We start from the raw sequence: 101,376 nt of genomic DNA on the forward strand, positions 1-101,376 counted from the left end.
AAAAAAATTTAAAAATAAAAAGAAGAAAAAAAAAATAGCCTTTGTTGTATTACATTACCCTTTTGTTTTGTTAAAAAATGGTATTAAAAGACCTCTTCACACACTACTAAAATATTGAAACAATGAACTAATAATGTTTCAACCCAATCAACCCATTAAAAAGTAGAATTTGTTAACATTTGTGAAGCTTATGCCAAAAAAGTTCCCTTTGTAGGCAACATTCCCGCCCTTGAGGACTAATATAAGGACAACATATTCTTACAAAATAACATTATGACGGAAATATAAGTAAATTGTCGGAGTAACAAGTTATGTTAACATCATTGCATAAATGATTCATGTAAATTGTAATTCAGATAAATTCTAAAATCACCACAGCGTACATATTCAACTACAAAGTGTTATTCATAATGTAAAGCATTGCACTTAGCAAAATTTCTCTCATCCATTGGTATTCTATAACCAGCCTCAATATTGAATCTATGTGATGACACTTCTAAATTTATTGATGGTGCATACTTTCAAATATGGTTGAAATCTAAAAGATGCTATAGTTCTATGGAAAAAAGACCTATTAGACTCAGATAATATGATAAACTGATTTTTATACGTTGTTTAACTAAATATGAAATGGCTCTTCCTAAAAACTTGCCTTTATTTGAAATAAAACAAAAATATTAAAACCTGATTATTTGTCTTGTTAAATCATTTTGTTTAGTGTGTACATGTAGGTCCAAAATAGAAACATAAATAACTTCTACCTACATTTTTATATACAAAACGCAATTCTTCTAAATATACCATAGTGATAAGAATTATCGCAATAACATAGAGGGGTTGTCGGGCATTTAAAACACACACACACACACACGCACGCACGCACGCACGCACGCACACGCACACACACAAACAAGAAAAAACCAAAAAAAACCCGTAAATTGTCTAGAAAAGAATAAAGGTAATAAAAAGTTGGTCCCTACTGGTGCACATTAGTGTCTGTAATCCTTAAAGTATTTCAATGGTTTACTTCAAATATTTATTGTTCGCCTTATTTTTAATTTTTAAACTGTCAGGCAATTACCCCATTTGCTATCATCTGACTGGAAGAAGGAGAGAGTTAATTGTGATCAAAATTGTTTTAAAATGTTTCCTAAATATGACAGCCGCCGTTTTTTCTATTATGACCTGAGGAATAAAGCTGGTTTCACCATTTTACGCCCGTTCGCAAGAATTTTCGTCGACCATGCATTTCCAAGCGATTGACTAGTCTCAAGAAAGTTATATACATTAATCTATTTTTATTCATTATCCGTGGAACTGTTGTCTAAATTTCTGTTTCTAGAGGTCGTTTTGTCACAAGTATAATCAAGAAGTTTTGTTAAGAAAAATTGTTAAACACTCGATTAAAATTGTCCTTCGACTGGTATGAAAGGCCTGTATTTCTTTTCTTGATAACGCTCCTGAACACAAAGAAGCCACTGAACGTAAATGATTTTTTTTCGAGGAAAACGAGTATCGTCCTTAAAGATCCTCGTAAGTACACTGTGACCTTTTCCTTTAAAAATGTCTCTTGCAGGTCATCGCTACAAGACTAGAAATAGACTTGGATCGACCATTTTTCAGTAATTGAATGGTTAAAAAATATACCTAAATAGGGCTATGTTGAAGCATTTAAAATGGAAAAATCGCCTGAACCTTTGTATTTCAGCAGTAGAAGATTATTTTGCCGGGGTGAAATAAAAAATTGTAAAATATTTGCTCTTTGTTGAATTTATTATGTCGATTACATTACACATTCACCTCGTATTTATGATTTTAATCACAACCAAATATTTTAAGTCATGAAAAAAAATCTTTTTTTTTGTCAAAGCACAAATAAACGGGATTGAACCAAAACTTCATATGAATGGACACACAGATGACTATAATTTTCCTATACTCTCTTTCTTTCGGTGGTATTTGATGCTAACTTTCAAAAACTGTTCATTTTAAAGCTATACGTAATCAATTTAGATGTATACATTTACGGAATTAATCCTACCCAAAGCAGTCATACTTCATTGACGAATTGACCGTCGAATTAAATATTTTGTTTCTAATAACATGAGAAATTTCAAGTGAATGTTTTATTCCAAACACTTAAAATTCACCGCACGGAACAGTATGGTTAAACAGGTTTAGCCGATTCTTCTACAATACAGTATATACATAAGATAATATATATATATATATATATTATATTATATATATATATATATATATATATATATATATATATATTATATATATATATATATATATATATATATATATATATATATAGATTGTAGGTGTGCAATATTTAACCCAGATTGAAGACAGCATGTCTTTTTTGCACTTTCATGCACATAAATACCTGCGATCGTTGCAACCAAGTGCAAGCCGTTTTTATAAAACACATGTAGAAACAATTTCTGATAACCATTTGCTCTCTTTCCTCCAATCAGTTGAAAGCAACTGTTTGAATGTTTTAGGTGACAATGATAATAATACAGGTGTTGTGTCTTCAAAAGCAGATTTGGTAATAATCAGCAGTTGAAATATATCAAATATTTATGTTTATTTCTCTCAATGTAAAACTGAACTGCGTTAATTTTTTTAGTGTGATTCATAAACAGATTCGTGTGTTTCTTTTGACAGAACATCAGTTTCTTATACAAGAACGTTTTAAAGTTGAAAAACAAATTGTGATATAAAATTAAACATTTGAGTTCTAGTATTGGAATTTCCCGGACAAATAAAAAAGAGGTGCTGAGCTGCTTCAACTTCCTGGAGTATTATTTATATTTTGACGTACAGCTCGTAAGAAAAAACTGAGTAGGTAATCCTGTATGACATGCTTGTTATTTTCATTTTCCTGTTAATAAATACTTGAGTTGGTTGTACCATCATCATTTAATATTCAGTTAAATACAAGGAAATATTTTCCTTGTATTCTTAAATTTTCTTCTCTCTGGTATATATAAATGTATAAAAACGCCACGAAGACCTATTAGTGTCCCTAGTTACATGATATATATGATATTCAATGTTTGCTTTTTCTTAAAGATGTGCATTTGATAATTTTCCCAGGCATTTTTTTGTTTTCTAAAAATTAATTATGCATTTTTGACTCGTTTGAAAAGTGGACAAATTAAAGCCGCAGTGTCCCCCAAAGAAAAGGGTTTGGCTCCGGGGCGCTATTTGATCTAAAAATTGGCGGATTGCTCGTGTTTGGATTTGCCGTGTCGCCCGGCTCAAAAATGTTTAAAAACCCTATAGAAAAAAGCGATTTTCGTTCAGACATCGAAAGCTTACCTGGGACAAAATTTATTGGTGAAGGGAAAACTTTTAAATAATGAATACTTTTAAACTGGTTTATTTTTTAGGAACCCGTCAAAATCATTAGAAAAGTTAAAACCACAAAAATGGTTTTTAAGATCAAAGGGCCCCATTTAAAAATTTTCTCTCACTGGGTTTAAAATAAAAAATTTAAAAAAGAAAGATTTTTTTTAATATTTTTAAAAAATTAACCTTGCATTACTTCTTCTTAGAGAGTTTTTAGTACGGGTCAACTATCGAGGTTTTAAAAAAAAAGTTTCATCTTTTGCGTCTTTTTTCATAAATTTATATTTTTGTATTAATAGTTCATTGCTTGGAGAAAACCCTTTTTTTATTGAGATAAAAAAATTTCCCTTATAAAACTTTAAATGTTGAGAAAAAATTTTTGTAAAATTTTTTGTTTTTTCATTCTTTTTTAAACATTAAAAATTAAGTTTTAAATTTTAAATTCAAAAAAAAATAATTAATAGCATGAGTTTAAAATTTCCAAATTGTATTTTAAGTTAGCGGGTAAAAAAAAACGTTAGTAATCTTTACTACGTGGTTTTTATACCTAAACTCTTGGGAACATAAAATAATGCTGATATGCGGGAATTTTTTTTCACCCTTTCGGTTGTAAATAAAAAAAAGTTTTGCAATCTTAAACTTTTAAAAAATCTTCAAAACAAAAAATCAAAGCAAACTGCTTTTGTCTAAAAAAATAAAATGTCTTATTCAATCAAATTAATTTAATTTCTATTATTTTGATATCATTTGTACACTAAATGATTTATTATTATGTGAATTTTTCATTTGGAATATGCCCATAGGAAGCATTTTGGTCCGTTTTTTTGATCTTATCATTTTAATGTAAAAAGGATGTCGGGTTTAATGTGGCTTGGGTTTTAAAAGAGAAAATTTTTTCATATTTTAAAAATTGTTGAAAAAAGTTACTTGTTTATCATTTGGGTATTTCCCATTGTAAAACTTAGTATGGAAGTGATTAACGGGGCCCCCAAAAATTTGTTTTTATTTACTGCAAATACTGTTTGGTAACGTTTTTGAAAAAAAAAAGTAGTAAAAGTAAAACAAAGGAATTTGGGACCTTTGATCTTTCACTTAAAAAATGTGAATGCTATCCACAAGGCCCCCTGATTTTGGGGGAATTCTCATAAAATTTTTATAAAAGATACATTTTATGCCCGTTTTATAATTCGTGCATACGTAATTGCATTTGACTGCAAACTGTCCACCTGCTGTACGTCGCTTTATTTTTCTGTCAAAAGTTGTGGAATAAAATTTTAATGTAAATTGGTGGGATTGTGTGGGAAAAGTGTCCTCTATTATTTTGGGGGCATTTTTGACCATGTAAAAAAATTGAAAGGTGTCTGAAACCGATATTTTTGTCAACTGTCCTACGATATGGTGTGAGGTTCATACTAATTATGACTCCCAATTTATTTTAGGTCAAAAATTAAGGTCACGTGATCAGGTCTTAACATTTTTGTGGGGGGGTATGACTTTTGTTTGCCTCTTTTTGGTTTTTTTTTTAATTAGGCCAAAATGAAGGGGCAAACCAATAATTAAAAGCGTTGACCCTTTTCCCAAAATTTTACGTGGGGGGCTGGGAACTAGAAATCCCAGGTTTAAAATTTTATTGGTTTTTCCCCCGAAAAATATAAAACATTTAAAAACCATGTGGATCTTTGTTCCGGAACCCTTTCCCCATGACCAAAATTTAAAAAAAATTTAAATTTCTTCCCCAGCCACACCCTTTATATTAAAAATATATTTTTTTTTTCTTTTAATTTGGTAGGTTTGGGGTTAAGGGGGTCCTTAGGGGTCATTTTTTTCGTTTTTTAGTATAGGGGTCTCAAAAAATTTCGTAAAAAATAAATTTAAAAGGGGGAAAAGATTTTTAATAACCTTTAAAAGATTATCCTTTTCAAATACGTCCCATCCAATTTCACTTGTCCATTCTGGACCCCTACTGAAAAAGTGTTGTAGCCCGTCACGTGACATCTCCCGCAGCTGTCTGTCCACGGCACACCTCAGTTCCTCTCTTGACTCAAATTTCGTAACACGAAGACTGTTTTTTAAAGTTGGAAACAGCCAGAAGTCACAAATTGCTAGGTCCGAGCTGTAGGGTGGTAACAGTTCGACGTCGAGTTTTTTTCAGTGTATCCATGACAACGTTGCTTGAATGGCTCGGCACGTTGTCGTGATGTAATATGAATCCGGACCTAAATAGATGTGGGCGCTTTCTCCTTATTGCCGCCATGAGTTCCGTTCTAAATTATGTTGCATATTAATTCCCAGTGACTGTCGATTTCGGAGGAACAAAGTGGTTTAGCACTACACCGTATGTATCACAGAATATAATGGCCATAACATTTTCACCCTTACTCCCATCTGCTCCTACGTCAACAAACGAGGCACCAATCTTGCTGAAACGCGGCACATTCCTAATCTATCAGTCATAATGCCCTGAGCTGTACCATATGAAATAGCGAACTTATCTGCTACGTGCTCCACACATACTCTTGTATCTCGGAGTATGTACTCCAGAATGGCAGCCACTGTTTCTTCATCTGTCACAGTCACTGGCCTACCTGTACGTCTGTCGTCTTCAGTTGCCTCTCAACCGTCTTTAAACCGCTTCATCCACTTTTGAATGGCAACTTTTGACAGAGCAGCCTCTCCGAAAACTTTTTTGCAAATCTTCAAGAATATTGGTAAAAGACTTTCCGAGTTTTGTGTAAAACTTTTTGTCGTTTTGGGCTTTCTTTAGGGATTCGTATTTTCCTTTTTTATCGCCACATCAGCGCTACATGTGCTTGTATTCTTAGTTTTAACTTTTCGGCATTTTCAGTTGGGCGGTTCCAGTATTCCTTCTTGAATAATGTTGAATCACCCTTAGAATATGTTGCCTGCTTTTTAACTTTGTCTTTTGACGTCTTATCTGTGATATACAGGCTTCATAACCTCTGATCCCCTTACATAATGCCATTTTATTGAGTTCCGCCCATTGTTTTCTCGTTTAGGGCACATGCGTTCTATTACTTGGGGACCATACGCCGCTTTTCATGGAATGGCACGAATGTGTCACATTGTAGGTCCCATGATAACCGCCGTATGAATACATGCTGTGTAACGCCATTTTCGAACGGACGCCAGTAACGTGACGTCATTTACGGTTTATGACGTCATAAGTGTTGACGTCAAAGTTGTGTAAAAAGTACGATTTAATTTGAATTAATCTGTTTTCACAGCATTTAAAGTTTCATTTTAAAAGGACCAGTAGTTTTGACGCTATTGAATTAGTTTACGAATTTATTGATGCACACTCGTATCTATAATTTAGTGGAATGACCTTGGTGATTTTGACGTTAGCATTTATACCTACCATTATTGTGGCTGAGGAACTTGCACCAACTCAGCTATTTTCGGTAAATATACAACAAATGTTGAGCATTTGAATCTGCTTCCGCTACTACGACTTCTGAGCATGGCGAATCATACATATTGTATTGAAGGTAATTGGAAATCATAGAAAAAAGTGAAAAAGTACTTAAAAGGTACTAAACTATCTATTTTGCTCCATGTATATAAAAAGAAAATAAAAAATCAGTATTCTCTTGTTTCTGTCATAAATCCCATTAAGGTTCGGCTTTTAACACATTCAGTTTCTTCGCACTTCTACCACATTCAGTTTCTTTGCACTATTGAAGATATTTCTTTGTCGTTGAATTATGTTGGAAATCAAGTAAACTTTGCTAACTAATTAAATTCATATTTCAGATTGAATTGACAATGCAGTTAAATTTGATCGCCAGCATTCTCCTGGTGTGTAATTTTGTTGAAGCTTTAAATGTCAAAGTAGTAGAACTATCTTATGAGCTTGGACCAGAAACATTGTTCTACCCAGGAAGTCCACCATTTGTCTTAACTATCCTACGTCGCGGTAACACTGGGGCATATTGGTAAATTTCTCTTTTTGATAAAATGATAATGGTTATCGTAATTATTAACACCAAAACGAAATTAACACATAAAAGGGAATCTTTTATACCTGTAATAAAAAGTTACAAAATACAGTTTTTATTTCCCTTTTCATGTATAGATAAAACTTTTTTTTTTGTCGAAGCTTTTCACTTTATAGATAAACCTTTTTAACATTTCGAAGTTCATCGTGACAGTTTAAATATTTTTATAAAGGTTTGAGCTAAACAAATTCGAAGCAGGAGAGCACGGTGGGACTCATCTGGATGCACCATCCCATTTTGCCGAGGGTAAATTGAGAATGCATGAAATTCCAATGGACAAATTAATAGGACCCGGTGTCATAAATTGACGTTAAGGTAGGGGTTATTGTTTTCCTTGATGTTTTACCTGGAAATATGCGTTGAACAGTTAACTGACTAAAAAAAAACCGGAATAGATTATTTTGAAGTTTGTCACTCAATATGTTGTTCAACAAATTGAGATTACTGCTAACCAACACTTGTCAATATTCAATTTATTTCAACAGTTTATAGATACAATACCTATAGCTCAATACAATTTAACATTTCATGATATTGAGCACAGAGAGTACATTAAATGTTTTCAGGAAAAACAATAATATTTTGTATAAAAAAATTGAATTTAAACACAATATTTTTTGTTAAAATTGTAAGTGTTTTAATACATCTGGTAACATATAATAAAAATAAAATTTGAAAACTGACAAGAAACTTTGGATCAACCGAGTATCATTAACTGAAGTGCAGTTGCATAACTTTGTGTAAAACTGCCTTTATATTTTCATTCTTCGATGAAGAAATTTGAAACTGTTCGCATCTAAAATCATTAGGGAGTATGATAGTACAACAATTATATAATTTACGAAAAATATTGTTTTTTTTTTTTTACAGTATTGACCATATATTGATATGCACATATAAACCTTATTCCCACCGCCTTTTAAAGAAATGACATAGTCTAAGGAACTTTTCAGTTATAGATCTGATATTTTCTATGAATTAAACAACTTCTTTTTAGGTAAAGTAGAAGGGAACCCGGATTACAAAGCAGTATTGGGCGACATTATGGCGTGGGAGATTGAAACATAAAAAATTCACTGAATGTGCACATCGTTTCATGAATTCTGAATGGGGAAAAAAATTACCAAAAGCGCTAACAATTTGGCACCGCGACTCCAAGGATCCGTCGCCCCTTCCATTATCCAGGCTGGATACGGAAACTGTGGATTGGTTGATAAAAAAAAGACAGTTGTTTTTTGGTGTTTACACCCCTTGACTTCCCGAGATCAAGTAAAATCCGGTTCACGTGGCCTTGCCAAGGCAATGTTCGGGGGTGGAAAAAGTCCCAATTTGGATTCTTCCCGAGGTGGTTTTTATATATTTTTTGCCTATTAAATTTAAAAAGGAAGTGGGCACAGCAAAAAATATTCGTCATTTTCGAGAGTCGGGAAAACGAAATTATCAAGAACTTTAATTAATATTTTCTCTATTTCAATATAATAATGCTTTAATTGCATTTTCAAAATAAATACTAAGTATTTGTACAAAATATTTTAAAATATGATGAAATCGTAAAAATAAAAGAAAAGCTGTTTTGTGTTCCTTATAAGATGATTTTATGGTTTGCGTTTTGGTGTTGGATATAGCGTTACGTAAAAAACATTTTTGTACACTAATAAAAATATTGGGATAATAAACTTTTTATGTTTCAAGCTGCAACCCCATGAACCTATTAAATAAGTAAAATTTGTTATTTTCTGTGGAGCTTTTGCAAAAAAAATAGTTTCTTAAATAGCTCTTGACTACTAGTATATGTTTTTCAAGTTTTTTATTTCTTAATTTCCACGAAGCAACGTGTCCGCCATTGCGGACAACACTTTAAAAAAAATAGCATTATGATGAACAGTGACATATAAATGAATTGTCGGAGAAAGTTACATATTTAGAAAATGTGATATCATTTTATAAATGAATCATACGTATATATTAAAATCAGATAAACATGTTGTTTTGTGCACACAGTTTGAATAATAACATTATATTGTTTTTGTGCACACAGTTTGAATAATAACATTATTTTAATAAGCGTCTCAAAATATGGGTTATCACATAGTTTTCCAAGATGTGTGACGATCTACAAGTTTCAATCTTGGCTATTCATTGTGTGCACAATTATGAAATGAAACACCATTGCCTTAACATTAAAGGCGATAATATTATGATCATATATAAATGTTATAAATAAAACAAGAAATATGTATCATTATACGCCATTAGTACATAAAATTGCAAAAATATGCTCAATATAAATTAATCAAATCAATGAATTAAATCAATAAATTGAAGCATGTTTTGTGTTACACAATACCTGTTTGGGATCAACTGTTTTATAGCGTACACATTCAATATATGTTATGTAATGACGCCCTGGACAAAATGCAATAGCTCTATGAAAAAGTTCTTTTTACTCAGAAACTCTGATATACTGATCATTTATAAATGCGTTGTTTAACTAGAAATATTATACATGTACATCTATTCTTAATAACAGAATTGCACAATTAACACTTCATTTAGAAAATAATTTTCACAAGTGTATATAAACATAACGAAATAAAATGAACCAATTGATTGAAAAACGAAGTTTCAATTCAAAAGCATTTTGTGTATATCTTATATAATTTATATTATGTCTTTGATGTTTATGTGGACTGCGAGCGTTGTATTATTTCCTGTATACTGATGGGCACACTGCCTTTGTATGAATAAAGTTTCTTTTATCATGTCTATCATATATTCTTAACTGTTAAGCTTTAATGCCATATAGTTCGATCATCTATGCATAGTCTAATCAGATGAAAAGTTAGAAATTGAGTGCTCGGGGTTTTCAATAAAGTATTAAATTCGTATTTAAATTATGCAAAGTCTTTGCACAGAAATGTATGAAACTGAGCCAAATGCTATATCACAAACGTAATAAACAAATCTTCCGAAATTTACTAGACGGATGTAATAAAAGTTTAACACTTATTTGGTTCACCTTAAACTTCTTTTCTTATATGTTTGAAGTTAATGATTAAATGAATCCGATATGTGTCAAAACATCCTTGTCACCAACAAAGCATGCAAATATATGCTAACTTGTAATGATTGAAATAGTTTCATAATTTAAAATACTAATACAAAATTTATACAAGTATACATGAAACATTAATGTGTGAGTTAAATAACTAAGAACTTTACCAATGTCAGTAAAACATTAATTATTTCATGCAAACTATAATAAAAATGACAGAAAGAATAACCATCGACAAATTTTAAAAAATAACGTACATTATTTTTAAAAGCAAAATATAATATAATTTAATTCCTATAAACTAAAAATTTCGAATGTTTTATAGTAACTGAATATTGAACTATGTTTATCCACTTCGTTGATTTCGAGAAGGCGTTTGACTCAGTACACAGAGACAGTCTTTGGATCATCATGAAAAAGTATGGTATACCAAATAAACTGATCCAAATGGTTAAAGCACTATATGATGACTTCCAATGATCATTGATTGAAGACAATGAGACTACAACCCCTTTCCCTGTTATGACCGGCGGCGTAAAGCAGGGCTGCTGCATGTCAGGATTCTTGTTCCTTTTGATAAAAGATGGAAAGCACAGACAGTCAAAAAAGGGAAAGAAACCCGGAATTCGAGGGACTTCACCACCTGCTCGAAGACTCGACTTTTAATGACATTGCTCGCTATCTCCATTTTAACCCTCTCAACAAACAAAAATAAAAACCCCCCAAGGTTGGTCTGAAGTTAAAGCCAAAAAAAATGTAAAATGAAAAAAAGGTCAATGTACGGTAAGCCACTAAAAGTAAAAACAGGAAATTGAGGAGGGGCACTTAATACCTAGACGCAATTTATCAAGGAAGGGGGGGCCAGCGAATCAGGGGAGGTAGCATGGTGTGCATCCTTCAGGAGGTAGACACTATTTGAAAGGAAATATCAGCAGAAAAATTTAAAATCTCTCTTTTTTAAAAACTTTCCTCTCCGTCTTAAAATTTATTTTTAATGGAAAATCCGAAAGGGGGGGAAAAAAAATTTCTCCTTTCAGCAAAAGTGTCCAAGGAAGATCCTTAAGATCAGATGGCAACAGCGCATACCAAACCTGACTGTACTGGAGATGGCAGAAGCATCTAACATCAGTGAAGAGATCAGGAGAAGGAGATAGAATTGGATTGGCCACATATTAAGAAAATATCTAACAGATGATTGTGCTGTGGCACTAGGGTGGTCGCCTGAGAGAAGAAGGAAGAGGGGACGCCCAAAGACAACGTGGCGACGAATGGTGGAGGTAGAAAGAAACAAAGCGGGATGGAACTCTTGGAACACAGTGCGCAGTGAGGCTTCAGACCGCAACATGTGAAAGACAAATGTCCATGCCTATTGTGCCTCTTGGCACGGAGGGAATTAAGGGATAAGGGGGAATATTGAACAAACTTCCAAAATAATTTAAGCTTTAACATGACTTGATACCAAAAACAAAATACTTAGAGATACTGTTGAAGAAAAGCTTAAGTATTCATTCATATAAAGAAAATTCTTGAACATTCTGCAATACATTAAATTAATCATTGATCAAAGTCTAGAGACAATTAGATTCTTGAGTTCAAATATAAACAGTAATAATAATTTTTTCGATTTTTCACAATAAGACAAAATGAATGAGACATAAATATTTCTGGCACATAAAAGTACAAACACCATATTGGTTTAAAAATATAGAATAGTATGTCAACAAAACAGTATATGAATAGTACATATACATAACAATAATTATGGCTTCATTAGTTCAAAAGAAAGTGGAAGGTTAACCTCTATCGCAGTTTCATGATGGTAATTAGTGTTAGATAGAATAAGCATCCATGGTCCTACCATGGAATACCCGTCAGCAGCACAGTAATCCATGGTCCAACCATAGAATACCCGCCAGCAGCACAGTAATCCATGGTCCTACCATGGAATACCTGTCGTCAGCCAGTCATCCATGACCCTACCATGGAATACCCGCATGCAGCACAGTCATCCATGGTCCAACCATGGAATACCCGCCGTCAGCACAGTCATCCATGGTCCAACTTTGGAATATCCGCCGTCAGCACAGTCATCTATGGTCCAACCATGGAATACCCGCCGTCAGCACAGTCATCTATGGTCCAACCATGGAATACCCGCCCTCAGCACAGTCATATATGGTCCAACCATGGAATACCCGCCGTCAGCACAGTCATCTATGGTCCAACCATGGAATACCCGCCGTCACCACAGTCATCCATGGTCCAACCATGGAATATCCGCCGTCAGCACAGTAATCCATGGTCCTACCATGGAATTCCCGCCGTCAGCACAGTTATCCATGGCCCTACCATGGAATACCCGCCGTCAGCACAGCCATTAGTTTTCCAATATACGGATGCACAATAACGCTTAAATATATAACGTTATGGTAAATTCCATGAAATTTCAAATAAAGGAGTAATCATTAAGTACTTTTAGGATATTTAAACTTTTGTCAATATCCAACAAACTTCATATAACTTTCATACACCTAACTTCATTTCAAATACAAAGAAAAGGCAAGATAATTCTTCCTCAGGGAATGTGTCAAAACGATACGCAACATACTAACCATCTTATGATCTATGGAATTCGTCACTGAGATATGCCACTGAGATACGCCAATGACATACGTCTCTTATTGTTCGAAAAGGTTTAGTGAAATGAATTAAATGAAAAGAGTACAAATAATACAATATTGAAAGTTTCAATCAACATTTATCAGACATGTTATTGTCTCTTGTACGAAGTGTTTATGTACAGACTCAATCAAACCGAGTCTGCAATTTTCATGTAATTTACTGCTTTTAATGCTTCCGACGGATCACTTTTCAAGATATTTATACATCACAACAGCAGGTATCTTCTTCACTTCACTTCAGTGTTGTTATATTTATCTGGTCCTTCAAGATCACTAAGTCCTTTTAGTGTTGGGAATTAAGTACCGCTCAAGCCGGTGCTAATTGGCGTGAGAGATGTTGCACTTTTTATCATCTCTCAAGTACAGACTAATTCATACCAAGTCTGAAATTTTCATGTAATTTTGCTGTTTTTAATGCTTACGAGGGATCACTTTTTTCCCAGATATTTAGTACTTTGTCATATGTGTTCTTAGACCTTTTTTGTTGACTCTCTGGAAACGTACAAGTTTGCGTAATGTAACAAATGATGTCATTGCATTTATCTTGGAGTATTCTACATTGGTGTAAAACTGGCTTATCTTTGTAAGACGCTTTCTTAACTCTTGCTAGAAATATGTTTTGCTTTCGTCGGATTTTTTTATTCCGTCGACAGTTTTTCTTTTCGACGGGTAGGTTCTAGCCTTTTTGACGAAAGTGTTCGTAGTTTATAAGAATATATTCTATAAATTAAAATATTCTAGTTTAATTGTATATTGAGCTTTACAAGCTTGAAGGCACGCTTCTCGACACCGCCCCCACCCCTCCTCTCTCTCCTTCGACAATGCATGTATGCATGTAACACATGCGAACGTTAAGAAAAATGATTTGCAAATGAAGCCAACATTATGTAAGAAAAAGGTTATTCTTTTTTCAATATAAAGTGACCTTTAATGGATTAAGTACTAGTGTTGGTGTGTAGAGTAATTAGCAATAGTATGCGGAAAAAAAATTTCAACTGTTTGTATAATTGAAGAAATTAGATTAAAACATTAAAATTTTCACAATTTCAATTTCTTGTCTTATTTGTTTGTTTGTTGCAGTACTTTTTTCTTTTTTATTTTAAGACTACACCATATACTATTCGAAATAAAATAAAAGTTTCGTTGGTATTCAATTTCAAACATTTTTACGGAAGCTCTGAAATGACATTTTTCGTTACTTGTTATTTTTTATTTAATACTAGTTATTACAAATTAGTTATTAGATATTTGTTATTTCTTGTGAAAGTCTATTGCAATGAAATTTTCAAAGTCATCGTTAGAGAAGCAGGGGCGTCTTTTCGATTTTGTTTCAAATATATCGATTTATTAAGTGATGGCTAGAGCTTATAGTCCACTGGTTATTAGACATTTTCAGCGTAATGAATGTTGATTTTTGTTACAAAATTGCTTTGTCTACTACAGTCGCTCCTTTTTAGCTGTTTAAAACGTTTTATTCTGTTCTCACTAGCGTCTTATCGAGATGTAATGTATCTTTTCCCTGAGCAGAAGGATGGATATAACTTTAAAACATATCTAAACAAGTGAATATATATGAATGAAATGATATTTGCAAAATAAATTTCAAGTGACTATTGTATTCAAAGAATCTGCACTGTCAGAACATAATTATATTTCCTGCAGCGACAAAAGTACAGATGAACAGATGTCATATACAAAACTTATGACCGAGATAAATAGAACAGATGAGTGTAAGGCGGTTAATGCATGCATATTTACCCCAAGACAGCTAGACTGTTAGAATTCAAGTTGTTTTGCACATACATGTACATATGTACCTGCAATTGGTAGAATGTAATAGTGCAAGCTGTTTTTGTAAATGCATGTGAAACAATTTGCAGACAGTTGCATTTTTCCCTGCAACTGAATGATTTCAGTGACAATGATAGTTTTCTCTTGAAAAGCAGATTTTGGTATTTATCAGCAGCTAAAATGTATTAAATATTTCTCTTTCATTCTTGGTATATCTATTTGCTAATATATAAAAATGCATTTTTTTAGCATCAAATTGATTTATATGAAGTTGAATAAACAATACTTCCAGGCAGATATGTTATTGTTTGATATGACTTGTTAAATCAAACTGAATATATACTTGTCTGTAACTGTGGTATATCTATTAACTAGATTAAACGCATTTTTCGGCATCAAATTGATTTATATGAAGTTCTCATTAAAAAAGGTAGTGGGAATTATGCCACACAGCATTCTGATCCAGACTGATTTATATATTTGCATTTATAATGTAATATATTATGCCTCTATGTAAGCATGGGAGCATACTGTGATGGCTTCGGGCTGCATATATTTGTCACCTCTTGTCCTATAAATGGCTTAAGAAAGAATAAGCAGCTCTTACTTGGATATTGCAAATGGCAAGTAGATAGTCTCTCTTAATTTTGATGTCATTAGTCACATTGTTCTAGACCACTGAAAGCTTTACCGACCAATAACTAAAGAATGCTTTGTCTATGGTTGGTCATGACAAATGGATGTCTCCTATTGTAACAAGGTCAAAGTCAAGGTCACCCTGGCCCTGGTTTTAGAAGTTTGTCCGCCAATAACCAGAGAATGATGGCCTGCATTCCTAACATTTGAGGTGGAGGTTGAAAATCAACCCTATTTATATTCAACATTTCTATCAATATCTTATGAAGTAATAAGTATCAGTTTATGGGGCATTGTTAAATGTATGTAGGGGACTCCTAATAGTTATATTGATATGCAGAGGCACATGTAAATATGCCACTGTGATACCAAATGAAGTGGGGATTATGTGTCCTATGAAGTCGTTCCTTTTTTTCTTTTATATCCATTATTCAGTGAAATGACAATGTTAATTTTGACCTCGGCGTTGATACCAACTATTTTCTTAATCAACCTCTGCTTTTGTGAGAGCAAATATGCAACAATTTTGGACGTTTGAATCTGTTTTCGTAACAAAGACTTCTGAGCATGCCTTAGTATATAGTAATTGGATATCAGAGAAAAGGCTATTACATTATATTTTTTTAGATTAAACACCACGAAGGTATTGATTTGTCTATTTTTCGTCTGGTACATAATAAAAAGAAAATAAATGAGTGAGTATCCCTTTGTTTCTGTAATATACCATAGCAAGGCGAGTCTTTTTGCCACATTCAGTAACAAGGCGTACGTACTTCTCCAAGGTTCATCTTAATATTGCCTATATGATTTAGGAGGGCATTATTTTCAATTGAAGTTATGATTTGTTGGCAAAGGATGTTGGACAGAAGATAAACTTTTATAACTAAATGAATTCATATTTCAGACTGAAATTACATTGCAGTTAAAAATAATCGACAGCATTCTCCTTGTGTGTAAATTTGTTCAAACTTTAGATGTTGAAATAATAGAACTATCTTACGAGCTCAGACCAAATGCAAGATTGTACCCAGGAAACCCTCCTTTCGTGTTTACTATAACAATTATATCGTGGTAACACTAGATCATACAGGTAACAACTTTTTTTCTGTAATAATTATGGCTAATTCATTGTTTGATCAAATAGAAATTTAATTTAAAGGTCATATAAAAGCGTAGCACTTTTGCAACATTTATATTCTTAATAAAAGAATGATTAATGGACAGCATTCTAAATGTATATATCACATTGTTGTAAAACTAATAAATTTTGTCATAAATTGTTCATTTTATGGAAATTTGTTTTTGAAATTTTAATTTTGAAGCTGATTGTGGTAGTGGACTATTAGTAGATATGAGATAAACAGGTTTGAAACGCAAATATGTGGCACCGCGACCCCAGAGGATGCGTCGACATTCTATTATTCAGGCCTGCATAAGGAAACGGTTGATTGGTTGCTATCAACTAGACATGCCTGTGTTGTCGGTTATGTATTATATGCAATGGAAGATACAAATGTGTAAATTTGTTCTTGTTTTTCCATTTAAAGTCAGTTGTTTAGATCTATATGTAAACTTGTTATTTAAAAGCGAGAACCTTGATTAAAAGACTTGATTAAGAGGCATATTATTTGAAATACACAGATACAGTCAAAAATGTTAGGCATACACATTCTCATTTTCAAAAGTAATATTCAAAAGTAACACTTTACATGTCTGGAATTTTGGCAATGAACGCACTCCATAGGTCAGAAGTCATTCCTACCTGCTACAGAATTTTCTAACCAAAACCATCACATTGTGTATCACTTTCTTTTGGAGTAGCCACCAAATGCAGTAAATAAAACTAAAAACTATTTACAAAATACACAAAATTCATATTTGTACTATGAACAAAATTAATTAAAGAAGTTTTTTTCATAAAAGAATTTATTTCAATCATTTTTGTCACATGATAAAGAATTGTACAATGATAGTTAAATTGGAACATAATTAATAAAATATTTTACATCCTCTTCAATAATAAATTTTTATACACAAGTTCTATTAATGTTTTTTACTTTTCCATGTGTTGGCCACATAACTATTTTGGAGGTGTTACGATTCCTGAAAATGCCTACTGTATATTATACGAGGGTTGTCCAAAAAATTCGTGCACTGTAATTATTGTCGAGAGTTATTAATAAAAACAAATGAATTATGTATCACTTGAAGGGGAAATCTGTCTCAAATAAGAAAAAAAAAAAATCCGAGTAACCGGCGTGTCGTGAAAAAGAATTGTCATTAAGTTACCTTAGTAACGTAATACCGGCGCACGACAAAAAATTGGGTTAGTTCATTACTGTAATTGTATTAATTGTTTGTTGCTTGTAAAGTGGTATTAAATTTTGCTTCTTATGTATAATTTGTTTAACTGTCAATAGAGGAAAGATTGGTGCAATATATTTTGTAGTTTTTATTGTTCTTATGCAACGTACATGTAACATATTTCACCAGTGCACGAATATATTGGACAACCCTTGTCACATGCGCCGGCATTACGGACGGACTTCTGCCGGACCGGTTGTCATCGTCTACCGACTCTCGCCCTTCTACAGAGCGTTTGTGCCATTTAAAAACCAGCCTTCGTGACACTGAACTTGTCCCGCTTGCCCTTTTAAGTTCTTTGTAGGTATATATTGATGTTTTCCCAATATTTGCACAAAATTTAATGATCGTCTGCATTTCCAGACGTTTAGCGACTGACATTTTCACGTAATTACAGTATTGACGACCACACACAAATGTTCGTTTACGACCGTTACAATAGGGCAAATGACGTAATATTTTCAAGTGATGTTAGGAATACGTACACACACTTTTCCATGAATTTTCACATTTATATGTAGTGTTTAAAGAATACCGTGATGCATCAAAGAAATTAACTAACCAATTTTTTTGTCGTGCGCCGGTATTACGTTACCAAGGTAACTGTTTGACGATTCGTTTTCACGACATGCCGGTTACACGTTTTTTTCTTTTGTTTTTTATTTTAGACAGATTTTCCCTTCAAGTGATATATAATTCATGATTTTCTATCAATAACTCTCATGACAATAACTGCAGTGCACGAATTTTTTGGACAACCCTCGTAATTATGATAATATAACATATCTAGCAAAAGTTGGGGCATTCCTTTTAAAACAGTTAATTTTCGAAGCACTGGGAAATAATTCTTGACTAAGACAGCTTAGAAAAACTTTGTATCAATTCAAGCAGATCTATTCTCTTGATAGCACTATTTCTTTCACTGTTTCCATATAGTCATTTAATGTAAATTTTCTTCGAGTAAATCTTTTTACATTTTAAATCACTCTGACACTGCCGAACATATCATAACTTTTTTTCTCATCTCTTTTTATATCACACTGTTAACACTATAAACTATTTCCTGAATCAATGTTCTATCAACATTATGCAGTTATCTAAAGCATTGATTCTACAGCATTCTTGCAAACCATCCGTCACCTTTAAAAATACTTTTTTTCACACACTTTCTTGTAATCTTTGACAGATTTTTTCTAAATTTGTGTCAAGATGATCAGTACTCCGTCTTGTATGGATGAAGCGGCAATTTCATCATCATCATCCAAATTCCTGCATATAATCCTACAACTGCTAATGCCTGACTTGTATATGAACTTCCGTATAACAGATACACGGCATTTAATGGTAACAAGAACACTACAACTTGCTCTGATAAAACAAGGTTCGATTTCCACAATATTCCCCATAGTACATAAAACATTGGTAAAACTGACAGTAGGGACAATATTTCCACAATTGAACGCACAAAAGACAATCCTCCCAAAGTCCATAAATCACTGTGTACTATACTTGAAATATATAAAATTGCAATGCATGTGAATATAGTTGGCACTATTTGGTTTTCTTGTTTTATATTGTATAAAAGTCTTCTATCTTTCTGTAAACACAACAGGATCAATGATGCACCGCAACACTGAAATAAAACAACAACAACAACAATGTTAAATTGTTTACCCATACAAGAATGGAACAGAGACTGCAAAGCTTTGCAATCAGTATAATGCCAGGTCAGTCTACATGTACATAAACTATGACCAGGCTTTACATTGTTGACTGTCAAATTTTTTTATTTTCATCCAAATATCCCTAAAATTGTTAACAGACTGCTTCAAAATAGAAAATGATAGAAAAAATCTTGAAAGGGAGTGATCCCTTGGAAGCAATTATTTTCTGTTCATGAGAGATAATGTTAAAGTACAACATCTCTAATGCCCCTTATTACCAGCTTAACTGGAATTCATCTTCAACACTAATGAACAAACAAGTCCATTCAAGTTATCCAGGAGATAACAAATTATTATATCAAAGGCATTATTTTCTTTATAAAGATAAAACAACAATTTAATTTTTCAACAAAAATTCTCAATTCAGTATTTCAAGTATAAAGAGAACGTAGACTTTTAATATACACTTGTTAAGTTTCTGATAAAAATAAATATTCACAAACAGGAAAAGGATTAATGCTTATTGAATTCAACGTCATTTTATGTTAAAAAACTGTATATTTGTGTCGTCAATTTTCACTAGATAATCAAAGAGGCTATATTACCTATTTACATTGTTGTTTAAAATTTATGAAGCAATGCTCATTTTACCTCAAATAAAGGAATTGTGCTGAATCATAAATTCATTGTAAGAATTTTTGACAGTTTAAATTAAACAGTGTATAAATGTTTGCCTGCATCATATAAGCCTTAAACTATTTATACTTGGACATGCAGATGCATCAATAATAACAAATGATTTGTTTAAATTTTGAATAAAATACAGGACATACATACCCAAATGTCATATAAAATACCATGAACAGGGGCCTGTATACAGGCTAGCAGGAATGTTAAAATACTGGATATATTTCCTATAAATGGAAGACGCGGCACTTCCTTCTCTTTTTTCTCTTCTACAAGTGGTATCAACAGATCCTGATCAGATATAAAAAGGAATATAGTTTATATAAAGATTATATATATTTTCCATGAATAGATTTTAGGTAATACTTTCATTCATAGGACCATACAGGAATATTTCGGCTTTTACTGGTATACACAGATTCTATAAACCAACCGACTATCATTCACTGCTTAAATTGAATCTGTATTAGAGGCAACTAATTTCAATAGGTTACTAGTTGCTGAAAAGCTTCCTCCTATAAAAAAATTCAATACACAATGTGAAATTTGAATGAAATTTGTGACTTGCAGGTGGTTCCACATCAGTCTTAATTTTACACTTACCACCTAGGCTATATAGGCCTTATAAATTAGTTAACACTATTGCATATTCACCTGAATAAACCTATGCATGGACTTGGAACGAAGCAACAAATAAAGAAACAAACATTCTGAGTGTCTTTAAATCTCCAACGCATATTCTTAAATTTTACTCAGGACTGATTTTTATTAATCAATAAAATATACAAGCTTATTGGAAAATTCATCATCACAATGAAGTTTTGTCTTCAAATAATTCTAATATTTACTTATATGGATGGTAATTATAATAAAGACTGTACAACTTTATTCTCTTCCTTTATAAACAACAGACAATACCTGTGTAGTAGAGAGGATTTTCAATGAAAAACTGACTAGTCCTGTTGTAACTAGGGAAAGTTTCCAAGCAGGAAGTGACATAAAAGCCTCATTCTTGTCACGGAGTCCTGTGTCTAAAAATAGTAACATGATGGAAAGAATCCCAAGGCTGCAGCATCTGTAGGATGAAAAAATTAAATAAGTAAAAAAAAATCAATTTAGTCATATTTAAACTTAAGGTTCAAATACTTTCAATTTCAAACAAAAAGAAAGTTATTCAAGAAAATTATCCACATAGCTTGTCTGAGTTAGGTATGTAAATTGTAGCTGCTTAGAATTTCAAACAATTCATGATTCAATGTTTAGGGTATATCAATATCAAAGTACAACAATTGAGCTACCAATAGTATAATCTGGTCAGAATGCACAGATAGTAAAGGCTTATCATTTTGGATTCTAGCATTTGCAGCTTAACCCATTACTTCATGAGGATTTTGTGAAAAATGGCTGTTTTCATTGAAAAGTCTCCCGTTACAAGTTCAAATTGCTATAATACTATAAAAACTGCTTCAACACTAATCAAACTTGGCACAAATGTTTACTGGACCATTGCCCCTGCAACAACATGCTCAGGCTTAAATTTTCTGTTACCATGGCAACGAGGGGACATCTCAAAATTGCCAAAAATCACTATTTTGCGTTGATTTTTTCCATCAAAATTGATTTCAAAGTGCTGCAACTTCTCAATGGATTGAGATAGAGTCAAATGCTTTTCAGCGTTGGTTACACGTTACCTTATGATCAATCTGGGGTCATTTACAGCCTGTCACAAGTCCAAAATTTTCTTGGTGATGAGGGGGACTCCGCCCCCCTTCAAACCCCCCAAACAGAAGGGGGCACATCCCCCTTCTGGCAACCCCCTGATGTATCTTTTGGTTGGGGGGCCGCGCCAAAAAAGAGGTCACTTTTTTTAACAACATTTCTCAAACAAAAACAAGTGTTTGGGGCCTAAATAAGGCATTTTTTCATCATTTGAGACAACAAAAAGGGGGGGGGGGATGAAAAAGGCGTTAAAAGGCGTGTATATGAAGAAATGGGTTAAGGATTAAAAATTTGAGGCTGAGGGTTGGATACAAAGAGAGCGATTGAATGACAATGGCTTTACGACATCATTCAACTCACATGTGCAACATTTTCCAGTAGCTGCATCTTTATTTTATTAAAGTCACAAAATGCATATTAAAATTAAATGGAGAGAAATAAATACTAACAGCAAATTCTCATATTACAAATTGTTAGGTTAACTTGACAAAATCAATAAGACATTTAAACTATTTTGTGTAATCTACTTACAATGTCAATAAATTTTTCTCCAGTTCCTTTTGCGCTGTATCTATTTTTAGGAAAATGAACAGTAAGGATATTATACAGATGCATGCTGGGATATAGAGAAATCCTCGACCAATCGCAGCCCAAACATGGCTCTCGTCTGTGTATGTATACAGCTGAAACCAAAAATAGTTCATATAATTCAGATACTAGAACTTGGAGAAAAAAACATTATTTTTGTATGAAAAATTCATCTTGTTTTCGTAACAGGAAGTGGTTAGCCATACAGGCTAGTACTGCTATGTGACTTAAAAATGGGTAATACTTTTGGGTAGCAGTATGGCCCTGTACAGCTACTCACTTCCGTCATAAAAATAGCAGAACAAGAGAATATACCACATTGTTGTAATGTCTCATACTATTTACACTTTTCTGGAAAAATGTTTGTTTTTTTCAGTCACCATGGCAATGTGACTCATCAAAATATTCTTGCAATCAAGAGATGCAATCTTTTTAGTTTGTAACATATATATCACTATAGCAATATAAATATGAATAAGACAAGGTAGAACCATGTATAAAACTGTAAAGAGTTGTCTCTGATTATTTTCAGTGTGTGACAGTAAGAAAAGAGACATAACTCTGTAAAAAGGTAACTCAGAGTTATGGGACCTGTGCCTATCATGTTTGATAATCAATAACAGAATAATTCTGTGAAGTTTAAACCCATTCTCTCAGTAGTTTTGGGGACACCAACTTGCAAGTAAAAACATAACCAAAGTATGACAGCAACTGCGACGCAGGGATGAGTATCATATCATTCTCTTTCTGCTAAAATGCAAATTACAGCTGTAATTACAGCTCTCTAAATACAGGAAATGCCATTGTTTGTTGTTTTAAAGTTTGAAATCTACAACTTCACATTATAAAAAAAACTTTATTTAGAAATTCAATCACATTGAACCTTTTACATTAAAATTCCACTTAAAATCACTAATATATTTCATCCAAAAAATGTCAAACATTTGTTTATATACATGTATAACCTACCAGCATAGACATCCGTATACCAGGGCATATACCAGCTGTAGCTGCTAGTGTGTATAGCTCATGCAAGGAGAACTGTCTTTTAGACAACAAAACCCAAGCCACTAGAACCACACTGGCCAAATCACCCCACTGCAGTATGCTCATCCTATAATAAAACAAAATAAATTGAGCCGCGTCATGACAAAACCAACATAGTGCGTTTGTGACCAGCATGGATCCAGACCAGCCTTTGCATCCGCGCAGTCTGATCAGGATCAATGCTGTTCGCTACCAGTGTCTCTACTTGTAATAGGGTTGGTTAGCGAACAGCATGGATCCTGAGCAGACTGCGCGGATGCGCAGACTGGTCTGGATCCATGCTGGTCGCAAACGCACTATGTTGGTTTTGTTGTGACGCGGCTCAATTAAATAAATTGCTAATTCTACAAAATCTTCTATTATTTCCCTTGAAAATGTAAAATATCTTTATGTAATATATAAGATATTGTACATGTTATTGTCAGTATATGTTTCAATACTGCATAAAAACACAAAAAACACATGAAATAAGTATTTTCATGTAAAATCAAAAACAAGACCTATTCTCTAATTCCAACTTGTCTACTTTAAAGAAAAGTATAAAACATATAAGTTTAACCAATAACTGAAGGTGAGAGTAATAACAGCAAACATTAAAATACTACATACCATGCTGGGGTTATCTGTGGTTGGAGCACAAGAATAAGGACCCCCATGCTGGCACAAACAGTACCAACCTGCCTAGCTGCCAGAACAGAGTTTTCAGGTAGCTGTAGAGATCCAACTATTACTACACTTACGCCACTGACCATCACACTTAAGCCTACAGTCAGAAATATAAAATCTGAGATAAATTCAATTTATTTATAATATTCAATCTTCAACACTAACATGCTGGAATCAATAATACTGAAAAATGTGTTTCTTTGTATCACTAACACAGTAGAAGACAAATGGCGACTTTCAAGCTTCACTGGTGGCTGAAGACCTCTGTACATTATTTCAGGCACAAAAAAATGGGCAGCTGAGTAGAACCACTGACGTTCCGTAACCTAGCTGGATAGCTTTCTCACATGTACAATCCAATGACACATGTGCAGCTCAAACCTACAGCAGTGCGAAGCAGAAGGTTTAAAGTCAACGACCTTAACCAATCTGCCACAGACGCCCCTAAAATATAATATATTAGTCACAAATGGGCCAGTCGTTTAAAAAGACTGCTAGAAATTCTTTCTTATTAGCATAGTGTAACATATACAGATATATACAGAAATAACTCTGAACAAGAAAAAACATCCTGTTTGTGTAAAGAGTGGCGGTGTGGCCAAGTGGTTAATGTGTCAGACTAGTAATCTTAGGATTGCTAGCTGTGTGGGTTCAAATTGTATCAGGTACAAGTTGTTGTTTCCTTGAGCAAGGCACTTCATTCATTGCTTAGCACTGGTTGATTCCAAGAACACATTCAAAAGTGTTTCACTAACTTTATAGCTTCCAACACAATCAAACTAAAATAGATTTGTATAAACTAAAGCATCATTACATGAGACCTCAAATTTTGAAAGTTTTGTCTAATAGACTTGTAAGAAATTTCAGTCAGCCCTGGTTTTGCACTTGACACTGAACCACTTCATCTCCTCATCTGCCATCTCCTACTTGATGAAATACTAACTAATGTAATACTATACCTAATATATCAGTTGTGGTTGGCTCCTCCCACAATACATATACACATAACAAGTGCAGTATGGGATTGCTGTTCATTATTATGGCAACACACAAAGCAATAATGTTGTACAATACCTGTAAAAGATGAATACAAACATTTCCAATTTACTTAAAGCATAAATTTCTATTTTTCATAAGCTTGTCATTTTTGGTGTCCTGTTATAGTTTCAAAAAAGTTACTGATTGTCCATATAGCTGAGACATCTTTCGCTTCCTTTGCAATCTAGCAATGAGTATAGTTTATAGTGATTTAGTATGAAAGTCAAAATACTACTTTGTTTACATTTTGCTACCTTATTGACAAATTATTTCATTCTATGTGTCTTTAAAAGACACAACAAAATATGGCATTTTCAAAGTTATATTCATTTTTTATTGTATTAAAACACTGACATGACAAATAACAGAGGAAATGTTAAAGTGCTTGTTATGAATATGTATTAATTCATACACATGAAAACTTGACAGAAATCATATTCATTATTTCATATCATATTAAAATTGTGTTATGGATCTGCCGTGTTTTAAATATAGAATTTTCCATGGTTAATTCAAGAGATTTCAGTATTGAAACTTATACTTCTCAGTAATTAAATATAATTTCTTACATCTTTCACTTGGTGGTCAGACTGTCCCTCAAGGGAGATAATTCTGACAATGACAGCAGACAGTACATACAGAGTTACACATCTATATATGGTCAGCTCATCTTCTGTTCCTATCATGTAGTAAATGATTACAGCCAATGCCTTTGTTACATGTACAGATGAACTCACTGTTGTTGTCAAGGGAGACAACTTCTTTGATGTGAATAACCTAAAAAAGATCACATCAAAGATCATATACAACATATACAACAAAACAAATCGTTTTTATCAATATAAATAAGATTATTTAAGTTCACAATATTATAATACAATAAATGATGGGTTACCTGTGAAAAGCATAAAGCACTATAGCCGATGTTATGATGAGGAAAGATTTTGGATACAGTCCTCTACTGCAGAGTAAAACTTCACATAATGTAAACACTGTAAATATATAAAAGCAAACAAATGTATTTCACATTAAAACATCCATTTTTGTATAAATAAGACATCTTTTTAAAGTCACTTTGGTGTAACACCAGTCTTCTATCATGGTCTTTTTATTATTATGAATCAATCTTGAACCATAAATAAATGATATAAGCCAAGCAATTTACATTTACCATACAGCCGTTTTACAAGCATTTATCATATCTTATACAATAGTAAGTAGACGAAAATGATAAAAACCTCAATCCTACATGTAGCAACTTTTTCATAATGCATGGTGATAAAATGATTTAACAATTGACAAATGCTGTCAGTAGGACAGCATGCTCAATTATTCTTAGTGCTTGATGGAAAATCAAGAGGAGAGCCTGGATTAATTTAGAATTTTCTAATTTGAAAAAGGGCCATAATTCTGCCAAAAACCATGTTAGAGGTTTGAGCCTTTAACAGTAACAGTGACCAAAAGTTTCAACAAAAAATTCTCTTCAGTAGTTTTGAAGATATAAACTTGCACGTAAAAACTTAGCCGAAGTGTGAACCAACACCAAAGTGTGTACAAAAGCTCTCCCTATTCTTTTGAATAGTTGAACTAAAAACATATTCTCAATTTAAAAATGATCAGCTAACTACTCTGACCTATACTGTGTTGGTGCACTGTAAAACCAAATCAAACAAAAAGCTAATTACTCACCAGCACTCTCGGCAATAACTAGACATTCAAACACATTCTGGTTGCTATATGATGCTGCATATACACTCAGAAAACACAGTATGCAGTTAGCAAGAAGTAGAACATACAATGTCTTAATCTCTATACCAAACTGTAGCATAAAACTGTTCAGGGTTAAGGAGAACAGACAAAAATCTCACTTCTCTTGAAGCAAACATTTTTATATAATTTGTTTTAGTAACTTTATATTTCCTGGAATAAATTTGTATATGGAAGCAATTCTACATGCTACATCAGTGATCAGCAGTGGCTATGTAGTTAAGGTACATGTATTTACTTCTAAACTTTGGGATCATTGTTTCAATCCCTTATATGATAACAACCATATTAAACCATAAAACATACAAAATTAACAGTTAACTACTTCAAAAAGATGCCTTCTACAAACAGCCAGTATGAAAAGTTGTCTAAAACTAAAAAGTGGACTTCATATAAGTAAACTAGTTCATTTAAATATTAATTTTTGTCACAAATGCAAGAAAATGCACTTGTTTTGGAGGGGGGGGGGGGACGATCCAAATCCAAAACTGACTTCATAAAGGATACATAATTTTCCACGGTAACCACGTCAACCAGTACCCAAACAAAATGCAAGGCACAGGCAATAAAAATGTTGACAAACTCTGAAAAGAAAAGATTCAATAAATTAAATTTGAACTGTATGAAATGAGTCATGACAATAAAAGAACAACTATACATATTGTATTCAAATCAACTGAAGACAATTTTTTGTTATCACTTTTGATAAATACTGTATTGTCAGCATTATAATTGTTGTTGTTGGAATAAACTAAACATAAAATTTTTGTTTCTTGTGGACAAAATTTCGGTTACTTGATGTCATAATTTTGTTTACAAAAATACAAAAGTTTCATCTTCATACCATGTTAAACAATTTTGTGTGTTTTTTTTTGTTGTTGTTGTTAAAACAATGACAAGAATGGTGCAATAATGTAACAAAAGGTAACCTAACATTAAACAAGAGGGCCATGATGGCCCTGAAGTCGCTCACCTGTACATAGGCCCCCGGAGCGGGGCCAGTTTAAAGCCCGGGGCTTTTATTTGAACAATCTTGGTAGACAACCATTAGAAGATGTTTCATGCTAAACATCTAAGGTCTAGCTTGTTGGGATTTTTAAAAGAAGTTTTTTCTTTACACATATAGTTAAAAACAATGACACACCTGGGGCAGGGCCAGTTTTGACCCCAGGGCTTTTATTTGAACAAACTTTGTAGACACTTACTAGAAAATGTTTCATGCTTAATATCTAAACTCTAGCTACTCGGGTTTTTTCAAACAAGATTTTTAAGTTTTTGCTATACTCGAATAAGGAAAATCAATGTCCCCCGGGGCGGGGCCAATTTTGACTCCAGGGCTGTTATTTGAACAAACTTTGAAGACACTCACTAGAAGATGCTTCGTGCTTAATATCTAAACTCTAGCTATTTGAATTTTTTCAAAGAAGATTTTTCAATTTTTGCTATAGATTTACACATATAGGGAAAATGAATGACCTCCGGGGTGGGGCCAATTTTGACCCCAGGGCTTTTATTTGAACAAACTTTGTAGACAATCACTAGAAGATGTTTCATGCTTAATATCTGAACTCTAGCTATTTGGTTTTTTCCAAAGAAGATTTTTTAAGTTTTTCCTATACACATATAAAGAAATTTGGAAAATCAATGACCCCCAGGGCCGGGCCAATTTTGACCCCAGGGCTCTTATTTGAACAAACTTGGTAGACATCCATTAGAAGATGTTTCATGCTAAATATCTTAGCTCTAGCTCTTTTGGTTCTTTATAAGAAGATTTTTTAAGTTTTTACTATATGTATATATGGCATCAATGACCCCCTGGGGTGGGGCCAACTTTAACCCCAGGGCTTTTATTTGAACAAACTTGGTAGACATCCATTAGAAGATGTTTCATGTTAAATATCTTAGCTCTAGCTCTTTTGGTTCTTTAAAAGAAGATTTTTTTAAGTTTTTACTATATGTATATAGGGAAAATCAATGACCCCCTGGGGCTGGGCCAATTTGGACCCCAGGGCTTTTATTTGAACAAACTTGGTAGACATTCATTAGAAAATGTTTCATGCTAAATATCTTAGCTCTAGCTCTTTTGGTTCTTTAAAAGAAGATTTTTTAAGTTTTTACTATATGCATATAGGGAAAATCAATGACCCCCTGGGCGGGGCCAATTTTGACCCCAGGGCTTTTATTTGAACAAACTTGGTAGACATCTATTAGAAGATGTTTCATGCTAAATATCTTAGCTCTAGCTCTTTGGGTTCTTTAAAAGAAGATTTTTTAAGTTTTTACTATATGCATATAGGGAAAATCAATGACCCCCTGGGGCGGGGCCAATTTTGACCCAAGGGCTTTTATTTGAACAAACTTGGTAGACACTCACCAGAAGATGTTTCATGCCAAAAATCTTAGCTCTAGCTCTTTGGGTTTTTTAGAAGAAGATATTTTAAGTTTTTTCTTTCAGTTGCCATGGCAACCAGAGTTCTGCTTAGAATTAAATTCTTTGATCAATTTTTAAAGTTGACTACCAAAGGAAAAATCCTATTAAGTTCGGATGAAATTGGCTAAGTGGTTTATGAGATGTCGTTTAAAGTAAAAGTTTACGGACGGACGACTGACGGCCGGACGCCGGACGAAAAGCGATCACAAAAGCTCACCATGTCACTTTGTGACAGGTGAGCTAAAAATAGGACAGCCTATTTCTCGATTAGCAAATTAGCAATCAACACCTGTAAAACAGTTTACTCCTCTTTTGAAGAGAGCATATTGAAGAGTGCATATTTTATACACTCATGTATATTCAAAGCAGCAAGCATCTAGATTTATGCAAATTTGTAAGAAATTGTATAAATTACTCTATCATTAGTGTAGATGTTGTTAATAGTACAAGATGATTTAAAGCAATCCTAAGGTTCTTAATATTCGCAGAAATTTAACTAAGATGTAGAAAATAATCATTATTGTGTTAGTAATGGAGCGTAAATCTCATAATATGGTGTTTAACAGTAGTCGTATTTTGAATAAATCATGCAGGGTCTGATTATATTGTGTATAATTATACATGTCTTAACCCTTTCACTACCATAGGGACAGCATATGCTGTCCCTATTATTTTCGGGGTATTTGCCATATGGACGGCTTTTGCCCTTTCTTTAATAATAATAATAATAATAATAATAATAATAAATATATAGATAATTATACCATCAACAATAACTATTATATACTAGTAGATTTGCAAACATATATAAATTTTATAATACTAATAACAAATAATAATAATTATATTAATTAATAATATAGTAATTTGTTAGAAAACCTTCTGGCAAATAGGTGATCAATAAATAATTAATTCTCTGGCAGCGAAAGGGTTAAACTGTAAATATATTTCTCTTATCGTAAGTTAATTATTTTGAAAATTTCTGTAACCACCTGCAGACATGCAGGTTTAAACTATCATTAGCTTGTATATTAGCATGTTGTATATTCAAACATCTAAATGTACTTGTATATATGCATTTTCATCTGTTAATGTTTACAGATATTGATGAATGTATAACCTGTATGTAAAACATAGGACATTGTATAGTTTAAAGTAACATTATGCCCATCTAAGAGTAAATGAAGGAGTGCAAAACTGTAAAAGTCAAAATAACTTTACATTTTGCTATTATTGTGTTCAATTATATATTTTACAATGCAAAAATGACCCATAGGAAAATATAAAACTGTTGTTCAGAATGTATTTAAACAAGTGGGGCAGCCTTTTTTGTAATTTAAATATGTTTATATTTTATCCAAAACATCTTTTTATGATCAATTATTGGTGAATCATAATATGATTTTCTTTAAATGTATTACTATTTTAACTGAACTTAAGAATGAAGAAATGAGCATAGAGAAGATAATAAGATATACCTTGAACTTTTTATCACTGAGGAGGAATCCATACACGGCATACACAATAACCCCAGCTGGTAACCATGGCAGGAAATGTGAGGAGAGTTGATAATGTATTAGTACTGGATATATCAGTGCTGTACAGATGGTTCCACTGATCATTCTACCATACACTACATATTCATATTTCCAACCTGAAATGCAGGGAACCAAAAACAGTAAACTTTCACTTTTTTATCCTAGTTGATTTTAATCATTATGAAGTAACAGTAACATCTTTGTAAAGGCACATTAATAATGTTTGTACTTACATATATATACTTATTCAAAATTTGTACGAAACATATTCACCAAAGTTTCTACTTTACACTCATAAGATAAATGGAGTAATATCTACGTCCTTAATAAAACAGCCAACATGTGATACAGTATAAAATACAAAAATTACAAAAAAAATGTACTGAAATAGTTAAATTATGCAGAAAGGTCAATCAAATCTAAACATTTTTTAAAATGATACAAAAATATATTCATATTCTTTTTTTTTGGTGTTTATATACACTATGTTTTAAAATCACAATCTCATTATAAATATTTACCTGTGTAGTCAAAGATACCTCTGAGGCTCATTAAAGATGTGAGGAAAACACTCAGTGAAAATATGAACACAAGATGCATCTGTAAATAAACATAGAAATATAAATGATAATTTTGATCTAATTCTTGATTGCCCAAGTGTTTTAGTTGGTCTGATTCTTTTATGTAGAGTTATCAGCATCTACTTTACAAGTGTACTGTATATTTTACCGTTGATAAATTTAACGAAATTTTTTTATGAGATATAACTTTATACTCTTGAAGGCAAGTATTTTACAATGAATCAACTTGCTGAAATGTCATAAAACACATATTCACTACATATGACTTACAATAGTTAAAAACTTTATACAAATATTTTTTTCCAATTCCTTTCATAAAACCCCAGGCTAACAAAAAATATTATTAACAAATCTGAGTTTTAAGCAAGGGATAATCAACAAGTTAAATCTGAGTCGGTCAAGGTTTATAATAATAAGAATAGACAGTATAGATGAACAGAAACATTTTACCCACAATTCATGTGATTTTATAAATACTCACCAGAACTGTAAATGTGAACAGGTTGTTAAATGGGCCGTTGACGAAATGAAGTACCATGTGTACCAAAGATGGTGAGATACAATATACAATTGCCATGAGAAGGGAGAGAACTTCTGGTAATACACTGAGATCTAAGTCATCAGGTTTATCTTCCTTTATTGACTTGAATGATGATGTATGAGGGGTGAGAAACATCTGTAGGTATACAAAACTGAAACAACAAAATTAACACAATTTAAATCACAAAGACCAAGCTATGTTTATTTATGGTAAAGTACATACTTTAAACATCATATTAATCATTGAGCATTGAACGTACAAGAGTTCCTGAATGACATACTTCAAAAGTAAGTAAATTTTCAAAAATATAATTTCTAAATAAATATTTTTCTGATACTCTCACTTTTATAAAAACAATAAATGAAACAAGTTCTGTTTTGCTTGGACAGTATACATAACAAGAGGGCCATGATGGCCCTGAGTCGCTCACCAGAAACAACTGCTTTTCAGTGTTGGAATGTCAATATATTCTAATATCAAATTTGAGCATAGAATATGTTTAAACAATAATTTGAAGAAATGCCATGACCTGGGGTATTTAAGCTTTAGCTTAAACAGGGATAATCAAAATAATATGAGCAAACTTGATAAAAGACTACCTAAGAATGCTACAAAGTTTGGTTATTATCTTTCAATTATTTCAGTAGGAAATGATGTTCGAAGGTTTTTTCTATTTTTAGCTTTAGTGGCCCCTAAAAGGGGCTTATCAAATAAATATAAGCAAACTTGATAAGAGTACCCAAGAATGCTACAGACAAAGTTTGGTGATCATCCATCCGTTAGTTCTGTAGAAGAAGATGTTTAAAGGTTTTTCTATTTTTAGCTTTAGCGGCCCCTAAAAGGGGTCAATCAAATTAATATGAGCAAACTTGATAAAAGACTACCCAACAATGCTTCAGACAAAGTTAAATGATCATCCATCCATTAGGTTTGTAGAAATAGACATTTAAAGATATTTCTATTTTTAGCTTAAGCGGCCCCTAAAAGGGGCCAATCAAAATAATATGAGCAAACTTCATAAAAGACTACCCAACAATGCTTCAGACAAAGTTTGGTGATCATCCATCCATTAGTTCTCCAGAAATAGACATTTAAAGGTATTTCTTTTTTTAACTTAAGCGGCCCCTAAAAGGGGCCAATCAAATTCATATGAGCAAACTTGATAAAAGACTACCCAAGAATACTGCAGACAAAGTCTGGTGATCATCCATCAATTAGTTCTCTAAAAATAGACATTTACTGGTATTTCTATTCTTAGCTATAGAGACCCCTAAAGGGGCTAATCAAATTAATATGAGCAAACTTGATAAAAGACTACCCAAGAATGCTACAGACAAAGTTTGGTGATCTTCCATCAATTAGTTCTTTAGAAATAGACATTTAAAGGTATTTCTATTTTTAGCTTTTGCGGCCCCTAAAAGGGGCAAATCAAATTAATATGAGCAAACTTGATAAAACACTACCAGAGCATGCTACTGACTAAGTTTGGTAATCATCCATCAATTAGTTCTGAAGGAAAAGATGTTTAAAGGTTTTTCTATTTTTATCCCTAGAGACCCCTAAAAGGGGCCAATCAAAATAATATTAGCAAACTTGACAAAAGACTACCTAACAATGCTACAGACAAAGTTTGGTGATCATCCATCAATAAGTTCTGTAGAAATAGACATTTAACAGTATTTCTATTTTTAGCTTAAGCGGCCCCCTAAAAGGGGCCAATCAAATTAATATGAGCAAACTTGATAAAACACTACCCGAGCATGCTACCGACTAAGTTTGGTGATCATCCATCGATTAGTTCTGTAGAAGAAGATGTTTAAAGGTTTTTCAATTTTTAGTCCTAGAGACCCCTAAAAGGGGCCAATCAAAATAATATTAGCAAACTTGATAAAAGACTACATAAGAATGCTACAGACAAAGTTTGGTGATCATCCATCCATTAGTTCTCTAGAAATAGACATTTAAAGGTATTTTTATTTTTAGCTTTTGCGGCCCCTAAAAGGGGCCAATCAAATTAATATGAGCAAACTTGATAAAACACTACCCAAGAATGCTACAGACAAAGTTTGGTGATCATCCATCCATTAGTTCTGTAGAAGAAGATGTTTAAAGGTTTTTCTATTTTTAGCCCTAGAGACCCCTAAAAGGGGCCAATCAAATTAATATGAGCAAACTTGATAAAAGACTACCCAAGAATGCTACAGACAAAGTTTGGTGATCATCCATCCATTAGTTCTGTAGAAGAAGATGTTTAAAGGTTTTTCTATTTTTAGTCCTAGAGACCCCTAAAAGGGGCCAATCAAATTAATATGAGCAAACTTGATAAAAGACTACCCAAGAATGCTACAGACAAAGTTTGGTGATCATCCATCCATTAGTTCTGTAGAAGAAGATGTTTAAAGGTTTTTCTATTTTTAGCTCTGCTGACCTCTAAAAGGGGCCAATTGGAATGACATGGGCAAATTCAAGTGTGACTGTCACAAGGATGCTACAGACCAAATTTGAAGTAAATCTGCCCAGTAGTTTCAGAGAAGAAGACGATTGTTGACGCATGACGACGGACGACGGAGCATCCCCCTTTGATACTAATAGCTCACTTGAGCCTTCGGCTCTGGTGAGCTAACAAGTAATGAATCAAATCATTATTTCCTCTTATTGTTTTAGAAAACGCTAAATAAATTAATTGTGTTATATATGGCATATACATCAAATTTATCAGTTCTGACATGGGGATTACAACTCAGCAGGAAAGTTATTATATTGTAATAAAAGAATATCTTACCCAATGGCTAGGTAGACATATGGAATCAACTGCCATTTAATGAGAGCTGATGCTGTCCAAGTCAACAATGTCACACAACACCATGGATACATAGAAAATAACATACGTTCAACAGTCTGAAACATAACAAAATTAAATAATTTAAATACATCAAAGACCCTGTATATATTATATATCAACAAAAATAAAATAATCTATAGATCTATCATAAACTAGAACTATCAATAAATGTGATTAATACCCCCACAAGTCTGCTTCGGAAATGAGGATGTTACTAGTAACAGAATACCTTGTAAAAGAATTGAAACATAGAGTTATGGTTGTGGGCAATTAAAGGATAATTGTGGTTCATGTTATGTGCATTTCCTTTCAATGTGGTTGGCCATTGATTGAAGTTTAAATTGAAATTACTCTGTAATAAGTCCAGAAAGACAAAGAAAAAGAACAAAGGGCAATAACTCTATAAAATACTGAAGATAGAGTTATAGTTCTTGTGCACTGCACTTCCTCTTATTGTGCTTGACCATTGTATGAAGTTGTTTTTGGATTCCAACCAGTACGTTTTAAGTTATGCTCAGGACAAGGAAAAGTATCAAAGGGCAGTAACTCTGTATTTTGTCAAATGGAGTTATGGCTCTTGTGCACTGCACTTCCTTTGAATGTCCTTGACAACTGTATGAAGTTGTACTGAATTCCAAACCAGTAGTTTTCAAGTTATGCTCTGGACAAGGAAAAGTAACAATGGGCAATAACTCTTGTAATTAGTCAAGATGAAGTTATGGTTCTTGTGCACTGCACTTCGCCCTTATATGTGCTTGACCATTGAATGAAGTTGTTTTGAATTCCAACCAGTAGTTTTCAAGTCATGCTCTGGACAAGGAAAAAAGTAACAAAGGGCAGTAACTCTGTAATTAGTCAAGATGGAGTTATGGTTCTTATGCACTGCACTTCCTCTCAATGTGCTTGACCATTGTATGAAGTTATAATGAATTCCAACAATAAGTTTTCCAGTTATGGTCCGGACAAAAGAAAGCAATGGAAAAAGTAACAAAGGGCAATAACTCTGTAATTAGTCAAGATGGAGTTATGGTTCTTGTGCACTGCCACTTCCCCTTATTGTGCTTGACCATTGAATGAAGTTGTTTTGAATTCCAACCAGTAGTTTTAAAGTCATGCTCTGGACAAGGAAAAGAAACAAAGGGCAAGTAACTTCTGTAATAAGTCAAAATGGAGTTCTGGTTTCTTGTGCACTGCACTTCCTCTCAATGTGCTGGACCATTGTATGAAGTTATAATGAATTGCAACAATTAGTCTTCAAGTTATGGTCCGGTAAAAAAGAAAGCAATGGAAAAGTAATAAAGGGCAATAACTCTGTAATAACTTTAGATAGAGTTATGGTTCTTATGCACTGCACTTCCTCTCAATGTGCTTGACCATTGTATGTAGTTATATTGAATTCCAACCATTAGTCTTCAAGTTATGGTCCGGACATAAAAAAAGAAGGCAATGGAAAAGCAACAAAGGGCAATAACTCTGTAATTACTTTTTAGAAAGAGTTATGGTTCTTGTGCACTGCATTTCCCCTTATTGTGTTTGACAATTGTATGAAGTTGTTTTGAAATTCCAACCAGTATTTTCAAGTTATGCCACGGACAAGGAAAAGTAACAAAGGGCAATAACTCCTGTAATTAGTCAAGAATAGAGTTATGTTTCTTACGCACTGCACTTCCTCTCAATGTGCTTGACCATTGTATGTAGTTATATTGAATTCCAACCATTAGTCTTCAAGTTATGCTCCGGACAAGGAAAATGCAACGGACAAAAAAAAAAAGCAATGGAAAAGCAACAAAGGGCAATAACTCTGTAATTACTTTAGATAGAGTTATGGTTCTTGTGCACTGCACTTCCCCTTATTGTGTTTGACAATTGTAAATGAAGTTGTTTTGAATTCCAACCAGTAGTTTTCAAGTTATGCCCCGGACAAGGAAAAGTAACAAAAGGGCAATAACTCTGTAATTAGTCATGATAGAGTTATGGTTCTTGTGCACTGCACTTTTCCTCTCAATGTGCTTGACCATTGTAATGTAGTTATATTGAATTCCAACCATTAGTTTTCAAGTTATGCTCCGGACAAGGAAAATGCAACGGACGTCTGGACCGACCGACCGACCCGAGGGGCCGACCGACCGACCACCGGGTGACTCCTATATACCCCCCCCAAACTTCGTTTTTGGGGGTATAATTATACAAATGTGTAAGGATAAAATCTCATATTTTCTGTATATAATTTAAAATGCTAATTTCAGTTCAAAGTAGCTTTCAGCCTTCTTAAGCAGCATTTATTATGCATAGATACAAAGGAAGTGATGTAACATCACGGAATGACACCTGGATTGGCACTGTTTGCCATTACATTCCCCATACAGTGTTCACCCTGTAAGGCCGATATATTTCAATTTTTTTTCACAGATTTTTTATTGTTACTTTGTACAAGTCACTCCTGTGTAATTCTTTCTAGCCACATAACTGGAAATTACTTATTATGTGTTAGGATATATATGATGTGACTTGAAAAGATAACTTGTGATAAAAGTCAGTAAGAAAACCTTGATGCACTACATCTATATAGCTCTTTTGAAATTTACTAGAGTGCATCATGCTTAGCATTTTGTGGGATTACTAAAATACTCACAAAAAATTTAAATAGGAAAAATAGCAAATGGGGTGGTAAGACTTAGTTATGCAAAGGAGAATAAGATTCTTGGACAATGTAGTCTTCCTTAATGTGATCTATCAATGTATGATATTTCAAGTTGATATCTCTAATACTTATCTCTAATTCTTCAGTATTGATCTGATTAAATGTGAAAAACACAAAGGGCAATAACTCCAACATCATACAAAAGAGAGTGATGATTCTTAAACAGTGTGCTTCTTTTAATCAGATGCTGTGAAATTTCAAATTGATATCTTTAATACTTTGAGATATACCCTGGACAAAATTTTAGTATAACTAGAACTCCGCGAGTCGGATGTGTCGCCTTGTGAACAATGTAGTTTAGGAGAAATGGCCAGGACAAAAATGAAATATGAAAAACAACAAAGGGCAATAACTAAAAAAATGATAAGTGCAGAGCAGCATATCTGTGCACTGAATTTCTTTATCAATAAGATCTATCATTCTATGATGTTTCAAGTCCATAGCTTTCATACTTGAGGAGAGAATGACCAGGACAAAAAATAAAGTAAGAAAATCAACAAAGGGCAATAACTCAAAAAATAAGAAATGCATAGTATCAGTTCTAATGCACTGCACTTTTTCTTAATGAGATCTATCATCCTATGAAGTTTCAAGTCCATAACTTTTATACTTTCGGAGAAAATGGCCTGGACAAAAAATTAAGTATGAAAATCAACAAAAGGCATAACTCAAAAATTAAGAAAATGCAGAGTACCAAATCTTGTGCACTGCACTTCTTCTTAATGGAGACCTATCATCCTATGAAGTTTCAAGTCCATGGCTTTTATACATTAGGAGAAATGGCCCGGACAAAAATAAAGTATGAAAATTAACAAAGGGCAATAACTCAAAAATTAGGAAGTGCAGAGTACCGGTTCTTATGCACTGCACTTCTTCTTAATGAGATCTATCATCCTATGAAGTTTCAAGTCCATAGGCCCTTTTTTTAGTTTTGAAGAGATATGGCCCCGGACAAAATTAAAGTATGAAAATTAACAAAGGGCAATAACTCAAAAAATAAGAACTGCAGAGTACCGGGGCCCTGTTGCCACTGCACTTCGGGTTATTGAAAGAAGCATGCATACCAAGTTTGAAGTCAATCAGACTTTATAGTGACTGAGTTTTATGCTCCGGACAAAAGCTTTAGGGGACGCCGACGACGACACCGACAACAAACGCCAAACACAGACGCCGCCGACGACGCCGGGGGCAACGACGAAAGTAACCCCTAATATGCACCTTTTTTCAAAGGCGGACACAAAAAATTAAATATGAAAGGGAATAAACTCCAAAAATTATTGCAAAAGACAAGTTGTTTGGTTCAAATTACAATTGCCTTTTGCCTTACATTGTGATCTATCAACCTTAAAAAAAGTTTCAATTAAATACCTGCTATACTTTTTAGTTATGCCTGAACAAACATAAAGTATGGGAAAAAACATTGCAAAAGGCAAATAACTGCAAAGGGGGCAACATCTCCACAATTTTGCAAAAGAAAGTAAATGATTCTTAGGCACAGCACCTTCTCAATAATTTTTGAAAAATTTAAGTTTTAAGTTCTAAACTTAGTTTTATGGTCCATTCAATTCTGCAACAGATAATTTGGTGATGGACACAGGACAGATGGACGAACCGATGGACAACACCAGACCTATATTCGCTCCATCTTCCACAGAGGATAATATGGATATTAAGACAGTGTTTGATCAAATTAGAACTACAGGTAGCTAACTTGAGAAATAATGAAAATACTTTCATCACAAATCAATGAAATGAATATACACCAACTATCAACCATTTGAGGTAAAGAAGCAGATACTCTAAATAATTTATCAATTGATATTGGCGGTACTGTATATATACCATCTGATGACTTGTATCACTGCAATACCAAAATGCTAATGTTACAGAACAATTATCTACCACTAAAAGTAAAGAGGCAGTTCATCTTTTAAAAATTATCATTATTATTATTACTGGGCAGTATCGTAGGAAATGAAAAATTATAATTATTACAGGAAATGAAATAATAGCATAAGGCATACCAATGAAAGTTTTTGTTCATATTTTCTGAAGTAGTTGAACTGTAGAGCTATCAAGCCCCCTGTGAGTATTACATACATGTTGATTATACCAATCAGGAAAATGTTGAATAATGATAACCTGAAATAAAAAAATAATAATTAAAACAGAAATAAGTTATGCATTGCAATTTTTTACAATTGTGTTCAAATGCATTACATTACATTCCTTTATTATTATATGTGCTGGTTGGTCTGATTTTACATTAGCTGATAAGCCTGTCGTGTTGTAGTCAGCATTCTATGATCACTACAGTAAGAATCACACAAATGATCACAACAATATTTTACTTAACAAGCAAATTCCTTGAATTTATATCCCCCGCCGAGTACTGGTTATCATTAACACAACAACTGAAGACATAAGGCTTTATTTATATATTAATCATGGCATAAACTGTAACATTCTTTGAACTTGAAGCCTTGTACCTTCAAACAAGAAGAAGTTTTCACTATATACATATAAGGAAAATCTATGACCCCCTGGAGTGGGGCCAATTTTGACCCCAGTGCTAAAATTTGAACAATTTTGGTAGAGGACCTATAGGTTATATCATTTATACCAAATATCAAAGCTCTAGGCCTTGTACTTTCAGACAAGATTTTTTAATTTTGCATTTTTGAAACTCCTTTTCTGGCCCTGTGACCTACTTATGCAACAGACCGGATCCATTTGATCAAATTTGGCAGGGCGGACCACCCTAGGATCATTCCTGTAAAGTTTGGTTGCTGTGCAGGTCATTTGTTTCTGAGGAGATGTTGTTTAAAGAAATTGCTGACGACGCACGACGACGACGGTGGGGGATCAAACAATAGCTCACCTAGATGTAAAAAACATCTTAATCTCCAGACTTCATTGCCATTTCAAGGCATCAAGAAGGGACTCACAATTTTTCAAATAAGTTGAAAATTGCAAAATTTTACTAAGTTAAGGGCAATAACTCTAAAAATAGTAAAAATATCCGGACGAAAAATACCTAGGTGCACAACTACACATACTGATCAACATTCTGAAAAGTTGCTGACTCCTAGGTCAAATACTTTTTGATTTACATGCGACACAAGTTGAAAAATTACAAAATTTTACTAAGTCAAGGGCAATAACTCTTAAATACTAAAATATCCAGATGAAAATACCAGGTGCACAACTTCACATGCTGTATGAACCGATCCCATAAAGTTTCATTGAATTCCAGCCATTAGTTGCAGAGAACTACTCCGGAAACGAAATTCGGACGTTTTACTAAGTCAAGGGGCAATAACTCTAAAAATACTAAAAATATCCAGACGAAAATACCCAGGTGCACAACTTTCACATGCTGATCAACATTCCCATAAAGTTTCGTTGAATTCCAGCCATTAGTTGCAGAGAACTACTCCGGAAACGAAATTCGGACGTTTTACTAAGTCAAGGGCAATAACTCTAAAAATACTCTAACTAAAATATTCAGACGAAAAATACCCAGGTGCACAACTTCACATGCTGATCAACATTCCCATAAAGTTTCGTTGAATTCCACCCATTAGTTGCAGAGAACTACTCCGGAAACAAAATTCGGACGGACGGATGGACGGACGGACGGACGGACGGACGGAAGGAAGGACGGAAGGACGGACGGACAACGCCAAAACTATATCCCCCTCCCGATTCCATCGGCGGGGGATAATAAGTAACAAGTTTACTCATGTAACATCAGTTCTGTCATCTCCCAAAATAATATTTAATTCCAAAACAATTCTTTTTTTTTCTTCATATGCTTCAGTAAAAACTTTATACAAATCAAAATATTCATTACTTTGCATGTCTCGTATGAAATTCTGAATTTATGTTAGTTCATATTTCATTATTTAACCACTGATTACACATAAAGCTAAGTCATGTAGGCTTACCATAACAATGGAAGGATGGAGTAGATGGTAAAAGCATGACAAAACACAAACAGTAGAGTGAACAGTATCAGGCATCTGTAATACAAAGAAACAATTTTATACATGTAGCATGCCAGGTTTTAACATGACAATAATTCTATTAACACTAATAGCATGAAAATATTCAAATTGTGACTTTTTAAGTTAGTTTTCACAAATTCAGTCACTCAAACACTATAAAGATCATTATCTTTCCAGTCCCCCACCCTCCACAGGTGCCCCTCCAGGCAGTATTTCAGGCAAAAGTGGGCACAAGTGTAGTCACTTACTGACGTTGGATAGCTGGATGGATAGTTGGCTGCACATAAAAGCTAAAAAACAAAGAAGAGAAAACTTGACTTATTTTGTGGACTCTATCAATGAATGCTATTGACAAGGTTTTTGAAGTTTAATCATTTTGAATGGTTTTAAGAAAATATGTTTACAACTACCTTTTCTTTTCACCTTTGGGGTCCAGAATCACAATCACTCCTGCACCAAAACTTGCAGCCATCAAAAATCTGTTATCAAATAAAAACATTAATTATATACTCTTCCTTCATGACAGGATTTCAATAAAATTAATATAAATACCTTTCTTAAATCTGACTAACTGAAACTGTGGATCAAGAATGCTATAAAATGCTATAAAATTATAAATGTTTTATTCAACTTTGATCTGAAAGATCATAACAATCAAAAAGACTCACATTTCTCCCACTAAGGTCATAACCATCACTGCACATGGTAATGATACAATTATCATTTTCCTGTTATATTTAAAAGGTCCAGGGTCTGTCAAAGGTACGCGATCTGGGAAGTCATCATTATCTTCTCTATCAGCACCATAATCACTGCCTGAATCACTGTCTTTCTGTAGGGTTATAATCAAAGGGGTTTAAAAATCAACTCATTAACCCGGTACCCCCGCCCGCTGAACAAAATTCCGTGCCCCCCTTCAGGGCCATTTTGAAAATTCTAACTAAAAAACATTCTGGGTGAGACCAAAACGAAAATAACAAAAAATAGTTTACTAATAAACAATGACAAAATATGTCACAACACAAGTTTTCCAAGGGGTTTAACCCCGGGTTTAAAATAATTGAGGGAAAGTTAAAAATTTCCACAGGTGAGTTTTGATTTTTACTTTCACATTAAACAAGAGCTGCCAGTAAAATATGGCACTCAACTATTCTCAATGCTTGATAGTTAAACAAGAGCCTGAATAATGTAGGAATGAAGAATTTTTTTTTTAGATACAAGACTTTTCATGAAAGAATTTACAAAAGGCCATATATATTTCATTCAAAATTCATTACAAAAGTTATTGGCCTTTAACAGTGACCTCAAAAATGAACCCATAGATAAAAATGTGTATACATTCAGAACATATAGTTTTAAAGATTGTCTGATCATTGATGTTGCTTGCAAAATATTAACCAAAATTTTCTATGTTCACAGAGTCAAACTTCTGACAGTCAAAATCCATGCCAGAGCTATAGGCCTTGGACAGTGACCTCCAACCACAGTATTCGAACTATAGTATATTATAGTCACAAATACATGTATAAATCAAAGCACAGAAGGTGCTGAATTTGTTTGGGTCTCAGAATGTCAGAAAGGTGAAGGTTGTGAGATTATAAACCAATTTGTTTTTGTATAGTGCCACCAATGCTTCCCAGTGTTTTAACTGTAGTAAATTGGCTATAAGTCTAATTGCAACACTGATATTCAATTCAATGTTTATTTGACTTAAACAATTTAAAAAAAATGAGTTGCCTTAACTGGGATTTGAACTCCAGACCTCTCGATTCCTAAGCAAGCGTGCAAACACCTTGGCCACGGTGAAGTTATATGTTAACGGCCTGAAGAAAACCATATCATTCTAAATTAGGGTTTGTAACTCTTATTATTTCGACGCTAAACCTGTTGTTTAACACAGATGTAAATAATCATGGAGCTTACTATAAGCATGTATATCTATAAAGAATAAAACAATATTAGAAATCTTTGACCATTCGGGAACTATTTTGCTTGAAAATTAATGCGCCTGTCATTTTACAATCTTTACGCAGTGATCTCCCCTGAATTTTTCGGCGTTAGTGTACAATCGTATAAAGGGAAATAACCTCTTCAAAAAAGCCGACTACTTTCGGCATTTGCAATTAAATTATTAACAGCATCAGGGTCTGAAATTTCGCTACCATTATTTGTTTGGTCTGACGACCCAAACAAATAAAAATCAAGAGAATACCTTCAGGATGTTGCATGCAAAAATTTTAAGTTTTTTACCAAGAATTTTAATTTTACAATGTATGTTTACAGACTTCCTGAAAGTTGAAAAAAACTGTCAGACATTCGGTCTGACAAACCATGAAAATCTGTCGGACCAAAACGAAATCTGTCAGACCGAATAAAATTGATCAAAATCAAAGAAAAACTTGTTTTTGTATTTCTAAGACACTTTTTGGTTTTAATTTTTTCGCCGTAAAAATCGGCACATTCCGTATAGCGCATTTTCATCTCCTCCCTGTCATACACCAACGATTCATGGTCCTGCTTCCATTATTCCTTAAATTTTGTTTCAGGTCTGTTCTTTTCATCCTTTTACTGCTGATTTGTGCGCTCCTCTGACGTAGATTTTCGATTTTTCCCAGGTTTGGCACCTTTAGCGACACCATTTTGAATAAATGCTACTTGTATAAAAGCCGGACAGTCGGACCGATCCGGAATAAAAAATCGTCGGACCTGATCATAATTTATCGGACATGTCTGTCGGACCGACGTATTTCAGGAAGTCTGTGTTTACAAAGGACTGTATTTTATTGTAACTCTATGTCAAGAGTTATGGGCCTTATTTTTGGGTTTTATCAGGTTATCTTCCACAGGTTGTCAGATGATTTATTAAGGACGGTGCTCCCATTAATTCATATGCTTTTGTCACCCATTAATCCATATGCTTTTGTATGTTTCCCTCTTATGGAAATGTTACACACAAGGCCACAAACTATATATAACTTAAGTGGAGCATAATTTTTTCATGTTGATCTACAAAAAATGATGCTTTTAGAAAAAAAATCTTATTTTGGAGGAATCTAAATACAAGTTACGATAAATAAAGTATCAAAGTAAATATTTAACATATATAGATCAATAGGCAGATAGCTATAAGATCTAGCTCCTTAAAATATAATTTAAATGTGTCAAAACTGGGTGGGGTACTGTACAATAACAGCATTACGTAGAGCGAGAATTATGTGCAGCTCATAAAAGGTTCTCTTTTGACTAACCTAAACTAAACATTCACCAAAAAGTACAATTATACTGCAGAAGTGTTAATAGTTATGCTACACATTATCACGTCATAGGAGTGAATAAATAAACTTACAGGATTTTCAATTGAACAAATCTGTAGTGGGAATTCCCACTCGATATGTTTAAAACGTCACAAGGAATCTCCCGCAAAATTGATGACGTTCTCGGGATGGTGGTAACATGGCGGCTGTTGGGTGCAAACTGATGGAACGGAAAGATATGGGTGAGAAAAATGTCACAAAGTTAGCATTATCGTGCAAAAGAAATGGAATAAATCATGGCTGTTACTGTGAAGAAAAGATGGAAACTAGGAATACTTGCAGATCTCAGTTATTTGACAAACTGCTTAAGATAAACGGCAACGTAAAGGCGAACAATAACAACTGTTTTCCCCGTCCGTCGGTCCCTTCTTTAAGATCTCGCCGTGAACGGCATTCTTCCGGACCAGAAATTGTTAAAAGACGACGTAGGTCATCCAGACATGATTCAGGAGATATGAAGTCTGGGTAAGACATTTGCTTTTCGCTTTTCTTTTTTGTTATTTTGCAAAATTTGCACATGTTTCACAAAGCCGAAAATCTATTGTTTAGAATCGAGGGGGCGTCTCAAGGTTGCCTTTGAAATAAAGATATTTAAAATAAATGCTTGTTACTTAGAGAAAGATCAGATTTTTTTTTGTGTAAATGTATTAAAAAAATATGAAATTATATTTAAAAGTTTAATTACAAATGAGCAATTTATTAATTAGTATAAGCATATATCCAGTTCTCAAAATTACCTAAATTATTTTTGAAAGAACACACCACTTTCCATACTAGATATGTCTTGTATGCTCCATTGAAATATTGTACATTCCTATCACAAAGTGAAAAAAATGTTGTAGCTATTAAAACTTAATGGTAGGTTATATATAAAATTTGACCCTTTTATAGTATATAAACCATTTGAAAGTAAAAACTTTAATCTATTGCTGTATGTTAAAATAATGGTTACTTACTATGCCTATCAGTTAAAATAATGAAGCAGAACATACTGACATATAGATATAGTTAAATAAAATAAAAGCTAATAAGTAGTTCTCTTCAAATAATGATGTATCATTCATTTAGATGGGAACTGTAAATGTATTTAAAAGCTTTCAGAAAATGTACTATTTTACTGTATTTTGATATATGTACTATTTTACTGTATTTTGTCATTTTGATATCTGGTTAATAAGTTTTACTTGCTACAAATTTTAAGTTTAAAGCAAGTACACATGAAACTTGGGCTAGGAAGTTGCTATCTCTGTCATAGATCTATGTCTGTGACCATAGCCATACTTTTCTGTACCTTTGTCTTACAACAATCCTAAAATCCCTACATTTTAAATTGCCATAAGGCCATCCTTAAAAAAATGTTTGTTTGCAGTAACCGGACCCAGAATTTTCAAGGTAGGTAGGTAGGTCGATTTTTTTTTTTTTTTTTTTTTATTGAACTGTACTCCCAAATAAACATGGAATTTCAAAATGCTGGACAAAATATGCTTTGATAATCTGGTAACAATTAATAAATTGATAACTGAATTCTAATTTAATAAGAACTACATTTTATTTCTTCTATTAACCTTTAAAAGAACGAAAACAAAACACAAGGCATAATTTTCTGATTCAAAAAAAATATTTTTTTTATCCAGACCATGAAAAAAAATTTGAGTAGGGGCAAATTTTGTGAGTCGGTCGCATTACTGCAAACGAACATTTTTTTAAGGATGGCCTAACTTTGTCAAATATTAAACAGAAACAGTTTAGTCATTTTGATGTTGATAGTTACCTACTTTTGGCCTACTTTTTTAAAAACAGTATTTTACTTTTTTAGTTGTTTTACAGATAAAAAAAGGGGGGTCTTAAAACAAAGTGTTTTATAATCAATTCTAAAACGTTTGACAATATAGTGGTGGCGTGGCTGAGTGGTAAACACATAGATCTATCAGACTAATTATAATATAAATGGAAGATTTGCTGACCATGTTGGTTCAAACCCATCAGAGGCAAGCCATTATTATCTTGGAAGAAACTTTACACTCCTTGCCTTAATGGTACTGGTTGGTTTCAGGAAAGAATTTGAGAATGTTTTGAACACATTGTATAAATTAAAGTCTATTAGTTTAATAGAACTGTCCTAAAATTTTGCACATATTTACAGCTTACCAGGCATTAAGTTTACTGTAACCTGTTTATATTATATTTTCAACAGTTAATAAATTTATTCATTTGCATAGCATAAAAATAAATTAAAGACTGTTTTTAGTTTTTTATTATTTAACATTTTTTTGGTCATTATTGTCAATTAATTTCTTACTGTTACAGTAAACAACATGATGAAAATCTTTATCAGAGTCTTGTTTTACTTATATAAAGACTACATAGATGTACCTAAACATCTCAATTTGGAGCAATTTTTAAAAAGCATTTGCAGAAAATATTGTGCAGGAATTACCTTTAAGAGATCATCTTCAGCGCCAAACTCCTCACAGTGATTACCTCCCTTGGCAGAATTGTAATCACTGCCTTCAAAGACGTCACATGATGATGAAAGTCACATGACGTAACGTCGAAATTCAAATGTAAATATCGACCGTTACAAAGAAAATCTAACGTTATTTTTCTCTTTCTGTTTTATTTTTAACTTTTAGTGCCTACGTTCGATATAGTTGATCAAAAAATTATCGAAAGTATACAAAATAACGAAAAATAAATTCAAAAGCTAAAAAATATAAAATATCAAAATATCGTCTCGGTAGAAAATAATCTCATATTTTTTTAACTTATTTCTAAATATTAATATTATTTATTTATTTATTCACAAACATTGTTAAATAAATGAGAGAAAACTTATCTGCTAGATAAAAGCAGTAGATAAAACAATTTTTGAAAAAATATAGTATATCAGAAATTCTGATATATTGGGACCTTGGTGGCAGAGATCTATGCCGAAGAATTAAGGGGAGATCACTGCGTGGAGATTGCTTCAGCGCATGTGTTGATAGAAAAAAGTCAATTAAAAAGCTGAGATTTTTTTTCTTTATTTACTTCAAACCTTTCCCCCATATTAAAAAAATACATGTTGTTTGTGTTTCTCATGTTTCAACATATTTAAGATATTGTTTCAACTTATTTAAGATATTGATTGATACCTTGAAAAAACAAAAGAACTTAATAAAGAATATCTCAGAAATGCCGTAACAAATCAGTTCATAAATAAAGGTGAAACGATTATAAAAACTTTTAGTACGAAGATAGCATTTGTTTGAGTATGGCAATCATCTCATGCGGAAATAGTAAAATCTAATATAAGGCAGTCTTGTCAGATTTTGAAGAATAAAAGTTATTGATCCTGAAATCTTTTCAATTCCTTCCTATTTAGATTTTATGAGCAAGATTGAGATCTAGAGTTCCAGACATCTGTGTCACAAATAAAACAGTATTGGTGTTAGTATTTTATTGAAGGAATATGTCATGAATAGGGAAATTTAAAATGACGAGAATCTCTGTACAATAATGTAACTTGAACCATCAAAGGTATTGTTGAAAATTTTAAACAAAGAAAGGAACTTCCTATTTGTTTTATCAACAAACAATTCAAAGTTTAACAAATCATATCAAATCGTATAACTTGAACCCTTAGAACTCAAATCTAACTTTACCTAATTTTTTGAGGGGTAAATGCTTCTCTCAGCCTTTATTCTTGAAAAGGAGATCAAAATATGAGCTGGTAATTTTGCCCTATTTAGCATTATGACTTTTGACAAAGCCTTTTATCAAAGGTGTATCAATTTACCGTTTCAAACTATCTCTTTACATGTGTATTGCATTATTTAAATTGGAATGAACATGCAAAATTTGTAAAGCAGATATATTTGAATCAATTCAAACATTGTCCCATGTTTATCTTGTTTTTAGATTTAAACAATTTTATTATTTTGTGTATGTTGATAAAAGTATAAATGTAATGCATTTTAGCTATTAATTATTGAACTGTAAGAATTGCACCAATGCTAGGATAATAGATTTAAGTGTATACCTCTGTCTCAGTCATAATAACTTTACATTTAAACTTTAGAATTGGAAATATGTGACCATAATGGCATTATTGTATTGAGCAACATTTAAATGATTAAGAATCAGTGCTTTTTGAAGCGTTACTGTGTTGAAACATTATTTTTATGACCTTTTAAGTAACCAATTTGAATTTGGTGTGTTAAATGCCAAAAATTATGAGTACATGTATATGTATTTTCAATGCATTGAATACATTGTATTATGTGTATTGAATATTATCAGAGCACATTTATTATAGTGATAAGCTTGAGCTATTGTTGTTGTCATAGAAATGAATGAGGTCGTATTAAGAGGACCATGCCCGATGTCAGACTGATGATAAACTTTGAAATGTTTATTTCAATCTTTATTAAATGTAAGGGGCATATTTTCTATCTTAAATATGCAATGTTTTAAGCTCTGATGTTCTGTATTTGAGACAAGCTTGGCAGGCATATATTGGTTTTCTCTGCTTCATTACAGTTTCTGCATTGTCACTGACCCAAATATAGGCCAGTAGGTCACTGGAATCAACTACAATTGTTATCAGCTAAAACATGATATAAGTGTGTTGAAAACCTCATTTGATTAAATCAGTAGCTGCTTAGTAAAGAGAGATCTATGAATGCTTTATTATTGTTTCCAGTCCACTTATTAACTAACATTATGTTTAATGTGCCTTATTAAGTTTCTTTGCCAATACAGGTAATTCACTCTGTACTTTTACGCTTGAAGAAATTTAGATCTTTTTAAAAGAATATGTCATACAAATTAAAAGCGCCTTTGATTTTTTTGTTTAAAAAATTCATTGCTAAGCAAGAGGGTTACAATAACATGGTCTCAATTATGAATTACTTCCTCTTTTTATCCACAGCATATTTACTTTAGACATAAAGATCTGATCTGACATAGTACTTTTAATTATAGATTGTTGAGTGTCTTTACACCTCTTGCATAATTATCTAAGAAGCATTGAGAGCTTCGTTTAGAATTGATCTCTGTTCTTATGTTTTGATGACTCATACAATCAATTCAATTTGTGTATATATATTAATATGATATATTGTATTTATTTGATAATTTGTGATTTATGATGCTAACTATTCGATAATTTGTGATTTATGATGCAAACTATTACTAATATTTCAACAACAGATTAGTGTTTCAGTTTGTAATTATATTTTTTGGTAGATAATGCAAAGCACACTTTTATAGCTTCCTAAATATGCAAGTAGTCAAAGCCACAGTTGCTCTGCAGGATTACTCTGTATGTTGAAAGTTCCATGTAAATTCATTTTACACTGCTTAGTATGATAATCATGTTACAGAGTCCTGCGTTTTATTTGGAATGGCTTATTGGTAGTGACAGACCAAAGTGTCGAGAATGAAGCATGCCAGCAGGTTAGGTATTTGGTCAAACTGCTAGCCAGCCTCTTTACTTGAAATGAATGAAGGAAAGGCTTAATATTAGTGCATGTGCACTCAATATGCATGAGCACTCATGGAGTAAAGTTAAACTTAGTGATATCAAGTTGTAATGTACCATGTTAAGTACTGTTTAAATCAATATTCCCTGAGAACTTATAAGGCCTAAAATAAAATTTAATTTGTTTCCCCTTTCCCCTAAAAAGTAAATTTTCAAGACTGTGAGCACATCCCAAGTGGGATTTAAACTTAAAGTGAGGGCATGGATCATCTGTCTCAAAATGTATTGAAGAATTTTGTTATATAATTTCAATCTTTACATCATAGGGTTAATGACCAGTTGTCCGTCAACATTGCTCTTACTGATAATTTGTTCTAACATAGAAAGGTTATTGGCCTTTGTATTATAATACAATGAGAAATAGTCATGTCCATAATGTTATTATGGTATAGGTTTTTGTTTCACTGAGAATATTGTCTTCCATTTTGATTAGTGAGCAGATATTAGCTGTAAATTTTTACTTAATATTCATTATTGGCAAAAATCTTGTAATTTCTTAATTTTCTTAAGAGCTAATAGTTTCAATCTATTTATATAGATAATAGAGGGTAGTTATCACTTCTCTCAAAAACTTTAGACTGTAATCATCCCTGCATGATTTTCAAATGTTTGCGGAATCCAAAATTTCTAGACTGTTTCACCCAGTTATCTTCTCTTTCAGTTCAATATAAAAACTGCTTCATTAAAAATTGACAATAAAAACATGCTGGCCCAGTCTAGACTAGGTCAGACAAAAACAAAACATTAATTTTTTCTTATCAAACTTAAAGGGGCACTGTTGCTATAAGAGAGGCAGGTTTTATGGGGAGACATATTGATCCAGTCTAGGCAAATCTGGGAGACATTACCACTGCGCTGAGATCTAAATTGTTCAAAAGTAGGAGATATAGTGAAGAAACTGCTCTATGACTGCTTTTGTCTGTTGCTGCAGTACTGTATAGACAGAATTACTGTCACACTTCATCAGAAACTGACTTACAATTTAAATGGTCAGCAAAATTATATAAATTGCATTTAAAGATCTTTGTTTTACAATATTTTAAGACTGCATTTTTTTAAAAAATTTCTCTGATCACTGTATGCAGCTCTATAAGTTGTGTCGGAACAATTTTTTGTTGTCATAAATGATCTAAAGTATAGATTTATTTAAAGATTATTGTATGATTTTGTTTAAGGGGTTTATTAAAGGGTTTTTATATGTCAGACAACTTCTCACAACATTTTATATGGTAAGTGATTGTGTCATAGGCTATAGACACTGAACAAACATATACTTTAGGCTACGTGGTACCGGTAATTAAGGAAGCTAAATAAAGGAATTATTCAACCCAGCCCCACTCTGTTTACTACAGCGACAGGTATTTTAGAAGTTGGTAAATCTGGGAGAAAAATAGCAACAAATAAACATTTAATTCTGTGCATTGTGCATATTAGACTCTATTCAAGTAATACTGTTTGAAATGAAATCATGATACATTTGTAAATATATCTGCATGGTTTTGTACAACAGGTAAATCAAACTTATTCTTCCACACTCTCAACAATTAATAATGCATGATAACATTAGAGTTGTTTTAAACCAGTAGCTTGAATATTATCCAGTAATATGTTGGTGTCTGCACAATAGAAAGTAGTGAATGCATTAAAGACCCTAGTCAACTAAGGTATCTGAGAATCAGAGTTGCAGAAACTTGATATCTGAACAAAATGCTCACAATTGCATTGACTTATTGATTCACTGTAAACATATGATCTTTGTTATCCCTAAGGTATTCATCACCACCAACTCTCTCCTTTGACAAGAGTTCATAAACTCCTTTTTCTTTGTGTGTCTCTATGCACTTGTCAGTATTCAATTTCTGTTACTATATTGAGGCAGTAGGTCATATGAATACATCTGTTTTCATGATTTTTTTTTTTTCTGTTCTTTTTTTTTTGGTCGGCAAATGTAAACACAACATGCATGTTTATAGGTATGTAGGTCAGGTAAAGATATGTAAATCTTTGCATATAAATAATCTTCGTTATAAACTACTGGTGTCTTATAAACACAATTAATGTCATGCAGTTTAAACTTAAGCCTGCATTGTGACATTTGGAAATTGGGTTCATTTGTAATGTAGAAATGTTACATACAAAAATTTGCTTGGATATTTTTTAATATGCGGTTGAAGTCAGTTAGTCAAAGTTATAGTTCTTCGTCAATATATTGGTATGAAAAAGTGCCTGTGTGTTACATGTAGGTTAAAAATCAAAGACTGAAGTTTTTAGATTAATGATGTAGATTTTTCCTCCCTCAATATGTTTCTAGAATAAAATGTGCAAAACGTTTACTTTATTTCCCAATGGAGAAAAACATGTAAATGTTTTAACATTGACTATGAATATGAGATTTGAATAAATACTATTTTACATGTATCTATTTCGTTTGAAGTGGGAAGTATTTTTGTATGATATTGCATGCATGTTTTTATACATAGTATAAGTATCAATATTGGTCATATAATTAAGGCTGATTTGGGTTTAACCAAACCATCCAGTATTATTGGCCTTTCTATTTTGATCATTTATGATGCAATCTACTTGACTGATTAATCATCATTCCAATTAATGCATTTCCTTTAAAAATTTCCGCTTTTCGAACGAAACAATAGCAATTTAAGATATTATCACACTCGCACGTAACAGATAGAGAAAAACCCTACTGAAATAGTACCACCTACACTTTATTGAGAATAAAAGTAAGATTGGGAAATAATTTCATGATTATTTATATAATGGCTTTATTGACTAAGCATTTGGAAAAATTCATGTAAGAAAACTGAAACTGATTTTAATTGCTTGATATAATGATTCCTCTGCACCTAATTTTTTTTTGGGTGTAGAATTTAGAAACTTCAATGAAAAATATAGTTAATGTATAAAATATTGGATCTTGGAATGCCTGTCTCAGAAAATTGTCATGTTTCATGGTTATTTAAATGTTTTTTACTTACTCAAGTAATTGTGATGTAATATGTTTTTATTGTATTTCAGGGAGCCGCCAGACAATGGGCCACTAACACCAGGTACCCCAGATACACCAGATTCTCTTGAGGTAGCCAAAATAAACCAGAACTGCTACAAAGTCAAACACAAATCCACCAACAGGTATGTAACCATGTGATTATGTCTGCAGAAAAGTGACAATTTGACAAATAGGGAGTGCTAGAATAATTTATACCCATCCAGGCGTCAGTGAGACACTAATTTAGATCAAGCACTGAGAATAGTCAAGGTCGGTGTGTTTAGTAGTAGTCACCAGGTTAAACAGTTCTAAGGTAAATCCTGTTAACATTGTAAGAAATAAGTCCTCATAAAACTTGCCCAATGCTGATGGTTCTAGGACACATTGAATATAGGTCACCTGGAAGTCAAATAGGTTACAAAACCTTGTTAATACAACAGAGACCGAAGTTTTGATCAAGGTTGGATGAAACTACATGTAGCAAGGTCATTGTCATAATTATATCAAAGGAAAATATATAAATTATTTCCATCATACATGCTCACACTGTAATGACCAATATAAAAGTTAATTACAGTCTTAAGTGAGTGAAAGGGCCATCATTGCCCTCTTGGTCACAGAAGTTTCTATATTATAAGCATTTTTTATCTCCAAAATGTTCGATATCATAATTCACTACCTGACAGCAAGTAACAGCATTGTGTAATGTTGATTTTTTATATTTATCATTTTGGTGACCATTTATTCACTATATTGACTCACTGAATACTCATTGATTTTGGTAATCGGTGAAGTCAAGATACTGGTAGTACTTCAAAAAGTTCTTGTGATAGCTGTCTTATTATTTGTAACCTATCTTAAAGTCACATCATCTTAGATAGAAGGAGAATAAGGACACAGTAGGGTGAAGAAAACATGCCAGTAGACAATGCTCTGTTAATAATTTATTGGTCCTGAATATTTTACTGACTGCATCCAAAAAAATGTAAATTTGAATATGTATAAGTAGGTTTTATAGTATATATTTATTCAAACATTTGTTTAGATGTAGTGTACATGTATATAAATTGTTTTTTTCCATTATTTCTTTTAAGTGTTCATATCAGGCAATCCAGATCAACTAATTGATTGGCAATAATGGTTAGTTTATGTCATCATTACATAGCCTCCCACTCACCCACCACATTGATGCAGTCTGACCAGGCTACTGGTATATTACTGTGATTTATTGTCCGCTGCTTACATACAATGTACATTGTATTAGCATTTGATATTTAAATCCCTGGAGATGACAATGAACAAGTTAATAAATCAGTCCTAGTCCATTATACAAATGTTGTAGGGAAATATATCGCAAATAATGATTATTTTTACTGTTTCAGTGTACCTCACACCAAGGATATTGCAGATTTATTCCCGCTAGTCTCTGGCACAAATGGCCATGTACAAGTGACACCTGACAGTTCAAGGTCATGTACTCCAATATCAATTGGAGCTTCCGTACCTAGTCCTGGTTGTAGTCTGATTGGTATTCTTGCAGGAAAAGCGGACACAACTCCATCCAAAGAAACTTCTGGTCCAATTGAATGTCAGTGGAAAGATTGTAATATTTTTGTGAACAATGGTGAAATTATGGAACATATACGTACATGCCATGTGCAATCTCAAAAAGGCAAAGAAAAGGTTGTTTGTTTGTGGACAGGCTGTAAAGTTTACAACACGCCTTCCAGTTCGAAATCCTGGCTGGATCGCCATATACTCTTTCATAGTGGCGATAAGCCATTTCGATGTATTGTTGCTGGCTGTGGGGCAAGATTCACGACTCAGGGAGGCCTTGAACGACATGTTAATAGTCATTTCAATGCTCAAGAGCAGTCACCCAATCAGAAACACTCAAAACACGGCAGGGAAGACACCCCAACTAAATTATTCAAGCGTAAAAGATTGAAGCAGAAACGGCCTGCAATTAAAGGTAAGCTGTCACATGTATGATTACATACCAGAGTGTTGACACTTGATCCTTTGTAAGTTAGCTATCCTTGGCATTTTAATTTTAAGGCAATGGCATGAACATTGAGACAGAAGGTCTGTCTGGCAAGTGCATTAAATATTTTTGAGTTTCTGTTCTTTTATTAACCCTACCATGTTAAATGTATTAAATGGACTTGTCTGGGTGAAACCTTTCTAGGGAAAATTAAATTTCAAAATATTGTATGCTCTGACTGAATAGGGAACAGAGTAGACCATGATCAGGTGGCATAATTGTGTGTACTGAGTTTGGTCTGCACTGGTCGCATGGGTGGAATTTGTTGCCGCAAACAGTCTAAGAGTTAAACCCTTTCAAATGTAGGCCATACCTGCTTACAGTGAAAAACTAAGCCAATGCTGCCTTTATGCAATGAGAGGAAGATCTCTATGAAATAAATCATGTTTATGCTTTTCCTACTAGGAATTTCCTAGGGACATGTAAAAGGTAAAATTGTTGATATTAAAGGTCATTGAATTTGTGTTCATCAATTGATAATTTTCCCTTGTTTATGTTTCCACTCTCAGTTCTTTCTGGAGAGAATATAAGAATTTGAACTTCTGGCATGTAAAATGATAGATTTGCATGTCTTTCGATTGTATATTCTGTTGAAGTTTGGTTACCATCTTGGTTATTTTTTCAAAAATGAGTCAAATTAGAATAGTATCAGAGCTCCAGATAGCGTGCGTATAAGCGTAAAATACGCAAAGAAAATCTAAAATACGCATCACTTTCAAAATTCGTGCGTCACAGGTACGCACAACAAAATGAAAATACGCTCGTATGTCAAAATTTATGCGTAAAAGAATAGAAGTGTAAACATTTGATATGTAGAAAGAATATTTTTTGAGCATAAAATAAAATATATTTCCATTTAATTGCATTGAAAACTAAAAATTCTGTTGTCAACAACGCATGTTAAAAACGAAAGTAGCAGGAAATACAGAAGGGAGGTAACTCCCGTTGATCTATCAACCTGTGAAATTATTGATGAAATTTGTGCCAGATAATCATTGTAGGAGTTAACACAGTATTAACTTTGTTTAGGCATCTATTGACATACTCAATATAAACAAAAAATATATATTTTAATAAAATTTCTTTAACTTTAGTTGTTGGAACAAAATAACTTGTTATTCACCTGCAGTCTTGTACTCAATATTTTCGTACCCAGTATACAGTTACGGCCAATTTTCTCTCAGACTAATAATTTTTTTTAAGGAAAGATGAAAAAACTTGTTTATGTTTCTTTAATTCTAATTACAACTATAATTGTTCAAACTGGAGTACATGATAAGGTACATGCCAACAAAAATAAAGAAAGAAAAATATTGACTCCTAGAAAATAAAATAACTTGAGGGCTTCCACTAGTGGAAGATTGGGAGTCTTTAATACTCCTTCAATTGGCCTGTGACTTCCAAAAATCAATACTTTCCTTCTTTACCTATATAATTTGACTTCCAATATCAGAGATTTTGAAGTCTTTGACTTCCAAATTTTGAAAATGGAAGCCCTGATAATTTTGCTGTGTATCCTAAACTTGAGTTCCAGTATACTCTGGAAGTCTGACGTTACATGGCATGTTTTGTATTGTTTCACATTAAATCAGTATTTAATCTGTAAAAGTTTTTCTAAAAAAAGAAAATAACCAAACAAACACAACAATAAGTTTAATTTGTTTATAAAAAATGCAAAATGCTTTATTGACAGATTTTACCCTTTAAGTTTTTCAGAATTTGCATTTTACCCCTCACTCTAAATTTTCAGGGGTAAAAACCCCTTGGCCAAAAAAATTATCTGGAGCTCTGTAGTATTAAAACTTGTGTGGTGGGGTACATAGTACTTGCAATCATGATTTCAAACAGCCTTGAGTCAATACCATTGACTTCCAAGTGAATCTGAACGTACATGCAATAATTTATAAATAAACCTTTCCTTTCTAAATCCATGCAGTCTTTTTATGGCAGGTAGCAATCTAATTTGTTAAGATTATTGCAGAATTGTGCAACAATTTATCTATTAAATAACTTTATAATAATGTGAAGTTGTAAAGGTTTATTTAATGGTGACATTGTGCATGTTACAACATGGATATTGATCTTCATGTATCTACCACAGCTAAATATGTTCTTCAGCCTTGTTTCTGTTTTTCCTATAAATACCTTGTATTGTTCTGACTCTCTGGGCAATTTTCAAGCTGGTTGAAATCTCTCTTGCCACAATAGCTTCAATTGTAATCATACAGTCCTTAGATTATACTGAACTGAAAATAGCTGCATGAGATGGAATTAAATTGTTCACTGATTACCTCTTTTGAAAATTTTCATTTCGTTTCATTAAACACATGTGTCTGAAAATCAAGTTTTAAACCCTTTCAATCTAGAGACAAAACCAGGATTCATCATTTTTGTGGATAATTTCAAATTATGTACTGATTTAATAGTGTACAATGCAGACAAAGTTCCGACTGCACTGCAGAGCCGGCAAAATCAATTGTCCGTATTGCCCAGGTTGTCCCACAGCCTGTAGGGATAAGTGAAAATTTTCAATCATACGGACAAGTTAAAAAATGCTTCACATAAAAACAGACAAGAAAGTCAAAATCAGATTTTGCCGGCCCTGCACTGTGCTGGCTAATCTTGGTCTGCACTGGTGGCACAAGTAGGTCAGTGGTTGCCTGCAGCATGGTTAAGGTTAATATACATGTACACGGATGTCCTGTAATATGATTGTGGTAGAACTTTTGTAAGAATATTGTAATTTTGTCAAATTGATTGATTGATTGATTGATTGATTGATTGATTGATTGATTGATTATGATGCAGTGATGAGAATAAACCCATATATCTGATCAAATATCAAATACAGTTTTTACTGAAAGTTTATTTATAAAACTTTCTTTCTCTGCAAACATACTGGAGGATATGCATATAAATGTTGTTTTTTGTTGGTTTTTTTTCTCAACTTTTTTACTTTAAATTTTAATACATATAAAGATACAGTGTGTTTTTACTAGCTGATATTGTTAAATATCTATGCAGTAAAAAAAAAAGATCACAAAAAAAAAAAAATTAATAAAATGCTTTCAAAAACTTTTCTTGTTACTATAAGTTAGAGGAAAAAAACGACAACAAAGCTGTCACTACCTAAGAAAAATAAGAGGTAATTTTAATACAGTTCTTAAGCTTCTCAGCATCAGATAATTTTAGAGCAGTATTGCAGATTTTATGTTTAAATAGAGGTGCTGTGGCAAAACACATAAACACTGTATAACTACAGCTTTATAACATAATATAAACATAGAATAATGATAAAAACATTGTAGAAATTTATTTTAGATTATTTTTTTTCTTCCTTGAGCACTTGATAGTTTGACCTTAGATACGGTATGTTTGCAGACATGCAGAAACACATGTTAACATCACTTCAAACATTTCCTCATCAAATATAAAACCCTGTTTTAATGGCTGTATTCATATAGTCACTGGTCATCAAATAATGTACAAGCTACCGTACTGCATAGTATGAATAATGGAAAATAGGATGCTGGCCTAGATTAAGGTCATTACATGGTTAGACTTCCTGTCCCCTATAGATGAAATTTGAAACCCTGAAAAATAGTACTTGATAGTTTTCTGTTGTTACATGTATGAGGTAATGAATTGCTAATTTGTAAATAAACTTGCAGCTTTGACATACATGTAGTACATGTAGGCGACTTACTGAAATGTGGACAAAAGTTAAAATAACCACCTTGTCCAAGTTTGGTTAACAGGTTAATAAAATCTGTACAGTTTCATTGCCCCTTCTTTTATATATGATCAGACTATGATCAGACGCAAACATGTAGTTAAAAGAATGAATGAGTGGGGGGGAGACAGGTTAAAAAAATGGGGCCCGGGGAGGGGGGGGAGTAACCATAGGAGTCTTAAGGTTTTTTGGGTTTTTTTAAATAAGTTAACTCCATTTAACATGTCCTTCCTTTTCAATGAGTAATAACTATATGATAGGTATAATATGCCATTATAAATCTAAATAGTTTGTGGTGACATTGCATTAAAAATATGATGAATTGGTAGATCAAAGATAATGTTTTAAAAAATCGAGTGATATGTGTACGTCACTCATTTAAACAGAAAAAAATTTCAAATACGAACTGTATATTAGAAATGGTACTTACTATGCCTGACCCTAGTTTTGAGTGAATTTACTGATATCTTACCAGAGTTATGACCCTTTGTGTTTGATTACATAAATTTTACTCTTTTAATAAGGCATTAGATGTAAATTTCGCTGACAGATTTTGTTCATTCATAAACTATACTGACAAAGGCTAAATAATGATATCACCATTACGATGTAAACTTAATGCTATTAATGCTTTAGCAGTATGCCAAGAGCAATCATTAAGCATTTAAATTTAATTCAAATTTAGACACGGTATACAAGATGTTTCAAGGTTTTCAATAGAGAACAGAACATAAGATGTCTAGACAAATTAGGTTGACATTTACATTTAATTGCAACATGCTTTTCAAAAAAAGAGTTATTGAACTGTAACAGGACTTTCTGTGCTCTAATTCTAACAGCAAGATTTTCCTTTTTTTGCAATGCTCTAGTTTTTTTTCAGGTGTTTTTTTTTTTTTTTTATTAAAGATGGATTTTATAATCATGAGTCAGATGAAATAAAGATGTATTGTAAAATTATTATGGTAAATGATTACTGTCTGTATGTGTGGAAATGTTTGTTGAATGTATTAATTAAATGATAAACTAGATCTAAACAGTTTAACCTTTATGGCTGAGGGGTTGTCTTTAAGGGTTGAGGTACATGTATCAGAATTGCAGCCACCGTTATCCCTGCATGATCGTATGAGGCAACTAAATGGGTCCGAATTACTTGAGTCTATACATCTCGGAGCTGCAGCAGTTGAAGTGACTTTGACTCGAAGCTTGTTACAACAGAGGTTAGCGAAAATCGTCTTTCCTGTGTCAGCCGCATATGACTTAAATTGTGTACATTAGTGCACTATGTATAGGTTAGTGTTTAATAATATGTATTAACAGAAATAATTGGTCAAGCCTGCCACAGGAAGGCGACCAATTATTTTTTGTTAATGCATATTATTAAACATTAACCTATTTAATGATCAACATTATTTTTTTCAACCAAAAACAAGGCATTGCTCTAAATCACTGATAGCTCCGCCCTTTCACTCTACAAGATGTCTTAGACCCCTGCGAGAATTCCATGAATAATTCATGAACTGTTCAAGGACAAGTTCATGAATGTGCATGAACAACAAATGAGACTTTTTTTAGTTCACGGACAATTCATGAATCAAGATATTCATGAACATGTTGATGAATATATGTTCATGAACATTCATGAATATATCGATTCATGAATTGTCCATGAAAGAAAAAAAGTCTCATTTGTTGTTCATGCACATTCATGAACTTGTTCAAATGCACATTCATGAAATTGTTCATGAATATGTTCACGAACAATTCAAAAACTTCTCCCAGGGGTCATAATAATGTGACATCACAATCAATTTTCATTTAATTCTAAGACTGCTGATTTGTACCAGCCATAAAATGCACAATAGACAGTGTTTTAGTACAAATACAAAACACAAAAGCCCATTACACAGGTAATGAAACTTGTTAAACACTGTGCTCATTGATTCCCTATGTACAAATTGAATTGTCATTAGAATTCACGACTTGCCAGTTTGCTCTTCAATTTATTTCTTTGACACAATTTTCCATAAGATTTTATATAGTCCATTATGTAAATACATCACTTTTTCTTCATTTTGCTAAGTCATTGTTATTTATTCCATTTTTAAGTAAGTTTGCACCGAAAGTTTGTTAAAACACATGTAGAGCTTTGTTTCTGGCGGCCATGTTGACTTTTGCATTATGGGTGTTACCAAGGTCAGCCAACTCTTGTTGATGATCAGTGAGTTCATGAACTCACGAGAGTTCATGAACTGAAATTTTTCAGTTCATGAGTTCATGAACTGAAATTTTTTCTAACACTAAAAAGTATTCACATGGGTTAAAATTGTAAAGACAAATTTGTTTTTAAAGTTCATGATTATTGTCAGCTTGTTCATGAACATACCAAAATGTTCATGAACAGAGCAAGAATGATGCCAAAATGTTCATGAACACATCAACATGATCGTGAACAGACATACATATTCATGAACTTGAATGTTCATGAATATTTGTTCATGAACATTTCTGCCAAGATGATGAACAATTGAAAGATGTTCATGAATATTCATGAACTGTTCATGAAAATTCATGAATTGATGAACATGCTTTCGCAGGGGTACACCTTGTCAAGTTTCTAACATGTCACATTTAGATAAGCTAATTGGCCCTTTCAACATATAATCAGGCACATTTTTTACTGAAATGTCACAGAATTTATACCGACTATCAATTGTTTCTATAAAATATGTGGAATAAAACAGCCAGGAAAATGATGCAATTAGAGAAAAACAATGGAGTTAATAAAATGTGTACATCCTATTAAAATAAATGGAAAATGTGAGAAAAATAGATTAGAGATTATGAATTGATACAAATTCGTTATTGGCTTCAAGTTATTCACTAACATTTAAAATCCCTATTGATTTGCTCATTTGAAAAACAGTTCACTTTTTCATTTTTCTGAGCGTCAATTTAGGTTTACAGGTCCATTTACAATGAGTTTTTTTTAGCCAAAAAATGTAAACATTGTATTCTTAATGTCAAGGATTGTTAATGCAGTTCATTCCTATCGACTGAATTTGGAAAATATAGAGTTTAAAACAGTCAGCAATTTATAACAGACATTTTTCTTAGAGTTAAAAGGATATAAAAAAGTTACTATGTAATCATTGTCTCTGCGTGCCCCACATGTATTATCTGTGTAATAAATTTGATTGTATCCTCACATTCAGAAACACCTGACCTTTAAAAAAGTAACGTTAGCATTGTTTTGAAAACCTAGATATTTTACAATTCAGAGTGCAAACCATACCTCTAACTCCTCCCTAATATAATGCATTATTGAAATTTGTTAGACTGCGGTTAGACGACAGATTAAGTGAATTTTATTTAGTTAGTACACATTAACCAAAGTTAGACTAAGCAGAAATTTGAAAAATACTGCAATGTGATTGGACAAAAAATAATGTTGATCATTAAAAAACCAAACCAATCAGATAAACAAAAATTGATCTATAGATATAATTTATATATTCTTTATACAACTTGTTTGTCAGGACATTTATTTCATACTTATTAAAGAGACAATACACCCTCTTCTTAGATGGTGTTATGATTTTGTTTGACATATATACAATTTGCCTTGATCCTCAAAAATTGGCCCATGGGATAACTAATGCTTATGTGGTAACTATTGATTATGTCTACCAATATGTGAACTGCAGTATATGACATTGAACTATTGATGTTTTGCAATGTCCAGTTTATAATCTAATATTCTCATGCCACCGAGCTGAAAAATCACCCTCTCTGAGGCAGTTAATTATAGAAGTTATGCAGTAATAGTTTGCATGTATTATATATATATAAATAATTATGTTGTAGTCCTATCACCCCACAATAGAAAGCTGCAATTGTGAACATCAGTCTGCAGTCACAGTGCAGTGGGGTTCAAACCTTTATGATTCACCGTTATAAATGCTAATAAATTTGGATTATGGGGATGCATAATAATTAGGAAATGTAAAGTGAAACTAAGTGTAATGCACAAGTCTATTATAACAATGGTAAGCACGGATGACCTATTGACATTGGAACCCATCAGGAAATGAACCAGTTTTTTGCATATTGTCTGCAGACCCCATGCTGCCAGGTCATTTTGGCACCAGAATGGTTGGGGATAGTATCCAAATTATAGTGCAGTGCTTTAAATGCAAATTTAAATTTTACCAGAGCTGTTTTGAAAATCCAAAAGTCATAGTCTCTTCTGTTCCCTAGGTATGGAGGGACCCTGGTTACAAGCAAGTAACTGGTGCATGAACACCTTGGCAATAAAATAAGGAGTTAATGATTTATATTTAGGAGATTAAATTGACACAGTTTTTATTACTCAAAAAGATCCACAATGCACTGGCTTGTAACAGTGTATGTACAATGTATTAATTCCTTTTAATAGTATTTGTAAAAGTAGAATTTAAGTGAAACTACACCATGTCAGAAATATGACACAGAAGTTAATCAGGTGGGGTAATATATTTTGATATATTACCCGAGTCTAGGCAGTGTTAATGTCAGAAATTCAGAATTCATGTAAAAGCCTGTACACTGTTGTGCAAACATTGAGATCATAATTCAAATAGTTTAAGAAATTGATTTACAAATTTATTATGTATTCTGCATTCACAGATAGGGTCTTACTAATTCTTTGGATCAGACAGTTTTAATACTGAAAAATATTTTTGATTATTGAAATAAAAACTGAAGCTTACTGTTTACCATGCTTTTTATAGCTTTTTTTTTTAAAGCGAATAGAATAATGCATGTGTGGGACATTTTTTTGAAAATAAACATTTTCATTATAAACTTTCAAATAAAAAATGTCAAATTAGTAATTATGCCCCCATTTCGAAGAAAAGGGGGTATATTGCTTTGCACTTGTCGGTCCGTCGGTCCGTCGGTCTGTCGGTCCGTCGGTCCGTCGGTCCGTAGACCAAATGGTTTCCGAGTGATAACTAAAGAACCCTTAGGCCTAGGAACTTCAAACTTGGTATGGTGATTGGTCATGTCCAGTAGATGACCCCTATTGATTTTGGGGTCAAGGGGTCAAAGGTCAAGGTCACATTGACCTTGTAGGCAAAAAAACGGTTTCCGATCAATAACTAAAGAACCTTAAGGCCTAGGAACTTCAAACTTGGTATGGTGATTGTTCATGATCAGTAGATGACCCCTATTGATTTTGGGTCAAGGGGTCAAAGGTCAAGGTCACATTGACCTTGTAAGGAAAAACAGTTTCCGATCAATAACTAAAGAACCTTAAGGCCTAGGAACTTCAAACTTGGTATGGTGATTGTTCATGATCAGTAGATGACCCCTATTGATTTTGGGGTCAAGGGGTCAAAGGTCAAGGTCACATTGACCTTGTAAGGAAAAACAGTTTCCGATCAATAACTAAAGAACCTTAAGGCCTAGGAACTTCAAACTTGGTATGGTGATTGGTTATGATCAGTAGATGACCCCTATTGATTTTGGGGTCAAGGGGTCAAAGGTCAAGGTCACATTGACCTTGTAAGGAAAAATAGTTTCCGATCAATAACTAAAGAACTTTAAGGCGCTAGGAACTTCAAACTTGGTATGGTGATTGGTCATGATCAGTAGATGACCCCTATTGATTTTGGGGTCAAGGGGTCAAAGGTCAAGGTCACATTGACCTTGTAAGCAAAAACGGTTTCCGATCAATAACTAAAGAACTTTTAGGCCTAGGAACTTCAAACTTGGTATGGTGATTGGTTATGACCAGCAGATGACCCCTATTGATTTTGGGTTAAGGGGTCAAAGGTCAAGGTCACATTGACCTCTTGGGTAAAAACGGTTTCCGATCAATAACAAAAGAACCCTTAGGCCTAGGGACTTCAAACTTGATATGATGATTGGTCATGATCAGTAGATGACCCCTATTGATTTTGGGTTCAAGGGGTCAAAGGTCAAGGTCATATTGACCTCATAGGTAAAAACGGTTTCCGATCAATAACTAAAGAACCCTTAGGCCTAGGAACTTCAAACTTGGTATGGTGATTGGTCATGACCAGCAGATGACCCCTATTGATATTGGGGTTAAGGGGTCAAAGGCAAGGTCACATTGACCTTGTAGGTAAAAATGCTTTCCAATCAATAACTTAAGAACCCTTAGGTCTAGGAACTTCAAACTTGGTATGGTGATTGGTCATGACCAGCAGATGACCTTTTGATTTTGGGGTCAAGGGGTCAAAGGTCAAGATCACATTGACCTTGTAGGTAAAAACGGTTTCCGATCAATTAACTAAAAACTTAGGCCTAGGAACTTCAAACTTTGTATGATGATTAGTCGTGACCAGCAGATGACCCCTATTGAGTTTTGGGTCAAGGGGTCAAAGGTCAAGGTCACATTGACCTTGTAAGTAAAAACGGTTTCTGATCAATAACTTAAGAACGCTTAGGCCTAGGAACTTCAAACTTGGCATGGTGATTTGTCATGACCAGCAGATTACCCGATCAAGGGGTCAAAGGTCAAGGTCACATTGACATTGTAAGTAAAACGGTTTCTGATCAATAACTAAAGAACGCTTCGGCCTAGGAAATTCAAACTTGGCATGGTGATTGGTCATGAGCAGCTGATGCCCCTCATTGATTTTGGGTCAAAGGTCAAGGTCACATTGACCTTGTATGTTAAAACGGTTTCCGATCAATAACTAAAGAACCCTTAGGCCTAGGAACTTCAAACTTGGTATGGTGATTGGTCATGACCAGCAGATGACCTATTGATTTTGGGGTCAAGTGGGCAAACGTCAAGGTCACATTGACCTTGAAGGTAAAAACGGTTTCTGATCAATTAACTAAAAACGCTTAGGCCTAGGAACTTCAAACTTTGTATGATGATTGGTCGTGACCAGTAGATGACCCCTATTGAGTTTTGGGTCAAGGGGTCAAAGGTTAAGGTCATGACCAGTAGATCTTGATTATCCTTTTTAATTGTTTGATCACTGGGTCAGAAGTCATGCATAATAACCTTATCACATGACTAATTGGCTGCTGATAGGGGGCATACATGTTTTACAAACATATCTTGTTTACATTGAGTCAGCTGTATATTGGTGTGAAAAACACATATCCTAGCAAGTTTTTTAGGTATTCTTAGTAAATACTTTAAATAGTATATAACACCCTAATTTTATGCACGGATTTAATATGCCCTCATGAATGATTTGTCATTAGGATATCACACTTTACGTGCTAGTTTTCATATTAAATGTGTGTGATTATCCTTCCAAGATTTAGCGGTAATGAAAAGAAAAAAAAGAAACAAATTTTTTTAAGCTAAAAAACTTTTGAGTCAGGGCATTTTCGGCAGGTTAATGGGGAATAGCAAACAGATAAATTACGAGTGGCCCTAATTTAAATGACAAGATACCTTCTAAAAGTTTTAATACCTAAGGAAATAAACTTTCTTTATTTTTCCCTAATTTACTAGAATAAATAGTTTAAAATTGAGGTTTATAGAAAAAAAAGATCAATTTTTAAATATTAATTGTCAAGGCAAAAAAGTCAATACCAACTAAAACACATGAAATTTAACTTCAAAACTTTCCAGGGGGGCAATTGAACTCCCAGCGACCAGTGCAGACGAAGATCAGCCGACATATCGTTAAATCCCTTTTAATAAATGCTACTGCGAATTCTTTAAAGATTTAAATTAGAATAGTATACCAGTCCATCGCAAAAATTTAAATGGGTTGATCTATAGGTTAAATTTTACCCAAGATTTTATCATTATCTGAATCATATATGAATATATATGGGCATACAAGTGTTCCACAATTATATAAATAATTGAGTGTGTATGTGTATTCTTTATGTTCAGATTCTGCATGAAGTTTCTATAACAAGTTTTATGAGCCACTCCTTCAGTTTATAATGTGATTTACAAATCAGTAGGGCAGAGTAAAAAGAGGTGAAACCGCAAACCACACTGTGGCTTTAATGTCATGACAGCATATTTGATGGTTTCACACTTCACAAAAAATATACCTTACAATTTGTCAGATTTTTTTACACACATGGCTTAAATCAGGTAGTTACTCTTGAGTATATAGGAACAGCATCTGTAAAGTTATTAAGAGGAGAAAACATGTAAAAAATTAGGTTCTTATGTTACTATGTAGCTGAAATGTATTTATGTAACCCTGACATGCTGAATAGGTTCAATATAGCATAAAAAAAAAAAAACACATTTGTACATTTTTAAGCCATTTCTTTTAAAGTTATTAATTTGTATGTCTAACAATATGTTTATAGTAGAATTTGGAGCTTAATTTTATTGAACATGAATCATAAAGATAGAACAAGAAAACAAAAATTAAGTTTTCGACTCCATATAGAATGTATTTTTGTTTGGTTGTCAAGGTGTGGAACTAAAAACAAGAATAGCTTTTGACTATACATTTCATAAACTGAAAATTAGGATTTTTGCAATAACTACGTTTGAGTACAAAACTGTAAATTAGGAAGAAGTTTGCAGTAACTAATACCGTTAGGTTCAATTCATTAATTTATTATTTATTTATTTGTTTAGGAAGTTGTTTGAATTGAGTTTGGTTTGACTGAACAATTTCATTATTATTAGCATGAAAATGACCAGTTATTCCCCCCCCCCCCAAAAAAAAGCATTCTAACTAGCTTTATTGAAGAGCAAATGCAATACAGTTTTACTTTAATTGATAAAATCTATCAATATTGATAATGTCGTGGAGTGCAACTATTCTTTTATCGTTTTACTCTGAAATAACCTATGTTTAATGTGAGGCGTGTATTTTTATGACTTTCCCTATTTTACATGTTATTCAATATTGATCATAGCTTTTCTATGATCCAGGTAAATGTCTCTAATGTCAAGTAGGCTCTCCAAGTTTTGACCTATTTAATGAATATTTCTTGATAATGGTTATTCATTAAAGTTGAATTTGATCCTGTAAAAAAAAACAAAAAAACCTTGTAATTATTTTAAGTTGGATATTGAATAAATATATCAAGAGTTGTATTTTGTAAATGGTTAAAATTGTTTTAACTCTTTATCTGCAGCAAAAGTGATCAGCTTTTGACACTTACTTAAATTATGATAGAGCCAGCCCAGCTGTTCAAAAGGTTCTTAGCTCAATTTTTGTATTTCAACATTGATATCCCATAAACTTAAAATGGACTTATCTAAAATGAAAGCAAAGCAATTTATTATGCAACAGCAGTGCAGCTAAGTTTATATAATCGTTAATTGTAAATATACAAAGTTTACCTTCCTTAGAAAGTTTTCATTGTGATATTTTTGCTGCCTTAAAGCCCTAAAATGTTATAATATTAAATGGTTACATAGAGTTCATTAATGTTTAAAAGGGGTGTGACTTACATCTGATATCTTAAGCTTATAGTAACACAAAGAAAGCAACATCAGCATGACACTGATGGCTGCATAAATTAAATAATTTGATATAAAGAAAAATTAAACTAAAGCTGCTAAAATGGAATGTTCCAAATGATAAGGATAGCTAGTCATATCTTTAAAAAACATTTTTTAAAAATTTGGTTATATTACAGTTATACTAGCTGCAATGGATACAATCATGTACTTTGATTTAAGGCAGTTTCAGTTTTTAAAGTTTTCACTTATATAATAAAGTGTGACAATAAACCCCTAAAATACATGTACTATTGTAACACTGCTATATTTGTTTTATAGACTTGCCCTGCATTGAATTAAGAATAGTCCATTGTTAATTTGTGGGGTTATATGGTTTTTAAATGCAAGTCAGATTGCAATTGCACAGTCATGCCTAAGCTTATCTAGCTCAAGGTGATATCATGATATCCCAATGTCCAGCACCCATTGTTAACATTTTTAAATAAAAATACATATTCTCCTAAACTGATTGGCCCATATAGTAATGAAACTATACAGGAATGGTCTTTTGGTGGTCCTCTATAAATATTGCTCAAATGTTTCTGGTCCAGAGCTAAAAATACAAAATCTTTCTCGAAACTAAACTGTACAGTAATGATCATTAAATAGGTAGTCTTTAAATGGTTCCAGTCTGTTGAACAAGAAGTATCCTGGTAATTAAATCTTCAGGCCCTCATGTTGGTCATATCTTAAATGTTAGCTCACCTTACCAACTTTCCTGGATAACTAGCTAGATATTACAAATTTATCAGCAAATGACCGACTTTTAATCCAATCAGCGCTAAGGCATAAATGACCATTCAACTCAATGTCTGAGATAAAATGTGACGTAGAGGATTGAACCCAAGCAACCCCTGGTTTACTAGCCTGTAGTGCAAGTCACTATATATTCAGTAATGACATTAGCAGGACCTGTTGAACAGAAATGAAAATTATATTATTTGTAAGATTGATTTCAGGGAGTTACCTGTGCATGGTATAGACATGTTAATTGTTTTTATTGATTTGACTGAGAAAAATGTCAACTTCAGTATTTTTGCAGACAATTGTTTAAAGATAGTCATAATCTGACAGGTTGTGTCCAGTGTAAAAATTCAGTGTATAAGTGATATGTTTTCATTTTGTTGTTTATGTATGGTACTCAAAAAAGGAAAGCAGTGTATAAAATTATGTTCTAATTTGATGAGCTAATTTCATATAACAATCTTTATTTCAACTATAGCAATCTTTATTTTAACTTATAAATGTTAGTGAAAAAAATATACTACAATTACCTTTATCTCTTACATCAACATCATTCTACTTAAAACTGTTTGCCTTAATTGTTCTTTTGTGAAACCGTTATAAGTGAACAAGTGCTTCTTAGTATTTTGTTCCTTTGTGAGTCTGTATAAGTAAACAAGTGCTTCTTAGTACAGAAATGTACTTAATTGTGTGTCTGTCAGGAAAATATCATTAAACAATGCCTTAGTACTTCCCAGTACAGTTTGTTTCATAGCAAATGAGTATATTTGATTGAGTTTTATATGATATTTTCTCGGTACAAATGGTATAGTAAAAGTGCTCTCACTCTGAAAGCATTATGGGAAATCAATGCCGTCTAATTTAAGATGCTATAATCATTAACAAATGTTACAAAGACAAAGTGATGTCTGCAGAATATAGGCTATACAGCACAGTTTTGCAGTCGGTATTGATTATTGCAGGAGCTTATCCCTTAAAATACCGGGCCTATCACACTATTGAACCTAATTACTCTTCATAAAATACCTTATCATACTGATTATAGCTCAAGGTGGGGCTTTGTCTTGTAAATTTGAATAAGTTTGTTGAGGTTAAATTCCTATAGATGCTGCAAATGCTGTTTAAATTAATGATGGTGAGAATTAGATAACATGTATAGAATGCGGAATTAAAATTAAACCGCGAGTGTGTCAGTTAAGTGCATATTTCAAATATTGCAGCAACATTTAGATATAAATTGATAGCATTGAAATTAAAGTCCCGATATTGTTAGCCTACACTTGACACAATTTTTGGGGGTTCTACCAAATAAAAAACAAGATAACAAATTGTCTTTAACTCTGGTGGAGTAAAGGGTTGCATGGTGACTTGTTGGATGGTGGGGGTAGATTTTAGTGCAAAACTCATTCATCCACATTTTAGTAGAGTATTTATATCATTGGTGTATTAATTAGAAAATCTTGCGAGAGAGATAAAGGAGAAGAAATGTACACAAAACTGGCTTTATGCCTGATTTAACTTATCAACAAACATTTGTATGATTTATAATAACATTATGATAAAGAAACAAGTTCAAATCTATAAAATAAAGAACAAGTATATTAAATTTTCTGTTTTTTACACATTAACAGCAGCTGCGATGTGGTGAACCTATATTTTCAAAACAAATGTATTTGCTGTAAGATATATACAAAACACTTTAACCACAAACCCACAATTACCCATGTTGACTTCATTAGTTATAAAAATATGCAACAAAGGAATTTAGTTTCGTACAAAATATCATATTTACAATGTATTGACTTTTTTGTCTATTCAAGTCCAATTTGCAGCTATTTCATTGCGTATTAATTTTACATAATTGTAAAATTACTTTTTCTCTCTCTGTAATTTCACGCTATTATCATTTTGGTGTATATTTACAAATACAATGAATAAGTATATTTATGAAATAGTTTTAAAGATAGGTAAATGAATCCTTAATGACGGTTTAATATTTCGCTTTTGTATTCCAATGTAAAATTGTAATGTTGAGATGCCCCCCAGTTGTAAATATGAAAGGTCAATGTATTGATACATTGTCAGATATCTTCATTATGGATCGTTTTTTTTCTTTCTTTTTTTGTTCTAATCAGAATGATATCTTTCAGAGGAACTGAAGTCTCAATTTATCTTTTTTTGAAGAGTTTTCCAGCTAAATATAATACTGGTTTAAGAAAAACATGTTTTTAGGAAGAAGAAAAAAAAAATAACTTCTACATTTCATGTATCTAATGTTACAGTATATGTATTACACCACTGATGAAATATCATTAAGGATCTGTTTATTTTTGGAGGGGGGTGCTGTTGTTGTTGTTATTTTTAATTTGGAAAGTTTTTTCATTGCTTTATTGTACAGATTTAACAGATAGGATTCAAACCATGGATGCCTGGGATAACTACATACTTGTCTGACACTATTTGTTGTGTACTAGTAATACATTGATTTTCAAATACACATGACTTGTTTATAAAGTAAATATAAACTTCCCGCTTGAGTGTCTGTCCGTCTGTCTGTCCAACCACACAATTATTTTTATAACAGTTAAACTCATGGTCAAACACCTTAAATACCTCTAAACTTCTCTTACAACTGCTATATCATAAATCTGTAGTATTAATATTCAATCACTGACCAATAGCCATTTAGAAATAGTAAGGAGTCTAGTTACTACAGGGTATATTGAAGTTATCATGCTAAATTTTAAGTTACCTTGTGTTTATGTGTATTTTTAAGCCAGTTGAAAATGTTGTTTCAATGAAAACTTTGCAGACAATTTATAAATAGATTTGCAAGAATGGGGGGAACAAATCAGGTTATGAAAATCTGTTGAGGCAGTGAAGCAATACAGGCCGTACACATATCTCTGGCACTATTATCATGTCTCCTGTTTATATATATGTCAGATCTATATCTTCCTGTCAGGCCAGACATAATTGTGTAAATGTTTGTTTGTGTATAGTCACCTGGCCAGGGATGTCATGACATCCTGATCATTGGTAGCAGAGTTTTTGTTACAGGGTTGTACTGGACACAGAATTTCCTATATACATGTACCCATAATTGATTATACAGGTACAAATGATCTACCTGTGTCCAAGTACATGCACAAAAAGAATATGACCAGGACCCTTGAAATAATAGATAATACTATTTCTGAAGTTTTGATTTTATCAGCTAGCAATTTCTTTGTTGAATTAAATTTACAGAAACATTGTTGGATTAACTATTCTTAACTTAGTAACATAAACAAGCATTTATTTATTCCAGCAAATAAAAATATTTGCAACAACAAAAGCTACATGCAGATTATTACAAACATTTCTGTACAATGCAGGCTTGTTTAGTTTCTTTTCTGGGATTGTGGTGGGTGTGGGGAAGAAGAAAATGATAAATTAGAGAAAATCTTAAGGACTCTTGATTAAAACTGGTGACTTAGTTTTGACTTAGAGAGCCCTGTTCCTGTCAGTAACATGGCCGACAGAGTGTTAGCAACACAAAACTGGACCCGTAAATTATGTATGTAATTTTCATGTTATCCCTTTAACCAGCTAAGGAATTTCATTATCAAAATATAACATTTGAGTTACATTAATATAGAGCCTGGTCGTGCAAACTGCAAGAACAAGCATTCAGGGTGGCCTTGTTTTGTACCGATGGCAAAAGCTATAGTAACCTTCAACATGGCAGCATGTCTTGACATGTATACATAAGAACAGCTGATTCCAATCTCTAGGATACATATATAAAGCAGGCCAAATGCCTCTAATTTTATACCAAGCTCTAATTCATCTGACATATATTTCCATTTGTATTGCCAAATATACCGGCTCCTGTGCTCCATACAGATTGTGCTATCATCTATCTTCAGGTCAATAATTCCATATGCCAAACATGTCTACAAAGGTGCATTTACTTGCAATAAATAATATCAAAGAGGATTCTTTTACAGAATTTAATAGGCTTCTATCTTGTATTAATGTTCACATTTTAGACAAACTTTTTGTCCATCTTTATAACCATGAAGTTTAGGGTCAAAGTTATAGTAGTAAGAATGTGAGGTCAAAGGTCATTGATATACATTTAGGGTCAAGGTATTGTCAAGTCCCTGGAGCATTAATGTGCTGCACTAAAACTTCGATCTAGCAATTATAAAATGTATTATGTTGCCACATTGAAAAGAAGCAGTTGAAGGTTGAAAAAAAAGATGATGAGTCATAAAGGTGCATAATATACCAGTTAATATTTACAGTGAAGCTTTAAAAAATATATTAAATCAATGGAAACAGCTTGCTAAATAATAAGCTATGTAAACAGAGAAAGTTTTCCAAGAAACATTTCAATAATCATTTCCTGCCTTAGGGATTGAGATGCAGCTTGCAGAACATCTGGATTATAAAGAGTTACCGTTATGAAATTAGCTAGCCTTGCAACAGGCTCAATGTAAATATGAGTTTGCAGACTAGGCCTCAAGTGGTTTAACTCATTCAGCTCACAACATGGCTCCCATTATCTCTCACAAAAATCTTCTTAGCTCGGAGATTCTGGAATTCAAATCAGAATATGTATGGAATTATGCTTTGCTTTTTTTAGGGACATGTTTTTTGTTTCATTTGAAGGGGAAAAAAAAGAAAATAACAGTAGAGAAAATGATAAAAAAAAGTTTTTGGTTGTGAGATTTTTTCATTCATTAGTTCATTTTATCATAGCTATTGATCCTACTCATTTGCCCTTTAATCTGTACTCTCATTGATTTATATAATTAATTGTACCCTAATGTTTGCCCCCTGTCAAGTATTTACAGACTTTAAAAATCATTTCTTGCCTCTGTTACTCAGACATTTATTATTCTATGAACTTTTTGTCACATTCTTAATATAATCCAACAGTCTTATGAGTAGTAAGTTCTGATTTCCTTTGTTCCTGAGTGCATTAAAGTTGTTGTGGTAAACAATTTAAGCTGTATGTACCATTATATGATTAGTGAGACAAATTATATAGAAAAGCATAATTTGAGAGATATTCTTTCGAAGAAAAGAATACAAGGGAAGATTTAATACTTTTAAGATATAATGCTTTCCTTAAATTGATTAATCCACATGGATGACTATTTTGTCCATACATTTGGTCAGTGTGTTTCTCTCATCATAATATCTTTATGTATAATGTCTTTGGACACTACATAGTTGTTGATGAAAGCTTCCTTTTGAAATTTGACCTTGATCATTAAAATTTAATGACCCAGGCCTTCATTGACAACAGTTCAGAATTCATTAAATTTCACCATTTTTTTGTTATCCCTTAATAGTGCTGATACAGTGGCAGCTGAACATATGAGAAACCCATTGTTAAGGAATCTGAATTTAATTAACATATCCCTAAGTGATAACCAGTGTTGGTGAATTCTTTCCTTGTTATTAAATATTAAGCAAGTTTCTTAAGTTAAGTTGATTGTGCTATCAGAGTGCCATTTGCCTGAAATTTTACATGAGTTTATAGCACCTGTGTAGGTTACATATTCTTCCACCTTTACCCTGCTGAATTTATGTGTAATCTATTGGACTATTCTTGCTTTGAATTCTTGACTGTAAATTTTAAGTTTTACAGAAAAAAGCATCAAGTGGGATAAATATTTACCAAAGATTAGTTGTGTCATATACAAGCTAACCTGGCACTATGTAGTGGCAAGTGCAAGTCATTATCACTGCCCTTTCAGAAAGTTAATTTCACCCGTACCGTTCTAAATATTTTAAATAGACTTGTCCATCTTTGAATCTGGACAAAATCATTCATCATGTTCAGGAAACATTTCAAAAGTAAAACTGACTTAACAGTAAAGAATGTAGACCAAGATCAGACAACCTGGATGTGCCGATTGATCCTGATCTGCACTGGTTGCAAAGGTAGATTTAATCACCGCCAGCAGGATTAGCCTTATTAAAATGAAATTATAAAAAATTTATAGGAAATGTTTATCCCCATTTAGCTGAAATCAAATCAGGATATAAGTAATTACAGTTTATTGTTGTTGTATTTTCAGTTAAGACAGAGGATTATTTTGACACAGGTGTAATGGAGAGACTCCAGCAGCAGCTCAATGTTATAACAGAGAGGACCCAGCTTGATCTCAATGGCAGTAACAACTCTGTCACATTCCACAGTTCTGTAAGTAACAACTCTGTCACATTGTCACAGTTCTTTAAATAACAACTCTGTCACATTGTCACAGTTCTGTAAGTAACAACTCTGTCACATTTCATAGTTCTTTAAATAACAACTCTGTTACATTCCACAGTTCTGTAAGTAACAGCTTTGTCACATTTCATAGTTCTTTAAATAACAGCTATGTCACATTCCACAGTTCTGTAAGTAACAACTCTGTCACATTCTACAGTTCTGTAAGTAAGCCCTTGTCACATTTAACTGTTATTTAAGTAACAGCTTTGTCACTTTCCACAGTTCTGTAAGTAACAGCTTTGTCACATTTCATAGTTCTTTAAATAACAGCTATGTCACATTCCACAGTTCTGTAAGTAACAACTCTGTCACATTGTCACAGTTCTTTACATAACAGCTTTGTCACATTCCACAGTTCTTTAAATAACACCTTTGTCACATTCAACTGCTGTTTAAATAACAGCTTTGTCACATTTTACAGTTCTGTAACTAACAACTTTGTCACATTCTACAGTTCTGTAAGTAAGCCTTTGTCACATTTAACTGTTATTTAAGTAACAGCTTTGTCACTTTCCACTGTTCTGTAAGTAACAACTCTGTCACATTCCACAGTTCTGTAAGTAACAGCTCTGTCACATTCCACAGTTCTGTAAGTAACAGCTTTGTCACATTCTACAGTTCTGTAAGTAACAGCTTTGTCACATTCCACAGTTCTGTAAGTCACAACTCTGTCCCATGGTCACAGTTCTGTAAGTCACAACTCTGTCCCATGGTCACAGTTCTTTAAATAACAGCTATGTAACTCCACAGTTCTGTAAGTAACAACTCACAGTTCTTTACAGCTTAATGTCACATTCCACAGTTCTGTAAGTAACAGCTTTGTCACATATTACAAGTTTATGATAGTTACCGCTTTGTGACTTTCCATAGTTCTGTAAGTAATGGTTTTGTCACATTCTACAGTTCTTTAAGTAACAGCTTTGTGATATTTGATAGTTCTTAAAGTAACAGCTTTGTTATATATTACAGTTCTGTAAGTAACAGCTTTGTCACATTCCACAACTTTGTCACATTTAATTGTTGTTTAAGTAACAGCTTTATCACATTCAACTATTGTTACACTGCTTTGTCACATTCCACAGCACTTTAAGTAACAGCTTTGTCACATTCTGCAGTTATGTAAGTAACAACTCTGTCACATTCCACAGTTCTTACATTCAAAAATTCTGTAAATTACAGATTTGTCACATTCCACAGCTTTGTCACATTCAACTGTTACACAGCTTTGTCACATTCAACTGTTGTTTAAGTAACAGCTTTGTCACATTCAACTGTTGTTACACAGCTTTGTCACATTCCATAGGTCTTTAAATGATAGTTTTGTCAAAATCCACAGTTATTAAATAACAGCTTAGTCACATTCAACTGTTAAGTTACAGCTTTGTCACATTCTACATGTCTTTGAATGACAGCTTTGTCACATTCCATAGTTCTTTAAACGATAGCTTTGTCACATTCCTCAGTTCTTTAAATAACAGTTTTGTCACATATATCAAGTTTATGTTAGTGACAATTACAGTTGTGTAGGTAACAGCTTTGACAGGTATTATAAGTTTATGTAAGAAATAACTTTGTCACATTCCTCTTTAGTGTGCCCAACAGCTTAAAGTTTCACATTTAACTGTTCATAATGTAGCAGTTCAGTCACAACCCACAGTTCTTTAAAGTTAACAGCTTTGTCAAATATAACAAGTTTCTATAAATAACAGCTTTTTCATGTGACACAGTTGTGTAGGTAACAGCATTTTCATATTCCACAGTTCTGTAAGTTAGACATTTGTCTTATCCAACTGTTCTTCCAGTCACTTTTGACAGTCAGTAAGTTTCAACTCAGCAACAGTCACTACTTATCTGTAAATGACAGCTTTGTCACATTCCATAATGTTGTAAGTTACAGTTTTTGTCATGTATCTGTAAATGACAGTTTTATCACATTCAAAAGTCCTGTGACAGCTTTGTCATATTCAACAGTTACTGGTATTTAAGTAACAACTCGGTCATATTAAATAGTATAAGTAACAGTTTGTCTAATTAAACTGTACTATAAGAATCTTACACCGGCTGCCGGTACAGACCGGAATATCTAGCTCGAGGGTAACTGTTTACAGCGGTAACGAGGCTCTGCCGAGTTTCCGCTACACAGTTACCTGAGAGCTAGATATTCCCGTCTGTACCAACAGCCGGTGTTTGATTCTTTTTCTTGCATATTACATGTAAAAAAAAATTTCGAAACAGAAATTATGAAAACTGATATTCTCATTACGCACTTTTTTCTTATAGAAGCTTATGACCATACAACTTCATTCATAACGGAAAAATGATGTCATCCTAAGAACGCGATTCATTCATAAAAGTCGCGCGTCAATGACGTCATTTAAAGCATGCGACTTGTCTTACATGGGGGGTGTAAGACAGAGTTTTCTAGCACCGGTGTAAACGGTAGATAATCCTGCCTGAGATGCAAGAATTACATGTAAATAACCACTCTGTCTTACTTTCAATTGTTCTGTGAGTGGTCAAATAGAACAGTTCTGTGTTCAGTAGACAACAACTGTCACATTACATTTATGTAACATTCTCTTGGTGTTCATTGATAACAGCTTATTATCATTTTCACTTTTCCATATTTTTTTAGTGTATAAAGATCTTTGCTTTATAAACACATTATGTAGCTATGAATTTAGGTGTTGTACCTCATGATCTTTTACTACGCAGTCAAAACATAATTAATCAGAAATTAATTGATAAATCAGAAATTGATCTACCAATTTTTAACAAAAAGAACATGTTGAAATATGCCTACTAATAAAGCTGAAACATTTGCTGCATTAATTTTTGTTTTCAGCTCAGCTGAAATTGTTAAACCTTACAAATAATATTGACCATTTATAAGAGGACTGTCTTACCTCTTTTGTCTTATAAAATCTATTCAGCAAATACACACAGAGGGAAGCAATGTTGCAACAAAGACTTTAGTTTTGCCTGCAGATAAATGTTTGTACAGATATAATCCCAGTATCCTTGTTGAAACCTTTGTCTTGTTTTAAATTCTCTCAAGGATTTCCTGAGCATTGTATGACACTGAAGGGAAACATTAATTGACCATGAAGAGTATTTAATCACATTGTAATTGTTCCTTGTAAAGAAATTCAGTTTTGATTTTGCAAATTTATATTAATATATCAAGGGAGACAACCTTGTTAAGAGCTATTTTAGGATTATTGCATGAGTAACTTCCCCTATAAAACATTTTTTTCAACCTTACTTTGCTGGAACTGAAAGTGATAATCCTTTTCCACAGGCCCGTCGTCACGATTTTATGATTGGTGCGGCCAATTTGGTAGGTTTAAGCCCGAATGTAGGGGGCTACGGGGGCATGCTCCCCCGGAAAATTTTTTATTCTAGGATGCTCTCGGGCGTTTTCCCGTATATTTGGCACAGTTTACAGCCTGTCGCTAGTACATGTTATAGTAATAATGTCAACAATTTTTTACAGATTTAAGTGTGTCGTAAGTTTTAAGGGTGAAATTTAAGGTTTGCATAACAGGCGGCCAGGTGTACATAAAAAATTGAATACATGTAATTGATATTATTTTGGCAAATGAAAAATAATAACTGATGTTGTTATATTCTTTAGATGCATTTTTATCTGATAATTATAAATAAACAAATACAAAAGTATTACAGTACGTGGATTATTGTTTAACATAAATCTCACAATTGTATAAGCTTAAATAACAATCGATGCCATGATGGAAGAATTGTACATTGCGAGTCAACAATAATTGCTTTTTGTTTAGCAGTAACTTGTATTTTGTTAACAATAATCTTACAAAACACAGAGTTTCATTTTATGTAAATTTTCCAAAAACACATCGCAGGTAATGAACTCATCGGCAATTACACGTAAGTTTAGTGAATCTGTCCTGTATTTATGAATATGTAACACCATAACTTAGATTGTACAAACATACTTAAGACATTGTCGATCTCAGGTATGTCTTTATTCTTCTGAGCGCCGAGAATGTCCTATCACTGGTAACATAAGTAGCAGGCATTACTAACAAAATCTTTAACAACAAAACAACCTCAGTGAACAGTGCTCGTTCTAGCACCGACTGTTTTGACACAAATTTCAAAGCGTCAGGTACAGTAACAGTATTATTTTCTGATTTGTCAAAATGTGAACGTAGCAGCTGAAGCTGCACCTCTAAGAAGTCTCGGTTAATATCGTTACCATAGAAATCACAAACAAAACCAAGTTTTCTAGTGTATTCGGTCTTCAAAGGTTGTGCGGCCTTAATAAGTAAATCCAATAAAATGTTATCAAGTTCTCGGAGAATTCAGGCATACTAGTTTAAGATATTCATAATGCATATTGCAAATCTCATGAAGTTTTTTTGTTTTCTTTTTTGTGTTTTTTTTTTATATCATAATTTATATATAACATTGATGAAAAAATGTACTAACCAAATGTTCGTTTTGAAACGAAATGATTTTGGTTGATTTGGTTCCGAAGGAATTGTGTAACACATCATGGTATTTTACTATCTTAAACTATTCATATTAAGATACTTGTATGTGAACAGAAGTAATTAATTTAAAGAATTGTGATGTTATATTTTAAATAAACACACATATATATATACATACGGTGAACTGTCCGAAGCCACGTCCATGTCAATTAACTCACACTTGACTTCGTAGGACCCCTACATATACCTGGTCAATTAACAGTGTCCAGTTGTTTCTTCGCGTCATGTTTGTATATTACTGCGCATTGCATAAGGGGCCAGTTAAGTGTCAAATTGCTAATCAGCGATGCGTGTTGTTTTTTTTTAGCTCACCTGAGCACGAAAAGGTGAGCTTTTGTCATCACTCTGCGTCCGTCGTGCGTCCTTCAAAAAATGGCGTCAAACTTTTCAAACAACATCTCCTCCTAAACTACATGGCCAATTGCAACCAAACTTTACAGAAATGATCCTTAGGTGGACCCCTTTCAAAGTTGTTCAAAAATTTAAATTCCATTAAAAACTCTGGTTGCCATGGCAACCAATAAGAAAAACTTAAAAAATCTTCTTCTAAAAAACCGTAAGAGCTAGAGCTTAGATATTTGGCATGAAACATCTTCTATTGAGTGCCTACCAAGTTTGTTCAAATCAAAGCCCTAGGGTCAAAATTGGCCCGGCCCCAGGGGGTCATTGATTTTCCCTATATGCATATAGTAAAAACTTAAAAAATCTTCTTTTAAAGAACTCAAAGAGCTAGAGCTAAGATATTTAGCATGAAACATGTTCTAATAGGTGTCTACCAAGTTTGTTCAAATAAAAGCCCTGGGGTCAAAATTGGCTCCGCCCCGGGGGTCATTGATTTTCCTAATATGTGTATAGCAAAAACTTAAAAAATCTTCTTTAAAAAAACCCAAATAGCTGGAGTTTAGCTATTAAGCATGAAAACATCTTCTAGTGAGTGTCTACAAAGTTTGTTCAAAATCAAAGCCCTAGGGTCAAAATTGGCCCCGCCCCGGGGGTCATTGATTTTCCTTATATGACTGTGTATAGCAAAAAACTTAAAAATCTTCTTTTGAAAAAACCCAGATAGCTAGTGTTTAGATATAAAGCATGAAACATCTTCTAGTGAGTGTTTACCAAGTTTGTTCAAATAAAAGCCCTAGGGTCAAAAATTGGCCCCGCCCCAGGGTGTCTTTTGATTTTCCCTATATGCATATAGTTAAAACTTAAAAAATCTTCTTTTAAAGAACCCAAAGAGCTAGAGCTAAGATATTTAGCATGAAACATCTTCTAATGAGTGTCTACCAAGTTTGTTCAAATAAAAGCCCTAGGGTCAAAATTGGCCCCGCCCCGGGGGTCATTCATTAGCTTGACTTTTTTTTTTTAGATATATACATAATATATATATATATATATATATATATATATATATATATATATATATATATATATATATATATGTATATATATATATATAGATATATATATATATACATATATATATATATATATATACATATTATGTATATATATATATGATATATATATATGTATGTATGTATATATATATATATATGTATGTATGTATATATATATATATATATATATATATATATATATATATATATATATATATATATATATATATATACATGCATACATATACAACCAAGTTTGTTCAAATAAAAGCCCTGGTGTTAAAACTGGCCCCGCTCCAGGGGCCTATATACAGGTGAGCGACTTTGGGCCATCATGGCCCTCTTGTTAACCATTTTTGGCCAAAATATTGGTCTGGCCAAGGCCAGACCATCGACGACAGCCTTGTTCCACCATTATAAAGCCAGGCCAGCTTGTATGTTCATGCAGTCTGACAAGGTTCTATACTGTTGGCTGACCAACTTCAAGTTTTCATCTTGATATTCCCAAAATGATAAATTTTATAGACAGTTTCATAGACATGTTTATTACATTACTAAAGCAGGTTAGGGGTTAAAAATTACATTATCTTATGCAAATAAGACTTATTAAAAAGATGTTATTATGTATTTGCAGGTGATTGCTAGAAGGAAGGATGATTCAGGGAAAGCTCAATTCCTCCTTCAATGGACACCACAAAATATGTAAGTACATGCCATTTGTAATTTTCCATTTAAGCAAGTAAGTGAGCAATGTATCTGAGATGTATGTTGTTGCTTCAGCAATATACAGAATTCAGTCTCATGAAATCATATCATTCTATGAATATGTATGGTTGTAATTTTGGCAAATTGATAAAAAATTTTATTTTATTTTAGTAAACTGTTTGACTTAAAGCATGACAAGTTTTAAAAGGAAATATTTACGTAGAAATATTTAATTACTGGCAAGCAGACCAGGAAAGCTGTTTATGTGAACTTACCATCAAAATTTGACCAAAAATGTGTTAAAATTGGCATAAAACCAAACACAATTAATAAAATAATTATTATTATAATATTTTCCAATTACAGTATACCAGATCAGTGGGTGTCTGAGTCTCAGGTCCAATTCTTACAAACACGCAGCATTCCCCTGAACTGCCTACCTCGAGACCGTCTCGTAAATCTTCACCCTTCATTATACCATGAACATCGTTACAGAAAACATCGAAGGAAATGATTCAATGCTGAAAAAATCATCATAAGCCTTCAGTTGCAAAGTCATCATTTCAAAATGCAAAAGCAAGGGAAGTTTCCATGGTTCGCTCTATTGATATAGCAGTTAGTCCATGGTAAACAGTAAGTCTCACATGCTGGAGAATATTACATGTGGCAAGTGCTATTTATAGAATAATTGTGGCCTTTCTTATGCATCAAGGGATCACATGATTTGGTCTATTTATAGTAACATTTTGACTTTTTAATGAATTGCTGATTACTTATAGAAGTAATAGATTGATGGTTTATATATTAAGTGTTGTGACCAGGACATGTACGGGCTATAAAGGCATCAGGATGACAGCTGTTCATACAATTGTAGAATTATACTGCAAGAAAAGAAAGCTGCAATACAGTCATTTGATCACATGACAAGGTCTTTCTCTTTACCCTGGTTAATCAATTGAAGACCAATGAAAAAGGAATGAAAAGCTCTGTTTAGGATGTAATGGTCAGGGGAAGTGACTCATCATTTTCATTTTACGTGTTAAAGGTTGCATCAAACTTGCATCTCATTATACACACAAGATATCAATATTTCTGGCAGGAATTTTCTTGGCTAGAAATGCATATTTTTAATCAAAACACTGCCAAAAGATCACAACATTCAGAGTTATTTATAGTATTATATCATGTTTAACATGGCAGTCATATCATGTATTTAGCTGAAGTGTCACATGACCATGTTTGTGTATTTTTTATGTTTCAAGCTCACCTATAATTAGGCTCTATTGAGCCAAACATAAAGGTTGATGTTCGAGAATGGTAGATATTTACTTTCTGTGAAACATTTTTTCTTCTTCTGTTTTGCAACAAACTTTATGAAAACTTGTTGATATATCAGTTTAAACTCATTTGAGCAAGTGTGAAAGATGATTTTTCTATCTTTACTTTTGTCAATTATATCAACAGATTACTAAAAATAAAGTTGTTAAGACAAAAATGTGATAAAAATGACCTGCTGGATAATATTTCCTCAAATTTAATCTTTTATTTCCTTAGTTAAAGATTATTTTTCAAGTGTTAAGATTTTTTCTAAGTTGTTTTTTTTTTCACTCCAGAATTTCTCCTTTGTTTTCTTCATTGGGTTGAATATTTTACATGCTAAAGATGATAAATGAGTAATATTAACAAATCTTTTTCAAAGACAAAAGTTTAGGCAGTATTTTCCTACATTAACTGTTTTAAGTTAATGCCTTACAACAGCACATACTGGTAGATAAAACAACTTCATGTATGACACTATATTTTTGTATTTTGAAAAATCTTTAGTTTTAGGCAAGGTGAGCAAATTTGAACTGTCAAGTTTCTTTGATTATAATCTTGTGATAGTATGAAAGGATAAAGTTACATCTGACGTGTTACGTGTTTACACAAGACATTTTGATAATTGAGCCGTGTCACGACAAAACCAACATAATGGTTTTCGACCAGCATGGATCCAGACCAGCCTGCGCACCCGGGCAGTCTGATCAGGAACCCTGCTGTTCGCTATCAGTTTCTTTACTTGTTATAGGGTCTGTAAGCGAACAGCATGGATCCTGATCAGACTGCGCGGATGCGCAGGCTGGTCTAGATCCATGCTGTTCGCATACACATTATGTTGGTTTTGTCGTGACACGGCTCATATATATTTTATACGTGGCAAGGGTATTCCTGTTACCTTATTTTTAACAGTACTAATGAAATTATGTATAAGTGCAAATTTCTAGAGTATGCTGTCGGAAACTGACAAACTTGCTGTTGACATTAGATACAAGGGTTCTTCAGAGCTGTCATGTAACTGAATAAACTTAACCCTTACATGGCTAAAGTTGTATGTATATGAACTTGCCCAGTTTGAATTTGGAACTTTCCATTGTTACTTTAAGGGATGAAAAATTGATTTTAAACATCTTGATAATGTGCTGTCGACAGTATAGGCCCAGGTCAGACAACATGTATATGCTTGGCTGACCTAGGACGGTAATGGTCACATTGTCACACAGTATACAACTATGATTCCATCAACAAATAAGTTCATATTTTTTATTACCTTTTTATTACACAGCCTCTCCCTTTTTACAAAGTATCCATAAGTTTATGTTATTAAAAATTAAATATTTTTTTTACTGTACTATATATGGGCACGTCAAGTTGAAAATATTGTCAGATGTTTTCCGTACTCAGTAAACCTTCTTTGATGTTGTAGTTTTTAATTGTAAATTGTTTTTCAAGAAATTAAATATTTAGATATGGTAAAAGGGAAATGTTTTTCCATATACTTCACTTGGCTTAACTTAAGTAATTGGTTGGTTGTAAATTTAACATTAGCACTTTGAGTTCAATCCTTGTACTGAATTCTTGTTTCATGCTTGAAGATTAGAAGAATACATTCTGGTCTACTGAGAGTTCACTGAATGTGAGTTTTACACTCCGTGGTTTTACACTTCATAAGTGAACAAATTGTCTGTAAATTGAGCAAATTATATTACTAATGTGTTAACCAAACTGTAAAATTGAACCACAGACTTCACTGAAATGAAAGTTTATTTTCTGTGAATAGAAAGCTATTTATCAGCTTGTAACTGACAGCATCTTATACTTAACTGAAAATATTGTTAGCATAAGATAGCCCCAGATTTTTACAATATTTACCATCATAGACAAAAGTGGCAGTCATATTTGGGGTTTATTTCTCAATATGAATAATTAACACAGTATAAAAATAAGCACAAGTATTGAAGGAAAAGATATAGGAAAATAGTCCTTATTCTTTTACATTATGTGAAGTAAAACATCATTAAAGCGCAATATCAAAAAGTTTTTTTTGTATCAAACTTTACATGGAGATGATGGAATTGTTCAAGATTTTATCTTATGCATAATATATATTGGGAATGAACCTCAAAATAACACCCAAGGGAGATAATGCATGCTGCATGAAAACCATCTATTTTGAAATGTCTATATCATCGGTGTATAATCATATCTTGTCCACATTCTGACAGTTTATTTGAATATTTTATTATTGAAATATTTTAACAATTGGAAGTTCCGACTTCAAAGTAAAGCAAGTTCATGAGACAACTGGAAGGGTTTAAGTTCTAGAGAATTTTACATGTGATGTTTGTCAGACTATTTGTTAGATATTTTTGCTTGATGTTATATACATGTTTCTGTCGCAAGTTTATTGTATACTTGAGACATTAAAAATACCCAATATTAAAAAATGTCAATATTAACCAACTTTTTTAACCACCAGTAATATGTCTGTTTCTGTCACAAGTTTATTGTATACTTGAGACATTAAAATACCCAATATTAAAAAATGCCCAATATTAAAAAATGGTCAATATTAAAAAATGCCCAATATTAAAAAATGGTCAATATTAACCACCAGTAATATGTACGTTTCTGTCACAAGTTTATTGTATACTTGAGACAATAAAAATGCATGATTAATATTAACCCAATTTTTACCACCAGTAAATAGGTATTAATATAACTTTTGTCGGAGAGAAATAAAACAGTTTTTCCATTCAGAGAACAAAGAGCCTGTTCAATATTTATGTTAGTTCGAAAATTTTATAGTTATCATACTTGAACAAAAAGATTTATGGTTCATTTTTCATAGACAGAAAGCATTCTTTTTAAATCACATAAATAAATGAGCCATGCCATGACAAAACCAACAAAATGCATTTGCGATGAGCACGGATCCAGACCAGCCTGCGCATCCGCGCAGTCTGATCAGGATCCATGCTGTTTGCTTACAAATCCTATTACAAGTAGAGAAACTGATAGCGAACAGCATGGATCCTGATCAGACTGTGCGGATGCGCAGGCTGGTCTGGATCCATGCTGGTCGCAAATGCATTACGTTGGTTTTGTCGTGACGCGGCTCAAATATGCTGTTTTATTTTACAATCAAAGAGAATTTATTATTTTTAGAACAAAATAATTTCAATCTCACATGCATAAAGATACCATTCACTTTATAAAACGGCCTATCTAAATAGAATCCCCTCAGTCAGACCTATTTGAATTGCTGTATTATCTTAAAATCTACAGAGATTATGTTTGCACTAAGATAAGTTTTCTTTAATTGTAACAAATCTGTAGGTTTAATGTTTATGTTAGATAATTGAGTTATAAGAGCTTATTGGGGGAAAAACAATGAAGAAAATGTAGAAATTGTTTATAAAGGTGTTGTTAGGGGCCAATGTTTAATTAATCATGTCATATACATGTATCAGAGTGCTTTCAAGTTGATATTCAAAATTATAGGGGACGGTCTCTGTGTCTTGCATCTTATATAGCTGATTTGTCAGACTGAAAGATTTATCTGTCGAGATTATTAATAGCATGTTCTAGCTACCTGAAATAGTGTATCGGTCTTCTTGCATGTAAAAATTTAGTTCTGTTGTAATGATTTGTGGATCAGATTCTTGTAAAATAAATGTTTATCAATATCAAGTTTTAGAAAAGGTTTTTAAGTCTGTCCAGCCTCTATATCTTCACCTCTCTGTGTTTACTTTACTTCTGGGACAAGGAGTACAAAAATCATTTGAAAAATAAATAGGAAAGTCTTATTCTGATATTATTGTATTAATTACTTTTCCCCAAAAATCTTAACTTTGCATTGACATCTACTTGAAAGCACTCAGGTCATTTATAAATAAAAGGGTGAATATATGCTGAGGACAAGTTATCAAGAAGGCAATTTATCTTGACTCTTGACAGTTGTGTTGGACTATCTGCTGATAATGGAAATGATGGTATAATTGTCTTTATTTATTATACAGAAAAAAAGCTAATGAAATGATTGAAGGTTCAAAATTCAAAACTGCTTAATTGTATATGTAGAAATATATTTATTCATTTGAGCAGCGTCACGACAAAACCAACATAATGGGTTTGCGACCAGCATGGATCCAGACCAGCCTGCGCATCCGCGCAGTCTGATCAGGATCCATGCTGTTCGCTATCAGTTTCTCTTCTTGTAATAAACTTGGTAAGCGACCAGCATGGATCCTGATCAGACTGCACGGATGCGCTGGCTGGTCTGGATCCATGCTGGTCGCATACCCATTATGTTGGTTTTGTCATGACGCGGCTCAATTATTTTATCTTTTATTTTCATTTTTTATAAGCCAGTGTCAGTTTTTTTAACGTTGATATGTTTTAGGTAAGAGGAAAATAACTTGTGTTGTAACATTTCATTTTGCCAGATTTTGTTTTTCTTCGAGTCCCACTGTACAAATATCTTATTATTATTTATTTACTGATGTAGTTACCTCAAAAATTCTCTGCTGCAATGTAATACCATTACATTACATGGTTAATAATTTATTCATGTTTTTGTCAGCTTAATTTTAATGAATAATAACCTGAAAAATTGGAAGTTCAGCAAAAAATAAAGTTGTATACATTGTTTTACCAGGAATACTATGTTAGGCATTTCATTTACATACAAATACATAAAACTAAAATTATAGCTGGTATTAGTCACACCCCTCTATAGAACGCATTATCATTTAACTATGATGTCAATTTAGCTTTTGATTTTTAGCTCACCTGTCACAAAGTGACAGGGTGAGCTTTTGTGATCGCTTTTCGTCCGCCGTCCGTCCGTCCGTCGTCCGTCCGTCCGTAAACTTTTACTTTAAATGACATCTCCTCATAAACCACTAAGCCAATTTCATCCAAACTTCACAGGAATGTTCCTTTGGTGGTCACCTTTAAAAATTGTTCAAAGAATTTAATTCCATGCAGAACTCTGGTTGCCATGGCAACTGAAAGAAAAAACTTTAAATATCTTCTTTTAAAAAACCATAAGAGCTAGAGCTTAGATATTTGGCATGAAACATCTTCTAGTGAGTGTCTACCAAGTTTGTTCAAATAAAAGCCCTGGGGTCAAAATTGGCCCAGCCCCGGGGGGTCATTGATTTTCCCTATATGCATATAGTAAAAACTTAAAAATCTTCTTTTAAAGAACCCAAAGAGCTAGAGCTAAGATATTTAGCATGAAATATGTTCTAATAAGTGTCTACCAAGTTTGTTCAAATAAAAGCCCTTGGGTCAAAATTGGCCCCGCCCTGGGGGGTCATTGATTTTCCCTATATGCATATAGTAAAAACTTAAAAAAATCTTCTTTTAATGAACTCAAAGAGCTATGGCTAAGATATTGAGCATCAAACATGTTCTAATAGGTGTCTACCAAGTTTGTTCAAATAAAAGCCCTGGGGTCAAAATTGGCCCCGCCTTAGGGGGTCATTGATTTTCCCTATATGCTTATAGTAAAAACTTAAAAAATCTTCTTTTAAAGAACCAAAAGAGTAAGAGCTAAGATATTTAACATGAAACATGTTCTAATAAGTGTCTACCAAGTTTGTTCAAATAAAAGCCCTGGGGTCAAAATTGGCCCCGCCCCAGGGGGTTATTGATTTTCCCTATATGCATATAGTAAAAACTTAAAAAATCTTCTTTTAAAGAACTCAAAGAGCTATGGCTAAGATATTTAGCATCAAACATGTCCTAATAGGTGTCTACCAAGTTTGTTCAAATAAAAGCCCTGGGGTCAAAATTGGCCCCGCCCCGGGGGTCATTGATTTTCCTTATATGTGTATAGCAAAAACTTAAAAAACCTTCTTTGAAAAAACCCAAATAGCTAGAATTAAGATATTAAGCATGAAACATCTTTTAGTGAGTGTCTACAAAGTTTGTTCAAATAAAAGACCTGGGGTCAAAATTGGCCCGGCCCCGGGGGTCATTGATTTTCTTTATATGTGTATAGCAAAAACTTAAATCTTCTTTGAAAAAACCCAAATAGCTAGAGTTTAGATATTAAGCATGAAACATCTTCTAGTAAGTGTCTACAAAGTTTGTTCAAATAAAAGCCCTGGCCCGGCCCCAGGGGTGTCATTGTTTTTAACTATATGTGTATAGTAAAAACTTAAAAAAAATCTTCTTTTAAAAAGCCCAATGAGCTAGAGCTTAGATGTTTAGCATGAAACATCTTCTTATGGGTGTCTACCAAGTTTGTGCAAAAATAAAAGCCCTTGGGTTAAATTGGCCCTGCAACGTTGGGGGGGGGGGGGGTGTTGGGGGGCCTATATACAGGTGAGCGACCTCAGGGCCATCATGGCCCTCTTGTTCAATTTTGAAATATATACACCCTGACAAGCCACCAGTTATCAAGGGCCATTATGTAACATAGCATATTTGCTATTATTGTTCTAGGTGAAATTGGAATCAAACATTTAGAATACGAGCTATTATTCTCATCATCAACCGAAATCACTTTCCCTTCAGAGATATATTTAATTTTAACCATCAGAACAGGCTGGTTGTACATCGATGGAAAATCAGTTTTCGAGAGTTTAAGATGAGCTGAACAAGCTTATTCTATTTTTGGGCAGATGCAGCAATTAGATATAACTCAGCTTGAGAAACTCTTCTAGGACAAAAGTCCATCACTATCTCAGGGCCACATCATATTTATATTGGTATTTATTCACAGTCATGCTATATAAAGCTTAAATCAACCAGTATACAACATGGCCTCTATAATAACTGCTATATGCTGCTTTATTTATAATCAATATTTTATTTCCCTGTTCATTGTCATGAATACAGGCTGTTTTAAGTGTTTGATGTTACAGATTGTTCAGATTGTTTTGAAGAGCTTCAACAGATGGATATTGTTCAGTAACTATCTCCAGTTTTGCCACAATAGATAAACATGATACAATGGTATGCATATCAGTAAAATTGTTAGATACATGTGTTACGGTATACAAATACAGTTTAGAGAAGAGTTTAAGGATGATCACAGTTGGTCAATTTCTAATTTCAGTTTTAGTAAAAGAGCGAGTTAAGAAAATAAAAACGGTCATGTTATGTAAATTGCTATGCCATACCATGATGCTATCATATATGGGTAGGAAAGATTTGTCATCTGTTGTATTAACTAATTATAACTAAGCTGATACAGTCAAGATCCTACTTGTCTGTTTGTATGTCCGTCCACGGAATGTTGCTTCCCTGCCGTGCAACATTGTAAAGTTTGTTTGAGACTTTTCCATCCATTGAAATTGACTTTGAGTGACATTGAGTGTGCTCTCAACTAAAATAAATGACATGTACTAAAGTTAAAGCTCATTTATCTTTAATATGACCCACACAATATAAGGTCCCTGGTGTAAACTTGCATGATTGTTAATATAACTGTAATTATTGATGATGTTTAGTGAGCTATTCATTGAAAATATAGAAGTATGGTGATGCTAGTCTTGTGCTATTTTCATCTTCAGTTTTTTCAAATTTTGAAGGGAAAGTCTGATAATTTGTAGTAAAGTTAGAATTTTATTATGTTGTTTTAATTTTCCGGACTGTAGTGTTTACAATATTGAAAAATAGATTTTTGTTAACTAGAGAATTATCTGTTTGAAATATAAAGTGATTAGAATAACCTATACAGCCTAACCAGGTGGTGTAAAATGATTAATTACAGTCAAATCCTTGATCTCAGAAATAGTGTCTAAAAACATTTTTCTTATTTGTAAGTTTTGGTTTATTTACTGAAATTCGTTGGTATGATGATTATTTACAGGGTATAAAACAGTGTATTTGTTAAAAACTTTGTCATAATTGTCATATATAAAATCGACTGCTGTGAGAAAGTTACTTCCTCAATTTACTGATTTTTTTCTATGAAAAGAAAGAGCGAGAGAGAAAGCAGTCTTCCTTTTTATTAACCCCGTTATCCTAAGGAAAATGCTGGATAATAGATTGGTGTATGTTGTCAAGTTGACAGGCACAATGTCATAAATAATATCTCCTGTGTGCAACTTGTCTTACATTTATCAAGGGGTGTCTGTCAACCAAACTTTTACATAATTATTGACATCAAATATCTTGCTGCATATTGTCAAGGTTTTGTGATTTGATTGTTTTAAGCAGAATTATGGACCCTGGGTTGTTTTGTTTTTTCCACATATATGCTATCAGAAAAGCTTTGTTCTGTTTTAAGTTCAGAGTTTAACAGTTAACAATGTTGAACCAGTTCTTATGTAATGTAAAGATCAGCAACAAAAGAGTAATTTAATTCCGTTTTATACTTTGGTTAGTTGTGTATTTTAATTTTGGAAATTAATAGGAGCTATTTCTCTTGTACATGTATATTTACAAGTTGTCCTAATACTGTGTGTCAAAACTGTTAGAGGAGTTGTTGACATGAATTTTCGTATCTGTAATGATTGTGACCTTGACATATTTAATCTTTGATCTGCTGGAACCAAATGTGATTGGCCTTTACCCCCTAGTTTAGAGCCAGGTCAGCTGTACAATCAGGCTCTATACTATAGGTAGCTCAATTTTTGTATTTTTGGTATTGAAATCCATTAAACTTTGAATGGACTGTTCCAAATTCAAAGGTGGGCAAGTCCATTATCGGTATACAAGGTCATTACATTAAGTTAGCAGGTTGAAGGTTAAGGTCAATGCACTTGACCCAAATTATGAATATTACTGGTATCCATGGAGATAATCTGTAATGTACATCTCTGTGGGTTCATTAGCATGAATATGTGCTTTGTTAAATGTACTGTATTCTGTGCTTTGTTCTGACAAAGTACATATTTAAGGTTGAATAAGTAAATTTGTAAAGTTTAATTATTTTATAGATAGCTGTTAATAGTTGCCTGTTTATAACTGTGTTAAATTTTGTTAAGTCTGTGTGAATTTTGAACAGTATTTATATTCTCGTCATGAAAACATGATACCTAGGTGCAAAACTGATGTAAATATAATATATATATTCATACATATTTACATTAGTTTAGCACCCAGTTGAGAAAATGTGATTGAGAAATGTTGTAAATCAGTTATACATATTATCGTAAATGTTATAAATATTTTACATATACATTGTACATTAGGTGTGATAATTTAATCCATTTCTTTTTTGTGTATTTTTATTTTTGTGTGTATATATGAAATTTTCAATGGAGAGCATGTGAAAATCGTGCAAAAATGCATGAAAGTGAGTATAAATAGTACAACATCAAATTCATTAAATTAGAACAATTGAGAATAGAACAAAATACCATCGTCAATTTATGTATGTAGTCTCCATTACATGTAAGACGTTTGTGCCGCGTGACGACAAAACCAACATAATGTGTTTGCGACCAGCATGGATCCTGATCAGATTGCGCGGATGCGCAGGCTTGTCTGCAACCATGCTGGTCGCAAACCTATTATGTTGGTTTTGTCATGGCAGGGCTCATTTATTTTGTAAAAGTATCTCTGTTTGAATATTGAATAAATCATATTTTTTTTATTTTCCAAAAAAAAAGTTATTTTAGTTGCATTTATTGTCAAGGTACCTTGCAGACAACCTTTTCATGGCAATATTTTTATTTATTTAAAGGTATACTATACTCAAATTTGATATTTAAAAATATTCATAATTGCTACACAGTCTCTTTTGAATTATAAGATAAACATGTTCTGGCTTTACACCAAGTAGATATGTTATGATGAAAATTCTACACACTATAGATGGTCACAATATGAAAATATAGTGTCATTAAAAAACTGCCAGTTAGACTGCCAGTTAGACCAACTTTACTTGACGCAGCTTCCCATACATAGGTTACTCATTCTTTTATTCAAATTAGACATATTCATTAAGAATTTCATATATTTCAATTAATTTCTATAATTGAAATATTGTACTCGAAGATGAGCATAGTATATCTTTAAAAAGGCAATATATTTTCAATAAAAAAAACTAATGAAACGACTGAAAAATTCGTGCCAGTATACAATTGTATGGCACTAAAATAGTTTTTTTTGTGTTCACAAAATGTAAATCTCCAACTCATTTGATCATTCATTAATGACTGGTTTATCTTAAAGATATTATAAATGACGTGGATCAAACATATGTCATCTGCCTTCACTACATCTTCATAACCCCTTACATGGTATGGAAAAAAGTCAATGTATGATACTGAATGAAAGGTTGAAAGAATTTCTGTGTTAGTTAGAACAAATCTTTAGCTAGTTTTGTACAAACTTACAAAAAAATTAAATGCAACTTGGACCAAATTTTGAATTTTATTTTATTCCCCCCCCCCCCCAAGGTATTATTTATTTACTTATACCACATTGCTTGTTTGATTGGGGTTTACGTCACACCGACACATTATAGGACATATGGCGATTTTCCAGTTTTACTGGTGGAGGAAGACCTAAGGAGCCCTTCCGTGCATTATTTCAAGCACGAAGTGGCACACGAGTAAAACCACCGACGTTTTATACCAGACTAATTACTCTTATGGGTATTATGATTTTTGTCCGCCCACAAAGTTCAGTAGGCAGAGCAAAAGGGACACTGGTTTGATCTGCTACCAAGGCTGAATTTCTCCGTGACTATTTATCTCGTGTCAACGCTGATTCAGATATCATGTGATATAAATAGTCAGTCACTTTTGGAAAAAATGTTAATTACTGGTTAGTTATCCAGGAAAGCCAGTTAGGTGGACCGAACACCAAGATACGCCGAATATGTATTTGAATCACCAATATGTATTTTAATCACCGTTAAAACGAAGAATATCATTTTCAATATCTTAAATTTGCGAGTTCACTGATCATATTATTATTATATCTTTGCTTCGATGTATTCATTTCCACTTTCAACTACAAATTGCGTTTAAAACATGTTAACATTAAATAATACAAACAACAATGATAATAAAAAAACAATAACAACCAATTGCAGTGAGTTGTCTTTCAATAACTTGTCAAATGTATTTAACAAAGTACATTGTATCCTATTTTTGTAACACAATATCTCATTTCTGATATTGTTATATCACTGCAGTGGTATGATTTCTTCAAGAACAGCATTCACAGGTTCTGGTTTAGCAATTAAGAACTGATCAACACGACTTTTCAAAGACCTATATTTATGAAGCTCTCCCATAACTCTTTGTCTTTTCATTAAAACATCTTCATCAATAAAAGCTGAATCTTCATCCGACTCGTTCATTGACCTTAAACTAAGTGTTGTACTGCTACGTGTCAACGATCCAGGAATCTGTGCCATTGCAGTCGAGCCACGCCTCATCTGGTCCAGCGCCACAGAGCCACGCCTCTGAGTTGGTTCTCCGTCTGCATTACTGTTTGTAAGTGATTGCCGACGTTGCATAAACGCAGGGTCCATTACAAAAGGTGCTGATTCTCGTCTTTTCTTTTCCAAGCGTCTTTTCATTAAGGCGCAAGTCCCGTCTGTATATTCGTTATACTCATACGTATCGTCCGTTTTATCCCGAATCATTTGATCCAATGATTTTTGCGGTTTAGATGTTTCTAGTTTTTTACTGATCGCCATCCTATGTCTAAGTTTCTTAACAGAACTTACAGTTTTTCGTACTTTATTCATATCCGGTTCATAATCAAGTATATTTTCCATAGCTAGATCAACATTTATGTCATGTTTCATTTCACGCAATCTTGCACGTTCGTCTGCTTCCAGCTGTTGTTCTTTTTTCTTTGCAAGCGCTCGCAATATTCCAGGCACAACTTCCGACATTTTTTGAAATTCGTCAAGGACATACATTCCCACTGAACCTTCAGAACCGCGTCTACTCATTATGTCTCGTCCGTTTTCGTCTGCTTCCGGTATTGCCGGCTGTTTAGTAAACTGATTTGTCGTGGAAATTCGAGTGTGTCCATTTTGTGGTATAAATGACGTACTTCGTGATAATGTAGGAGTCTGCGTATTTGATGCGTCACTAGTTTTTCTATGCGCAGGAGCTGATGATATATTCCTATTGTTTGACTCAAAATTCACAGATAAAGACGGTCGTTTAGAACCTGCTTGCATGTTTGGAAACATAGACATTTTCCTAGCAGGATTTGGTGACCCACCGGACACGGAGAAATCGCCAGATGGCAGAAGTCCACCGGATATTGCCTCATTTATAGTGATCTGCTTCTTACGACTATTCCGCCACTCATTCCTAACTTTAATCCGTTCTCTGTCCATTTCCATTATACTCATTCTCGATTTTAAAGTCAAATTATGAAGTTTATCATCCAGCATTAGGTCCTCTTTGTGGTTTATAAAAAGTGTTCTCTCTAAATGTTTTGGCGGTCCCTTTCTATGTAATCTTGACATTTTGATCTAAAATTTACAACGATACTCTTTTTCTTACTTTTTTACAACACTTGCTCGTTGTGTAATTTCACTTGTATTCCTATCTCGTTTTACTCAGTTTTGCACACAAAAAATATTAGCGCATTAATTTATTTGAATTCAGTCCATTGTTACGGAATATACCATTCTGTCACTCATAAGTAAAACGTGTATATATCCACCGTCTTATAAATGTATTCCAAGCGATTTGCAATATAACTTCTTCAGTGGATCAGACATCAGTGGCACTGTAACGGGAGCACTTTATACGAAATAAGCATAAATATGCCCATGGAAGTCTTATCCCCTCGGTAAGAATTAAAGACAAAGAGAAGTTTATTAATCGCGTGAACGAGCTGAGGTGTGGGTCCAGTCGCTGATACTGGGCATATTGTGGACACTGTTTAAACGATGATAAATACATTCCTTCACATAAAACATTCAAAACAAAAAGCCAACGAGGCCCCGCCGAGGTTTGTGGTTTTATATCATAATTTGAAGAGGAAGAATAATAAGAAAAATAAATATTTCCAACTTTCACCCATACAATACCTCGTTTTACATATTTTCTTGTCTTCAGGATCATTGAGTCAAACACTTTTAAGTGTTGAGAATAGAATACCGCTCAAGCCGGTGGTAGAGGCCTTGAGGGATGTTGCACTTTTTCATTATCCCACATGTACAGACTCAATCAAACCGAGTCTACAATTTTCATGTAATTTTGCTGTTTTTAATGCTTCCGAGGGATCCCCTTTTCCCAGCTATTTTTACAAATTATAATCTTATAAAATTAACGAAGTCACAATATGTAAATATGCCAGCTAATTCAACATACTAATAAAGTGTGACAATTATCTAGAACATATAAATAATTTTTACAGTTATTAATATTTTTGTATTTTATCAACATCTGCAAATAAGCTTTACCTACAAATCAATGATATGAGCAAAATGTAATTTTGATTTCAACGTCATATGCTTAAAAAAATTCAGATTATGAGTATTATTAAAATGGTATTGTGGAAACTGATAATCAAAATGTGTCTTAACGACCGCAGAGGTTAGCACAAGCTTACATTCTAAGCAATTTATTCCTCGCCGTGTCTGCATCCTTTAAATGTCTTCAGTAACTGCGGTCCCGTTTCTCGTCAATACCTGAAACACTGGCATGTAAAACGAGGTTTTATAAACATATTCATTTAAGCTCGATTGCGAAACAAGTTCTTGCAACTTATATCAATCTCTTTCGAGTCCGCTTCCTGGAACCAACCAGAATTAGTGTCATATTGAAGCAACATTAAAAATAAAAATGAAAAATAAGTTAGATGAAACAAATTTATAAATATAAGTGTGACAATTCTTGAATATTTATTGATTTAGCTACATCAATAATTATAAAAAGGAAGATTAATAATAATAAAAAAATACAATTTTAGCTGTATGTAAGATTTGTTTTAAATTAAAATTAGAAATCAATTAAATTAAACAAATGTATAAAAATATAAGGATGACGATTCTTAAATCTTCATTGATTTAACTATATCAATAATTTAAAAATCAAAGATTAATCAAAAATAATTAAAAAATGAAAGAAAAAAAATACAATTTTGGCTGTATATAAGATTTTTGCTATATAAAGCTAACTACCCCTCCACAAGCACGGCCTCATCTATATTCGTTCAAACCTACTATTTTATCATTATTCAAAGAGGCGATATGAAACTTTCACCTGACTAAGGGTAATATTTGAACAAGATTTCTCATATCAGTATGTATTGAACACATCTATTCGGCTTCCAATATCAGGTAAATTAATGATACTTTGTACACGTAAAACTAACATCCATGAAATAAACTAAACAAATAATTCAACTGATTTTATTTTCCTTCATTACACAAATCGAGGTTTAATAGTGTCCCCGTATGCAAATATAAGAATGAATTGCGTAATAAAATACAATGTCCTTAACCCTGTACAAAAGTAGGGAATTCAAGTTTAACGTTTAATTCATGGGGTTTTACACGTAGATTTGTTTTACAAGAGCTGTGATTGGAGTTGGAGAAACACGCAACACATTTACCAAAATCATCAGCATCTCTATGTTAAGAGGTTCCCATCCCGTTGCAGTCCGCCAGTCATTCCGTCCGAATCCTTATCTTTGATCTGGTGTCATTGACATGTAAGGAGCTGTTGCACAAACACACGTTTAATACATTGTGTTTGTTTTTCGTATAAAAAAACCCGGTTTCGTAATGCTTTTTGCGCGCAAGCTTAATGTGAGCGTCATTGCAGTCAATGCTAATAAAACGTTTAACAAATTAATATGGAAAACTGTAGGAAATTATGATGAGAACATTAATGGTACTATTAAATTACAAGAAGAATTGTATATAGGTAATGAACGATCGGAGGAGGGAGATGATGGGAGTAATGGGTGGTAATAACGGGAATTCAGGGGAAAGGACATACAATACAATAAACTAACAATACATAGAGGATACTGAGTGAGTGTGGATTCATTACTGAATTTATTAACGAGTTGGATAAATTTAGAAATGAAGATGCACGAATGTAATATTCTATATTTATCACATACCTAAATAAGAACTGTTTACAGGAAAAAATAAATGTTTTTTCATTGACACGTTTATAGTACAACGCGAACATTTAGCGCGTCTTTACGGTGCTCTTTGTTTTAATCAATTTTGTAAGATTATTCCCAAAATTAATAAATTTACTCACAGAATATCGTGTAGCATGCATGATTGAATAGAAAAACATGATATATATTTATCTCTTATATCTCAATTATTTTGATATCAAAATAAATAACAAGCACTTAAATATACATTTTGTACATGTATTTATAATAGGTACTATTGACACGATTTGTAAAAGTGTTAGAATTATAAGGTATTTTGCTATCAATTTACGCATTATAATCAAAAATAAAATAAATGGAACTTATTGCCCACAAGCTCAAAACCTCCCAGTTTCATCTTATTCGAACAAAATGGCAGTTTTAATATACACGTATAAACAAAACAAAATGAACACTATTAACTGTGAAAAAATTCTGGAAAGAGGAGACAACTTGAATCCAATAAAACATTGTTTTTTATTTAGTCAATTCCGAAGAGGTAAAGGAATGTGCAACATCTTTCACGACCCCTTTGCACCTGTTCAACCAGTATACGAACCCAACACTCAAATGTTTAAATGATTCTGAAGGACCAGAAAGGTTGGTTCGAAATTCTCATTATCAATTTTTTCAAACAAAATATCATAATTTTGAAATATGAATGTCTAACTTTATATTATGTTCAAATTTTGTAACTATTCTTATTTATATAAGTGCTAGAGAAGCTACGCTGTTTTCTTAGCTTACTAATTCTACTGATGTTAAACCGAGACAAGAACTTAAATGAATTTTTAGATTTAATGTATTTTTTTAAATGGAATGAAATGAATATAATTATACAATAACAGACTGGCAAAAAAATATCGATTAAATGTTATGGTAATGTATGGAAAATATAACGAATTGTTAATAATGAAAACAAAACAAAAAAAATCTGGAAACAAAGTGATCCCTTGGAAGCATTAATCACAACAAAATTACACGAGAATTGCAGACTCGGTTTGATTGAGTCTGTACATGAGGGATAATGAATAGGTGCAACATCCCTCACATCCCCTAGCACCGGCTTGAGCGGTACTCAATTCTCAACACTTAATAGTGCTGGCATCAATGATCCCGAACGACCAGAAAAATATAACAACACTGAACTTATACGGGGCAACTTTTTACAGCTGCCACACAGCGCTTGACATTGCTGTTGTGAAGTATAAAATCTGGAAACAAAGTGATCCCTCGGAAGCATTAATCACAAAAAAATTACACGAGAATTGCAGACTCGGTTTGATTGAGTCTGTACATGAGGGATAATGAATACGTGCAACATTCCTCATGCCCCCTAGCACCTGCTGTTGTGAAGTATAAACATCTGGATACAAAGTATTGGAAATATTGAAAACTCTGAACGTATCATAACAGCGACTGTACTATGTCATATAAAAAAACTTTCAGTTTTTTCCCAATATTCACTCTTCTATCATGTGTATTAGATCGTTCATGATAAACGATGCCTAGAACAACGTTTTGTTAAGACAACTATAAGATTAACCATCAATTTAAAATAGATATAGAAGTATATATCTTCGGATTTTAGATTTGGAATAAAAACAATGTTTTTCAAATACAACAAAATAGTTACAATATAGATAAAAACTTGCAATTTCGCGTTGTCGGGATTTATTTGTTTGATTTTATCGTTTTGTTGAAATGACAACGAGGAGGACAATAAGATGCATCAAATGTTTATGTTTGTTTTTCATTTTATCTATAACAATTTCTTTATCTCTGATACATGTAAATAGGAATCAAGTAACGATATTTTCGGACTTACCTTGGAATTTGGTCGGAAGTGAAGATGTGTACATAACGAAAAAGTCTGCAACGAGTGAAAAGGTAAATAAGCTAAATTAATATAAACATTTATGTCAACATTTCAATTTGTTGTATCTTTGCCTGAAGAAGTTTTCTCTGTTTGATAATTTTCAAGAATAACAACTACACTTTGAAATTGAAATGGCCATTTAATAATAAATGACGGAAAAACATATAATACAATGTTGATATGAAAGTTATCAAACTAACATAAAATTGTGAAATGGCCATTTAATAATAAATGACATATAAACATATAAAACAATGCTGATATGAAAGTTATAATATAACATAAAATTGTATACAAAGCAAGCAAACATTTCTGAAAAATGTATATAAAAAATTATATACACACATATCCCGAAAAATTATCAAAGGTTGGGTTCTAAGAATATTGCCTTGCCTAAAACTGTGTATGAAATTAATATACACACATATCTTGAAGTGAAAAGAAAAATCATTTGTATATAAAAATTATAAACAAACACAAAACCTTTTTGATGTTTATAAGCTTGTCAAAAATGTAATACTGAATGTGGGTGGGATGGTGGGTTATTGAAAATTGTTATGAATTATTTCTTCTTCTAAAATGGCGGACTTAATCCGCATCAATTATCACATTTGTACTTACTCATAACGATAACCAATT

The 101,376-nt window shown here is 32.9% G+C and overlaps 4 protein-coding genes across 5 annotated transcripts; 2 read left to right on the plus strand and 2 right to left on the minus strand.

The window, feature by feature from the left end:
* Positions 1–2,421: 2,421 nt before the first annotated feature.
* LOC132736626 (kynurenine formamidase-like) lies at positions 2,422–7,708 on the plus strand. The gene is made up of 3 exons (XM_060723789.1): positions 2,422–2,560; positions 7,141–7,322; positions 7,558–7,708. Exons 2-3 carry the CDS (start codon positions 7,153–7,155, stop codon positions 7,691–7,693), a joined length of 306 nt encoding a protein of 101 aa, XP_060579772.1. The 5' UTR covers positions 2,422–2,560; positions 7,141–7,152; the 3' UTR covers positions 7,694–7,708.
* A 9,747-nt stretch (positions 7,709–17,455) lies between these two features.
* LOC132736627 (uncharacterized) lies at positions 17,456–42,553 on the minus strand. The gene is made up of 19 exons (XM_060723791.1): positions 42,401–42,553; positions 42,143–42,211; positions 41,673–41,747; positions 39,747–39,864; positions 34,962–35,077; positions 32,120–32,330; positions 31,579–31,657; positions 30,998–31,173; positions 27,596–27,672; positions 27,011–27,153; positions 26,217–26,313; positions 25,891–26,098; positions 25,243–25,357; positions 24,227–24,380; positions 23,540–23,684; positions 22,514–22,665; positions 21,182–21,338; positions 20,414–20,554; positions 17,456–19,545 (listed from the first exon to the last, which is right to left on the minus strand). The coding sequence occupies exons 1-19, from the start codon at positions 42,454–42,456 to the stop codon at positions 19,126–19,128; spliced, it is 2,709 nt and encodes a 902-aa protein (XP_060579774.1). The 5' UTR covers positions 42,457–42,553; the 3' UTR covers positions 17,456–19,125.
* A 2,596-nt stretch (positions 42,554–45,149) lies between these two features.
* On the plus strand, positions 45,150–88,424 carry LOC132736628 (zinc finger protein AEBP2-like). 2 transcript variants are annotated; one of them, XM_060723792.1, is made up of 6 exons: positions 45,150–45,511; positions 53,607–53,720; positions 54,960–55,549; positions 75,639–75,763; positions 82,399–82,466; positions 82,836–88,424. In XM_060723792.1, exons 1-6 carry the CDS (start codon positions 45,186–45,188, stop codon positions 82,981–82,983), a joined length of 1,371 nt encoding a protein of 456 aa, XP_060579775.1. In that variant the 5' UTR covers positions 45,150–45,185; the 3' UTR covers positions 82,984–88,424. The 2 variants fall into 2 exon arrangements, with proteins under 2 accessions (XP_060579775.1, XP_060579776.1); XM_060723793.1 differs by lacking the exon at positions 45,150–45,511 and adding an exon at positions 53,319–53,382.
* A 6,207-nt stretch (positions 88,425–94,631) lies between these two features.
* Positions 94,632–96,613, minus strand: LOC132736629 (uncharacterized). The gene has a single exon (XM_060723794.1). The coding sequence runs from the start codon at positions 96,196–96,198 to the stop codon at positions 94,891–94,893; it is 1,308 nt and encodes a 435-aa protein (XP_060579777.1). The 5' UTR covers positions 96,199–96,613; the 3' UTR covers positions 94,632–94,890.
* Positions 96,614–101,376: the final 4,763 nt, after the last annotated feature.

This window comes from Ruditapes philippinarum, unplaced genomic scaffold (genome assembly GCF_026571515.1).
Source record: "Ruditapes philippinarum isolate M1 unplaced genomic scaffold, ASM2657151v2 ctg2828_1_1_1_1, whole genome shotgun sequence".
NCBI lineage: Eukaryota > Metazoa > Mollusca > Bivalvia > Venerida > Veneridae > Ruditapes > Ruditapes philippinarum.

Bases quoted from the DNA above. Each gene is read 5' to 3' on its own strand.
- LOC132736626 (XM_060723789.1), top strand. From the start codon at position 7,153: ATGCAGTTAAATTTGATCGCCAGCATTCTCCTGGTGTGTAATTTTGTT. The intron at 7,323-7,557 runs GTAAATTTCTCT...ATTTTTATAAAG, and splicing joins GGTAACACTGGGGCATATTG to GTTTGAGCTAAACAAATTCG.
- LOC132736627 (XM_060723791.1), bottom strand. From the start codon at position 42,456: ATGATAATTGTATCATTACCATGTGCAGTGATGGTTATGACCTTAGTG. The intron at 41,748-42,142 runs GTAGTTGTAAAC...TTTGTATTACAG, and splicing joins CCCAAAGGTGAAAAGAAAAG to ATGCCTGATACTGTTCACTC. The intron at 32,331-34,961 runs GTAAGATATTCT...TTGTTGTTTCAG, and splicing joins TATGTCTACCTAGCCATTGG to TTTTGTATACCTACAGATGT.
- LOC132736628 (XM_060723792.1), top strand. From the start codon at position 45,186: ATGGCGGCTGTTGGGTGCAAACTGATGGAACGGAAAGATATGGGTGAG. The intron at 53,721-54,959 runs GTATGTAACCAT...TTACTGTTTCAG, and splicing joins AAACACAAATCCACCAACAG to TGTACCTCACACCAAGGATA. The intron at 55,550-75,638 runs GTAAGCTGTCAC...TTGTATTTTCAG, and splicing joins GAAACGGCCTGCAATTAAAG to TTAAGACAGAGGATTATTTT.
- LOC132736629 (XM_060723794.1), bottom strand. From the start codon at position 96,198: ATGTCAAGATTACATAGAAAGGGACCGCCAAAACATTTAGAGAGAACA.